Source organism: Nycticebus coucang, chromosome 24 (assembly GCF_027406575.1).
Source record: "Nycticebus coucang isolate mNycCou1 chromosome 24, mNycCou1.pri, whole genome shotgun sequence".
NCBI classification, from domain to species: Eukaryota; Metazoa; Chordata; class Mammalia; order Primates; family Lorisidae; genus Nycticebus; species Nycticebus coucang.
In genome coordinates, this window is record NC_069803.1 from 18,379,584 (window position 1) to 18,489,064 (window position 109,481).

General features: G+C 36.7%; 1 protein-coding gene across 4 annotated transcripts; it reads left to right on the top strand.

Annotated features, from left to right (window-relative positions):
* Window positions 1-5,104: 5,104 nt before the first annotated feature.
* On the top strand, window positions 5,105-102,263 carry MICU3 (mitochondrial calcium uptake family member 3). Of its 4 annotated transcripts, XM_053578732.1 has the most exons (16): window positions 5,105-5,494; window positions 47,496-47,649; window positions 53,448-53,516; window positions 54,100-54,131; window positions 58,782-58,860; window positions 64,903-64,950; window positions 68,423-68,505; window positions 71,055-71,126; window positions 74,466-74,504; window positions 82,835-82,930; window positions 87,817-87,917; window positions 88,529-88,700; window positions 93,427-93,535; window positions 96,045-96,202; window positions 97,858-97,926; window positions 99,426-102,263. In XM_053578732.1, exons 1-15 carry the CDS (start codon window positions 5,126-5,128, stop codon window positions 97,924-97,926), a joined length of 1,650 nt encoding a protein of 549 aa, XP_053434707.1. In that variant the 5' UTR covers window positions 5,105-5,125; the 3' UTR covers window positions 99,426-102,263. The 4 variants fall into 4 exon arrangements, with proteins under 4 accessions (XP_053434707.1, XP_053434708.1, XP_053434709.1 ...); XM_053578733.1 differs by lacking the exon at window positions 74,466-74,504; XM_053578734.1 differs by lacking the exon at window positions 53,448-53,516.
* Window positions 102,264-109,481: the final 7,218 nt, after the last annotated feature.

The following is a 109,481-nucleotide window of genomic DNA, read 5'->3' on the forward strand; positions in this document are numbered from 1 at the left end:
TATATGAATAGTTTCTAATTTGTTGCAAATTACAAATGGTGCTACTATGAATATTCCTCTGTATGTCTTTTAGAGGATCTAAGAACTCATTTCTGTTGAGTATTTCACCTAAAAGTAAAATTGATGAGACAGAAGGTTTGCATGGTTTAGCTCTAGTATAGTTTAGAAAGATTATATTATTTATTTTGCTGCCAAAAGTTTAGAAAGATTATATTATTTATTTTGCTGCCCTAGTGTAATGGTTGGTCATTATGTTACTCTGAGGGTATTCACCAAAAAACATCCTTTGATGGGCACAGAAGCTTTAATCATGATCAGACATGAAAACAGAGTATGACTGAGGAAAAGCTTGTTTTCAAGTGGGAGGCTTTGGTGGTAGCAAGTTAGAGATGCTATTCCTTGTTTCCCAAATGCTTAAGATAAGAAGTCCCTGCCACCAAATGGAGGACATAAACAAAGGGGATTGGGGGATTGGGGGACCTCAACAACAGGAATTGAACAGTGAGAAAGTATCAGCAAAGACCCTGGAAATTATATAAAACAGACTAGGTAGATGTTGATTAAAGTGAGTGCTCCTGATCTTGAAGATAATCTAATGTGTACAACTCACAGCTTGGTTATTGTCACCAGTGAGATAGATAAGAACAAAAAGGGAGGTGGCCAGTCAAATCACTGACCTTTGGCCATGGATCATGCTGGATTTTCTTCCAAGGACCAGAAGAACAGAGTGCTATGGTGGAAGCCTATTGCATTAGGGCCTAGTCCAATAGTACCCTGCCACATAATATGTAAGAGCACAGCCTCAACACTAGAATCTTAATAATCACAGAACTTGTACTTCAATTTACTCTCCTCTACAATCACACTCCATTGCTGAACCCTTTCTTGCCAACCCCTTGCTATCTGCTTTGATCTCCCACTTGTGTTGGTTGCATTTCGAGACATGCTGCCTGGTTTATCAACTCCTTTAATGTTTGATAAGCCCCCATATTTCCTTGCCTCCTGATTCGCTTTCCCATCTTGTTCTCCACCCTCCCCTCCAAAAAGACTACTAAATTTCTTTCAGTTAATAAATATGATTGAAGTTCTACTATGTGCCAGGAGATATGTGTCCTGGATTTGTGTAACTTAGATACAGCTTAGCTTTGGCTAAGGGAAAAGGAGTGTTGTGCAAGGTGTTGCTTTGGAAGTGGGAGCTAGTCACGATGCCTTGAGGAACTTGGTTTCCATAGCCAGGGACCTGACTGCTGGGGAATTAAGTTCCATACTCCTGCTAGCTAGCACTCCGAAGACAAAAGAGCAAGAAAGGGCTGCAACGCCACAGAACACAACTTCCCCAGCATTTTTCTCCTTTGATTTTGCTAATTGTTCCCTAAGGAATATAGAACCAAAGGTCAAGGACAATGATTATGACAACTTTCTTGAGACAAAAAGATTATTGCAGCTTTGCTCTTTGACTGGTAGAATCCCCCAGTCAGAAGTGAGTGGAACTGGGGTGGGGGTAGGGTTTATGTTCCCCGATACAGGATATTAGACATAACTGCTCACCTTCAACTCATCAAGAATCTGGATGCAACTCAGAGCGAGAAAAATAAGGGGAACAGCATTATTTTAAGAGGTTTTATTAACCAAGACATTTCTGGCTATTGTATTTTACATTTTCAAAATTTAAAATTCACTAATATATTATAATTTAAAAAATGGTAAAAGTTTAAAATAATTAGGTCATGGAATGGAACTTTAAGTTGAAGGAAAAAGCAATCAGAAGCCAATTGTAGATTTGGAGAAGAGTAATGGCGCATGAAAATGCTATAACGTTTCTATATGTGGTTTACTAATAGGCTTGGGGCATTTTGGTTAATTAGAACCATGGGTTCATAAGGTTTTCAACTCCATTATGGTATGGAAACTGTGGCCTCCAAAGCATTATAATTACGATGTGGCAAAACCAAAAGTAGATCCACATTTCTTGATGAATTAGAATTTATCACCTATCAGTGAGATATGCACTTTCCTAAAAAATATCTTTTTGGCTGCATCTCTGCTGTTGAAAACATTTTTTAATGTTTCAGAACATTTCTTATGATAGGAAACATAATAAATTTCTTTCTAGGTATGGAATAAGGGCCTTTTGGGGATATTAATGCTCAGTAAAATTGACTCAGTAAAAGATGAAGGAAAGTGGGCTGAATCCTATTGATCCAATAACGTTATCTGAAATTTTTAAAAAGGTTAATTCCTAATATACATATCATGTTTTGGTTTTATAATGAATATTAAAAATCATGTAACAAAAAAAAATCATGTAACAAGCTGGAACATATCCTTACTTAGTAAAGTATCTCAAGAATGGAAGAAAAAATATCCCATGTACTCAGTACCATTATGAACCAACTTACAATCACTCACACTTTCATATGAAGAACAGATCACAACTGTGGCTCAAGAGGAAGGAGGGAGGAGGGGGGATGAGAGGGGAGAGGGGAACTCAGATGCAGGGAGGGTGAATGGTGGGATCACACCTATGTTGCATGATGCAAGGGTAAATGTTGGATCTATTAGTATAGAGTATAAATGTCTTAACACAATAATTAAGTAAACGAGATGAGGTATATATTAACTAGTGTGATATAAGCATTCCTAGTTCTATATGCAATCAGCACATCGTACCCCACAAATGCATTAATGTATACATGATCTACGTGTTTATGATTTAATAAAAAAAATCACGTAACAAAGGAATTTGGTTTACAGTATAGCTATAGTTATAGAACATCAAATACAAAGAGCATAATAATTACTTTTAAGGAAATTTGGCTTTTAGAGGGAAAGTACTGTGGCAAGTTATTATTAGAATAACCTTTGTGCACAGTCATTTTATCTAAAACTCTCTGCATACTATACAAACTTTAACCTAGTACCTCTCACAGAACTTAGCTTCCATTAGAGCTAGAAATATGATTTGCCGAAGCTGTATAAAACTTACTAACACTAGAGAGAAATTAGATAGAAGATAGATATATTACAACCTAAGAATAGGGGGAAGGGGGAAAGGGAGGGGAGGAAGGGAGGAGGTGGGTAGAGGGAAGGGGATTGGTGGAATTACACCAGGGGTGCATCTTACAAGGGTATATGTGAAACTTGGTAAATGGTGTGTAAAGCTAGTGAATGATGCCCCATGATCATATCAATGTACACAGCTATGATTTAATAAAAAATAAAAATAAAAAAAAGAAGATAGATATAAACGTATAGTGTATGTGCATGTATAAATGTGTATATATTATATTTGAAGTCGCTTTAGAGAATTTTTGCTTGTCATCTTTCACATCTGTAACATGATGTTATTTGTACGAACTCCCCAATTTTCTTTAGCACTACCCAGCTTTTAACACACAACTAAAAAAAAATTATCAGTCTGTCCACGAATTCTGGCATCCGGGTAGATCGAAATTTATGAGGAAATCAGGGAATTGTGTACAGTTCTAAGTATACGATGCCCCAACAACTGTGATATATATATATATATATATATATATATCCAGAAAATACATGTTTTGGAAAAACTAAATTTTTCCAGAATTCAGAGAAGGCAGAAAACTTTTTGGTAAAGAAAAGAGCCACCATCGAGTCTTCCTTATGCATGACGACTTAAAACAGGCTGAAAAAGCAGGAAAGTCCAGAAATGATATCCTAAAATAGATAAGTTTGTTCCTGTTAGAGAAGATTTTTCTTCTACTTTTAGTAGCTTCAAGAAAGCAAAATTCATTAACCTGTAAGATATAATGTGTATCTGATAGGTTACTTACAGGCCAAGGGTTAGTGAGGAATAAGAAGCACAGAAGTTGGTCCAGACAACCTCATTTTCATTGTCTTTCAAAGCCCTTAGTCTTCAGAAGAATCACTCAGAATCGGCTAGGCGCCCGTAGCTCAGTGGTTAAGGAGCTGGCCACATGCGCCAGGGCTGCTAAGTTCGAACTCAGGCTGGGCCTGGTAAACAAAAAAAAATAGCCAGGCGTTGTGGCGGGCACCTGTAGTCCCAGCTACTCTGGAAGCTGAGGCAAGAGAATCGCTTAAGCCCAAGGGTTTGAGGTTGCTGTGAGCTGTGACGCCACAGCACTCTACCGAAGGTGACAAAGTCTCTGTATCAAAAAAAAAAAAAAAAATACACATATATATAGCCAGGAGCAACGTATCTTAACCTCTTGCGGCTGTAGCCCAATTGGAGACTACTGGATTTGATGTCTACAAAGTATTTTAGGGGCTCCTAGCAGCATTCCACAGTATGAAAACTAAAACTAGCATAACTGGAAAACTGATGTCAAATACACCTCCTCATAGAAGAAAAAGTACAGCAAAAACAAAAGTAAAGATGACACAATACACCATTTACTTTATACTAATACCAACAGACTCTCCCGCATGTGAGGGTACCTTTCAAGATTTTGTCTTTTTCAGAGTTTTTAAAAAATCATTAGCTTCATATATCCTTGTTTAAGACAGTATGATGTGTCCACAGGTATGCAAATGTACCTAAAAATACTAAAGGTCGCTAAAAAGACAGTATTAGCCTCCTCCCATCAAAAGTCCAGATGCTGTCCTAGTTCAGTCAAGGGCAATCTACGCCTTAATTTGCAATCTTTACGACTTGGACCAAATCAGTGCCTCATTTTTATTGTACATGTGAAGCTACACTTGCAAATCACTGACGACGCCCTTGAGGATACCGTTAGGAGGTCGCTGTGATCAGGGCTCTGACACCCACTCAACAGAGCAGAGGCTGGGGACCATGCGAGCGGAGGGCGTGCGGACACCCCGTCCCACCAGGATTCTGCAGAGTCCCGCTGACCCTGCTGTCCCCTGCGGCGCTGGGCTCTCGCGCAGCCAGGTGCCGGCGCGGTTATTTATGACTGCGTGGTTGCTGGGGGCGGAGGGGTGCAGGAATTCACTGTCTCCTCGGGGCCAAGCCCGCGTCCCCCAAGCTAAAGCCTATCCCCAGGCCTCAGCTCGCAGCGGCCGCTCTCGGACAGCGCGACCCGCTCCGCTCCGACTTCTCGCGAGGTTTCGGCTCCCCTCCGCCCCCACCTTCCGCCCCCTCCCGGCTGCTGCGCGGGCGGCTCCCGCTATGGCTGCGCTGCGGAAACTCCTGTGGCCACCGCCTCGGCTGTCCGCTCCCCAGCCCTTTCTTGGGCCGTGGGGGCGGCCTGCGGGGACAGCCCCGGGCCTTCCTGGGCGGCCCTTCTGCTGCCGGGAGGATGACGAGGGGGCTGTGGCCGAGGCGGCTTGGAGGCGGCGGCGGCGCTGGGGGGAGCTGAGCATCGCGGCGGCGGCCGGCGGGGGTCTCGTCGGCCTCTTGTGCTACCAGCTGTACGGGGAGCCCAGGACCGAGCCCCCTGCGCCCGGTCGTCCCTCCGAGAGCGCGGCCGCAGAGCCCGAGGACCCACCCCGCGGCCGGGGGCTGCTTCCCATCCCGGTCGCCGCTGCCAAGGAGACGGTATGTGCGCGAGCGCGTGCGCGCGCCGGGGCCGGCCGCGCCACCTGCGCCCGGGGAGGGCTAGGGTGACAGCCGCGCGGGGTGCGCCGAGACCTTGGGCCGCCGTGACACTGGAAACTGGCGTTTGTGGACACGCTGTTAGCTCTGAGGCCGCGGCTGGGGAACCTCCTGTGAGCGGCATTGAGACCTCCTAGGCCAGACAGCCACGTGTTGGGAAGACACAGGCGATGTTGTCATTGAAACAGGAGGACTTTCAAGGTCGTTACAGCTACCACCTATCAACATAAACTCCAAACTAACACCTTCCCCCTTCAAGAAAAACAAACAAACTCAGAAATGAAGGTCTTGACTGGCAGAAAGTGGAAGGCTGCATGCGTGGGAAAAGGGAACCTCCAGACTGGGCCGGGTGACTGCAAATGACCCAGGAGGTCCAGGGAGATAGGATGCGTTTTGAAGCAGTGGTCTGAAGTCTCAAAAGTCATTGCGTTAGTTTATTGACACTTATTAGCCCCAGGAGAGAGGAAATGCTAAATCGATGTAGCCTGCTACAGAAGGAATGGGAATGTTACTAGACCGGAAAAGAAAAACGTCATTTATTCAAAAGGAGTATACGTCTTTCTCTTTTTTTTTCCTCTCCGACCTCTAAAGCCAGAGTCCCTTAAGTAGGTGCAATGAAGCAGAAGAAAGCAGGAGACTGTAAATGAAACTAACTCCTGCAGAGTAAAATGACATGAAAATGTTCACGTGTCCTTATGTAGTTAATAACATAAGGCACAGGTACAGACAAGTATAAGGTGAGAGCAAAGAAAGGAGCGTAATATTTTTGTCATATCAGTCTATTTAGAAGTCATATGAATGAATAGAAAAATTGTCTAGGGAAATTTTCCTTGTTAAGACTGAAAGAGTGTGAAAGGCTTACAAGAAAATAATTTAGGAAAGAGACAGCTGTGTTGTTTTTAACTTCAGTGAAATTTATATAGCCTTTGTTCTTTGCCTAAGTACACCGTGGTCATCTGATGTAAGTGCCTTCGGTTCTTTTGGTGGAAGTTGTCAATGCATTTAGATTAGGGACTTGATGGACGATCTAGCAGCAAATCACAAGCAAACAACATAATGTACTTTTAGTCAATGAACATTTAAATTATTAGGAAATAACCTTCTTCACTTCAGCCCTCTCCCCTCTTACGACCCCCCTCCCACCATACATTTTTGTGGCTTGGGAAGCAGGGTAGCATTAGACTTGTGCTCTGATTAACCGAATCAGAACTTTTAATCAACCACAATTGATCTGGGAACAGATTAGCAGAGTAGAGAACATTCAAATAGTATTTTCTTTCTTTTTCTTTTTTTTAAAAAAACTGAATGTTAAAGTTAAAAAATATTATGCATTTTTTAAAAGGCTGCACTCAAAAAGCTAGAACTCTGGCTCCACCACCTGCTAGTTGTATTGTTGTGGGCAAATTACAACCTGTCAATGCTTGTTTCCTCTTTGTAAAACGAGGCTAATGCTTAGTAGTCTCTTAGGATATTATGAGGATTAAATGAGTTACTATAATATATCTAAAACAAAACGGTACCCCTGGTGGGTAGTGAACATTTAATAAATCTATTTTGCTTTTATTTTACTCATTTACATATTGTGTTTTTACTTACATTATTGCTTAGTGTCTATGAAAGTTGCTGTTTTAGAAGTCGAATGATAAGTCCTGTGTCTTACCCTTCCCAGCCTCCAGTACTATATTCTGATTGTCATGCGTTTTGTATGTGAACTTTTTTCTCTTTCTGAAAAACTTTACAGTCTCTTCTCTGGTGTGCAAAATTTTTATAGTAATGAGCTTTATTGTGGGCATTTTTTTCATTGATGGTGCTAGGTACTTAAGGGCCCACTCTGTGTGGAAATTGATGTCGACAAGTTTTGCGTAATTTTCTTGCATTATTTCTTGGACATTTTCTCTTTTCTCTTTTTCTATGATCTTTTTCTGGAACTGCTATTATTATGACTGAAGCTCCTGACAGATCTCAGTCTAGTTCTAATCTTTCTTATATTCCAGTTTTTAATATCATTTTGTGTGTTTGTTTTTATGGGAGATATCTTAGACTTTATCTTCCAACCTCCTACTGAATTTTGTATTTCAGCTATCCTGGTTTTTTAATTCCAACTATTTTATGTTCTCTGATAATCATGCATTACATGTATTCCATTTGGTTTCATGGCTGCTTTATTTTCCTTTTTTGTTATAAGGATATAAATTACAGTTCTGGTTTGTTTTCTGCCCTGTTTCTTACCAGTTCTTTGTTATTTTTGTTTGACTTTATAATCTCTTACTTTCATTTTGGAGGTTTCCTCACGTATGTGTGGTTGTTGCCTATCTATTATTTCAGAACCACTTAGAACGTCTTTGTACGTGAACATGGCTTTTCGTATGGTGATCTGGCTTATTAGAGTAGCATCCAAATGTCAGTATTTTATAGTTCTTTTTCCCTTGTACTACTGAGTGTCTCCAAAGACTAGGAGCAGTGGAAGGGGCAGTAATCTGGCTGTAAGCACATTATGTGCACATATGTGGAAGAACATTTGTGTTGGGTGAGTATGTAATGAACGACGTGCTTACATATTATTTAATCCTCTGTTTTTAGCCCCAGCACTTTCTCTCCCTCCACAGCAACTTGTGTTTCCAAGGCCTTGTCCTTTCTGGGGTTATATAAAGAAAATAGCTTCCTTCCATTTGGCCGTCTTCTCCATAGCACCCAGGTTCTGCCTCTGCTCCCTTTACTTAATTATCACTCCTCCCTCTCTCCAATTTTATAAAAAATGTACAAATTCTCTTGAGTGTTTTAGTCTCCTCTCCTTTTCTCTTTCTTAGTCCTATGTATTTATACCCTTTTATGTTACTTTACTGTGATTTTAGCATGGTTAGGGGAGGAAGGGGTTAAGGAGACTCCAGGGGTCAGTCTGCCATTTTTAAGAAATATTATTTTAAACCTATGATACTGCTTTATTTTTGATTCTCCTGAAGTGATAGAAATGATTCATTTTGATGTTTAAAACTATAGCTAAGAACTTATGATTTATTAAGTGCCTTTTAAGTATCATATGATGCTGAACAAAACTGTCATATACATTAATCAGTACATGTTGTAAGAATAACTGGTAGGCGTGAACAGAAATAATTTATAGAAATATGGTCCTATTACCATACACTTGAAGTTTTTCTTTTAAAGACATTGACTCTTCCAAAGGATTTCTCTGACTCCACTGATTTGTTAAAATGTCCCCACTTATCTAGCCAGGCAGATAATGACTTTTTTGTAATAATTTGTTCCTTGGTTGTCTTTTCTGCTTGTCTTAGCCTTTTGAGACTCTGTGTGGGTCTTGGTCACCTTTATATCTTTATAGCCTAGTGTGGAGCTTAGCCCAGTAGACACAGTAAATATGTGTTAATTAAATAAGTCCATGTTAAATATCTATATGGGATGTATACACTGTGAGAAATTAATAGTTAATATTTTGTTCAGCTAGAGTAGTTATTTAAAACATTAGAATATGGAAGACTTTAGTCAAGATCAAAATTCCAGGCTTTGGCAGATCAAATCATGTGAACTGTATTTATTTTAATTGTGCAAATTTGCCTTGCCAAATTTTTTCAGTAAACTATTTCTTTTGAGTTTTAGTCTTAAAACACTTATATTTATTAGTGGCAAAAATTTTTGTTGTAGAACTTATGTTTTGTTTCAGGGTCATAAAAAACTCTGTTAGATTACTTAACATACTTCATTATTTTGCTTATTATACAGAATATATGACCTATTTTTAAGATTTGTTCATTTTAAGATGCTTCAACTTAATATAGTTGTGCTCTGGAGTGGAAAACAAGTTAGAGAAGTAAAAGTCACACGTCCCTCACTTTAAATCAAAACCTTGAAGTATTTAAGCTTAGTGAGGAAGCATGTCAAAAGCTGAGAGAGGCCAAAGCCTGGCTTCTTGCTCCAAACAATTAACCAAGTTGTGAATGCAAAGGGAAAATTTTTGAAGGAAATTAAAAGTGCTGCTCTCTGAATGTGTATGAAGGCAAAACAGGCTTATTGCCATGGAGAGAAAGTTTTAGTGGTCTGGGTAGAAGAGCAAACCAGCCACAACATTCCCTTAACAACAGAGCCTAAGCCAGAGCAAGGCCTTAACTGTCTTCAATTCTGTGAAGGCTGAGAGAGGTGAGGAAGCTGCACAGGAAAAGTATGATGCTGACAGAGATTGGTTCACGAGATTTAAGGAAAGAAGCCATATCCGTAACATAAAAGTGCAAGGCAAGCAGGAATTACCGATGTGGAAGCTGTAGCTGATCCAGAAGATCTAGCTGTGAAGATTGGGGAAGGTGACCACATTAAACGAGAGATCTTCAGGGCAGACAAAACAGTCTCTTATTGGAAGAAGATGCTGTCTAGGACTTTGTTTGCTAGAGAGGACAAGTCAATGCCTGGCTTTAAAGTTTCAAAGGACAAGCTGACTCTTTTGTTAGGGCTAATGTAGCTGGTGACTTTAAGTTGAAGCCAGTGCTCACTGACCATTTTAAGAACCCTAAGGTCCTTCAGAATTGTATTAAATCTACTCTGCCTATGCTTTATAAGTAGAACAACAAAGCCTAGATGACAGCACATCGATAGACAGCATGGTTTACTGAATATTTTAAGCCCCCTGTTGAGACCTACTACTGAGGAAGGGAAAAAAGATTCCTTTCAAAATATTACTGCTCATTGACAATGTCCCTGGGCACCCAAGTGCTCCAGTGGAGATGTACAAGGAGATAATTGTTGCTGTCCTATGTGCCAACATGCATCCGTCTTGTAGCACATGGATCAAGGCATAATTTCGACCTTTGACTTTGTATGTTCTGCATACATTGTAGAAATGGATGCACCTTTTATCTGGGTGTCTATGAAAGCTGGTTTATGATGGTTTGTGAATACCCTTTCATGCAAATTCTTGCATGAAATTAAATATAATTATTATTTAAGAAATTTATAAGGCTATAGCTTGTCATAAGTTGTGATTCCTCTGATGGATCTGAGAAGAGTAAATTGAAGACCTTTTGGAAAGGAGTCACCATTTCAGATGACATTAGGAACATTTGTCACTCATGGGAAGAAGTTAGAATATCAGCATTAACAGACATTTGGAAGAAGTTGATTCAAACCTTCATGAATGACTTTGAGGGATTCAAGACTTCAATAGAGGAAGTAATTACAGAATGTGGTACCAATAGGGAGACAATGAGAATTAGATGGGGAGCCTGAAAATGTGACTGAATGGCTGAGCTCTCATGGTAAAACTGGAACGGATGAGGAATTGCATCTTAGGGGTAAGCAAGGAAAAAATATTTTCTTGAGATGGAAATCCACTCCTGGTGAAGATGCTATGAAAACTGTTGAAATGAAAACAAAAGGATGTAGAATATTACGTAAGCTTAATTGTAAAGCAGCAGCAAGGTTTAAGAAGATTGACTCCAGTTTTGAAAGAAATTCTACTTTGGGTAAAATGCCATCAAAAACAGCATTACATGCTATAGAGAAATCTTTCATGAAAGGAAGAATCAATCAACGTGGCACATGGCATTGTTATTTTAAGAAATTGCCATAGCCACACTGACCTTCAGCAGCCACCACCCTGATCAGCCAGCAGCCATCAGCATAGGCAAGACCCTTCACCAGCAAAAAATTACAACTTGCAAGGCTCAGATGTTTGTTAGCTTTTTTTTAGAAATGAAGTATTTTTCAGTTAAGGATGTACTACTTTTTAGAAATAATGTTAGTCCACTATAGTATAATGTAAAGATAACTTATGTGCACTGGGAAGCCAAAACATTTGAATGACCTGCTTTATTGTGGTGGTCTGGAAGTGAAGCGGCAATATCTCCAAGGTAAGCCTAAAAACACATAATAGTCTTAATTTTGTATAGTGAGGGAAGTCACACGGATACGAAATTCAAGGTAGCTTAATTCTGTGTAGAATAACATCGTATAGGAGGTTCAATTAGCCCAGCGGTTCTCAACCTGTGGGTCTTGACCACAGGAACTGTATTAAAGGTTCGCGGCATTAGGAAGGCTGAGAACCACTGAACTAGGCAGTCCCCTATTTTGGTTTCCTCGGTCGTGACAATTCACCACATTCTACCTGTACTTCTGCATGGCCTTACCATGCAGTGGGCTCATAAGCAATGATTTATGTATAGATTATTTTGCCCTAAGTAATTCACAGGTAAAATTTGAGAAAGATTCCTTTTTCTGGTTATACCAAAATAGGAGTTGTAGAAATGTATGTCTATGAAAGCTAGTTTATGACGGTTTGTGGATACCCTTTCATGCAAATTCTTATTGGGAATCAGCACATGAAACTATCGTAATCTTGAACTTGAATTTTTTTTAAAAACTCCATCTGTAATTCTCTTCCCAGACTTGGAAATTTTAAAATATGTACAGCAACGGGCTTCAATGAACATATATAACATTTTTCTTCCTTTATCTATGTTACCTCCACCATAAAGATATACAGACATTGAATTGTATTTTACATTGAATTGTATTTTGAATTTGAATTCAGGTATATTTGAGTTGAATGTGACTTTCTCATTGATTTTCACATATAATTCTACTTATATAATTTGGAGTTGGATTGGTTATGAGTACTAAACAAAATGTAGCTGCCTTCTTATAAATTTAATGTAATTAATCTCTAATAATTTTTGAAAAGTGAATGTCATTTTCTACTTAAAAGAAAATATTTGAGATCATTGAAATAATTGTATTAACTTTAAATTTTTTTATTGTGTATATTTTTGTGGTACAAAGTAATATTTTGATGTAAATATATATTGTAGACTAAATCAAGCTAATTAACATATATAGCACTTTACATTTTTATCATTTTTAATCCTAAATTTTTGAAGCATCTTTGAGGGAGATTTCATTCATCACCCACACTGTAAGTCTTATCTCTCATAAGAATTTAATAAATTCTTATAATGAGTTAAATTAATAATCCAGAAATAAATTACAATTTATCTAATTATTATAGTCCTTTGGCAATCTTGCTTTTATAAAATCATCTCATTGATGAAAATTTGCCTTTGACTTTATGGCGATCAGGAGATCATCTCAGTACCTTCGTGAAAGGTGAAATAATGGATTCTATTGCTTGTGTTATGTGTGTGAACTAATTGGATGCTGAATCACAGTACCATTAGTGGTAGGTGTGAATTTAGTAACTAATGGCAGTTTCATAAAATAGCAGATGCAGAGATCATACGTACATTTTTGTTTTCTTACCCCTAAACATATGAGAAAACAGAAGATTCACTTTCTCTGGAGGCACCTTTTGTCTTTTAATGTTAGTGCCTGATTAAGGGCTTGTCCATATAAAATTAGGTACAGTAGTTGCACCTTAACCATGTGTTCTCTTTCCATATTTTCAGTTAACAGCCAGTGATCAACCTCTGTCTGAGAATATGAAATGGAAAAGTCGAGAAATAAATGACTCAAAAGTTTAAGTTGTACACAGTTCTGGGTAGTGTGATGAAATCTCGTGCAGTCCTGTTTCATCCTGTCCAGGATGATGATCTTCCGTCCTTTGGTCCTGTGTCTCCGTGCTGTAGATGTTACCAGTTCCTTAGTCACTTAGGCTGGGTTACCAGATCCCCTGCTGCAGTGCTGTGTTCAGCTAATCCTCATTTTACTTAATAATGGCCTCAAAGTGCGAGAGTACTGGTGCTGACATATTGTTATAATTGTTTTATTTTATTATTGTTGTTAGTATCTTACTGTGCCTAATTTATAAGTTAAAATAGGTGTGAGTGTTCATTGTTTCATCCAGCCCCCATGCTGGGCAGGGCTAACAGGTAATAAAATTCCATGACCAATGTGTGCCCTTTCCTTTTGACACTCTGGGGCTGAAGTAGGGAGCAGGAGGGCCAGGGTTCCTTGAGTCTCCTGTTGTAATGGTACATCACTGGCATCTCCAAGATAAAAGCCGGTTCCTCATACCAGTTTTTTGTAAGGTGGAGGTAGGGTTTGGGTTTAAGATTTTGTTAATTTGATTTTAGGGAAACTCTGAAATGTTCCCTCTCAGTTGTCTCCTGGGAAAAATGTAAATAATGGTTTTGCTTTACTTACTATCCAGAACTGTGTAAGCAGTTAACACCTGATAGCAGTTTACATCTATTACTTTAATTAAATGACGTCATAAAAACACATTATCTCTGTGCATGCTCTTTGTAAACTGTAAATATATAATTGAAAATTAAAATAATTTTTTTAAAAATAGGTGTGAATGTACAGATGCCTCTTGTCTTATAATGGGGTTGTGTCCCAATAAATTCATCATAAGTTGAAAGTATGTTAAGTTGAAAGGCATTTTCAAATTAAGATGTTTTGAACTTCCAAGGGGTTTATCAGGACATAACCCTATTTTAAATAGAGAGCATACTGAATGCTTATCACTTTTCCATCATTGTGAAGTCAAAAAATGGTAAGTTGAGCCATCATATGTCAGTGAAGATCTGTGTAAGAAAAGACATGATACAGTAGATACAGGGTTTGGTGCGACCTGTGATGTCAGGCGTCCCTGGGGGTCTTGGAGACGATCCTTCCATGGACAAGAGGCAATTCTCTATCTAAACTGGTGGCTCCCTAATCCCATGCTAGGTTTACAGCGTTGCTTAGTCACTTTCAACTTGATAGTTCTGTCAGCAGATGACTTATTTAATCCCCTAACTTTCTACTTTTTTTCTCTTTTAATTAATACACATTATCATAATCATTCTTGAGGAATTTGAACTTATTTTACTTATTTTACAAGTAAGCAAGAGGCTTTGACTGACTTTGACTTGATTTGCATTTTGGGAAGATGACTGTGACGTGGTGTGGAAGCCGAGGGGAGGAGGCTGGGTGAGATGCTATTATTGGTCCTTAGATAAGAATGTGAGTAAGTGTGATTTTCTGTATTTAATTTTCAAAAACATAAAAGTAGTTTTTAGCCATAATTTTTGTTTAGACAAAATATAGTTATGGCTTTACTAGGGAAATGACAGTGAGGCAGTGAGAAGCTCCTGAACTGGAAAGAGATTTAGAAGGTATAATCAAAAGCACTGATTGTTGACTGGCTTGTAGGGATGATGGAGATGAAAGACTCTAGGCTGGTGTTCAAGGTTTTATACTGGGCAGCTGGATGGATTTGCTGCAGTTTACTGAGACTGGGAGGTTGGGAGTAGTGGGTATGCACGAGAAGGTTTTAACTTGTACAATAGATCAAGTGTCTTTTGGACAGCTTGGTAAATTTTCAGTTGGACACATAAGGCAGAGCTCAGGAAAGAAGTCTGTGCTATAGAAATAGATTTAGGAGTCAAAGTATTAAAAATCTTAAGAATGGATGACATTGTCAAGAATATGTAGCATGAGAAGAGAAAAGCACCTACAGAGAGTTCTGATGGACCGACAGAGAAAAGGGAGTTCTTCAGAAGCAGGAAGTTAGGTCCAGGTGGGTACAAAGAAATCTAGCAGGGTCAAGGAAACCGAGGAAAAACAGCACTGTACTTAAGAAAGAAAGTAGCTGCGGTTAAAGATGCCCAAGGGGGTCAACTAAGGTAGAAATAGAAAGTGTACATTGGATGTACCAGTAAGGAAGTCATGGTTGATTAGGGGAAGAGGGAGGTGAAAGTTAGGTTACAGTTGGATAAGCTGAGAGTAAAGGGAAGGTGGGCAAAACGAAGTGAAGTGTTGAACACTCAATCAAGAATTTGGCCATGAAGTGGGGGAAGGAGCTTGAGGGACATGGAATTGATTTTTTTAAGATAAAAGACCCTCAAATGTGTTTAAATGCCGAAGGAGAGAAGACAATTAAACCTAGACATAAGAAAGAGTAGTTGATGTGCCAAGGACCCAGGTGGGGAGTAGGAGATAGAACTTAAGGCACCAGAAAGAGTTTAATCTTAGATAATAGGAGACATGCCACTTCCATTGTAACAGGAGGAAGGGATGTGAGGAGGCAGGTTGTCTACGTGTTTGGGGGCAGGTGGTGGCTTTATTTGCTCTGTGAAATAGGAGGTAATGTCATTTTCTGAGAGCAGGATACAGAAATGTGTGGAGTGGCTAGGATAGAGGTTTAGGGGAGACCGAAGGATTACAGTGCCCATTGTGAAAAACTGGAAAACCATGAAATCTTTTAATTTGCTCATGTTTTGTATTTGCGAAAGATTAAATATGAGCTTTTTAATGATAAAGTGAATTTTTAACTTACATTGAAATGAAATGAAATGCAGTTTTTTAATAAGGTCACTTTTGATGTTCTCATTTATAAGTTGTTCACGTTATCCCTCTTTTTTTGATATGTATAAACCTTAGTAATCTGAACTAATTAGCACTTTTTTTTACCCATGATGTAATATTTAGCTTGCAGAGCAAAAGTACCAAACTTACAAGATTAAAAGATTTTAAGAATAAAAGATTTACAAGAATAAAAGATTTTATTCTTTTTGTTTAAACTTGCCCATCAAGTTTAAATTAGATCTCACTGATCTCCTGTAATTGTTTTGCCAAACACCAAGAATTTGAGTAACTTTATTTTGTGTAGTGTAAAACATTCTTATGATAGAGAAAAATATGTTTAAAAAAATCAAACAAGCTCTGTGTATAGCATTATCTATCTAGCATTAAAGAAAATGCCAAGTCATTTGTGTATTAAGGATTTTCTAGATATATTGGTTTCTTCTTTCTCTTGAAGCCTTTTTCTTTATTCTCTGATGTTTGATACATTATGTAAGCTAAGTAAAATGTGCAACTTTCACGCTGTATCATTAATTGGTTAGCATAACAGTGGCTGTATCGTAGTAGTAGTGTCTTTGCTCATTAAGGAGTTATTTTTCCAAATTAGAAAAGTAGAATCAAATTATTCCATTTTTTATTCTACTTTTTGATAAGGATGGTATCTATCTAGTTGATACTGTAAGTATTACTGAGGTGAGATATTTGGACTATCCCTTTCCCTGGAAGGGATAAAAAGGTAGTTCAAATTGCTTGTAGAAATTCAAAGTGAATTTTTCCTTCATAGCTTCACATCAAGTCAGAAAGACTCTCTTAGGTCAGGTACAGTTTAAGCTAGCTCCAACCTATTAGAATTAGTCTTTTCAAGTAGCATCATATAAAGGTCTTCCGCTCACTCTGAACTTACTCTTACTAATCTGACAATGGGGTGTTACTTGTAATTTTTCATATACGCGCCATGTTTGTTGTCCTCAGAAGGTTTAAGAAAGTTTTGAGGTGTTATTGCAATCAAGCTTAATCATACACTCGTAAGGATAATAATGGGTGGTTTTTAGACTTGAGTTTGTGGTGGAAGGAGATCAGCGTGACCTGAACATTTCCTTCCTTCTGGATTCCAACTTTGCAATACGTGGGTCACATTAGGACTTTTCCCCCCTCCCCCACAAGTTCTTGCTCTGTTGCCTGGGCTAGCGTGCAGAGGCCTGGTCATTAGGATTTTATGTTCTCACAGTAAAGAGGACACTCTAGGTAACCTTGTGGTCCAGGACTGTGCAGATGTGCTGTTAGAAATGCCTTTGAGGGATTCCCTGTGATCTGCCAGCTCTGTTGCTTACTTGATCATTGTTCCGTGGTCAGGTTAGAGTTTTGATTCAAGTCTTTTATAGTATGAACTTAACAAACCAAAGTCAAGACATCTTATTTGGAAAGAAGGTTAAAATCTGTACTTGGTACTTTAATTTCATAGTGAGTCAAAGGTACAAATATTGAGTGCTATTGTGAATGAATGGTTGAAAAATAGTCCACATTTATATCACCAAATAATTAAAATCTAGAACTTATTCTGAATTATAGTAGTTTAAAAAAATATATTTATAAAACTTTAGGTAGAGGGACACTTCTCAAGGTTGTTATCATCAAGCAAATTACAGAAGAGCAATGCTTTATGTCTTTGGCCTTATATGCACACCCCTTGCACAGCAGGATCTGAAACATGTCTAAAGCCATGGATTGAACTGAACATGCATGTTTAGTAGAGTGGTGAAATGGGAAGGATATGGAGAAGTGAATCAGAAAGGAATTATCTGAATGTCAGATATACAGGCTTGCCATAAAGTTCAATTTAAAATTGAAAAATTTAAATTAAAGTGCAATTTAAAATTGCACACGAACTCTGTGGACACCCTGTATAAGAGCAGAAGTTGAGTAGGTGGTAGGAGTGTATCATTTTCTTACAGGGTTATAGAGAAGTTCTAGAAACATCTCTCGGATCTTTTGGTGTTACATATGTTCAGGAAGCATTCTGTTAGGCTCTGCAGAGAAAGTGGCATTCTTCAGTGGTATAGTTTATTTCGAGTGTCTTCTACAGCAATATTTTCTTAACTGTAAGAGCACTACAATTAAACCTACAAGTTTAATTGTTTTGGAAAAACAGAGCACTTGGGGACAGAGAGTGATTGGGGATTTCTAACCTAGAAAAATTGGTGAAAACACTGTCGCGTATGGACTGACGGACTCAGAGCCGTACATTCTAATCTAAAGCAGTGTTGCTGTACAAATTCATGCCCCCAAATCCGCTAAAATAAAATGAAGCAATGTTTATTTTCATACCGTTGTTGAGCTTATGCTTGGGAAAATACAGATCTTCCTCCCTTTCCTTCCCCTCATATCCTCACTTTGCAGTGACCTCCTTACCTTTTTTTTCCTTATGGTTGCTCTCTACAGCTGCTTCCAGCTGAGGGGTTAAAGTGATTATGCAAGCAACATAGACTGTATGAGTGAAACAAAGGTCTAATCAAAGACCAGCTGGCTTGGAGTGGTCAGGAGACCTGGGTGAGAGCAGTGGCTCTGCCTTTACTCACCTGTGCCTGTAGCTGAGTCAGCACCTTTTGAGTTGGCCTTTCAGGAGGTCTCAAAAAACAATTTTATTTATACGTCACTGGTCAAAGCTTAGTCAAATGACCCTATTTAACTGTAACAAAGCTTGGAAAATGCAACCTTTACTTTATGTGCTATTATTATGCCTACCTAAAAATCAGGGCTTTCTTTTTAAGGAAAAATTAAAAAATGAATTCTTATAGGAGACTTCTGTTAGTTTTTGTTGGGTGCATTGTATTATTTTGGGGAAATGGCTTTTAAATGAAAATGCTCAAAAATAAACTGTGGAGTGCTGTGACATTATATACACATGCATGCACACCCAGACGTCTAGACTATACACACATACCCTTGCATATGTATATTTTATTCATCCACTGTTCCTTTAGTCCTTGTTACAATAAACAGAAACCCCATAGTCCTTGTTACAATAAACAGAATTTCTCTCTTAGAGTTCCCTCCTCTTACCTAACCACTGCAGAACTCTCATCAGATTGTGTGTCATAAGCCTCTCATTTGAGAGAGGGTCCTGCCCCATACCCTGCAGAAAGGAAAGCTGTACAGAGCAAAGAGTCTGCACAAACAGGCCTCGTTGGGTCTAATCATACTCCTCTGTCCAGTCACATTTGATGCTGTTGCCCATGCTTCAGTCATGCCTGGCTAATGATACCCTCCAAAAGGCCCCAGAGGGCAGAGTTCAGGAGATTCCAGATAGTTGACCCAGGAGCTGGGTTCACCTGAGGACAGCATGGGAGCTCCACCACCCTCTCCCCATACTTCACCTTGAGCCTCTCTTCATCTGTATCCTTTGTAACATCCTAATAATAAGCCAGTAAACACACGTGTTTCCCTAAATTCTGTGAGCTACTCTAGAAAGTTAATTGAATCCAAAGAGGGTTCATGGGAACCTCAACTTGAATTCAGTTGGTCAGAAGATCCAGAGGCCCAGACTTGTGACTGCTCTCTGAAGGGGCAGCAGTTAGGAACCAAGCCCTTGACCTGTGGGATCTGGTGCTATCTCTACATAGATAGTATCAGAATCGAGTTGGAGAACACCCAATTGATTGCTACAAAAGTGGTTGCTTGCTTGGTGGTGAGGAGAACCCTACCACACACTATTAAAAATAAATGACTTATACTTCTGATTCTAGCACTATAGCATACAATCTGTTATAAAAAATCTTTTAGGCAGGTGTAGTGGCTGATGCCTATAATCTCAGAGCTTTGGAGGCTGAGGTAGAAGTTGACAAGGCCAGGAGTTTGAGATCAGCCTGGGCAACATAGTGAGACCTTCATCTTTACAAAAAACGTAAAATTTAACCGGATGTGGTAGTGTGCTTCTGTAGTCCCAACTGCTCAGGAGGCTGAAGTGGGAGGATCACTTGAGCCCCAGAGTTAATTTTTTTACGGTGAGCGAGAATTGTGCCATCACACTATAAGCCAGGTAAGAGTGAGATTTTGTTTTGTAAAAAAATAAATAAATAAATAAAAAAGTAGTTTTAAAGTAGTACACTGTGTGCTCACAAGAAATGGAGAAAAATTTCAAGGGGCATAAAAACAGAGGGAACTGATAACCAGAACAGTATGTGTGCTGTGGCTTACTTGGGGGAATAGTAGGGTCATGAATTCATGGAATTCTAAGGACTTGGATTTTAATGCCCATGTGGAGACAGGAGATAAGACCTGAAATACCACCTACCTAAGGCCAGAATCCTCATCAAAAAGATGGACAAGAAAAAAAAATCCTACCCCCAGTACAAGTTGATGATAAGAAAACATGAAAATCTCTGCCTGGGCTTTGAGTGGGAAAGACGATTGTTCAAAATATGTAAGCATAATTGCATACCACATCATGTGAGTTCAGAATTAGAACTTACATTACCTAGGCAGAGAAATAGCAGATGTAGTTGGCAGAAAGAAATGTAAAACGTGTTTGGAAGGAAATATCCTGAGCATGGGCTCTGTGATGAGAATGAGCTTGTAGTACAAAAGTGCAAAACGTGAAGTTCTAGGAATAAGAGTCAGTAAACTAAATGATTATATTTCAAACAATTTGATAGTAGGATAATTTGGTTGCGCCTGTAAGTGTATTCAAAATGATCAAAGATGTAATGAAAACAATATGAAAAATAACAGACTGGGCAGCGCCTGTAGCACAGTGGTTATGGCGCTGGCCACATACGCTGGGGCTGGCGGGTTTGAACCTGGCCTGGGCCAGCTAAACAACAATGACAACTGCAACAAAAAAATAGCCAGGTGTTGTGGTGGGCGCCTGTAGGCCCAGCTATGTGGGAGGCTGAGGCAAGAGAATTGCTTAAGCCCAAGGAGTTTGAGGTTGCTGTGAGCTGTGATGAGACTTCAAGTCAAAAAAACAAAGAAAAAAGAAAAGAAAAAAAACAGTGTAATAAAGAACAAATAGAACTTCTAGAAATGTATTATAAAATATAGCCGTTAGAAACTGGGTAGGTTAGATAGTTTAACTGAAGAGGCTGCAACACACAGAAATAAAGATAAGGCAAATATTATGAAAGTTTTCCGGGGCGGCACCTGTGGCTCAAGGAGTAGGGCGCTGGTCCCACATGCCGGAGGTGGCAGGTTCAAACCTAGCCCCGGCCAAAAAAAAAGGAAGTTTTCCTACCTGTAGATAGATATGGGGTGATTTTAGAATTTTGTCCTTGTATTTTCTGCTTGCAGAGAACTTTGCGGCTCTTATTAGATGGGCCTTCTACTTGAGTGTTGAAATTCTCTCTGACATGATTTGGGGTGGTGAGAGAATTATGAGTCATATGTCAAAGTCCTCTTTAATAAGTGAGCGGGAATTCTAACAAGTTGCCCCTGGCAAGGTGGTGATATATAACTAGAGCAGATCTGCTTTCATTAGTATCATTGGCTGAGAATTTATCAAATATAAATATTCAGGTGAAGCTCGTGGTAAAGAAGAGCAGATTCCCTTCATCATCTTCAGTGACCAGAAATGCTGGTTGGTTAAAGACCGGGGACCAGGTTTGTTCTGTTCCACAAGTATTTGAACTTTTGGGAGTATGTGTAGAGTGAAGTTCTAAAAATAAAAAAAAAAGAAGATTGTTGAAAAAGGAAACGTTCTACTCTTGGTCACATAAAATCCTTGAATAGCTTCTCCTTGATTTTTCAAATATATCACATTCCAGGAACATTTTCTTTTCCCTGGAATGTGCTCTTCTCCAGAAAGAAAGGCCAAATTAAGTTACCTGGTTATGTGTTTTCATTTTCTGCTTGATTCCTGATACATCACCTCCAAGACCCATGACCCAACTTAATCTACAGAATCATAATTAACTATGATTTATATTAATTAGTCATAAAAAATAGACCTTCATATTTCAGTGGATCAATCCATAAAAGCTTTACTGTTTATGTAACAATTATCGTTTATGATTATGTAACTATTCTAGACGTGCATATGGGTTAAGGAAGGCTCCGTGTGACTCCCCTTCATGTCTTCACTCAGGGGCCTGACGGATAGCAACTTTGCCATCCGATTCACTGGCCTCAATCATTTACAAAACCATCACCTCTTTGAACCTGGTTTTAGGGCCATTTTCCGGGTGCTTAATCTATAGTCTGCCTCTATGCTGATAAGTGTATCAGTTTCTATGCTAATTGGTCTCTATGGTTTCATGCACAGAAACATTGCGATGGTTCTGTGTTTGGGAGATAGAGAAGAACTTTTTCCATTTCTGTGAATATCTGCCTTTTTATCTTTTTTCATAGGTAACTATGAATATTTCGAACTGGAAATATTTCAGACTTTTTGTTAGATGATGAAACAAAACCTCTTTCGTTTCGTTACTCTTCAAGTATAAAACCTTGAGCACTAAGTGAAAGACACACTAATTATGCCTTTTAAAATGTTTATTTCCCATATGAGATACGGTATTTTAAAAGGTTCAGTCTGGGCAAAAAAAAAAAAAAATAAAAGAAATAAAAGGTTCAGACTTAGTGCTCTGCAGCTACCTCTGTGACAATGACTAAGTCATCTGACCTTTCAGAGACATCCTTTCTTCATCTGTCCCACGTCGTAGGTCGAATCTGTAGGTCCGTGTCAACTATTCAGTTCTTTTATTTATTTATTTATTTATTTTTTATTAAATCATAGCTGTGTACATTAGTATGATCATGGGGCACCATACACTTGGTTCATAGACCGTTTGACACATTTTCATCACACTAGTTAACATAGCTTTCGTGGTATTCAGTTCTTTAATCTTAAAATTGCTTCACTGTTTCCGATATTTGCTTATTACTAGTATTTACTTTAAAGTTTTTCCTGTCCTTTAATCCTCTCTAAACTTAGGTTTATATTAGTGTTATACATTTCTTCCCAGATACTGCCTTTTTGGCTTTCATTCCTGTTAAATTCAAGTGACACTTTAGTTCTTCCAGAAAATAAAATGCCATGTTATAGGACTAAACTGCCAGAAACTAAATAATACCTGATTTTTAAAACTTTTTCATTCTTTTTGTTCAGTGATGATATCTGCTGGTGAAATATTGAACTTTTATAAAATTTTAGACCTTTTAATCATTCTTGCATTTTTCTTATACTCTCATATGTAAGTTATTTTTGTCAAATTTAAAAGGTATAGAAAATTATATATTCCACCATTCAGTACACATAATTGTTAACATTTTGACATACTCATTTGTATTCTTTTTCAGAAATATAAACTCAGATACCTAAGTATGTTGTATTTTTTAATAGCAATAGACCTTTAATACTGACCTTTATTTTTTTTAAAGCAGTTTTACGTTCACAGCAAAATTTGAGCAGAAAATACAGAGCGCCTGTATGCCCCATCCCTGCTATGCTTTGTCACCCATGTAGCAATATCTTGCACTAGAATGGTACATGTGTTTCCATTGATGGACCTGCATGGATGCAGCATTATTACCCAGATTCTATATACATTAGGATCCACTCTTAGTGTTGGACATTCTGTGGGTTTTGACAAATGTATAAATGTATCCACTAGTACATTATTATGCAGAATTATTAACTATTTACAGGGGATTAGCTGCTTAGAAGCGGTCAAAATTCAAAAGAATACTCTAGGGCCAAGGAAAAGTACCCTAGGAAGGAACAAACGTGAAGGGAAGCCCTTCCCCAAGGCAGGTTTTGGGCCTAGTTAGAAAAGGTGTGTTTATGCTAGAGCTTCCCACAGTTTCTGGGCTGAGAGCAACGGACAGTGAAACACAGGCTGGAACTGGCAGCCTAGAAGTCTCCTGCCGGGGTGCCCTTGGCCCAGGGCTGGCAGGCAGGGACTCATGGGCCAGAACTGGCATACAGAAGACTCCCACTGGGAGGCAGGCGGTCCAAGGCTGGCTGGTCAGCAGGGAACCTCTAGCTTGGACTAACAAGTAAGAACTTCCCCCAACACACACGTACTGGTGTACAGGAGGGCCGAGGATTCTAGGACTGATCTTAATTGCTGCTTTTTCTTTGTTCATAAACAATCCTAAAGAGAGGATCCACAGTGAAATCTTCAAATAATCAATTCTTCTAGATAGTAATTGCCAACTAGATGAGGACGACCTGCCAGGACTTTTTGAATACTGTGTGAGTGAGTAGAGAAAAAGGGCAGTTGCTCTGTGGCTGGTGTTATGAACTGAAAATCTGTGTCCTCCCCAACTTGACGTTAACCATCAGTGTAGCTGTGTTTGGAGATGGGGACTCTAAGGAAGTAATTTATTTATTTTATTATTAATTTCTTTTATTGTTTGGGATTCATTGAGGGTACAAAGAATTAGGTTAAACTGATTGCATGTATTAGATAAAGTCCCTCTTATAATTGGGTCCCACCCCCCACAAAGGCTTGCCATACACTGTGAACCCCCCAGCCCCCTCACTTTTCCCCTCTCCCTGCACCCTCATTCCCCACCCCACCCTTGTATTAGCTCATCTACTGCCTTCATATTAGGATTGAGTACATTGGATTCTTGCTTCTCCATTCTTGTGATGCTTTACTAAGAAGAAGGTATTCCACCTCTATCCAGGTTAATACAGGAGATGTAAAGTCTCCATCTTTTTTAGTGGCTAAATAGTATTCAGTGGTATACATGTACCACAGCTTGTTAATCCATTCTTGGTCTTAACGCTGTTTCCACATTTTGGTGATTGTAAATTGAGCTGTGATGAACAGACAAGCGCAAATACAGCAGACCATATAACTCACAGGACAGGTGAGTGAGAGTTAAGGTTTGAACACTCTAAGAAACACCTGTAACAGCTTGGTAATGTAACACCTTGGTGATAAGGCATGGGGAAGGGATTCGGCTGTCAACACGAGAGCACGGAGATGAGAACATCAGTGCTTGGCAGTCTCCACAGCTGGGGTGCAAAACAGCCACAGGGCCGCGTCTGTAAGGAGCTGCAGGAGAGGTCAGTCTAGGGTCATCCATTCTCCTTCTGCCGCGGACTCACTTAGTCTAACTCTTTTGCTTCTCCTGCTCATAGGGCGTCTGCCTGGCACCCTTCTACGAAGACTGCTAAGATTCATTCTCTTACTAAGACTGTTTCTCTGCCTTGAAGACTGTGTCTCTCTCTTTCTCTCTCCTGCTTAGGCAAATTGCCCTCCAGCACCTAAGGGGAGTTGATCCCGAGCAAGGTAGCACAACGGTCTGCATCCGGACAATTAGATAGGCTGGGGCTGCAGACCTGGCCAGTCCCGGCCCCGACATGCAAATGTTCTTATGATGAAAGGATTTTTTTCTTCTGCCCAGATGCCCAGTAATGGGATTGTAAGATCAAATGGGAGGTCTAATTTGAGTTCTTTGAGGATTCTCCATAGTTCCTTCCAAAAAGGCTATATTAGTTTGCAGTCCCGCTAGCAGTATAAAAGTGTTCCCTTCTCTCCATATCCACACCAGCATCTGCAGCTTTGAGACTTTGTGATATGGGCCATTCTCACTGGAGTTAAGTGATAGCTCAGCCTAGTTTTGATTTGCATGTCTCTGATGATTAGGGATGATAAGCATTTTTTTATTTGTTTGTTAGCCATTTGTCTGTCTTTAGAGAATGTTTTATTCATGTCTTTTGCCCAGTGATATATGGGATTGTTGGGTTGTTTTTTTTTTTTTTTTTTGGTGATAAATTTGAGTTCGCTATAGATCCTAGTTATCAAGCTTTTGTCCAATTCATAATATGAAAATATCTTTTCCCATTCTGAAGTTGTCTATTCACTTTGGTTGTTTCCTTAGCTGGGCAGAAGCTTTTCAGCTTCTGTTCCTTTTGTTTATTTTTGTTGTCGTTGCAATTGCCACGGAAGTCTCCTTCATAAAATCTTGTCCCAGGCCTTTATCTTCAAGTGTTTTCCCCACACTTTCTTCGAGGATTTTTATTGTTTCATGCCTTAGGTTTAAATCTTTTATCCATCTTGAATCATATTTGAAAGATGTGGATCCAGTTTCAGTCTTTTACACGTGCTTATCCTGTTCTCCCAACACCATTTATTGAATAGAGATTCTTTTCCCCAGTGTATGTTCTTGTTTGGTTTATCAAAGATCAGGTGGCTGTAAGAAGCTAGTTTCTTCTCACAGTTTTCTATTTGGTTCCAAACGTCAGTGTCTCTGTTTTTGTGCCGATACCATGCTGTTTGATCACTATGGCCTTGTAGTATAGCTGAGAGTTTGGTAGGGTGATACCCCAGCTTTTTTTATTACTAAGAATTCCCTTAGCTATATGGGGTTTCTTCTGGTTCCATACAAAATGAAGAATTATTTTTTCTAAATCTTGAAAGTTTGGTGATGGCATTTTAATGGGGATTGCATTGAGTCTGTAGATTGCTTTGGGAGATAGAGACATTTTAACAATGTTGATTCTTCCCAGTTATGAGCATGGTATATTCTTCTGTTTGTTAATATCTTCTGCTATTTCTTTTCTTAGGGTTTCATAATTTTCTTTGTAGAGATACTTTGCCTCTTTTGTTAGTTATATGCCTAGGTATTTCATTTTCTTTGAAGACATTGTGAATGGGATTGTGTCCTTGATCATCTTTTCATCTTGGCTGTTATTGGCATATACAAAGGCTTCTGACTTGTGGACATTGATTTTATATCCTGAGACATTGCTGTATTTTTTGATCACTTCCAGGAGTCTTGTGGTTGAGTCTTTGGGGTTCTCTAAGTATAATGTCACATCTTTGGCAAAGAATGAGAGTTTGACCTCCTCTGCCCCTTTTGGATGCCCTTTATTTCCTTCCTTTGCCTGATTGTATTGTCTAAAACTTCCAGCATTATGTTGAATAGTAGTGGCCAACCTTGTCTGGTTCCAGTTCTAAGTGGAAAAGCTTTCAGTTTTACTCCATTCAGTATAATATTAGCTGTGGGTTTGTCATAGATGGCTTCAATCAGATTAAGAAATGTGCAACTTATGCCTATATTCTTAAGTGTTCAAATTAGAAAAGGATACTGAATTTTATCAAATGCTTTTTCTACATCTGTTGAGAGGATCATATGGTCTTTGTTTTTGCTTCTGTTGATATGGTGAATTATTTTTATAGACTTGTGCATGTTAAATCAACCTTGTATCCTTGAGATGAAACCTACTTGATTGTGATGAATGTTTTGTTTGTTTTTTTTTAATGTGTAGCTGTAAATCTATTGGCCAAGATTTTATTGAGAATTTTTGCATCTATATTTGTTAGTGAAATTTGTCTGAAGTTCTCCTTTTTAATTGGATCTTTTCCTGTTTTTGGTATCAGGGTGATGTTTGCTTTGTAGAACGTTTTGGGGAAGATTTCTTCTCAATTTTTTAGAATAATTTCTACCGTATGGGTATAAGCTCTTTGTTGAAGATTTGATAGAATTCTGGTGTGAAGCCATCTGAACCAGGGCATTTTTTGTTGGGAGATTTTTTATTGTTTCTTTGATCTTAGTTCTTGAAATTGGTTGGTTCAAGAGATCTAATTTTTTCGTGGTTAAGTCTAGACAGAGGGTGTGATTCCAGATATTGATCCATTTCCTTCACATTGTCAAATTTCTGGGCATAGAATTTCTTGTAGTACTCAGAGATGATGTCTTGTTTCTCTGTGGCATCTGTTATTTCCCCTTTATCATTTCTGATTGAGGTTATTAGAGATTTTAATCTGCCCAGAAGTTTATGGATTTTATTTTTTTTCCCCCTAAAACCAACTTTTTTAGCTGGATGTTGTGGCGGGCGCCTGTAGTCCCAGCTACTAGGGAGGCTGAGGCAAGAGAATTGCTTATGCCCAAGAGTTTGAGGTTGCTGTGAGCTGTGACATCACAGCACTCTACCGAGCGCGACACAGTCAGATTCTGTCTCAGAAAACACTGAATGATTCTTTTCTTTTCAATTTCATTAATCTCTGATTTAATTTTAGTTATTTCATTTCTTCTTTTTCCAGTTTGATAACATGGTTCATGAATTTGTTGATGCACTCTCTTTCTGTTTTTCAAATGTAGGCATCTAATGCGATAAATTTCCCTCTTAAGACTGTTTTTGTTGTATCCCACAGGTTCTGGTAATTTGTGTCTTCATTGTTGTTATGATTAAGGAATTTGACGATTTCCTCTTTTAACTCTTCCTGAACCCAATTATCATTCAGCATAAGGTTGTTAATTTCCAAGTCTTTGTGTGGGGATGGAATGTTTTTGTTAGAGTTGAGTTCCACATTTATTGCCTTGAGGTCTGAGAAGATACAAGGTATAATTTCTATTTTAATTTTGCTGATTTTTTATTTGTATCCTAGGGTCTGATCTATTTTGGAGTATGTACCTCATGAGAAAAATGTTGTATAGTGTGTTAGCTTTGATACGGTGTGTTCTGTATGTGTCTATTAATCCCATTTGTTCTAGGGTCACATACAAGTCCTTTGTATCTTTGTTTAGTTTCTGTTTAGAGGATTTGTCCATATCTGTCAGAGGGGTGTTAAATTCCCTAGCTGTTATGGTGTTATGGGATATCATATTGCTCAGACCCTTTAAGGTCTGTTTCATAAATCTGGGAGCATTTAAGTTGGGTGCACAAATATTTAAAATTGAAATGTCTTCTTGTTGTATTGTTCCTTTCACCGTATAAAGTGTCCATCTTTTTTTTTTTTTTTTTTTGAGACAGAGTCTCACTATGGCGCCCTTGGTGAGTGCCATGGCAATATAGCTCACAGCAACCTCCAACTCTTGGGCTTAAGCGATTCTCTTGCCTCAGCCTCCCAAGTTACTGGGACTACAGGCATCTACCACAACGTCTGGCTATTTTTTGTTGCAGTTGTCATTGTTTAGCTGGCCCAGGCTGGGTTCAGACCTGCCTCAGTGTATATGGTTGGTGCCATAACCACTGTGCTACAGGCGCTGAGCCTAAAACGTTCATGTTTGTCATTCTTAACTTTAGTTGCTTTAAATCTGCTTGTATCTGAAAATAAGATTGCACCCCTCCTTTCTTCTGATTTCCATTTGCTTAAAATACTGTTTTCCATCCCTTAACCCTGAGTCTTAATTTGTTCTAGGTGTGTTTGCTGAAGACAGCACATGGATGGCTCGTGCTTTTTTTCCAATCAGTCATCCTGTACCTCTTCAGTGGTGAATTCAGTCCATTGACACTTATTTAGAAAATTGATAAATGTGGTGGAGTTCTGTTCATCTTACTTTGTGAAAGTCCATTGTGTACTTTTATCCTTTGTGCCATTGTGAAAGCCAAGTTTTAACCTTTAGCTTCTGGGTGTTTACTTTGCTGGTGATCTACGTAAAGGTTCAGTTTAGAGAACGGGTCTAAGTATTTCCTGCAGAGCTGGTCTTGTTGTGGAGAATTTCCTCAGTGTTTGTATGTCTGCAAAATATTTGATTTATCAATTTTGAAGCTTAGCATGATACAGAATTCTGGACTGAAAATTGTTTTGTTTAAGAATGTTGAAGGTGAATGACCATGCTCTTCTGGCTTGGAAGGTTTCAGTTGAAAAGTCTGCTGTCATCCTAATGGCTCAGCCCCTGTAGGTCAGTTGGTGCTCACTCCTAGATGCTTCCAGAATTTTTTCTTTCATCCTGACTTTGGACAGGCTCATTACAATGTGTCTTAGAGAAGCTCTGTTTGAGTTGAGATGACCCGGGGTTCGATATCCATCTGAAAGGAGAGTGTTGAGATCTTTAGTAAAACGTGGGAAATTTTCCTTATGGTGGTCTCCAGTAGGGCTTCCAGTCCTTTGGGACAATCTTCTTCCCCTTCAGGAATCCCTATTATTCATAAGTTTCTATACTTCACGGAGTCTCATAGTTCTCTAAGCACCTGTCCTGCTTTCTCTCTCTTCTTTTATGCATCTTTAACTACCGGGGTTAACTTGAAAACTTTATCCTCTAGCTCTGAGGCTCTTTCTTCTCCATGGTCGAACCTATTTTTGATACTTTCTACTGCATCTTTACATTCCCTGATTTTCTCCTTCATTTCCTTAAGCTCTGCCATATCCTTTCTATATTCTATGTATCTCTCATCTGACTTTTGGTTCTATCTTTCCATTTTCTTATGCATTATTTTTATTGTCTTTATTATCTACATTTGAAATTCCCTTTCTGTCAAATCCATTAATTCTTTATAGGTGGAGTTGGTCCCTGGGGGCATTTACTCTGTTTTTGGTTTTCATGTTGCCCACATTTTTCTGTTGGTTCCTCCTCATGTGTTCTTTCTTCTTGTTTACCTCCTCGTTCTTCTTTTTTCCTTCTTCCTCCTTTGCTTCAAATGACCTTGTCTCAGAGCTCAGGTCTTTTTTTTTTTTTTTTATTGTTAAATCATAGTACTGCAATGTGCTGGTTTCATATACAATCTGAAATATTCTCATCAAACTGTTCAATGTAGCCTTCATGGCATTTTCTTAGTTATTGTATGTAGACATTTGTATTCTGCCTTTAGTAAGTTTCACCTGTACCCATTCTAAGATGCACCGTAGGTGTGGCCTAACTTCCCCCATCCCTCCCCTTCCTTGGCCCTTTCCTCGTAGTCTTGTGCTATAGTTGGGTTGTAGCCTTCATGTGAAAGCTATAATTTAGCTTCATTGAAGTGGCCTCAGCCTGAGCAAAGCCAAATAAACACAAGTCCTTGCTCTTTATGATAGTATGTTGCAATGTGTCGCTGGGACACCAGGTGGTGCTGTTTTTTTTTTTTTTTGTAGAGACAGAGTCTCACTTTATGGCCCTCGGTAGAGTGCCGTGGCCTCACACAGCTCACAGCAACCTCCAACTCCTGGGCTTAAGCGATTCTCTTGCCTCAGCCTCCCGAGTAGCTGGGACTACAGGCGCCCGCCACAACGCCCAGCTATTTTTTGGTTGCAGTCCAGCCAGGGCCGGGTTTGAACCCGCCACCCTCGGTATATGGAGCCGGCGCCTTACCGACTGAGCCACAGCCAGCAACCTCTATGGTTCTTATTCCAAACTTAATTGCCTTCTGTGATGTCTTGATTGTTTCCTCAGTTTGCAGGCCCTGCCCTTTGGATTTTAAAGCTCACAAGAATCCTTCAAGGGCAGGTCTCACAGTGCGGCCTGACTCCAGTTCCCGTAGGGCACAAGAGTCTCTCAGCCTGTCCCAAGAGTGGACTTCTGATCCCAGCAGGCAGAATTAAGATGCTGTGCTTTAGGCCCCTGCTAAGACCTTCCACAACCTTCCCACAATGTCAGCCCCCTGGCCAGGGCAACCTGCCCTGTATGGTTGCTGAATACTGTTCAAGTCCTCCCACTCTCCCAAGATTTCTACTCAATGCACAGCTTCCGCCAACAACTGAACACTCCAGAAAGGCTTCTCCCCATCCCAGACCTCCCTGGGGGACCAACTGATCCCAGTCTGTTGCAATCATTTGCCTAATTCATCATATTTACACCACTGTGGATCATACCCTGTATCCAGCTCACCACCTCTGCACTGTGCAACCTGAGCTACAACTCTGGTAAGGTCCGGGCAGGTACAGCTGGGTTCTCTCTTTTTCCCCCAGTCATTCTAGAATCGCTCAGCTGAACGATCCTTCTGGTCCACCAGCTTGCTATTTAAGGAAATAATTAAGTTTAAATGAGGTCCAAGGACTCCAGAGAGTTCTTTCCCATGCTCTCTTTCTCTTATTTCTTCCCTCTATCACCCAGTGTGCAAAGGAAAGGCCTTGGAAGACATAGCAAGAAGGCAGCTGTCTACAAGCTAGAAGAGAGCCCTCACCAGAAACAAACAAAGCTGCACTTTGATTTTAGATTTCTAGCCTTCATAACTGAGAAAGAAAATTTACATTGTTTAAGCCATCTCATCTATGGTATTTTGTTATGGTAACCCAAACTGGCTGTTAGGTAAATTTGAGGTGATTTATTTAGAGAAAAATAATTCAAGCTATTAAAATGTATTGTATTCCTTTTAGTTGCCATTTAGAAAAACTATCTTGGAGTCATCATATAGCCAGTGACTCCATGCATAGCTAGAGATTTTGTCATGAAGGGCCAGCCATCGCTGTCAAGAAAGAAACAGAATACTACATTGTATGATGCTTGGGGCTGAACCAGAAAGACGGAGAGAATGGTGTTAGATCATGAGATAGATGGGAGCCACAAGGAAATGCCAGGAAGTTAGAATAGTGTTATCACCATGAACATGTTTAGAGAACATCCAACTTAGCATGCCACAGAGGCACTTGATACTTCATAAACTTGGGGCATGGAGCTAAGTAACCAAAGACTATTTCTGGACCCAGTTGATCGAGTGGATTTTATGGGCCAAAGGAGAAGGAAAGGGGTCTTCATTCAGTTTCCATTTAATCTTCACAATTTGTAGGATTAGTGTTGTCTGTTTTATGGTTGAGAATGCTGAAGTTCACAGAGATTAGGTATTTTTCACAAAGTTACTTTCTTAGGAAATAGCAAAGCTGGCTTTTGAACATAAGCCCAAAAGATTGCAAAACCCGTGTACTTTTATTCCAATATACTATGTTGTGTAATATGAGACAACACTGGACTGGATGTCATAACGCCCCAGTTCTGGTCCCAGGCTCATTTGCTGTTGTCCAACCCTCATGAAGACCTTTGTAGGCTAAGTTAAGTTTTGTACAAATGAGCTGTTAGTACATGTTCTGCTTGCATTTTTAAAAAATGATATGCCATTTTAGAATTACTTTTTATATCTTTACATATATCCATTCCTATAAAACAAGAACTTTTTAAACCCATTTTTGTATAGCTTGCTTTTTTCACTTAACTGTGTATTTTGTGAATCTTATTATAGTATCACCTCTAGATCAACTATATGCTCTTGAATGGTCTTTAATGGTTTAACAAACTATTCCATCGATGCACCATAATTTATTTAGCCTTTAATGGTCTTACAAACTATTCCATTGATATACCATAATTTATTTAGCCATTGTCCTGCTGATGAAAATTATGATTGTTTATATTTTTCACTGTTAGAAACGAGCTACAGCGAACAAACAGGGAACTAAGATGCAGATGTCAAATTGTTGGGTTCATAGGTTTTAAATTTTAATAGAAATGTCAATTTTCTTTCAAAGTGGTTGCCCCAAGATATACTTCTACATATCATAAATAATGAACAATTTTATTACAAATGAGGTATCCCTGAGTATTGTTTAACTGTGACTCTTATGAAGGACTTATGTGGCTTTTTAAAAAATCTAGTATAAGAGTTGCTTTTTCACTGAGAGATTTTAACCCTGTTATACTTATTGTGACTGAAAACTTGTTTGCATTTATTTTTGCTGTATTATGTGGGCATGTATAATTTCCTTATACCCGACATTGATTTGGTCCTGATTTCTTGTCATTGCTCTCCCTCTAGTGGTTTGAAAGTTATGCATCCTATTTCTAGTCTTCAATTTGTTACATACAGATTTAACAGTTCATAATAAATATACATCTGAAACTGGAGGATAAATCACTGTCCTAAAAGACAGTTCAATAAACATGTTCTGCTCTATTGCCTTCCCTACCCTACATTTTTCTGAAGTCAACTATGGTGTATCAGATATGGACTGATAATTATTGACTTTTTAAATGTTAATGCTTTAATTTTTAAAGGAATCATTTTTTAACAATTATAGTAAGCCGTGTAACTACATTCACTCACTCATTTATTTAGCAAATATTTAGAGCCCACTGTAGGCCAGAAACTATTCTAGGTACTGGAGAAATTGAAATTTACCAAGTAAACTAAAATTCCTACCTTCATGGAATTTATATTATTATGGAATAGTAGAGATGTGAACTTTAGATTTTTCAGTATATTTATAATATTTAAAGGCTAGGTGAGATCATCAAGGGAGTAACTATAGATTTAAGAAAGGAAAGTAGGTCTAAGGATTGGTCCTAGGGCACTATGTAGACAGAAGTACTAGTAAAAATACAAAAAAGAAACTACCAGAGGAGGTAAGAAGAAAACTAGGAGAGTGAGAGTTTGAGAAAATAAAATAAATTATTTAAAAAAAAATAAATTATTTAAAATAAAATTATTAAAAAAAAAATAAATAAATTATTTTAAAAAATAAATAATAAATAAATTATTTAAAAAATAAATTATTTAAAAAAAAATTATCAACTTTGTCAAATGCTATAAGACGAAACCTGAGAATTGATCTTTGGATTTAGTAACAAGGAGGTGATTGATGACCCTGACAAGCAGTTTTAGTGGTGGGGTGGGGGGTAACCTGCTGGAGTAAGTGCCCTGTTAAAGGCAGGAGAGAAATGTCAGGGAGGAGGACAAAGGTAGCGAAAGGGAGAAGTGAGACAGGGAGATGGGAGGAATAGCAACCTGTATGCCTGGTGAAGAGAAGTACTCAGCAGAGGAGGAAAAAGTAGAGAGGTTGGCACACAAGAGAGGTATTACTACAGCAGAGACCTTGATTATGCAAGAAAAGATGAGATCTGCAGGTGGAACCACAATGCTACGCTGCCTCCTTTGAAAGATCCTGTCACTTGTATCATCTTCCTATCAGATGATGAGATGATAAATGTGCAAGTACCTTATAAACTTCTAAAGAACCCTATAAAGGAAACTACTGTAACAAAAGAAACTTTGTTTTATCGATACATCATATTTATATGTTATTTGTGGGATACATGTGGTATTTTCATACGTGCATACAATGTGTAATGGTGAAATCAGGGTATTCAGTGTGTCCATCACCTCAAACATTTGCCATTTCTGTGTTGAGAGCATTTCACATCTTCTCATCTAGCTGTTTTGAAATAAACAGTATGTTATTGTTGACTACCGTCACCTTACTGTGCTATCAAACACTAGAACTTATTCCTTCTAACTGTATGTTTGTCCCCATTAACCAACCTTTCTTAATTCCCCCAACCCCTCAGCTGTCCTTCCCAGCCTCTGGTAACTGTCATTCTGCATGTAGAGACTTTAAATGGTCAATTGCTTTATCTAGCAACTTTTTTTTTTAATTTGATCTCAGCCAGGGAAATATTATTGGCATGTCTTCTTCAGCTGTGTGCATTTTCATAAAGACACATTTACTAAGCATCAAAACATTTTACCTGGAGTACTTTGGGATTTTCCCACACTGGGAATTTGACGTTTAACCTTTCGACCACCCAGCAAACAAAGAAAATGTTACCTCTTTTATCTTCTTAGGTGCTTTTAAATAACCCTGAAGCCCTATGAGAAAGCCAAATGTAATATTTCATGAATCTTTTTTAGCTACTTGAATAGAATCTCTTGCAAGTCCCATAAGATTCTTGAACAGATAATATAAAATAAAAATGCAAATTTAAAAGATTATTTGCTCTTTAATGTCTCATAAAAATGGTGCTACTGTTGCCAACATCCAGTAGGTTCTGAGTGCTCAGTTTTCTACATGAAATCAAATACATCTTTACTCACTTTTTATTTTAAAAATTTAATATTCATTTTATTTAATATAAAACGTGTTCTAATAAAACTAATAAGGATGAATAATCTAAATAGTTTTTACTTTTTCTTTCATTCTTCATTCTCGTTTCTCTATTTGTTGATTGGTAAAAGGTGATGGATTATGCAGTGTTTAGATAATTGATAGAATTGTTTCAAGTTACCTCTTTAGGATATTATCAGCTTGTAGGCATCAGTTTCTCTAATTGTCAAGTAGTGAATCCTTTATATGGCATTTAATCTTGCCTCCCTGGGAAAACCAGACCCTGCCACAGAGAAAATTTTCAAATTGCTGACCTGAAGTAACAGGAGACGGTGCCTTGGCAGTGAACCCTCACTTTCTGTTATTCATGGGAAGGATAATGGTGTACTCGGTTGCCTCAAGGCCCTTGGTTTTACTATCTTAAGAAGTAACATATAAGTACTAGCTGCATACAAGGCCTGCGTTTGGAAATTCCACAATGCAATTTCTATTTCTTTTGGAAAAATGAAGTAAATTTAAAAAAATTGTAACTTTTATCATTTCTGCCACTTGTTAAGCTTGTCATTTTAGTTCTGTCAGCATGACTAAGAGGATCCTCTCAGTTACTCAGAAATGATCATTACTTATTTTTCGGAATAAATTATGTACGTTATTTCATTTCCACATTCATTCTCCATTTTTATAAGTAGGCAAACTAAGATTAAAGACCTAGATTATAGCTTACAAATTCTCAAAACAGAAGAAATAGCATTTTCTAGAGCTAAATGTTTTTAGCAAATGTGAAAAGAGTGAAGTAATTCCTATAAAATAATTTCCTAGGAAGTTATTTTAAGGTATAATTAAGGTATAATTTTCTAGAAGGAATAATAGGAGAAGGAAAATTTAAGTTCGCTTCTCCCTTTAGATTTCTGTGATATCTTTTTACCATGTGGCCTCACACAAATAAGGTAATTCATTTGCCAACTGTGAGGTCTACGCATGTGCAGTTTTCAACAGGAGGTTTGCAAGATCTTTTTTACTTGAAAAATTTCATTTCTTCAACACAATTTGCTGTATCTAAAAATGCTGCAGTGATACCTTACCTTAAACTTACAATGTCTATATTCCTATTCTGTGAAAAAAAAATAGCACTATAAAAATTTTAACATATTTAGTTATAATATGCCATTATGCAGGCAAGAAAGTATAACTGTTCCCTTTAGTAGGTAGTGTTTATCAAAACCATGCACGTGTAGTTTCATTATTTTAAATTTTGGCACTGATATTTTATTTTCAGAGTGAATTTCACTGTGTTAATGAAAGAAAATCTATATGTACACATGTATTTGCAGGGAATTTTATATATTTTTTTCTGTTACTTAGATTTAGAGTTTTTAGTTATTTTGTTGGATAGTGTGAGTGTAGCGATCTGCCACCAACTTTAGTTTAGGAATAACTCAGGCGTATAGTTAAAGAGAAATTTAAAGACCACAATCTTGTTACCTGTAGATGGTTGACTTAATTTTTTATAAACAAAACTATAATAGAGAGTAATAGTAATTACTGTTCAATCTCTAGGCGTGTGGAGGTGAAGCGGAAAGCATCTGCTTACCCTCAGCGTCTCTCCACAGTCAGGAAAGAGAACCAGACCAAAATGTTTCCATCACCTCACTGACGTGTTTTGTGAAAAGGTTAGCGATATAGGAGCATTTTGGCAAATTTGGAAATCAAAGCCAGGGAGAGTGCAGGCGTGAATAACATTAAATTTCTAGCCAGTGGTGGCTGTATCTAAGCATTTGGACAGAAAAACACCGTCTGCAGAGAAGAGAAGTGTGTGGACTGTCAGCCTACGTGAAGCACAGCAGTGTAGTGTTCCCTGAGAAATCAGTGATGGGGTTTCAAAGCGTTACCTCCCATGAGCCTTTTAACCTACAGATGTGGTTTATTTCGGACATGAGTCCTTCCAAGGTCTTTCTTAAACTTACATATGATTCTTCTGTTTTTCTCCATAGTCCTTTGTATCCCACAGTCCTGGATGTTACTAATCCGGAGTTGGTGTGAGAGAGACTGCAAGCTGTTGACCTTCATTTCTTTTTTGGCTTCACAATAGTTAGTGTGTATGTGCCCAGCCCCTCTTCGTTTTCCAGTGTTCCTTGCTCTTAAATGTGGCCATGTGAATGAGTTTCCCTCATTTGAAGGTGAGCAGAAGCAATTCATAGCATTTTTAGACCTGGCTTATAGAAGCTTCTCACGTGAACTTTTTCCTGCCTTTCCTTCCTGCTTCCCTTGGTTGGTAAAGACAGTCGTGGGCCTGGGTTTCTGCAGGGCTCCTGATCCCACCCCAACCTCAGCGCTAGCATGTTTTACACACTTCTGGCCTGTTTGAGCCATTACATTTGAGGAATGTAACCCACTTTATCCATGGAAATGATTAATTGGTAAAGGCTTTGATCATTTCACAAGGAGGTGATTGTTTTTGATGAAGGGGAGTTAACTTTGTCAGCTTGACTGGTCTCTTATATTCATCTAACTGCCTGCCTATAAGTTCAGCCTCAGCACAGACACCAAGACCTACAAGAGAGTATAGGGATAGCTCCAGGTGAAAGGCCAGTTGGCTGTTTGGACAAGGTTAGTGTAAGTGACCCCTGTGAATAAGCCCCAGTCTTATATCCCAATCCCCTACTGTTGGATTCCTACTTTATAAGGTCACTTGAAAGACCCTAGTGACCTTACGCCAGTTCCTTGGGGACTAAGTTTCTTTTTGAACCCGTATTCCTCTTGACTTGATTGACTTATCTCTTCTTTATGTAGTGAACTCAGCCAATTTGCGTGAACCTCTGGGTATCATGTCATTCCTGGCTGAGATCCACCGTCTGGGTTTTGTACCTGGTTCAGGATTGTGCCAAGTGAATCGTAGGCTACACCTCCCACACCTTTCTTTCCTGTTCCGGCTTCTCCTTCCCTCCACTGCTGCCCCCTCCTGTAAGCTTCTGAGGACCCCTCCTTCATTCCCACCAAATTTGAACTTCTTCTAAGTCGTATTTATGTTTGCCTTTTTCTCCAACAACAACCAACCTTCTCTTATGTTAGAACTCTACCTATTCTCCTCTTTCCGGCCTTTCCTACAGCATATACTGATTAAATTCTCACCAGATATACTGACCATTTGACCTTATTATTCTCGTCCTCAAAACTTAGAAGAATTTGTGAATTCTATTAAACCTATTACAGAAGCAAAAATTATTCTTTGCTGTAGAAAAGAATGGATAGTTTATGACTGAAAGAAACCAACTGAAAGGTTATGCAGCTACTAACATTGTTTTACTTTAAATTTTTAAAGTAGATTTTAAAGTACATAGAAATTTCTTTAAAAATCTAAACACCAGGGCGGTGCCTGTGGCTCGGTGAGCAGGGCGCCGGCCCCATATACCGAGGGTGGCGGGTTCAAACCCAGCCGCGGCCAAACTGCAACAACAACAAAAAAAAAATAGCCGGGCATTGTGGCGGGTGCCTGTAGTCCCAGCTACTCGGGAGGCTGAGGCAGGAGAATCGCCTAAGCCCAGGAGTTGGAGGTTGCTGTGAGCTGTGTGACGCCATGGCACTCTACTGAGGGCCATAAAGTGACACTCTGTTTCTACAAAAAAAAAAAATCTAAACACCAAAAAAAGAAAAAAGATCAAAATATGCAATTTCTGTATGTTGTGATCACTTGTGAGGAGTGCTTGAGAATTGAGTGTTCTGTACTTCAAGTTGCTTTTGCCTGCATCTCTGCTTAATAACAACTTGTTGTTTTTGTTATGAAAATAATAAAATGAAAAATAAAGTTCATAAGCTTTCTTGCAAACGATAATCAACATTAGTTTTAATGTTGATATGTTTTAACAACTTTTATGTATAAGGTAAAACACCCGTAAGTTACAATGTGGTGCCTTTCTCACTAAAGCTTAGATTTGCTTTCACTATCTTAGCCTGAAGGTTTGGAATTGGAAACCTTTCTTCCATTTGACCAAGACTCAGAATACCTTTGGTTGCTTATTATCCAGTCCCAGTTATCTTTTCATTGATGAGAATTCATTTATTCATGAAGTAAACATTTACTGAGCCCCTTACATATGGGGCACTCCTTTAATCACTGGGACTGTATAAGTAAGAACTGACTGCTCTTCTCAAGGAATTCACGATTAATGACAGAGACAAATCAATAACCAGGAAACTGCAACCCGGTGTGGACGGGGGAAAGCAGGACCAATGATACCTAAAGGAAATAACAAGGATTGACCCGAGGTGCAGTGTTGGCTTTCAGGGAAGCTGTGGTCGGTTGCTAAGATATGTTATAGCAAGGGATGTGATTTATTTAGGATTGATTAAGAACAGTAGTTTATATAGTAAAGAGAGTGTGGCAGCAGAAGTGTTCTGCCAGGTGGCCTTCCTGAGCATCTGGATAAAAGAATCACATATTCCATTTTATATGGAGCAAGGATTTATCTCCTTGGCAATAAGTGGAAAGGTACCATGATCTACAGAAAAATCTCAAAGTTAAGCAGGGAAATTAAGTAGATCGAAAATATTCCTGGCTCGGCACCCTTGCTCAGTGGTTAGGGCATTAGCCACGTGCACCCGGGCTGGTGGGTTTGAACCTGGGCTGGTAAACAACAATGACAACAATGACAAAAAATAGCCGGGTGTTGTGGCGGGTGCTGATAGTCTTAGCTACTTGGGAGGCTGAGGCAAGAGAATCACTTAAGCCCAAGAGTTGGAGGTTGCTGTGAGCTGTGACGTAACAGCACTCTACAGGGGGTGACATAGTGAGACTCTGTCTCAAAAAAAAAAAAGAAAGGAAGGAAATACTCCTGAAACTAGCTGTAGCTCAGAGACCAGTGCAGGTAACAGAGCTCATTCCAAGCACAGATGGAAATTAGACTTAACTCTTATTTCTATCAACAGGTTAGACATAGACTTCCGTCAGTATTACTTAGTTGATTTCCTGATGTTGTAGCAGTAAATAACCATTGATCGTGTTGATAACTAAGACAGCTCTGTGACAGGGTCTAAGCAGAAGCATTGAAGAGAGCTACTAAGTAGCAGCCTGACACCAAGCCCTGGGACTGTGGGTAAGCACGCACTGCAGTGCCAGGGGAACCTCTCAAGTTATCAGGAAGATTTCTCATCCACAGGCTGACAGGTTGGAACTGTACTAAAATTGGGAGATAAAGGAAGGGTTGATTTGGAACGGTACTAAAACTGGGAGATAAAGGAAGGGTTGATTTGGAATGGTACTAAAACTGGGAGATAAAGGAAGGGTTGATTTCTAAGGGTCAGGGGTAGATCAGGAGCTCAGTTTCTGTTTCCAGAACAGGACTGGCAACACCCAAATCTCTGGCCTCTAGCTTTGAACAGGGTTGGTTCCAGAGGCTGGTAGAAAAGAATTCAAGGAACAAATAATATTAATTATATTTAATCTCTAAGAATTTTTTAAAAGAGCACATTTTAAAAATTGGTGATAAGTATAGATGACCTCCATGACTCAATCTCTTACTTGCAACCTCATAAAGTCTGTGTTTCCGTCTTCCTAGATTTAAAAGCTGCTTCAGTAGGTTTGCTGATAATACCAAAAAGACATCCAAACAAAGTCCGGGGTACACCCTTATAACAGGCTTTTTTAAAGAGGCATCTCCAGGACAGATGGAGCGTGAAAACTTTGTGTTGTGTGTGATTTGGAAAGCTGATTTCTCGGAAGCTGAGCTAGTTCCGTCTTTAGTTCGTCTGTGCTGCTTCTGTCCTCCGGCTTACGTGGTATTTCACCTTGTAGCCATTGTAAGCGGAAGGATTTTCTCTTTCCTGTTTCCTAACAGTTACTCCCCAAATACGTGCTTTTTGGTTTGACTGTCATCTAGAGAAATGAAGAATTTCCCGGTCTCTTCCTGCAGGTCACAAATGGTCTCCTCATTTTTGGAAGGCTTTTTGTAAAGCACATAATATGGAATTGACAATAATGATTTTTATTTTAGGAGTTAATACTTTAACAACTAAATGAAAATAACTGTTAAGTGTATTTCAGCTTTCAGGGTAGCATTCCCCATTGGTCTTTGATACATTATAATACTTACTGATGAGTTTCTATTGTATTGGCAATTTGAGATGCAAAATGACCATTTACTGAAATAAATAATACATATTAATAAAAGATGTTTAGAGATGTTTAGGTTGAATTTAGGCCTTAGAAATTGACTTTTAAAAGATATATTGAATTTAGGTGAGCAGAAAAGGTATTTAAAATAAAGTAGAGCAACTGGTGAACACAGGTGTGTCTGTATTAACCTGCTCCTTGTAATATAAGGATTATATCCCTGATCACAGAATCACAGATTCAGTGTGCTTAAGAAAAGGGGCTGTATTTGTTTTTTAAAAGGCCCAGAACATTAACATGATACAAGATTATTGTCATTTGTCGGCAGGGGAGCCTGAGGAGAGGATTAGTAAACTGGCTTGATATCATCTTCCATCTTTCCTTATTGGTGGTGGTTTCTGAGTGTTCATAATAGTGATGTTAAAACTCCAGAGGGTTTAGATTTTTTAAACCTTGGGAAGTTCACAAGTAAATATACAAGGTGTAAGCTCCTTCTTGATGATCTGTTGGCTGCCGCTACCCCTTTGCTGAGAGGTTCCAGCAGGTCAGGTATGCTTGGCAGAGAGATCTAAACCAGCCCCCTCTATGCTGTGAAGTTTAACTTGGTTGGAATCGTATCATAGTAAAAAAAAGATCGAAGTCTTCATGTTGTGCCATCAGAACATTAACTCAGAAAATAACCTGTTGATAAACTATGGAGAAATAAATATATGGACTCTTGAAAGTTTTGAAAGTAGCAAGGCGTATGCAGGGAAAACTTGATTGAACCAAATTTATTTACTTGGATTACCCCTAAAACAGTTTTAGGGGCAAATTATTTTATATGGACTAATTTCATAATTAATTCATTTGCATAAAACAGACATATTCAAAGTATCTGTCGAATGAATGAATAGGTTTGCTTTGTTTCAGTTAATGTTAGCTATTCATCTTAGAAACTATACATGGTTAAGTGATAATATAATAGAGGTTTTGCCCAGTACAGTTTGAATTTTTTTTTTTTTTATTAAATCATAGCTGTGTACATTGATATGATGATGGGACATCATTCACTAGCTTTACAGACCGTTTACCAAGTTTCACATATACCCTTGTAAGATGCACTGCTGGTGTAATCCCACCAATCCCCTTCCTTCTACCCACCTCCCCCCTCCCTCCCCTCCCTTTCCTCCTTCCCCCTATTCTTAGGTTGTAACTGGGTTATAGCTTTCATGTGCAAACCCTAAATTAGTTTCATAGTAGGGCTGAGTACATTAGGTACTTTTTCTTCCATTCTTGAGGTACTTTACTAAGAAGAATATGTTCCAGCTCCATCCATGTAAACATGAAAGAGGTAAAGTCTCCATCTTTCTTTAAGGCTGCATAATATTCCATGGTGTACATGTACCACACTTTATTTTGTTTGTGGATTTCTGTTTATACATCTTGCCTCACACATTTTAAAGTTTTGTTTGGAGACTGATATTTATGTTTCTATTTTGGCAAAAAAGTGAAGAAACAAGCGGACTAAATGATCTCTAAGGATCATTCTAACTCTAACTCTCTGTTCAGTGAACAAAGGAGACAGGTAAATACCCATTCTTGATATAAGGTAGATGATAATATTCAAAACCAGTAGCAAAAATTGCTTCTACTGGCATTTCATTAGAAGCATTTCTTCAAAGCAGGGACTAAGTCAAGAATGCTTAATATTATACTGATAAGATTCAACAACATTGTACAGACCCAGACCTCCAATAATTGAAGCAATGAGAGTGTGGTACGTACTGAAAAAGGAAAGCTACAACTGTCACTATTTTGAAATAACTTTTGATTATCTACATAGAAGATTTGAGAAAAAAGTATTAGAATAAATGAATATAATAAGGTGATTGGACATAAAACAAATATACTAAAGTTAATAGCTCTCCCATACATTGGAAATAACCAATTGAAAATATAATAGGAATAAAAAATCCTATTTCCAGAAACTTTAAAATGTTGGAACTTATATGAATAAAGCTGCCAAACTTTAGCAAAAGACACAGTTGGAGACTTGAATAAATAGATATCTGTGTTTCTGTGCTATAAAAAAATCCGTATTGTGAGACTGTCAAGTTTTGCTAAATTAGACCAAAATCCAGTGTCATTCCAAACAAAATACCAATAGGATTTTAAAAATTGAATTTGTCATATTGATTTCAAAGTTTATCTAGAAAAGAAAGTAACATATTAATCATCACAAATATGTTTTTAAAAGATTGACAGTATGAAAGAGTCTTGCTTTACATAGTGTCAAAACATACCCAAAAGGTATAGTAATTAAAACACTACGGCGTTTGAGTAGAATGAGACAAATGCGTCGGTAGAAGAGAATAAAGAATTTTAAAATGGACCCGAGGATTGGTTTCTTGTTCTGCTTTCCATCCCATCCCATTCTCCAACCACGTGGACCCCGTCCTCCTTTTCGATGTGAGTAGGCTGTTCTGAGATTGGGCCAGTGTGCTGGGAAGTCCTGGGGAATCGTCCTTCCCCCTTTACCAGCTCACGTCTCATTTGGGCAGCACCAGTGTGTGTTACTAGACCGTGTGACTTATTCAGCTGAAGTGAGCAGAGACGATGGAGGAAGCAACAAGTTCAAGGACCAGGATCAGGTTGTCTCTTTTGTACATAAATCCTCCCCTTTAGGATATAATATTTTGGGGGTTTTTTTGGGGGGGGGGGTGTTGAATCTCATTTCTTTTTTTTTTATTAAATCATAGCTGTATACATTGATATGATCATGGGGCATCATTCACTAGCATCACAGACCGTTTGGGGCACAGACCATTCATTTCTCAACCTCTCCCAGACCTCCTTTTGAAGTAGTGCTAAACGGACCTGTGGGCACCGTTGCTATGGCAACAAGCAGTGGGATTCCTACAGTGGAGTTTTAATGAAAATCTTTAACTTTCCGTGGTGAAAATGTCTTCTTATACCCTTACACAGGTGGGTAAAGAAGGCAAACTGTTCTATAGTTCTGCTTATTTTCTCACTGCAGTATAGAATGGATCAGAGGCAAAAATCACAGGCCATTACTGTAAAGCTATAGGGAAGTAGTAATGAGTGCTTGAACAAAGTCGTGACAGTGGGTGGATGTGAGAAAAGAGGCTTTGTTAATTGATTAAAGAGGAGGAGGAGTTGTCTGCATTAGCTCATAGAAGATGGATCAAGTTCCTAGCTGTGGTGGTCAGGCAAGTTTGGCAAGCTGGAGCAATTGCTAGACTTTGCTTAGGAAGGAAAGTCCGATGAGAAAGCACAGCCACCTCCAGAGCAGTGAGGGCAGCAGGAGGTGGAGGCAGAGGTCACAGACCATGTCCGTGTTAGGTCAGAGCCAAGTAATTTTCAGAGTGTAGCTTCAGATTGTGATGCGGAAACAGTGGGAATTTGGGGCTGAGTGGTCCTGCATTAAATTCACTGGAGACAAATCGTGGTTGATTAGAGTCACCTAGGCCCAGGGGAATGGCCTCACAAGAAAAAGGCAAAAACGGAAACTGACTACACGCAAAATTTGTTGCTCTGTCCTGAGTGGAAGGAAAGAACCCTGGAGTGGGTGTATGCCAGGAGACTAAGTTGGTGTGTTACATTATTACTGTTGAGCTGTTCAGTGTTCCCTGTCTCACCCATGAGCTTCCTAATACCCAGGTGTTAGGAGACGGAGGTGGTGTGTCTGATCTCTGAGCTCTGTCCAGGAGAGCGTTGCCCATTTTTACTGTTGACCTGTTCAGTGTCCGTGTCTCACCCATGAGCTTCCTAATACCCATATGTTAGTGACTTGCCAATACCTGGGTTTTATCGTTTATTAATATACAGCTGAGCCAGCTTGCCTTTGGTACAAGTGGCTTTATGTTTCTAACACTTCATCTTCTCTGTCTTTTGTTTCCTTTATGAATCTTCTAAAACCATTTGTTTTCTGTCGAGTAACCCCCAGTCTGGCATTCAGAAATCATTATTAAGTTGCCAGTATCTTACCTACACATTTCCTGAATGCAAATCCTTTGCTCCAAGAAGACCATTACTATCTTTCAAAAATGCTGTGTAAATCTAGAATGTTGGTATCTTTTCCTGATATTACAATTTATATTTTCTTCTTCCTGAAGATTTCTTACTAACCTCAACCTATAGCACTTTTTTTCTATTTACTTGCACTTGACTCGTTAGCTTTCCCTGTGTTTGCACATTTTGTCTGTTCAACTGGTATTTGCCCGTTCAACTGGTATTTGCCCTTCTGTATAGATTGTATGTCCCTTAAAGGCAGAGGACCATGTCTTTCATTTCTTATACGTGCCATTAAAAAATGAGAAGTAAAACTTTCTTTTGGTTTTTATTTGACTACTTGTATAATGTTTGGAAAAGTCATAGTCTTCAGAATGGTAGAAAAGGTTAATCATTCACCTAGCTTTTTATTTAACAAAATATAACTTAGAAATAAAAAATGTAGTCTCCTTGCTGAAGGTTCATACGGATTGTGTTATTATCACTTCTCAACTTATTAGGTATGTAAATAATTTTAATAGTTTGTGTATACTCTGCATTCTGACTTAATAGGCAGAGTGGAAACAGTAAGGATAATAAGCTTGTTGCCTTGAACAATTTTTTCTAATACAAATTTTTATGAAATACATGAAAATGTAATTTATGTATTGTTGATAGTCATGTAAATTGCTGTGAACTCCCCATGGGCAGTTTCATAGTATATACAAAAAGGTTTTGTTTGACCAATTAATTTTACTCCTAAGAATTTAGTCCAAGGATCTATTTGTGGATATTTCCAAACATTTTCAAGCTGATTATCATATCATTGTTTTGTACAAAAAAAGATTAAGAATCACCTGAACATCCAACCTTGTGGAACTGTTTGTTTCTGTTATGCTGCAACATTTACTGTGCAACATACACAGTTACTAACAAAGTGATCTTCTCCTGGAATGGTGATGCAAGGAAGTGGCCCTGAAGTATTAAATTTAAAAAGATCAGACTACTGAATAATATGTATGATATAATCTCATTTTTGCCACAAAGAAAACCAAACAATTCTAGCCATAATTTTAAAAATTCTATGTTCCATTTATATGCCATGACTACTAGAATATTTAGTGACATAGGAAAATGGCCCTGAAATATTTATAAGTAAAAAAGATCAGGTTATTGACCAGCATGTATGGTAAAATCCCATTTTATTTTGCCACAACTTTATTTTATTAACAAAACCCTAACCCTAAACTTTGTTTATATATAAAATTTTAAAACGTCTATATTGTAAATTGTACGTAATAGGTACATAATAGGTGTGCATTACTTTTATGATCAGAAAAAAATCCTTAATTAAAAAACAAATTTGCTATTGTTACTTAAGAGGGAAAATAAATACAAGGAAAATTATCTACAAGGAAAGGTCTTAAAATGAAGGAAAAAAGACTCCCCCAATACACATACTCACCTTCTGATTCTATTACTAATAATTTTAGGAGACTCCCACTGTAGGCAAAATTCAGAATCACCATTGATGGTGTCTGTACTGTAGTGACCGAGAATTAGCAGTTGCCATTCTAATCTAAGCAGTACCGCTGAATGGTTTGACGTCACCGTAAATGCTACTTCATTGGACATCACAGCAGCCTATCGTAGGTTCTGCTGTCTTTCTTATGGAATTTAGTGAATGGACTTCTACTCAAAAAATAAAGTGTGGGGCAGGCAGTCTTCAGTGTCGATGTTTCTAAAGATATCACTGATTCCATAATTTCATGTTTTCTAAAACTGAAACTTATGAAACAAACTAAAAAAAAAAAAAATCACAAGTTCTTCCAAGTGCCAGTTTAAAACCTTCAATCCTTTAACGATATTCATCATAGGATCTTTTGAACATTAGTTCATTTATTTATGGATAAATATATTAGTGAATATTTTATTTATAAAATGATTAAAGTTCTTGAGATAATCATAATTATTAATGATTGATTTATGATTTTTATAGTTACGATAAATTATTTATAAAATGATTAAGGTTCTTGAGGAGGCAGGAATTTACACTTTAAAAATAATGAAAAGCATTTACCTTCTTAAAGGAGGTGATATCTCACAAGGCCAAATCTGTTTGCTCTCTCAACTTTAGGTTGCTCTTGGCGGGACAGACATTGAAGACTTAGACCTCTATGCTACGTCTCGGGAGAGGCGATTCCGTTTATTTGCTTCTATAGAATGTGAAGGGCAGTTGTTCATGACTCCATATGATTTTATTTTGGCTGTTACAACAGATGAGCCCAAGTGTAAGTATACTTTTAAAATTATCTTAACAATTGAATAAATTTTTTTTCTTAGCTTTATTTATTTTTATTTTTTTCCTTAATTTTTATTAAATCATAACTGTATACAGTTATGGGGTACAATATGATGATTTGGTGTACTATGTGGAATGCTTAAATCAACCTAATTAATATAACCATCATCTCACTTATCTTTGTGGTAAGACATTTATAATACACTTGGTTGTTTTGAAACGTACCTTTGTGTTGTGTACGTTAGGTGAGATCTCGCCAGACACCCTCCCTCCGCTCGCCCACCCCTCTCCCTCCCCTTTCCTCTTTCTTTCTGGACTATCTTTATGTTTTAATTTGTAAAAATACGGAACAGTGTAAGTTTTTTTAGAACAACTAATTGAGTAACATCATATTTCAAAAGATACGTGTGTGAAGCTGTACTATCGTACCAGCCTAGTGTTTCCTGTAGGCTCTTACTCATATCTCTTCTCTTTTCAGTAACTTTTTATTGCTGTATGCTTCTCCGTATATCAAACTTAAACACCACCTTACTTTTGATATTCTTTATAAAAGATTCATATTGTGCCTATTCATTTTCATGTCCATAAACAGAGAATTCAGAGCACTAGCTTTGATGTTAGCCCTGGGCAGCAAGTCTACCAGCATCTTTTCTGTGTTTGTCATGGATTTTGCAGTGTAAATATAGCTTAATTATTTCTTAACTTTCCACGTATTCGAGCAGTGGTTCGCACACGTTAGAGCATTATGTACACATTCTCGAACATCTCTTGATATCTGACTTAATAGAAGACAACTAGATTTTCGTTCGCTTTTGTGTTCCATCTATTACAATATGTTGTTTTCCATGAAGTATATGAAGAAAATGTACCTTCCAGATACAGGTAGTAAGAACAAGGAAGCATACTTTAATAGCCTTTTCAGATAACTATATGTATTTTTCTTTGATACTGGATCACGACTTGGCCAGTAGTAGTTCAAGGTTCAAAAGCCTGTAAAGATAGTGGTGAAAGTGTAATTAATATGAGGGGTTGCTGGCTGGCTTAACTGGATGGATGGAGGTATGGACCAGGTTTAAAGAGAAAAGTCCAAACTGTAATTTTGGACATGATGTATTTGAAATGCCTTGGATATGTAAAGGAAGATGCAGTTGGATCTGTTTCTTTTTTCTTTTCTTCTTTTAGGGACAAAGTTTCACTTTTATCCCTCGGTTGTCATCAACTCCAGGGCTTAGGCGATTCTTTTGCCTCAGCCTCTCAAGTAGCTGGGACTACAGGCCGCCCCCCCTCCCCCCAACGCCTGGCTATCTTTTGGTTGTAGTTGTCATTGTTGTTTGGCAGGCCTTAGGCCCGGTTCAAACCCACCAGCTCCAGTGTATGTGGCCGCTGAGCTACAGGCGCCTAGCCTGGATCTGTTCTTAAACATTATTTCAGTTCAATGAAAGGTAATTCACTAAAAATCATTGTACCAAATAATCAGTTGCTTAACTAATATCTGCTTCAAACTGTCACACAATAAATACTTTATAAAACTTGATTCAAGATGGATAAAGGACTTACATTTAAGTCATGAAATGATAAAAATCCTTAAAGAGAGCATAGGAAAAACACTGGAAGATACTGGCCTAGGGAAAGACTTTATGAAGAAGACTTCCATGGCAATTGCAGTAACAACCAAAATAAACAAATGGGACTTGATTAAACTGAAAAGCTTCTGTACAGCTAAGGAGACAACAACCAAAGCAAATAGACAACTTACACAATGGGAAAGGATATTTGCATGTTTTGAATCAGACAAAAGTTTAATAACTAGGATTTATAGAGAATCTAAATTAATCCACATGAAAAAAAGCTAATAATCACATATATCATTGGGGAAGAGAGATAAACAGAACCGTCTCTCAAGAAGACGAATGGCTAGCAAACATGAAAAAATGTTCATCATCCTTAATTATCAGAGAAATGCAAATCAAAACCACCCTGAGATATTATCTAACCCCGCTGAGAATGGCCCACATCACAAAGTCTTAAAGCTGCACATGCTGGTGTGGATGTGGAGAGAAGGGAACACTTTTACACTGCTGGTGGGACTGCAAACTAATACAACCTTTTTGGAAGAAGTATGGAAAAACCTCAAAGAACTCAAGCTAGACCTCCCATTTGATCCTGCAGTCCCATTATTGGGAATCTATCCAGAAAGAAAAGAAAACTTTTATCATAAGGACACTTGTACTAGACTGTTTATTGTAGCTCAATTTATGATCGCCAAAATGTGGAAACAGCCTAAATGCCGCCCAACCCAGGAATGGATTAGCAAGCTGAGGTACATGTATACCGTGGAATACTATTCAGCCATTCATAACTTTTTTTTAATGTATCTCTACTTATTTGTTAAACAAACCAACGCACACAGTTATTATAATTGAGGGTACTGGACACACTACTACCAATTTGTAGCAGTCAAGATAAGGTAAGCGTGACAGAAACAAATAACACCCAAGAATCCCAAATATATACATCTTTCCCTTCTGATCTTCAGTGGAAATAATCATCATCATTAAAAGCTAGTTTGCATAATATGCTTTTAATGATGATGATTATTTCCATTGGAGATCAGAAGAGATATCAGATCCTGTATATATTTGGGATTCCTCTGTGTATTGTTGGTAATTAATGCAATATGTATGGATGAAATTGCCTGGGGAAAGCAGTGTAATCTAAGAATAGAGATGAGACCTGCAGTCCCAGCACTCTGAGAGAGCAGGCAGAAGGATTTTTTGAATCCAGGAGTTCAGGACAAGCCTGGGCAACATGGACCATGTCTCTACACAGAATAAGTAAAGTTAACCAGGTGTGATGGTGCTTACCTGTACTACCAGCTGCTCAGAAGGCTGAGGCATGAGGATCACTTGAGCCCAGAAGTTTGTAGCTACAGTAAGCTATGATTACACTACCGTGCTCCAGTCTCAGGGAAAAAAAAAAAAAGTAACTTAATAATCAATATAAAAAAATCCACATTGTACCAAATCAATTAAGTAAAAATATATGGAATATGTATGCATCGATTTGTGGTAAGGGTCTTTTCTGTGGACTAAGAGAGATACAAAATCTGTATGTGTAAGAAATACGCAGGGTTAGAGGAGGAGGTAAAATACAGGAACAGCCACCACCAAAGTAGAATGTACTTATTTGGCGTATGGTAAGTATACAATAAATATTTTTTAAAGGAGGAGATTTCTGAGTGTATTAAATGGTGTTTTGTATCATATTCTCTAATAGTTTGTTAATCTTATATTTGAGGAATTGTTTGTTAAGTTATACTTTATAATTCCATATTTTGAAAATGTTTAGTTATTTTCTAGATGTTTTCCTAGAAAAGATTATGAAGAATTTTCCTTCATAATATATTCACTTTTTGGAAATATCTTTTTGTGGTAATTCTTCAGATGGATATTTCAAAGCTATACCTTGCAGTAAAAAAAAAAAGTTGTTATTATAAAATTTTGCACAGAACATTTTATAACCACAACTTTTTGAAACATTAAGAAGAACAATCAAAAAAGGTCAAGATATTTGTAAAAACTATTTTGAAAATATAGGGTTATAAAAAGAAGCATTTGTCTCAGAAAAGAAAAATGCTTCATGGACTGAATATTAAATCAGGTACATAAAAAGTAGTGTAATGAAATTAGACAGACTAGTCTTTAAACTTTGGTTTACTGACTTTGAAAAATTGAGATTACATTAGTTAATCTTCTGTTCCTTTTTATTTTTATTTTTTTTGGAGACAGAGTCTTAAGCTGTCACCTTGGGTAGAGTGCTGTGATGTCATAGCTCACAGCAAACTCCAACTCAGGGTTCAAGCAATCCTCTTGCCTCAATTTTTCTCACAGCAAACTCCAACTCAGGGTTCAAGCAATCCTCTTGCCTCAATTTTTCTATTTTTAGTAGAGAGGAGGTCTCGCTTTTTTTTTTTTTGCTCAGGCTTGTCTCGAACTCATGAGCTCAAGCAATCCACCCGCCTCGACCTCCGAGAGTGCTAGGATTACAGATGTGAGCCACCGCAACTGGCCATTGTTTCTTCATTTATAAAAACAATAACAGTCTCATGAAGGTTTTTTCACGCTTAAATGAATCAATTGTGCTTAGTATAGTATGTGATACATAGCAAATAAACATTTAATAAGCGTTGGTATATTTTATCATCATCATCATCATCTGAATTCATAACCATGATTTAAAAAAAATATTTGATATAATTTTATGGTGACATTCACTAGGATAAATGGTATGCTCTGTAAATATTTCCTTAATAATTATAGTTCCAGTAAATGTTAATTGGGTTATATATCTGATTGTTGGATATAATTTAGTTTTTGAAAACTAGAAAATTTCTTGTTTTATCTACTTAAACAGACCCAAAGAGGTAACTCTCTCTTATAGAAGTAAAATCAGTAGCTGATTACTTTCAGGTACCATCAAGAATTATTTTAATTTAGATTTTTGAAAATATATTGTTAAATATTTCAGAAATACAAAATATGTATTACAAATATAATGCACATTGACCTACAGCAGCGGTTCTGAACCTGTGGGTTGCAACCCCTTTGTAACAATGAAAATACATCCTACATATCAGATATTTACATGATTCGTAGCAATAGCAAAATTACAGTTATGAAGTAGCAATGAAAATAATTTTATGGTTGGGGGTCACCACAACATGAGGAACTGCACTAAAGGTTGTGGCATTAGGAGGCATTAGGAAGGTTGAGAACCACTGACCTACCACTGTAGAAATAAAATATTTCCAGTAAAATTGAAGTCCCTCTCCACCCAACTTATATTTATATACACAGTTACTTCATATGAAATAAGGAATTTAGAAAGTTAGAAAATCCTTTGAAGAACAATCTTAATGGCTCTTAGTCTTTATTAAAGCAGTTAATATTATTGAACATGGTGACATTTCCGGCAGAATGAATATGTCTTTTGTGAATAGTTCACCATGGAAATCTTATAAACCCTACAGAACTTGAGAGTGTGTCTAGCTTCCTCTTTAGATGAATAGTTTCTGAACATTGCACAAGAGTTTGCGCTTATGCTTTTGTACCATTTAGTTTTCTCTTTTTCTTATTATATTTCAAGAGCAACAAAATAATAAATTTAAATTGTTCTGTTGATTGTTGAAAGGAAAGTTTCTTTGCAAAATGAGTGTGTACAGTATCATAGTGAAGACTGCATGTTAAATTCATATCTAATCAAGTGATTCTACTTACTTGATTATACATTTGTATAAACTGTCTTGGGTAGATGATGGATGTTGTTGCTACATAGAGAAGAAATCTATCTTTAGAAACATATTTCTTCTCTTTTGATATTGAAATTAGTGTTTAGCCTAAAAAAGAGAAAGTTACATAGCTAAAAAATTGCTTTTTGTAATTTTGAATTTGGTATATTATACGGAAATTGTCTCATTACCATGTAGAAAAACAATAGGTTGTCATTATTATATTATAGTTAGCTGAAATAATATTTACCAGTTTCCTAATGCAACTGTGTCATAGGATTTACACACACATAAACCTGGACATGATTTTTTTTTTATGCAGTTTTTTTTGGCCAGGGCCGGGTTTGAACCCGCCACCTCCGGTATATGGGACCGGTGCCCTACTCCTTTTAGCCACAGGCACTGCCCAACCTGGAGATAATTTTTAGGCAGGCATTAGATATTTACAGTACTCAAATCTTAGCAATCTTGACTGCATGTTTGTCCCAATATTATAACAGTATTTGAGATCTTCGGGGATGTGCGGAAGAATCAGAAAAAGGAAGTGATCCAAGATACTTCACTCAACTGTAAGACTGCTGTTCCAGAGATGGTCTTCTACATGTTTCCTATAATTATTCAGTTATAGGGAAGAAGAAGGAAGCACAGGACAGGAATTTCCCTCTTTACCTGCCCTCCCTTTCATCTCCTTTTCTCTTTGCCCCCATCCTTCTCCTTCACTCGAAGGAGACCTGACCTATGAATTATATTATAGCAAAGATCGTGAGCAACAACTTAAAACGGTAATTTCTGTTGGTTAATATTATTTGATATTATAGTAATGAATGTTTGTAAACATCACTATCTGTGCTTTAAAGACAATAGGATGTTTAATGTGCTGTAAATTAACTTTCTTGGTAAATCCAGAAAGCCCCAAATTAAGATATTATGCTTTTGGAAAAGTGTTTCCTGATCCATTGATATTTATACTAAGCAGTATATGGTATATAAAACAAATAGATAACATAAATAATCCAACTCTAAGGTTAGAAAAACTTTGCCTTTTGTACATAAAAGTTTGGTAATGAGTTATAGTTCTAGATGGTTAGTCAATACGAATATATGTTACATGAAGTATTTATTATCTTACTATTTTATGTTTGTTTGTTTTAGTTGCTAAAACATGGAAGTCGCTTTCCAAACAGGTAAGTTAAAGCTCTTGGCATACATATGCATGCATATGCACAAATTTTATATGTTTATGCAAGGGTATATACATAAAATTTTAATATATATATGTTTATAATTTTTTATTGCAAATTAAATCACATCAAGGTGACTTTATCCTCCAGGTTGTCAAAAGCTGAAATGGTAGAGAATTCTAAAGATGGGTGAAGATGTAGAAAAATGGTAAATCTCATGTGCAAATGTAAATTGGGATGCCCACATTGAAAAACGATTTGGTTGTCTACTAAAATTGAGGATACACATACTCACACCCTATACCTAGCAGTTCCCTGCCTGGGTTTAAATTCTGGAACATTGCGCACACATCCACCGTGAAGTTAAACATGGATGTATTCTGTGATGCCAACATTTTATCCCTTTGTATGTATCTAGAGAAACTCTTGCATGTATGCAGGAGTTCATAACAATGTGTTATAAATTATATATATATTGGCAAAAAAACCTAATTCACCAGTAGTAGACAATAAATAAATGTTGATACATATTCGTATACTAAATAATATACAGTAATGAAAACAAATGCATTACAGCAGCGCTTTAACTAGATTGAATCTCAGAAACTTAATGTAAACAAAATACATAATTTAAAAAAAGTATAATCTATTTACAAAAATAGAGGAGACCTGACCTATGAATTATATTATAGCAAATAAAGCCATGGAAAACTGGGGAAATAAAGCCATGTTTAAAGATATATTCTTAGGTGGGGAAACTAAGGAATGATTAACATAAAGTTCAAGATAGTATTCACTTTATAGATGGAAGGAATATTGTCAGTAATCAGCTCAGAGAAGCTTTGAAGTACTGGTAATTTTCTATTTTTTAAATTAACTATTCCTAACTTTAAATTGTACATATATTCCTTTCATATGCTTATATGTATGGTAAACTTAACTATTAAAAAAAAAAAAGAATACTTGGAATCTAGGGAACTTCCTTAGTTAAAAGGAATCCTCCAAAAGCCTACAGCAAATGTCAAAGTAAATTAAATATTGATAGATATAATCCATATAAATGATTTTTGTGTCATATTTTTAAGATACAGAGTTGCAATTCAAAACTGTTATAAACAATTCCTTTGTAGCCATTAAAATTAAAATGAATATTTGACAGGAAAACATGCCTGTGATATATTAAGAGTAAGTTACAAAATAATGTGTAGGAATGAGTTAACATTTGCAACAATAATAAAAATACTATGTAAATATGCCTAGCTAAGGAATCAGACTAAACTCAGCCTGAACAAGAGCAAGACCCTGTCTCTAAAAAATAGCCAGGCACGGTGGCAAGTGCCTGTAGTCCCAACTACCTAGGAGGGTGAGGCAAGAGGATCACTTGTGCCCAAGAGTTTGAGGTTGCTGTGAGCTGTGACACCATAGCACTCTCCAAGGGTGACAAAATGAGATTCTGTCTCAAAAAAAAAAAAGAATTGGACTAAGCACATGTTAAACAAAACAAATTTGGTTTAAAACTGAAGTTTGTAATCCCTGGATTACAATTAGTTGTTACACGTATTTTCTGTACTTACTAATTTTCCTATAATACATGTTAACTGCATAATTTTTTAAAATTACACTCCTTTAGAGAAATTGTATAAACCCCTTAAAAGGGCACTGTAATTCTAGGAAACTGAATTTAATCCAATAAACACCTGTTTTGTATCTCCTTGCAATACTATAATATAATTCTGAAACTAACCACCTGAAGTTAATGTCAGATTCCACAGACCTGAGGGCGCAGTGCCCAGCAGACTACCCTCTTTTCACATGCTTACCACAAGTTTGGGAGAGCTCAACTGCTGTCTACAAATCTGGAAGGTTCCCACAGCTCCCCTCAGGTTTAATAATTTGCTAGAATCACCAGAACTCGGGAAAATGCCGAAGTTTTAACTATGGTTTTATTGTAAAGGATGCAGATTAACACTAGCTAGTTGAAGAGACAGGTTGAGATCTAGGAGGGTCCTGAACGCAGAGCTTCCATGCCCTCTCCGTGTGGAGTCAGCGTCCCAGCCTCCTGGTACATCAGTGTGTTCACCACCCTAAGAGCTCTACTGAGCTTGGTGTCCAGAATGTTTACTGGGGTTTCCATAAGCATTTCTGGCCATGCTGTTGAACTCATTCTCTAGCCCCTCTCCTTTCCCGAGAGGTCAGGCTTGCTCACATCCCCAGTCTAATCGTAACTTTCTTTCTGGTGACCAGTCCCCATCCTGAGTCATCTCCTTAGCATAAACTCAGATGTGATATAAGGATTTAGAGTCTCTTTTCCAGGAACCAGAGACAAAGGTCAGTCAAATTCTTTATTATATAGAATTATATTCTTTATTATAGAATAATTCTATAATATAAATGCTTTATTATATAGAATTATATTCTTTATTAAATTTCTTATTATATATAAGAAAACAAGGTAGGCACTGGGAATGGGGAGAGATCCCCAACATGAGTGGAAATATAAAGATTTTAATACATTTTTTAAAGTCCTTAAGAAAGTCGACGGAAAAGACAAAGAAGATCCATGTGTTGATTGAATGATCTAGACCAGGATAAACTATTGATAGGTTATTATTAAAACAAACAGCATGGAGCTAGTAAGGATCTGGCTTTGCTGTTTACTAGCTGTGTTGCTTTGGGTAGGGTGCTTATCCACTTAAGTCTCAGTAAAATACGCATAATGAGGATCGTTTTTAGAATTATTAATAGGTGAAATGTTGTATGGGCCCATTGGCAAGTATGTAGAGGGCAGTCAATAAAATCAAACAGCAATTTGAAGTCTATGTTCTTAACTGAACATTTAGGTTCAAATGAAGAAAAAATTTTAAATTAGCTATGATTTTTCAGTCTTAAACTCTAGCTGAGTTTAAGCTTAGGACAGATGAGATTAGAAGACGTGGAAACAGTTTTAATGGGGAAAGATGAAGTTAATGTTTATACAGTTACAACAGAGATGGTATAAATTAAGCTATATAGAATGTATTCAACATTTTTTATTAAATCTGTTACTCTAACAAAAATGAGTTTCTCTTGTCCGAACTGTAACTATACCAGCTTTTCTTGGCTGTTTATTCTTGTGTCATCGCTGCCCTGATCAGCTACTGCTGACACCCAGTGGCGTCTGTTACTTGCAGTGCACACACAACACCAGGAAGGAGATGAACGTGAGAACACCAGATGGGCTTCAGGGAGCCCAGAAATGCCCCCGAAGTGCTGCCCCTGCCTTTGGCATCCAGGGAATTCTTTATTTTCCTGCTACTGAGCTTTGCAATTTGAAAACACAATGGTTTGTAACTGTCATAGGGCATTTTTAGCTATAGGTGCAGCAGAAGGGTTTGTGCGAAATGCTCCTCCCACTTGAACTGCACGAAAATCTTTCGGAGCTCTTGTCAGAAATGCAAATGTGGTTCCTAGGTCTGGGAGTAGTAGAAGTGTTTCTATGTTTATTAATGTGTTACGGAGCAGACAAATTTTTTAATTTCAAATTATTTCTACTCTTCTCACCAGATCATTTAATCATTTTTCTTCACAATTAACCCAATTATGGTTTTCACTTAGTTTTTTAACAGAATACATACAGTGAATTCAAAATTGATCAAGTGTATGATCAATGATTTAAATGTTTAAATTCTCCAGTAGTTTCCCACCAGCAGTGATAGTTTGATTGAAAAGTGGGGAGGGGGCGGCGCCTGTGGCTCAGTGAGTAGGCCGCCGGCCCCATATGCTGAGGGTGGCGGGTTCAAACCCAGCCCCGGCCAAACTGCAACCAAAAAATAGCCGGGTGTTGTGGCGGGCGCCTGTAGTCCCAGCTACTTGGGAGGCTGAGGCAAGAGAATCGCGTAAGCCTGAGAGTTAGAGGTTGCTGTGAGCTGTGTGACGCCACGGCACTCTACCGAGGGCGGTACAGTGAGACTCTGTCTCTACAAAAAAAAAAAAAAAAGTAAGAAAAAGTGGGGAGAATGAAACAGCAATTGAAGTCTATGTTCTTAACTGAACATTTAAGTTAAAATTAGGAAAAAATTTGAAACAGTGGCTACAATAACTCAGTACCCATCTTTCCCACTTCATCTAACGTCATCATTCTTTGTCACCGTTGAAATATTCCTCATCTCTTTCTAACAATCTTTTGTTCCTTCCTTCCTCTGTGTAACTCCTCCTAAGTCCAAAAGTGCTACAAAGAAGAACTTTTTATGATGTAAAGCCAGATGGTCCTCTCTGACCTTGACTAGGAAATCCACCTTTTCATCATGCTTCCACAAACCTATCCCTTTACAGGGGATTTAAATTCTGTCCAGAATTTAAACTTACTGTTTCATCTTAATTTGGTTTTCTTATATGAGTATGTACACTTCCAGTTATTAAATTCATCTGAAATTCTGAGTAGCTCCAATTGAGTTTAATGTATCATCTTCATCATTTATTTTGTGTTTGGACTGTGGACAAATCCTGGGTTTTCTGTTTGAATGAACCACAGGCATAAAATAGGATAAATACTGCCAGATTTCAGGTCTTTTAAATGGAGAAATTTTTTTTTCATGGGCATTTAAATCTTTTTTAATCGACTTTATAAATAAGTGGTTTACCTGTTACTCAGTAGTGTAAATCTTTCTATCATAGGAATTGAATCAGATGCTCTCAGAAACACCACCAGTTTGGAAAGGATCATCAAAGCTATTTCGAAATCTTAAAGAAAGAGGTAAATTAACCTTAGTACTTGTGTGCTTTCATATTGATGCTGTATTATTTACACATGTGTATGCCTATTTTGTCAGATCTAAGAGAGATTTAAAATCATATGTTGTATGCATAGAGGAAAAACTGAAAAGAAAAACAGAATATTAATGTGTCTAGGTATAATGTTGTTCCTGGGTAGTTAAACTGTGGTTTTTAATGTTATTTCTTTTATATATTATCTGTGTCTTTGAAATTATTTACAACAAAATGAACTTTTAGGTTTTAAAAAATTGCTTTTTAACCATATTGGAAAGAATGTATTGCAATTACCCATAGAAAGCATTGTGCAAAAATGCCTGGTCTCTAAGTGTCTAGTTTTCTTCCTTCCATTTTGTTTCCAGGGAATTATAGATATTCCTGAACATAATCCATGTGAAAAACTTTCTGGATGCAAGTTTGGCAGCTGAATTCGAACATACTTCTTTTAAAGACAACCCTCACTACAAAACTGTTCTGTTTCAAATTCCTGTTATCAATATCCATATATCTAAGTTGATTCATTCATGTATTTTCTTTTTTTTCCCTTTAGAGACAGTGTCTCACTCTATCACCCTTGGTAGAGTGCTGTGGCGTCACAGCTCTCAGCAACCTCCAGCTCTTGGGCTCAGGCGATTCTCCTGCCTCAGCCTCCCGAGTAGCTGGGACTACAGGCGCCCGCCACAACGCCTGGCTATTTTTTGGTTGCAGTTTGGCCGGGGCTGGGTTTGAACCCACCACCCTCGGTATATGGGTCTGGTGCCCTACTCACTGAGCCACAGGCGCCGCCCTATAATGAATTTTAATCTCATGAGAAAATACAAATTGGATTGAATACAGTCTAAGAAAAATAAATGCATCAAAGAAAGCAGCTCCTTTTAGTGGAGAGGCAGGTTTAATCTGGAAGTTGCTGTCACTCGTTCCGCAGTCCTCACCTTACAAGTGCGCATTTGCCGCTTTTTCCCCCACGGGAGAGCATTTATTCCATGCCAGCAGAACTATGTGCAGTCTCTGTCCTGTCTCTGTCCTGCCTCACATGGCAGCCACTGCCCGGATGTGCTTGTAGGTATTTGAAATGTGGCTGATGTAACCAAAGAACTAATTTGTAGTTTTATTTAATTTTAGTTATTTTAAATTTAGCTCCATTACATCTGGCAAACTATACCATTTGGACAGTTCAGATCAGTATCACTCTGATTAGTTTATCAGTGTGATCCGTGATCTCAGTATCATTCTGATTAGTTTATCAGGGTGATCCATGATCTGAGGAAGTTTTAGAAACATTAGTTTAGGGGAAGCAGAGAGTACAGAGAGCCGTGACTCCCCATCCCTATCCCTTCTCTCCCCCTTTTCCCCCCAGAATTAACCACTTTTTATTTTGATAAAATTGTTCTCAGTGTGTGTTTATAAGTTGATTCAGTTACACAAGCAGTGTAGGAATACAGTGTCTTTTTAACAAAAAAGCCCATTATATAATGAAGTTAGAGTCCTTGAACTTTGACTTCTCTGTTTGTATTTATTTCTCTCCCTCCAGTAAAGAACTAACGTGAGTTTAAGGAGCAGTCTTCTAGAAATTACAAACGTACATCCATGTAAAGTCTGTGATGTGGTCTTGGGACTACATTTGTCTTCAAATCTTTTTTCTTTTTTTTTTTTTAAAGGGGGCTCATTTATTGTTACTGTTCCAAATGTACAAAAAAAAATTAGATAATAACCCCCTAACTTACCCCTGAACATTTTTCCCAACATAGATAATTTTCCCCAAACCCACAAACATAAATTGGTTCTGGTATTTTCATAAACAGGGCAGCTAAGAAATAGTTTAGAGAAAAACTGAACAGGATTCAGATTATATACACTCTGTCCTCTCAGCCATGAGAGGTAATAATCCCATTTGGGTCTTAGTCCTCCCCAGTGGTCTTCCATCTGTGGTGGAAGAATCCTTTCACAAAGTGGTGTGTTTGGCTGCTTCTTTACAGATCCTCCTCTGCCTTCTTCTTCTTCTTGGGTTTTTCTTCTTGAATTACAGGGGTATATGTAGCTTCTTGCTTTAGATAGCTAATAAAATCATTCAATTCTCGGCCACCCTCATGTTTCTTTGGATTTCGCTTCTGGTTGGCTGGAGAGAAGTAGATGGTGGGAAAACCTCTGACTTCATGTGGAGAAGGCACATCGCTGGCTGTGGTGTCCATCTTGGCTATGACAATATTTGGGTCTTTGCTGAGCTTCCGTCCTAGTTCAGATCTTTTTCCAGCCAACATATTTTGAAAATATCCACATTGATAATATTGAGCCACTTTATTTTATCTTGATTCACAGTGTATGTGCCTACAGATTTATTTATTCTTTCTCTTATTGTTGAATATTTACTTTGCATAATTTTTTTTTGGTTTTAGGATTTGACATTTTTTAATACAGCAAATGAAATGCAATTATAATTGAAAGTAGTCCACATTAAAGTTTGTCAATACCAATATAAAAGCAAATGTTTTCCTACACAAGTCTGTATGTAAGTGATGCATTTTTTTTTATTGTTTCAGCTTCATTAAGGGTACAAAGAATTAGGTTACATTGTTTGCATTTGTTAGGTAAAGTCCTTCTTATAGCTGTGTCCTGCCCCCAAAAGGTGTGCCATACACCATGACCTCCCATCCCCCTTCCTTATCCCCTTGCCCCCACATCTTACCTTGAATTGATTTGAGTTTTTCACTTACTTGGGTATGTATTAGATTGTCTACTGTATTTGTATTAGAATTGGATACATTGGATTCTTGCTTCCATTCTTGTGATACTTTAGTGAGAAGAATGTGTTCCAACTCTATCCAAGTTAATACAAAAGATGTAAAGTCTCCATCTTTTCTAATGGCTGAGTAGTATTCTATGGTGTACATATATCATAGCTTGTTAATCTATTCTTGAGTTGGTGGTCATTTAGATTGTTTCTACAATTTGGAGATTGTAAATTGAGCTGCAGTAAACAGTCTAGAGCAAATGTCCTTATGATAAAAGGATTTTTTTCCTTCTGGGTAGATGCCTAGTGATGGGATTGCAGGATCAAATGGGAGGTCTAGCTTGAGTGCTTTGAGGGTTCTCTGTACTTCCTTCCAAAAGGTTGTATTAGTTTGCAGTCCCACCAGCAGTCTCTCCACATCCACGCCAGCATCTGTAGCTTTGAGGCTTTGTGATGTGGGCCATTCTCAGTGGGGTTAGATGGTATCTCAGGGTCATTTTGATTTGCATTTCTCTTTTGATCAGGGACATGAGCTTTTTTTTTTTTTAATGTTTGTTAGCCATTCGTCTGTCTTCATCAGAGAAGGTTCTGTTCATATCTTTTGCCCAGTGGTAGATGGGATTGTTTACTCTTTTATTGTTTATTAATTTGAGCTCTCTATAGATTCTAGTTTTAATGAACCCTCTGTGGGATTCATACCCTGCAAATGTCTTTTCCCTTTCTGAAGGTCATCTTTTTGCTTTACTTGTTGTGTCCTTAGCTGTGCAGAAACTTTTCAGCTTAATTAAGTCTCATTTGTTAATTTTTACTGTTGTTGCAATGGCCACTGAAGTCTGTCATAAAATCTTTCCTCAGTCCAACACCGTCAAGAGTTTTCTTCTAAGATTTTTATCATTTTGTATCTTAGATTTAAATCTTTTATCCATCTTGAGTCAGTTTTTGTAAGTGGTGAAAGATGTGGGTCCAGTTTCAGTCTTTTACATGTGGTTATCCATCCAGTTCTCTGAGCACCTGCTTTTTTTTTTTTTAAATTAAATAGCCCAGAAATTTTAAAATTAAATCTTTAGAGCTAATGAAGATTAATTTTAAAGTGAAGATGCTGATCTGTTTAAATTATTACCCAGCAATAAAATGTTATAGTTTTCTGAAAAATTGATATGCAACATTTATGAAAACACATATTATGTAGACTTAATTTTTTTTTTTTTTTTTTGCAGTTTTTGGCCGGGTCTGAGTTTGGACCCGCCACCTCTGGCATATGGGGCTGGCGCCCTACTCCATTGAGCCACAGACACTACCCATGTAGACTTAATTTTAATAGTTAACCATAATCTATTATGACATAGGAATTATGCAATGTAATACTTTTAATGAATGTTCCTTAAATATTTTTTTAAATTAAATTTTCAGAAGAAACATAGTTGGTGGCATTTTTCTCATCCTCAGTTTCCTTTTTTTTTTCTCTTATCCTGTTTCTAAAGACCACCTACTATTACTGTATGCTGAGCATTTATTTTTATTTAAATTTTTTATCTTGGGTAGCCATAAATCAGAGAGTTAGTCTTATAGGTTTCCATTTTTGTAATTGGAAAGCATTAGCAATCTGCAGTTCATCTTCAGCAGTATTTTCTCTTAAATGGTATCATGGGTTTCCCTTCCCTGTTGCGCCACCTCGGTAATAATGTAGCTCAGTAACAATGTAGCTCAGTAACAGTACAGCTCAGTAACAGTGCAGCTCAGTAACAGTGCAGCTCAGTAACAGTGCAGCTCAGTAACAGTGCAGCTCAGTAACAGTACAGCTCAGTAACAGTACAGCTCAGTAACAGTGCAGCTCAGTAACAGTGTAGCCTACTACAGTAATCACGATTAGGACTCTCACCATGAAGTAATCCTTCTCTTGAGGGAAGTCTTGAGTTAGCTATCAAATAGAGGATGCGTAGCAGTTGCTAGAATTCTTTGTACCAACCAGCCTCTCTTGGGAATTCCACCAGGACAATAGAAGGACAGCCAGCAGACAGGATTGTAGAGACAGCAAGTCCATTTCCTCATCCCATTTCTTTTTCCTCCTGCATTTATGCCCTTCTTAAGAGATCCCTATGGAATCTACGTTTGCATCTTTCTATCCATCCACCATTCCAGAATCTTTCTCCCATGACATTCATGGCAACCAACCAGAACTATCTGCCTGGAGGTCACAATATTCTAGTATAAACAAAAGAAGGGAGTGGATGCTTTCAGGGCCTCCTGGGTAGTCCCTTCAAGTCTCTGACAAACTGCCAGGCAGTGACTCTTGTATCTTTGTTTTGTAACAAAGAGGGCAGCCTCAGAGAACATCAGATAACATGGAGTTTAGGAGTTCTTAAATCCTTTTAGCAAACGTCAGAACTATCTGATATTTAGGTAAGTATTATAGAAACTGATTCCTGATTTTAATTTTCTTACTATCTACTGGGAAGTTCAGTTAAACCCTTAATTCTAGTCTGGGGTATAATATTCCAGAAGCCAGAACTCAAGTAACAGAATCTATATTTTTATTTACTCTAAACAAGCTCCTTTTATAGTTTGTAATTCTGGGGTTACAGAGAACTCAGGATGCAATATACAGAAAGCATAAGCCACTTAATTAAAATTACAGCTTCTTAGAGTACATTTAAAAGACTCATTGTTTGTCAAGAATAATTTGAAAGCAAAACAGTGGTAACAATAGAGTTTTATTTTTAAATACAATAGAAAAACCAAACTTCTAGGCAAGAATGTCTAAGTGTTTATTCAAGTGTTACTAAAAAGTAATGAAGCAGTTTACAGTGTTAACTATTTCTTATCTTTTTATTTATGTTATCAAATTACATTAAAACATTACATTAAAAACTAGCAACAAGTTTAAAAGTTAAAGGTATAAGTAAACATTATGGTTTTTCTCTTTTGCCAATGTACTTGAGAGCATCAATGAGAATTTTGTGTGGGTTTCTGCAGAGGCATGTAGAACAATTAAAGTAAAATTTATTTTGCTGCTGCTTTTGCTGTGAATTTATAGTAATCGTTAGTCTCATTTAAAACAATATTTAGGAGCTCTTCTACAATTTGAACTTTACCTTGGAAGTGTGAATATTGTAACCTAAGAATTTGTACCCTCATTAATTTGAAATAAAAATTAAAAAATAAAACAATATTTAGCATCTGCTTTAAATCTGTAAGCTCTTTATTCATGATGTTTATTGCTATTAGAATAATATTTTACTTTTACATACATAAAGTAGTATTTTGTATGTAACATAACTGATACTATTTTTCTTCTAGGTGTGATTTCTTACACAGAATATCTTTTTCTTTTATGTATTTTAACAAGTAAGTATACTCCTTAAATGTATTTCTGGATAGAGTTTATTTTTTTAATCAGAATCTTAGAAAATAGTTCTTTCCTAAATTGTCTTCCTGTTCAAAATCACTTTAGGTATATTCATGAACTAAATTTCATGTTTGAATGCCATAGAAAAATTCTAAGTATTGTATCAGCAAGAATTAAAAACATAAATATTATGGCTTATGGTATAATAATAAAATGCTGATACATTATAAATTTAATATTATATATCCCATGGTTTTAATCTACATAAGACTCAAAAAATCAACACATGTCATGCTTTGTAAATTTCCTACTACCCTCGTTTGAATCACATTTCTGCAAGACTAGCATGAGAGGATGCGTCTCCTAACTGGTGAGTCCCTCAGAATCCCCTCAACCTGCTGCTCTGTGGTACTCCCCCTGTTCTCCTCTCAGAATCCCCAACACCTGCCGCTCTGCAGTCCTCCCCCTGTTCTCCTCTCAGAATCCCCTCCACCTGCCGCTCTGCAGTCCTCCTCCTGTTCTCCTCTCAGAATCCCCTCCACCTGCCGCTCTGAGGTCCTCCCCCTGTTCTCCTCTCAGAATCCCCTCCACCTGCCGCTCTGCGGTCCTCCCCCTGTTCTCTCAGAATCCCCTCCACCTGCCGCTCTGCGGTCCTCCCCCTGTTCTCCTCTCAGAATCCCCTCCACCTGCCGCTCTGCGGTCCTCCCCCTGTTCTCCTCTCAGAATCCCCTCCACCTGCCGCTCTGCGGTCCTCCCCCTGTTCTCCTCTCAGAATCCCCTCCACCTGCCGCTCTGCGGTCCTCCCCCTGTTCTCCTCTCAGAATCCCCTCCACCTGCCGCTCTGCGGTCCTCCCCCTGTTCTCCTCTCAGAATCCCCTCCACCTGCCGCTCTGCGGTCCTCCCCCTGTTCTCCTCTCACGTGCAGCAGTTCTCACCATGTCTGTGCAGGGTTTACTAAAGTTTTCTGTTAAATTTCTCTGCATTTAATGGAGGGAAGTCTATGTTACAGCTCACTGTGCTCCAGCCACCTGGCTTGTATGTTTCTTGAATTGCAACTTCAGGGATTTGTACTTTCTGTTCCTTTTGCCATCAGAACTTTTCCTCAAGATCCTCAGGATAATAAACATCATTCAGGTTTCCTGTCACTTGTGAAGGCTTAGAGAATCCTTCCTTGGCTGTCCTCTATAAAATATCATACAACAGCTCCTTCTCCCATCTGTCCCTTCTTACCCCTTTGCTATGTTTCGTTTTCTTCATGGCATTTAAACTATTTGGAAGTATTATTGGCATACATGCTCTTGTTTGTATTCCCAAGCTAGAAGGCAAGGTTCATAATAGCAAAGATTGCACCTTTTTGTTCTTTTTTGAGTCACGAACAGTGTCTTGTACACAGTACCTTCTCCAAACATAGTCGGTGAATGTATGAAAAAATGTTGCTAGTAGACTATCCAGTTGTGGGGATTTGTGATGTATGGAAATAAGAACATCAATAAAACTGTCATTAGAAACAGAACTTAAAATACCTTGTACTTCTGTGATTAGAAAATTCATACCACTGTGTTATTCTTAGTAACTTTATATGAATAATGTTACATTGAATTCTAGTATAGTAAATTGGAAGGGGGGTATGTATGTGTGCATGTGCATGTATGTTTCAAAAATTGTCTTTTCTTTTTCTTGTGGTTTTTGTCTTTGGACTTAAAATGAAATTATTAATAAAATGTTAGTGCTGAACGACAGTAAATATCACACAGTTAGTAATAGAGCTGCCTGAGGTTGATACAGTCTGGAAAGCCACAGTAATGACACAAGTCCAGGCAATGATGAATTCTGCCACGAGAATCAAATTGGGCACCAAGGAGCGTCTCAAAAACTTGTTGGAAAGTTGACTTGTCAGCCAAAACGATGAATGCAAAATTGGAAGTTAGGAGTACCTAAACCCCAAGAGTGATGGTGAGAGTGCAAACAAATAGTGCTGGTTAGGAAAGCCACCGGCTGAGAGGGGAACAGGGATGTGGTTTAAGATGTAGGAAAAACATAAATATAGTGGTTTTTCCTTTCTATGGAAAGGTTAGGATCTTTGGGTGCTGTGAAACATCTTTTGGAGTTCAGGACTCATCTATAGAAGCTTCTAAGGAATTTGAATTGAAAAATTATCAGATGTTGTTTTGATTTAAACTAAGAAAAATGTGATAAGAAGAATCTTAGAAAATAGTTCTTTCCTAAATTCTCTTACTGTTCAATCCCTGCTGAGGTTATGAAGCCCAGCAGGACGTGGGCTACATAGTCTCTGCCACCATCTGTGAGTGTCTCCTCTTTACCTTTGATTATTTAACTGTGGTTTTTTCCCTTCCAAACAGTAATAGTGAGGACTTCATTTCCCTGTGTATTTTCAAGATCCTTTTAAGGCTTACAAGTTGCTTATCACGAATGGTATAAATTTGTATTTGTTTCAAGAAATAAATGGTAATGAGAGTTAAGTTTAAGATCCTAAAATACACGCAAGAAGTGAGCTTGCATGAAGGACTGGTTTCCATTTCTTTTATTTTCAGAGACTGCTATTACTGGTGAAGAAAGTAGGGCTGTCTGCTTCTCTAGCCAGGGTCAAAATTTCACACCAGGGGGTAGCAAGTGTACCTATGAAGGGGTCCCTTTTTAAATAGTTTGCAAGTCCTCTCAAAAGAAAAGGTCCAATGTTTTGAGAAAGACATGTCCACTGAGTTCCTTTTTGAAGGACGCTTTCAAGTTTTCTTCTGTTGAAATTTTCTCCTTCATGCTCTAAAAGTAAAAGAGGGAAGAGATTGAACCTCATTATAAGGTTCATAAAATTAAAACAGTTCATAGTATGTCAAAGTCTGTCTTTCTCAGTAAAGCAGTTGCTCTCTGTATTTTGAGGAAATTAGAAATTACGTATTCAAGCCTCTTTTATTTTTTATTTCTGTTTTGAAGCCTCTGGAAGTTGCAACATTAATATGTAATCTCTTATGCTTGACATTTATTTTCATAGTTGTTTCAGTTATAATTTTCTCAAGAATTGGGTCTTACCCGTGTGTCATATTTTAACTTCTTTCCCTGTTACTCTAATAGAACATACTGTAAATATTTCAAATGTGATGAGTTGATATTTTTCTTTTAAACAAACTGAATTTGCATAAGAAAGAGAAGTGCTTATTTTTAGAAGAAAAGTTGTCAAATTTTTCTTTCAGTGCCATGCAACAAGTATCACACAAGTACTTTTAAAGCATATTATCCTTTGATTAGTAAGTGTGCTAATGTATGAAGCAGAAATGTGTGTATTTTTATATCACTTTTATTTAATAAAACATGTTGCTTTAAATTTCTTGGTTAAAGAAAGTTTTTGTACCGAAGATGAATAACTGTTTATATCTGATATAGGTTTTGTGCTTTAAAATATACTGTATAAAATTCCAGTATTTTGTGAATACTTTTTCTGCTCTTTGTTTCTGGCAGAACCACATGCAGGGTTTAGAATAGCTTTCAACATGTTTGACACTGATGGCAATGAGATGGTGGATAAAAAAGAGTTTCTGGTGGTATGTATATTATATGCTGCATTACATAATAAGCAAATACTGCTTACTTTTTGGCTTATTGGGAAAACTATAGAGGAAAGAGTGAAAAATGCATGCTTTTATTTGATAAAGAAATATACTATTCATGTATTTTGAATAATATTTACGATATGAAATATTTACATCATTCAGTGTGTGAGAATGATTATAGTTGCTTGTACATTACTTAGAAATTTGAAATGTTCGTGTATCAGCTATTTTCTCTATTGGGTAAATAGCAGGAAATTCTGAGATGATATATGCCCAGTTAACACTCAGTCCCCATGATATCAGCCACCCAGTCACAAATCCACCGTAGGAACTTCTCTTCCTTCTCAATATAGGATTCATGATTTTTCTTTTTTTTTTACTTTTTTTCTTTTACTGCCCGGTATTCATTCTCATCTCCACGTCTTCATTCCTTTCTCCTTTCTTTAACTAAAGGATGATAGTCCTGAGGTATTTCTCCTTGGCTCTTTCTCACCTGACTGGTCCGGCCTGGGGGCTGTTCCGACAGTGTCTTCTGGTGTCCACTGATTTTCCCACACACACCCTTCCAGAATTTTTCTCTTCTTTTTTTTTTTTACACCCATGTATCTGTGGTATTACGCTTGTTCTTCTTTTCCTCTGAAGTAGAAATTCATGTTAGTTCATCCCACAGAGTACCAAGGGGTGCCCTCAGCTTTTATCTTCACCTCTGTGTTTACCTGGGCTCCCCGAGTGAAAGAAAAGGGGAGAGATGGCACAGAAACAGACATCATTATTTTGTACTTTTCTTCTGTAACATAGCTATTAAAAAGCCCTTAGAAAATCTCTTTAAAATTTTCATATTTGCTTCAGAAGCTGAAATACTGAAGAAACCTGTAACATTCTTTTCTGTAGTAGGAAAAAGAAGTGATAAAAATCCTCATCAAAAACTAATTAGTATCCCTTCAGAGGGAAGCAAGCAGACTCATTACTTGCACTTATGAAAAAGCTTAAACTTATATCCACAAAAACCCTTGCCCTTGTTGCAGCCATCGGAGCTGGAACCTTCAGGATGGTAGGGAGGTGGGAGTTTTCAGTTTGGTTACAATAGACAAAGCTGTGGTCCTACCATCCTAAAATGGACAAGTTTAGTTTCATGTAGTTTTGTTATGATGCTCTACAACCATATTTTAGGAATTTTCATGATCCTGGGGAGTTCATTGTTTTTGTTTGTATAACTTGCATAGCAATCTCAGTTCTTCATTTTATTTTATGTAGCAATATTTTAAAGCAAATAAAATACATTACTTCCTAAGATACAGAATAATATTTACAAATGTACTTGTATATGCAGTAGACTAACTTCGGAGCTCAGTCCCGTGGAAGTCGCCTGTGTGAATGCCTTTTGTTTATCATCTCTTTGTGGAATTCGGAGGTAAAAACATCCACCAGAAGTCCTGTTTGTTTCTGCTTCCTGCTCTCACGAGAGCTGCTCTTGCTCTGAAGCTGCGTTCTGCTCTTTTCAGTTGTACTGCTGTCTCATACGTGGTATTTTTGTTGTTGTTGTTTGCAAAGAATTCCTGAAAGCAGAAGGTGGAGATGACCAAGTTATTTGTAGAAGTCTAAAATCTGTGTTCTCTTGCCTGTTTATAAAGTGATTATTAACAATTCTTTTCATTAAAACTGTGGAAATAATTTTATGTGATAATAAAGTTATTTGTATGTTGTGGTCCAGGCAGTCCCCGGGTTATGAATGAGATAGGTTCCGTAGGTTTGTTCTTAAGTTGAATATTTAAGTAAGTTGGGACAGGTACACTTACCTATTATCTGTCATCACCCAAGTTCATAAGTGTGAGTTATACCTAAGTCAGATGTTTGTAACTCGGGGATTGCATGTATATTTTTAAATATTATTATATATCTTAGGAGACAAACTATTTTATTTGACTTTAAACTATTGTTATATAAAATTAAATGAAGAGTTGAGATAGTGTCTAAGTTTAGAAACAAAAGCAATGAACTCTCCAGGAAACTAATACAGAGGCAGGCTTAGGCTTCTCTTAAGAAAATTATGGGATTTTAAAGAGGAAAAATACTATTTATAATAGTAGCTAACTTTTATTGAGAACTTACTGTATGACAGGCAATGTGCTAAATAATTACTTGTCATCCAATGCATGTTTACTCCACAATACATTCCTGTGAGGTAGGGAATTACCTCCATGTTCCAGATACGGAGAAAAGCCTTGGATAATTAGAGTGAGTAACTTGCCCTAGGAGTTACCCCTGCAGAGTCATGGCTCATCTCTTTTTATGTCTTTGTATCTTAGCGATTAAGTAGAACCCAAGCATTAAGTACATTTAACCTCACTGTGGATTACCAGGACCAAAGGATGTATTTTCTTGGGAAAAAACTGAAGTCAGAAAATTTATCTCTGGCAGTTTAAATATTTTTAGTGGATAAATCTTAACTGTTCTTTGTGGAGTATTGCTAGTACTTGATGGTAGTTACATGCCCAGGAACTTTTGTTTGGTATTTGATTCCTGATTGATTTCTTTGTTAGCTTCAGGAGATATTCAGGAAAAAAAATGAGAAGAGAGAAACGAAAGGAGATGAAGAAAAGCGAGCTTTGCTGGTAAGAAAACTTAATAGTGGGTTCAAGCGGGTTTTCTAGGTAAGAATTATTTTATTCATGTTGAGAAACAGTAATTAAAGTTTGCAGCTTTGGAGTTGTTCCTTTCTTGAAAACTTTAGAAAGTTCTCATGTAGAAAAATCACTTCAGTATTTATATGCATCAATATCAATATTTATGTTAAATATTGATATTAAATATCTGTATCCATAGTCACACTCATTAAATCATTTTCATCCATATTGTTATCTGTGAGATTTGAAGGGTATATCATGTGATAGATTAATACAGATCATTATCCATGTAAAAATTTAAAGGTGAATTGCAAAGATTTAATAATGTGAGTAAATTTAGTGGTGGTAAAACAGCATGACTGTTGAAGCAAATACAAGCAAGTGGTATTTTGTTTTCATTCTTAAAAATATATACATAATAGATTGTTCTTCCGAGATGAATATTTCCATCTTATTCTGAGCTGAGAGTTACTAAGTAACATTTCCTTCCACTTCCTACCAGTTCAATTTTTGTTTGTCCCAAGCATTTGAGCCTGACCATGGGCCAGGTTCCCACAATAAAAACAGCAGGTACTCAGACCTGACTGTCATACACCGTATTAGGTACTTAGCATGCATTTCCTCATTTAATTTACCCCCAAATTTTCTTATCTCTAAGTATAGATGAGGAAAAGCTAAGTATCTTGTCCAAACTTACATACCTGTTAAATGGCAAAGCCAAAGAGTTGAACCCATTTCTGAAAACTGCACTTTTATCTACTATACCGTATTTCTTCATCTGGTACTTATGTACCAGAAAACGTAGTGAGTTTTGTTGGTTTGTAAGTGATGATTGTTCCTTTTGCAAATTAGTGGCCCCGTGCAGTACTTTGCTTGCTCTCCATGGAATTCAAATAATTCGGAGAATTGTAACCTTTTTTATTCTTTGTAGGTGTATTCTAACATGGATTGTCTGTAACTGGTAGTACCATATTTAATCTGAATGTATTTATTTATTAAGTATGTATTTATACTTAGTTGTATAAAAGCACATAATCAGAATTATATTGCTTCATAGGATATTTGAGTATGATATAATTATCGGTAGTTCAACTTCCCCCAATATACTGTTGACGAAGCTTATGGAAGATAGTCTTAAAAAAATCAAAGAGCTGATTATAATTTAGCCAAGTATTAAAAGGGGAATTAGTAGTTTTCTATTTAATTCAGGTCTCATGATTTTTAAATCGTAACTAATAAATTCTATGAATAGCCCCATAAGTGCAGCTGTTTATATTATGAACAAGACTAGAGAATTAACAAGTGATTATTAACAAGACTTAGAAATGGAATGCCTTCTTAAATTTTAGTTCCTGTGGATAATATACTGAAAGAGTAAATAGGTATTTTAATTTTGATAGATTACATCTCACAGACTACAATCCAGTAGGCAAGTTTTTAATAAAATATCATGTCAGGAGGTTGAATTATGTTAATAAATCTTATTCATAACATGATAGAGTAGGTAGTATTTCATTGAATAGAAATTTAATTGTTTTGTTTATTTATACTACTTCCCGAGAGGACTTACGGATCTTTCAGTAAAAAATATGACACTATTTTAGTCATTACCATTTATTAAAATACATCCATCAAGTTACAAAGGGAAGGAGGAAAGGGAAAAATAATAGCAGACAACGTAGTTTGGGAAAATCTGCAGTGTTAGCACAAAACTTGGTTCTGAGCTTATTGCAGCCAAGGTAAAGGAAATTAATATTGATTTAATGTAAATATTTCATACTAGTGTTATAGTAAAACTTCATTAACTTGAATTAATTAGGGGAAGTCTATCTGAATTACAAGATCTGAATTACACCAAAATCCCCTAAATTTTATTATTTTATATACATATGGGTCAATGAAGCACTCCCTAGCAAACATATGGGGGAAAGATACTTGTTTTAAAGAACAGTAAAAATAGTTTCTAAGTAATGGATAATTTGTTTATATGTTAAAATATACTTAATGAAAGTCATTGATCTCCACAGGTAGGTACCTCAGAGGTATTTACCTTTATAAATAATTTATTTAATTAGTATAATTTTTTTAAATAGTGTTCCTGAAATCTCACTTATATAATTTAGCTATGAGAACTATTCCTTAAAGAAATTCAGAAATAATCTTTAGTACAGCCTCTAGACTAACAGCCCTCTGCAATAATATAGCTCTCTTATTACTGCTTAACAATAATAATAATTAGTGTTAACTTATTAATAGTCACATTTAATATAAGTCTGAACTGAGATTTTATTTTATATCACTTTAGTTATACAAGGTGGTGCTGTCAGGGTGATAGAAAAGGCGATATGATTCTACATATTCTTAGGATATTTTGATAGAATTAAAGCAATTAAAATTTAACTTAATGTGAAAATATATGGATTTATATAAGAGAGACACAGCATAGGCTCAAGAGGCAGATTTGGGGGATTGGAATATTAGCCCAGCCACTCATTATTTGGGTGACCTCGAATGGTAGCCTTAAGCCCTGTGTACCTCAGTTTTTTTCATTTGTACAGTGAGGGTATTGGGGTACTGATCACATGTGACTTAAAGGGTTAAAACACATGGCCACTTAATAGTATATAAAATATAATAAACATTCAAAAAGGTTGGCTAATAGTGAAGCTTAAAGTTCTCCTTAAATTAGTAGAACCAGATAGCTACTTTAAACTGAATACTAACATCCCCAAATCAAGATTAAGTCAAAACTAAATTTAAAAATACTTGCTGAAATAAAACTGTGTTTCAGAAGAAAAGGAGGAAATGAACATAATATTTCTTGGGACATTTATTATGTTCTAATCTGTGCTATGTTCATTATAAATGTTACTCCTGTTCAGTCTTCCTTACAGTCTGCCAGGTAAGTACAGTGTCTGTTCTGCAGATGAGAGAGCTGACCTGCTTCACGTTGCAGTGCTAGTAACAGCAGACAGGGTTCCCGAGCAAGTTCTCAGGCCATTTCCACTGTCACGCCGCTGCATGTAGAACTGCTGAAGCATGTCTAAATAAAACTGCTTATGTAAGAGGAACTGTTGTGCTCAACACAGTAGTTCTATTGGGTTAAAGGAGCACAGATTCATGTAATGTTTGATTATATGAGATTTTAAAACTTTGCTACTCATCTTTAACATTTATCCCACTTGTGTGTGCTCTGTATAGAATGAAGCATAATGATTGGCCCTTCCTAATTGATTATTTTGTCATCTTTTTCTTTTTTTTCTTTTGCTATACTTGGGTTCATTCTGAAATCTGACACTTCATTTGGCCCTTTGTGCTCTATGTCAGCGTCTTCAACTTTATGGATACCACTCTCCTACTAATAGTGTATGTACAATACTTTCAATGTTCTCTATGTGTATAGTCCTCACCTGCTATACTTGACAGTGTTACTTCTTTATATAAAGTTTTGTCTGCTATTTAGAGGGCTTTGGACATTATTGGCTACAATAGGTGTAATGAAGCCAAAATTTTATATTTTATTTCTAGATTTATGAAAAGGCTAAAATATGTGGAGCAATTGTATATTTAACTTTAGATTAAAATAAGGAAAAGGTGAGTGACCAACAACTACCAATAAATGTGGTAGAATAATCTAAATGTTGTAATTTTTAGCAGTATTTGAAGGTGTGTGTAAATTACAGCGCAGATTCTCAGGCTGTGCTCCTGCAGAACAAGGTATTTTAAGAACTGGTTGTTCCTCTGATACATAATCTTTGCTCAGTTCTAATAAACAAGTATATTAATGGATAGACTTTTCTTAAGTTTCAGTATTTCTTATAAATTTTTTCTAAAAATTGTTGGAAAAAATTGTTTTGTTATTGCCTGCCTCCTTCCTTTGGTCTATACGAACATCTGATGTAAGCTGCTACTTGATATGTTTAATATTATCAGTGTATCATGTTATTTATCAGAGAGGATTATGGTTTTCAGACTTTTCTCCTCGTGGAAAAATAGAGAATTTCTATGGATAAACTTTTAAATGTACATTTCTTTTTACCTTGAGCTTTCTACCTTGTTTTGTCCTTGAAAAGTCAGAATTTATTGGTTAGCCCAGCTACTAAATACCTAAGAACAAGCCATCACCATTTGAATATATAAACAAGAGCAGTTCATTTAATTTCCCCAAGGATACTTCAGTGATTTAAGATCAAATTATAGAAATTCCACCTTAGAAGGCCTTAAATTCAGGATGACTGATTTAATTTTATCCTGCCAAAAGTGTTCTAGTTTGTAGTGTACAAGTCTAAGAGTATCCGTTTGTTGCTTTCTGTATTGGCTAGTTAGTCAAAATTCCAAACTGTGAAAGCTAGCTCTTACTGTAGATTCAGCATAAAGTAAACCCAATATACTGGGTGGCCATAAAGTTTATGCACGATTTTAAATTGCACACGAACTTTATGGCCAACTGTATTTTGCCAAGTCTATGGAATATACTGAGAATGGGTTGGAAAGCAAAGCAAGTCCATGAGACTCATTTAACTAATTGTTTTGATCTCTTACAAGTTACGTTAATTTTTTTCTGTAAAATGTACTACTGTTTTTCCATTAAATAAATTATATCATTTTCTTAAAAATTTTAACAGATTCCTGTTAATCATTTTAAAATTTGTAAGATAAAATTCTCACAGATTATCATGCCATAAGCCCCATGAAACTTAATGTTAATGCTTATGATTTTATGATTATTTTTCTAATCTAATATGTCATCATTGTATGAGCCATTTTTCTGTGACAGTTTTTATTTCCCTTAATCTCATAAATAGTTTTCATATAGGATCATTATATGTTTCTTAAAAAACATATCTCGGAGTAACATTGTTAAAAGGAAATAGACCCTAATATTTTTCTAGTTTAAACTACGAATACAAATTGCAGTCACTTATGCATTAAGAGAATAATATTGAGAAGCAGATTTGAATTGCTTATTTTATTTATATTATGCTTCTTTATTTAATAGGAAAGTAAATTTATGATTTTAAATTTTATCGTGGTAATCTATATTTTCCTTTTATCATTTTACTGAAGACAGCTTTTCTCAAATATAAATGCATATGTTAAAGTGATACAACTGATGTCATTTTTATCCATTATTCTCAGTCTAAAATGGATTATATAATTTTTCACCTTCCTTTATATAAGCTAACTTTATTTGCTATAGTAGAAAAAATTTATTTTATTCTATTATTTGCTATAATAGAAAAAATTTTATTCAATAAGGCATGATTACTTTCAAAAACTGCAGGCAAGCAAGGAGAATTAGAAAATTAGAAAAAAAAATGAGCAACCTGAAAATGTATATGAAATACCACTGTTGTAAGTATTACACAGATCTGTTGGTATAATGTTTTGAATTAGCCGGCAATTATCTGCTAGTGGGCAGAGTTGTAGATTAACTGACATAATCAAGTCATAATCTAATTTGATTACAGATCAGGAGCTAAATATATCCTGAGCTATATAATACCAATTTCCACCTTTAGGAAGAAGTTTCTTCCAGAAAGGCAGAGGCCTCCTGGGCTTTTGCTGTGGGGGTGGAGATTCTGTGACCTCTGTAGTAGCCTGTTCTGAATTTTAATCACTCTTACAGTAGATTGTGCCTATATTTAATCACATTATTTCCTGCTACAGTGTAAAATTGAGCACACTCTTTTGATTCATTGGGACGGTTGTTACTTTGTAGCATTTCCTATTCCAAATCATTTTATATTTATCATAACTCTTTGCTTTCATCTTTGCAGAGCGATGAATGGAATTGTTTTAAAAAAAAAAGTAAAAAAATAAATAATGCAAAAGTCAAGTATATTTGACTTTGGCATGCCTTAAATAGGACTGTTTTAGATTATTCTTAATTACCCAAATTCCACTGCCATCAGACAATGTACCAAGTTTTATACTAATTCTTTGACATGTGCTTAGACTTGTTTTATGGACTGAAAAATTTTAATTATCATAAATGATCTATATTTGAAAAGAATGTGAGTTCTCCAGTTTGGGGTACAGAGTTGTATGTGTGTACATATATCTCAAATGTATATATCAAATATATATTACCAAGCATGACAATTTTGTGTTCAAATCTGTCATTATTAATGTTTTTGTCTGCTCGATCTGTCCATTAGTATGTTAAATTACACATTTACAGTGATAGATTTGTTAATTTCTACTTGTAATTTTCTTAATTTCTGTTTTAGAGATTTTGAATCATTACTGTTATCTATATGAGAATGTAGATTATATCACCTAAGTGAATTGAATCTTCTATTATATACCATCCCTAGATAGCTAAAAATGTTTATTGCCTTAAAATCTATTTTGCTGATCAGGATAAATATGCCACCTTTATTTTAATAATATTTTTTGTTATTTTCCATTTTTTGATTTTCTGTTTTTCCTGTGGTGATGGTGAGGGATTCCCTGATTTCTAAAATACATTTTTAGTTCAGAAATTTACTACAGATAAAGTGAAAAGGTAAAACAAAATAATCATAAAAGTTTAACTACCATATAGATCAAAAAATAAAATGCTGCCATTCAACAAGGCGCCCCTTCTTATGTGTCCCTGATGTCCCCTAAACGGTAACCATAATCATGACTTCTGTGTAACTCAGTTCTCTGCTTTGTTTCATGGTTTTCCCACTCACTGCTGCATTCTAGACAGTATGGCTTTGTGTCACCCATTTTTGTACATCGTACACATGGAATCACAGTACGTGAATGTTCCTGTGGCTTTCCCTCCGTGGCACAGCTTCGTGATCACCCATTTCATCTGGACTGTGCTCTGTGGTCCTCATTTATTCACTTTTTTGCTGTGAGCAGCAGTTCTCAAACATTTTGGTCTTGCCCTGTTGAGGATGCAAAAGAGATTTTGTTTATGTGGACTATATGCATTTACCAGTTAGAAATTAAAATTGAATCTTAAAATGTTCATCCATTCAAAGTAACAATAAAAACTTATTACACGGGGCGGCGCCTGTGGCTCAGTCGGTAAGGCACCAGCCCCATATACCAAGGGTGACGGGTTCAAACCCGGCCCCGGCCAAACTGCAACCAAAAAATAGCCGGACGTTGTGGCGGGCGCCTGTAGTCCCAGCTACTCGGGAGGCTGAGGCAAGAGAATCGCTTAAGCCCAGGAGTTGGAGGTTGCTGTGAGCTGTGTGAGGCCACGGCACTCTACCGAGGGCCATAAAAGTGAGACCCTGTCTCTACAAAAAAAAAAAAAAAAACTTATTACACGTTAACAACCCTTTTTTAAGAAAAACCATCAGAAATGTAGTGAGGAGAGTGGTGGTGTTTTATGTTCTTTGCGGATCTCTTTAATGTCTGGCTTATTAGATGACAGCTGTTTCTCATGGCTGTTTTTTGCATTCAGTCTGTTGCAATATGTTATTTTGGCAACAAATACTGTCAGTTGTTTACTTTGAAATGACAGGTTCACTTGGTTGTTTTTCAAGAATTATGTCTGCCAGATACCAAAGTTTGAATAATCATAGGTTGTCCATTAGTTGTTCTTCCAGGTAAAAATGGTGGCTCCTGAATAATTGGCTAGTTCAGCTTGAAATCCAAACTGCCACACAAACCCTCTTTGTGAAGGCGACCGTGGGCTTCAGTGAGCTTCAGACGTGCTTTACAGATGCGTCCCATTCCGTCACACCAAAGATTAAAACGATGTGTACTCAGAGTTTAGTTTAACAAAGTTATAAGCTTTATTCTTCTTCATCAAATACATTCTTAAGTGGAATTTTTAAATTGTTTGTGGCACTGCAGAATGTAACTATTGAGTGTAACGGCTTTGGTCTTTGGTACTAAGACACTGTCACTTTTACCACCAATTGCTTTTGTTCCATCAGTGGAAATGTCAACACAGTGCCAAAGGCTAATTATGTCTTTAAGATGCTTTTAAGGAAATACATCTTTTTTATGTCTTGACCAGATTTTTCAGTTATTCTCAGTGAGAAGGGTGGTGCTAATTATTAGCCTATCATTAAGAAAAGCCTTGTTGGGCCTTTTTAATTCTCTCTCTTTTCTTACTTGTTGTTAGGATTATTTTTTAACAGTATATTTTATGAGTTGTACTGGTTTCTTTTTATTTTGGTTAACAATCTGTGTTTTTGTAACTAGAGAATTTAGTCAGTTTACATTACTGTGGTTACTAGTTTGGATTTATTTCAGTCGCTTTATTCTATATGCTATTTTTTTTCTCTCTCTGCATTCTTTTGAATTGACTGAAGTTTACTTTTTTCTTTTTATTTTCCTTTATTTTAGGTTAGTAGACATTCACTGTATTTCTATTCTTTATGTTGTTATTCTTAAAATAATAATAAGTATACATAATTTAAAGTGTTATTAGGCAGTGTGTTTACTCTCTTTCTCAGAAGTGGTCTTCAGATGTTTTAATATCATTATACCTCTCCTGACATGAATGCTTAAAACTGTTGTACAATGTTTACAACTGTCTTTCATTTAATGGCACATATTAGATTTTTAAAATATACATTATTGTGGTTTACTTATGATTGTCTACATATTTGCCATATTTTACTCATTAATTCCCTCTTTAATCTTATATCTTCCTAAATCTTATAATCTTTACCCACAAAATATATCTTCACATGAGGGTGTTTTGGTGAAACAAAAACAAAAATCTGTCTTTGAAAATGTCTTCAATTTGCCCTTTTCTAAAAAAGGTAATTTAGCTGGGTATATTATTATAGGATGACAGTTATTTATTCTTCATAAATGATATTTCACTGTCTTCTGGTTTCTGTTACTGGAACTGAAAAGTCATTTCTGAGTCTAAGTATTTTTCTTTTATAGTGATCTATCTTCTTTCTGACTGCCTTTAAAATCTTTGCCTTTGGATTCCATGGCTTTATTATAGCATATCTCTCTGTTTTGCTCTTGTCTATCATGAGATTTATTGAGCTTCTCAAATATAAGGATTATTTTCTTCCATTAAGAAAGAAAATGGAAGTTTTTGGCTGGGGCTGGGTTTGAACCCACCACCTCTGGCATGTGGGGCCAGCGCCCTACCCCTTTGAGCCACAGATGCAGCCCTTCCATTAATTCTTTAATAGTCACAATCATATGTCTCTGAATATCATCTCTTTCCTATTTTCCTATTATTTTTGAAGCTTTCATAGATATTCATGCTCTCTTCTATCTCTCTTAATTTCTCTTTAACCATTTGCATTGCCATATTTTTATCTTTTCATCATGCATTCTGTATTGTTCTTCATATTTATCTTCTAGTTCATTAATTCTCTTTTAGCTATATATAACTTGACATTAAATTTCATTTGTTACATTTTTTATTTCTATCAACTATCCTATTACATTTTTTTAGATGTAAAAAAACTTCCTATTAGTTTGCATGTTCTGAAAAATTTAACTTCTTCATTCAAGTTATTGATCATAAAATTAAATACTGGTTCCAGAACAGACAAATATATAGGAATCAATGAATGTGCCATGCACATCACTGATCTATTTGCAATTTTTTCCTGCAGTAGTAGTTGCTATAAGGATATTGTTCCTGCTCTCAAAGCATTATAATTTAAAAGACAGCATGAGATAAAATGAAAACAAATATATTGGGTGGTGCCTGTGGCTCAAGGAGTAGGGGCATATACCAGGGGTGCCAGGTTCAAACCCAGCCCCAGCCAAAAACTGCAAAACACACACACACACACACACACACACACATATATATATATATATATTCAATTACAGAAATTTGGTCATATATTCTAACATAATATTCTCTAGAGCTAAATGACAAGTGGGAAAACTTTCTGCAGGAAGAGATTTAAAAAGCTATTATGTTCTAAATGAGTTTTTTTTTTAAGTCATAGCTATCTTGGTAAATAATACAGATTTTAAAAATAAAGGAAAGCAAAAAGAAAATTTGAAATATCCTAATCCTGCCATTCAGAGAGAATTCATATATTTTAGTGTATTTCCTTCTTTTCTTTTCTCACAAAATGTATAGTTTGTTAAACTAATTTTATCAAAAAGATAGGAAAACAAAAAGAAAACTTAAAATGTCCTAACCCCAACATTCAGAGATAATTTGTGTATTTCAGCGTATTTACTTTTCTGTGCTCACAAAATATATGGTTTGTTAAATTAATTTTATCTCCCGCTATGTTGTCACTGTATCTATAATGTGTGTGCTGGTGAAGGTGTGTGTTGACAGTGTTTGGAAGGAGGGGAGAGGCACGGCTCTGCTGTTACTCTCCCAGTCACAGTACACACAGGAAGTTTACTTTCTAGTTTGCAGAGTACGTATTTAACTCATTGAGGCTCTTCTATACCTATTTAAAAGAAAATGAACTGTGTTCCATATTTAGCTAATTTTGCCTGTTAAACTACTTAGTCAAAGCTTGTTTCGTCATAAAGAGAGCCGCGAGCAGATTCTTTCACGTTGCCACATTTATAATTGTGGTAATACTTAACCTCTGTGTCACGTAAATGGTTCCTTCCAAATAGTGTTTTATTAAGATTTATTAAGATATGGGCAATAGGTAGAATTTTCTAGTTAATAAATAGTGAATTAAAACTTAGAAGGTCTTTGAAATGATTCCTAGATGCACTATAATTTTATTAGTGGCCCTGGGCTGATGAAAATGAAGACCAAGAGCAGTTCTCTCGTTACCAGCCTGGCACTCTTACTACGCCCCACAGCATTCTCTTCTCACCGTGATGAAAATACCATCGGTGAGAACCTGTGACATCTTCCTGCTAAATCTTGTCAAAGACTGACTCTTTTTGTTTATAGACAACCAAATTCGATATGCAGTTTGACACTTTCCTGGGAAAATTAGACTTTACTTCTTAATTTTGATATCTCTTTTCATCTAGCCAACACTGAGATAAAAGCTACCCTGTTTCCCCGAAAACAAGACAGTGTCTTATTTTAAGGTGTGCTCCCAAAGATGCCCTAGGTCTTATTTTCAGGGGACGTCTTATCTTTCCTGTAAGTAGGTCTTATTTTCAGAGGATGCCTTATTTTCGGGGAAACAGGGTAGTTAGTACTCTATTCTTATAATAAAGATTAGAAAATACCTTACTCAAAAAAAAAAAAAAGAAAATACCTTACTCATTCACAATTGACATACCCACCAAATCCCAAGTAGTTTTGAGTGCTTTGATTTCTTTTTGACAACTTTTAGATAATCTAAACTTTGTTTCTCATGGATAAAGTCATTTTAATTCTTTGATACACTGTCAAGATGTATGATGACTAGCAATAATTCGTTTTTAAATTAAGCAAACCAAGATTTGCTACACAATTACCATAGTCTCCAAATTAATATACTTTGCACAGGTGCATATAAAATTTTACTTCATGCTTTCTTAGAAGTTATATGTGTTTTAGTAGAAGGACAGAGGAAGGGATTGGAGAATTTGTTTCTTACTGACAAATTTGATGTTGTACTTATAAATAGTGGTTCTATACCATTACACCTTTAAAAGTACATTGCGTTTACCAGCAATGTAATATAATACTATTGTGCACAGCAGAAAACAAAAAAGCTAAGATAATGTGTGTTTTTTTCTTTTCAAGATTGTTTAGAAGAGATTTAAAGTGTCTAGATTATCATTCTTTGTGACTGTTCTTTAGATTTCAGTTGTGCTCCTTAAAACTTCTACAGGTTCTTAAAACAGATGCTGAGGAACTCGTCTCCAGAAGCTACTGGGATACACTGCGGCGCAACACCAGCCAGGCGCTCTTCTCAGACCTCGCAGAGGTATAATTAAACCTCAACCAGGTCCTTGTAGAGCTTGTAGTTTTGTTAATCTTGTCCTCATTTCATTTTAGAGTCGTAATAATGAAAACAAAATATATTTTCTACCTTTTTTTAGTATAGCAATAATTACTGTATGTAAACTGTGTGTTTGAATGCGTAGGCTGCACCGAGGGGGCGGGCTGCAGGTCACCTTTAACAGCCTGTGGAAATGAACTTGCTTGTTATGTGAAACATGACTTTCCAACTTAATTAGAAGGGAATGGTGTTATTTTTTACTTAAGGATCGCTTTCTAGAAATTTGAAAATAGCATTTTATAGTTTGACTTTTTTAACCTTACAGTTTACAGTGTCATATGAAATACAGAAATGTTTCACTGGATAAAACATAGCTCACTCTTCATAGTCACATTAAGTAAATTTTCTAGTATTCATAATGAGTGGCTTCCCAAGGACAGGTGTAAGGGGGAGGGATGTGAAGGGATGGTGGGAACACTCAAAAAAAGGAAGGGAAGAACATCTTATCTGACAGTAAGATTGTCAGGACATGGTGAAAATAAAAAGCAGACTGACCTCCCTTCAATTTTCTTAGTGTTTTTTGAATTTGATACAAACCAGCAGTTAACTGCTGCCCTCGGGGCAGCCTGCTTTCACTGCCCGGTTCTTGCTGTGCCACTGTCAGGAGGGGTCAGTTTCGAAAGATGAGCTCTGTCTTGTAGATTAAACACTGTTTTGTATTTCCTATTAATAATTTTTATTATTGGGCGGCACCTGTGGCTCAGCGGAGTAAGGCACCAGCCCTATATGCTGGAGGTGGTGGGTTCAAACCCAGCCCCGGCCAAAAACTGCAAAAAAAAATAATAATAATAATTTTATTATCAAAACTAAGAAATTTATGAGAGGTGATAGTCCTACCAGAGGAGACTTTCCAATAAATACTAAGAGATTTATTTTTCATTATCACTTTTTTTTTTTTTCCAGAAAAGTGGGCTTCTCGTTTCTTTTCTTAAACTTTAAATTTTACTTTTAAAAATTATACCTAAAAATATATGGAGAAGCAAATTGGAATCCGTTGTGCCTTCTGTTGTCTGTGTATACACTGCCCTCCTCAACTGGCATCCTGGGATGGTGGCAAATGCTCAAAAGTGTTAATTTTGTCACTTTTGCTCAGTTTTAGTTTCGTAAATAAAGCATTAGCCCCGTATTTAACACGCCGATGGTATATAAATATGATACAGTGGGAACTAATCAATCAACACTTATTTGCACATATCAAAAACAACGTGGGTGGGAGGGAGGAGGCGGCACCAGGTACATTCACCCCTAAGGAATACAGTGCACACTGTCTGGGTAGGGGGCACACCTGTAACTTTCATCCACATGGTAGAAAAGCAAATGTAACCAAAGCATTTGTACCCTCATAATATTCTTAAATAAATAAATAATGTGAGATGTAAGTATAACTAACAGTTACTTTTTAAAATTAGGTTTTAAATATATGCCATGTTTAGGTATAAAGTGGCCGATTGTTGCATTTACATACATTTTAGAAGTGCTTTATTTTGTAATCATTTACTAGGTGCATAGTAGTCAGTGCTTGAACATAAGAGCAACTAGGAATGCTGCCGCTTATAGTTCCTACAAGCCAACTGTGGCCTGGCTTTCAGGCTCCAGATTAAGATTCACGTGACGGTTACCTCTCCCCATACTACTCTGCCCACCTCCCAACTCCAGCCTTCTTTAACGCCAACTAACCTTGCTAGAAATCCTCGCAGTTAGATACAATCTGCTGATTAGATACTGAATTTAATTTCAATCTTGGGAGGTTTAACATCAGAAGACTAGCCAGGTCTTATACACTCATGGTATTATGTGATTCATGTAAGATCTTTGGAGACCGTTATGGCTCTGTGGGAGATGCATTAGAGCTGGCTGACCTTTGTGGGAGATGCATTAGAGCTGGCTGACCTTTGTGGGAGATGCATTAGAACTGGCTGACCTTTGCAGCTAACCGTGTAGGTCTCTTTCCCACTCAGAATTCTGTGACCTTCCTTTGGTGCCTTGAAAGTGGCCACAATAGGAGTATTAATACCACAGAAATTAGCAAACATTATACAAATCAGTCCCTTTTTTCCCTGGAGAACCAGTTTACCAGCACATGATTGTTGTCAGTCAGTCCACACTGCGATCAGAAGCTGCTACATTAATGAATGAAATGACTCAGATATCCTGAAAGTAACTGATGGAGAGAAGAAAGAAGAAAGGAAAAAGAGGAAAAGAGAACAAAACTTACATTGTGTGCCAAAGTCAAATCATTATTTGGACATTATGTTTGCTACAACCCTCTCATGTTAGATAGAATATTAAATGAGAATTAACGATAGTTCAGTTATAACTAACGGTAATTACTTATAGGTTACTATGAATACCAGTCTAACATAGAATTATTTCAGGATTCAAAACGATTCAGAAAGAAGGCTTAGAAATCTATTTGTATTTGAATTTCTTTCTTATATGTTTAATATGTAATTACTGAGATAAAATAATTCTCATTAAATATTGTAGGTAAAGTGGATGTCAGCCTCTCCTATTCTGTTCCAGAGCTATTTCTAATTCTAGATTTTTCAACTGTTGTCTTCAACAATTGTAAAACCATGTAATGAAAATTTGAATATGCTACAGCTGGTACCACTTTCTAACCAAACTCATACATGATAAATTTATAGTACAGTATGATAAATGTATCATGTAACAGTTATATAATATAATCTGTCAATGCCAAAATTATAACACTGTTTTGAGTTCTGCAGATGAAATTTGAATTTTTTCTTGAATGCTTTAAACTGTACTTATCCATAATAAATTTCAGTAGATTATTCAAAAACTGCATAAACAGAACAAAAGAGTTTGAAGATTTCCTCCAGCCCCTGGGTAGAGTCTAAGATTGTCATCACACCGTGATCAATAAAAGTATAGCAGAACCCCATAGTTGACCACCCCCCTCTATTGACCACCTCCTTACGTTGAACTAATTTTCATACACTGGACTTGCACTAAATGTATCATCAGCACAGCAGGCCTCACTCCTTATGCTGACCACCTCTGTATATTGACCAGTCCATTACAGTCCCTGGGGCAGTCAACTTACATAGGTTTCCACAATATGTTGACAGAATGTCTTAGAACTATTTTAATTGTTTGACATATTTGTATTCCATGCAGGTTTATTAACTTATTTATTTTATTTTTGATGAAATTATTTAAAGTAGTCTTTAATAAAAACATGGATAATAGCCTTTCATGTAAATGGCCCATGGGGTTCTTTTGTGGCTTTTTCTCCCTTTATTATGAAAACACCTGAATTCATTTTATTTTAACAACAAACACAAGAATCAAAGGGATAAAGTCTCTATTTTTGTCTCAACCTTTGGGCTATTTAAGTCACATGACACTTTTAGGGTACCAAGGACACTCACGGCTATAGTTTCCAGTGACTCAGCTGTACTGTTTCATTAAATGTTAGGAAAAGTTCTCCCATTCCAATTTTCTCATTTTTTTTTTCCTCCAATGTCAAACTGTTTCTTATGCCTCTGTGGATCTGGATTATCTGAATAAGTACAATACTCACCTAGTAAGATTTTGATGCTGAAGGTCTATAGGCTAGATCTGCTCTGATCAGTGGGCCCTAGACAGACCAGCTGAATGAGGTCATTACGTTAAGCCTGTATGACACAGAGCCATCTCATTAGTGTCCTGTGTCTTGAGGTACGTGACATCACAACATGGGAAGAAAACATTCCTTAATTATGTTACCTGAGTTCACTAATTTTTGGTGGTCCAGTTACTTCTCACTTTAAAGCTTTTCTTTTTCAGATCCATATAACATCGCATAATAGAAGTAAAAATGTACCATAGAAAAATATTTTTTCCATTAAGCTTCGCCGTTATTACCTTTTCTGTGTTGGCTAGTCCTTTTTCAACTTCCTGAAATGTCTTAACTTTGCAAAAATAAATAATATGTAACATTTATTGAGCATTTACAAGACGCTAGTCACAGTGCTAAGTGATTTTACATGTGTAGCTAATCCTTACTGCAATCCTTTTGGATAGGTACTGTATTATTCCTGAAGATAATAACATCCTCAGAGATATTAACTTCCCCAAGATCACTTATTTAAGTGATGAGAAGTATCAGGATTCCAAGCCAGCAATCTGACTCTTGAACCCATCATTTTATTTGCTCACCACAATACTGCTTATTTGTGAAGTAAGCTGCCTTTTCAAAACCAGCACCCCTACCTTTTACTCACTTTGTCCCCCTTCCTCCTGCCCCGTTCCTCTAGACCAGATACCCCAGTTTTTTATGTTGGTAGGCCGGAGCTTCTATTCTTATGTTCTACTTAGGCATGAAATAACCTATGAAATACTCCCTCTCCCTACTAATTTAAACTGTTTAAGATAATCAACTGATGAGAGTGTTCTAAATCACAAAAGAGTATCTATAATTAATATCAGATGTCTTTTACCCAAAAGTTATTTGCATGTTATGACTGCTAGTAACTACATTTGTATGTTTTATTGACGTATATTTTAAATTTTTCCTCAAAATTGTTAGAATTTTTGTGCAATTTGGGTTTGAAAACATCTTAAAATATAACATCTTTAAAATATTTTGAATAGAAAGATAAGTTTCATTCCAAGTTCTATTATTAAAATTTGAACTTCATTTACATCATAATTGCATAATATAGCCTGTTTTTTCATTCTAATATTAACATATTTATATTCTTGGTATTTATATGTTGATAATAAAAGTCTTTGAGGGATATTGGATATGCCTATTTTGTTTCTTTTATTGGAGTTAACTTTCAAATTATGATTTTTTTAAGCGTGCTGATGACATCACAAGTTTAGTAACTGATACTACACTTCTCGTACACTTTTTTGGAAAGAAAGGAAAAGCTGAGCTCAACTTTGAAGATTTTTATAAGTAAGCCTAATTTTTATATTTTCTTTTTTTTTTTTTTTTTTTAATTTTTATATTTTCATTGATAATTGTTAACATGCTAAAATCAGAAAGATCTTCAGAAATTGTCTGGTGCAGTGATACTCTCCTCTTTGCTACTTTGATCTTAATTGAAAATACTCCGTGTAATAATTACCCACTTCCTAACTTATAGTAGGAAGTTACTGAATGTTCTTTTTTTAAGTCTGGATATCTGGACTGATTGTTGTCTTCTATACATTCAGAAAAAAGTATGTTGCCAATTCCTTTCAATAAGCCACAATAATAATAACAAGCACTTTAAGTATCGTTGCTACTCTGCAAGGCATTTTTGTTATACCCATTTTACAGAGGAGGAAACCAGTGGCCTGAGAGGCTGAATTATTCAACTCAAATACTACAGTCAGTAAGTGGTAACACGTCTCGCATCCTGTGCTCTTTTTCTTTCCCATGTACAGAGAGAGATTTTATGAATCTTTGGGTTACCATATTATTATTTTCATATACCCTTTTATAGGGATAGTGAATATTTGATAATTTTCTATTACCATTACTCTTCATTTTCTTGTTCATTCTGTATTATATTTTTGTCATAGATTCATGGATAACCTCCAAACAGAAGTTCTAGAAATAGAATTTCTTTCTTATTCTAATGGAATGAATACTATCAGTGAAGAAGATTTTGCACATATTCTTTTACGATATACAAATGTGGAAAATACATCAGTGTTTTTGGAAAATGTGCGTTACAGTATACCTGAAGAAAAGGTATCTAATCTCCTGTATTTATTGTGTTACATATGTTATTAGCTTGTAATGATAACACACATTGCCCTTTTATTAGTTTTTTTGCTTCTCTATGGATTAAAAGATAATCTTGTATATATTTTATTTTTTCTCTGTGTCCTAAGTGCTCTGGCTAAATTTTAAGACACCAATTTTAAATTCTGTGTAGATAGGCATATTTTTCTTAACTATGCTGAAAACATTCAGGGCTATTTGCAGTTGCATTCAAATTAAGAATATCATTTTTCAGGAGAATTCCACTGAACTACATACTTTGACTACTTACGTAAACATCACCTCATAAAAAGTTTATGTTGACATTATTTCTGTCACACTCTGTTCCTTTGTATGACACCTTTAATAAAAGATCATTTGAAGACTGCCATTGATGAGTGAGTGATCTTATCATCAGTCGAAGTGAGGCTTTTCAAAGAGTTTGGATGGCGTGAATGGTTAAGAACCTGAGACAACTGACTGTCCATTTGTTTAGTAACAAATGTGTTGTCAGCGCTTCTGAGCAGTCACATTATCTAGTGGCATTTGAACGCATCATTGCCACCAAATAGAACTGGTGTTGGAAGTACCCTTCAAGCCTGGGGTGTTGTGTGGCCTTCTATCTCTGTTTATAGAAGGATCAGGTTAATCTATCCAAGAAGAACCTGCAAATAGTTTGACTTTGTTGAGAATGGATACACTGTGACAAAATTAACAATCCTCCATGTCTCCTAAGGAACAAGAAAAAAAGGACTCCATGCATTTGGCCATTAGTTTACATTATCTCTTAATCAGAGTTCTTTTTTCTGTTTTGTATGTTAAACTGAGTTTTTCTAATTCACAGATAATTACCCCAAAATAAATATTAGACATGGTACTATTTTATAAGGTATCAGTATGTCAAGTATTATTTAAGACTTTGAATCTACATTTTTTCTTCTATTAAATGAAAACCTATCAAAATCTGTAACTCAAAAGGTTAAATTCCAGGATGAAGAATGTAGCGGAACGTTTGAAGTAGTTTTTACATCTGCCTTATTCTGGCCACTGGAATTAAAGTGGCAATATGAGCAAAATCATTTACTTATGGAAATCAGGATTTGTAGAGAGAGAAAATAAGTAGACAAAAAAATTACCTACTTGAAGGTAACAATAAATGTTATGGAGGGGGGACCAAGGGTCATGGGTACTGGAAGGAAGGGAGAGTGTCAGGGAGAGCTTTGCTGAAGAGGCGGCTTTGAAGGAGAGACTGAGGAGTGAGCCAGGCAAAGATCTGGACAAACCTGCCAGGCAGAGGATACCAGGGATTCCTGGGAACAGAGAAGCTCAGGCTAGTTAAGCAAATGCCAAAAGACAAAGTAAGTGAACAGGAAAGTAGTAGTAGATGAGGAGGAAGAGAGAGACACCAGGGCCAGGTCTTCAGGGCCCTGTTTGAGGGTAAGAGCTCAGATTTTCTTCTAATCATGACTCTGGGAGTGATGGAAATCACTATACTGTTTAAACTTTAAAGTGGGGGTCAACCAACCATACCACTTCGCATTTTTGTAAGTAAAGTTTTATTGGAACCCAGCCCTTTGGTTTGTTAATGGTTGTCTGCAGCTGCTTTTGCACTGTGGTGATGAAGTAATTGGCTACAACAAACTGGCTAACCAGAGAGCCAGAAAAAATGAAAATACTTACTGTCTGGCCTTGTACAAAGAAAGTATGCTAACCTTGTTTTAGACCTGGGCATGATGTTCATTCATTCCCCAAATATTGAGTATGAGTTTTCTGTTTTTCCTACATCCTCATCAACACTGTTACTGTCTGCCTTTTGATTTGGTCATCATGGGTGTGAAGTGGTATCTTATTGTGGTTTTAATTGCATTTCTTCAATAAGTAATCATATTCAGCATCCTTTTCATGTGTTTGACTTGGTGTATTTTCTTTGGAGTGGTATTTTTTCAAGCCCTTTGACTATATATATATATATTTTTTTTGAGACAGATTCTCACTCTGTTGACCTAGGTAGAGTGCCATGGCGTCACAACTTACAGCAACCTCAGACTCTTGGGCCTGCAATGATTCTCTTTCCTTAGCCTCTCAAGTAGCTGGGACAACAGACATCTGCCACAATGCTCAGCTATTTTTAGAGAAAAGGTCTCGAACTCATGAGCTCAGGCCATCCACCTGTCTCGGCCTCCCAGAGTTCTAGGAGACCTTTGACTATTTTTTAAATGAGTTACCTTTTTGTTATTTTTCATACAAATTATATATATTATAATCTGGATTCTAGACTCTTAACAGATAGATGATTTGCAACTTAATCGTTTGTACCCTTATATTAATTTGAAACAAACAGAAAAAACACTCTGCTTTCCCTAGTACATGGTATTGGCATTCTTAACAAAAATCAATTGACCAGACATTTCAGTGCATATGTTTTTGATGCTTTAAATTTTTCAGTTAATCATTGTTTCATTTTTGTTAGCACATAAGCTCCTTTTTTTATACCTTATTTTTAATAGGACAAATTCTGTTTGTATTCTGTTCTGTAATGACCTAGGGGTGAGTACAGAAGGAAGAAGAAACGGCCACATCGCCTTTCTCTGCCTTCCCATGGACTGTCTCTCATTCCTGTTCAGAATGATCGCTTTAAGTCATCTTCATCAAAATAAATGTCCCACTTGCCATTTTATAGGTTCCTATTTCCAAACACAAAGTGTATAGGCTACACAAAAGAATTATTCTGTGGTTTAGAATTTGACCTGTCTTTCAAACATGAGAACCATATGTAGAAAATCCTAAAAGTTTAGAAGTTGAACATTGTAATCTGTCACTTTTGAAATGTTTCTTCATTTCATGCTCCCCTAAACCATTGATTTTTTTTTTTCTTTTACCATTTGCTTAAAAATACCTCGTCCTCTTATGTTTTACCAACAATAGCCTGTCGCCCTGAGACAGAGACCGTTGCTGTGGCAGCGTGAACGGGTACAGACCCAGAGCAGTGTCCAGTTGCCCTGGCAACAAGCTCTCCACATCAAGGCGCTCCCTGTCTGAGCAGCCGCCCTAGCTGCTTCAAACAGCCCTCTCTAGAAAGCATGGCAGGTGTCATCAGATCTAGGATGAGAGTAGCTGTAACTAAATGTAAGGAAGGGGGAAGCGAAAAAGGTGAAGAGAAAAGACAGGATTTTCATGTTGCAAGTAACGTAAGAGTTGTACTTGAAGTGGGAATAATGTATGCCAATAATCGGATCTTGGGGTAATAAATGGTTTGATCAGCAGCTGGCTGGAGTCAGACTCCTGTGGTTCTCTCCCTAACTTTGCAGCACTGCCTCTTTACCTCTGTGTTAAGGTCAGAATTTGTTAAACCTAAGCCCTTAGCCTTCTGCTATTCCCTCTGTGTACTTTGTCACTTATGTTAATATTTTTGAGAACACAAAATGAAAATGCAGCTCCTTGTGTTCAAATTTCCTCTGAGATACATTATTCTTATTTAAATAGTTTTCCTAATTAACGGAAGTAATACCCTGTTTCCCCGAAAATAAGACCTACTTAAGGAAAGATAAGACGTCCCCTGAAAATAAGACCTAGCGTGTCTTTGGGAGCACACCTTAAAATAAGACACTGTCTTATTTTCGGGGAAACAGGGTACCAGAATAGGGATTTCACATTATATACATGACATTCCAGAAGCCACTCTGACCACCAGGCCTTTTTTTTTTTGTCTGAGACAGAGTCTCTCTTTGTTGTCCTTGGTGGAGTGCCATGGCATCACAACTCACAACAACCTCAAACTCTTGGGCTCACGTGATCCTCCTGCCTCAGCCTTCAAAATAGCTGAGACTACAGGCACCCACAACGCCCAGCTGGTTTTTAGAGATAGGGTCTCGCTCTTGCTCAGGCTGGTCTCAAACTCATGAGCTCCAGCAGTCCACCCACCTGGGCCTCCCTCCCAGAGTGCGAGGATTACAGGCAGAGCCACCATGCCCAGCCATGACCCCTAGTCCTTTACATGATCCCACACTAAGCCCTGAGCAGGGCCTCCAGAGCTGTATCTGGTCACCGTACTTCTTCCTGCTGTCCTGGAAGCAGCATCCTCACAGGAACAACACAAACACACTGGGGTGATGCTGAGTCAACATATTTATTTGGTGTTGTCCTGATGAAGACATTAGATCCAATGCTGAATCATATGGAAGGAGGATGTATGCTGGAGAAGCTGTTCTCAGTGACTTCTCTCTGTTTCTAAAATTCTTTGTCTTCATATTTACTTTTATGGTTTAAAAAATTCAGGCCTAAAATAGAAGGTTTTCAAAACAAAAACTTTCTATTCTTTTTATGTATTTATTTATTTATTTATTTTTTTGCAGTTTTTGGCCGGGGCTGGGTTTGAACCCGCTACCTCTGAAATATGGGGCCAGCACCCTACTCCTTTGAGCCACAGGCGCTGCCCTTTCCATTCATTTTTATTGTAGCATTTTTTTTTGAACTTTGTGTTAATATGAAAGTGTTTTTAGAATATTTCACTTATTATTGTAATGGTAGCAACACTCCAGGGGAAATATGTCTGAGGGAATTTTATAGTCCATTTGGAGAAAGAAGTTTTTGAAATATGCCCTGGGTATGTTTACTTACAAGATATATTGCTGTTATCTGTTTATTTCTCTTAAGTGTAGGTACTTTAAGAAATCTTATAACACTAAATATATTAACATTCCTTTTCCTAATATAGGGCATCACGTTTGATGAATTCAGGTCATTTTTCCAGTTTTTGAACAACCTGGAAGACTTTGCAATAGCCCTGAACATGTATAACTTTGCAAGTCGTTCTATAGGACAAGGTAAGTAATTGTCTTTCAAAAATTAGTCTGGGTACAGTGGCTCACACCTGTAATCTTAGCACTTTGGGAGGCCAAGGCAGGAGAATCACTTAAGGCCAGAATGTGACACCAACCTGAGCTACACAGCGAAACCCTATCTCTACAAAAAATAGAAAAATTAGCCATGGGAAATGGTAGGTACCTGTAGTGCCAGCCGCTCAGAAATCTGAGGCAGGAAGATCACTTGAGCCCAAAAGTTTGAGGTTACAGTGAACCGTGGTGACACCATTGCACTCTAACCTGGGCAACAGGGCAAGACCCTGTCTCAAAAATAAAAAATAAATAAATAAATAAATAAATAAATAAAATAAAAAAAATACTCCTACATTGTTTCTAGAAACTTTGGTAATATATCTTATCACCCACCAGCTTGCCCGAATGTCTAGTATATATTTTCAGTGAGAAATGAGTTCTGACACTTACAACTAAGCATTTTAAGGAAATGTGCTAAATTTTCATAGTGAATTTTATTTCTGCCATAATTTCATACCATGGTTAAAGCTAATGATGTTATAAAAGTCCCAAGAGGAAACATGGGCACTCGTTATCATTGTAGGTAGGTTCTATCTACCTACAGAAGAACCAGTTGGCCATGATTCAAACCTTCTCACAGGATGGTACCTACTTTACTGATTCAGAGCTTGCCAACTTCATAAACCGGAATTTTGTCAGCAGCACCACCTCTTAGCCATGGACTTAAATTGACTGACTTTTCAGAATGATGTATAAAATTGAGTTATCAGTTTTGCTTAAGTTACAAGGAAAGACAGCTATCATAGAGTTTGGGAAAGCTGTTGTCCTCAGAACGAACTCCTTCTCTCCTATGGGTGGACGAATGGGCTGGGTACCTTTTCTAGGATTCTGTGGCTGTGACCATCCTCCCATCCATCATATCCGTATCTCTTTATTAAAATTCTCACCATGAGGGGACTTTATGTCTTCAAGGTGATCACCCATCTCTCTTCAATCCCAAGCTTAAATTTCAGAGAAGAGTCTTCATTTTTTTATTACCACATTCTAGGGAAAAGCCGAACTACAGCTCCTCGGTACTGATAATAATTCTCTCTCTCCCAAAGACATAGAGGCTGTGTGGCCTCATTCATTTATTCATTAAGAGAACCCGAAAGAATATCGTACTTTACCCCCTTTTCTAGTCTTTGGTACTTTCTCAACCCATTTTAGTGTTTCCAAATCAAAACCTTTGGGGGCCCTGCCTTTACAGACTGGCCTGTTCTACCTTTATAAACATAATCAACCTTTTTTTTTTTTTTTTTTTTTTTTAAGAGACACTCACTTTGTCAGCCATAGCTCACAGCAACCTCCAGCTCTTGGGCTTAGGTGATTCTCTTGCCTCAGCCTCCCGAAGACCTGGGACTACAGGTGCCCGCCACAACACCCAGCTACTTTTTTGTTGCAGTTTGTCCGGGTTTATGGGGCTGGCACCTACTCACTGAGCCACAGGCACCGCCCAACATAATCAACCTTTTTAAAAAATCCGTATCTGTTCACTTGATTCAGGATGATGAGTTGCTCTTTTGCTTTGTGGAACTGGGAAGTGCAAAAGGCTGATGTGTCACTTCTCTTGCAGCTGCTAGGAATACATCCATCCCTTTCTTTTCTTTTGCCACTAGGATCTTTATTCAAAACATCGCCTTTTAGAAAGACCATTGCACTGACTACCAAATGGCATTCCTAGCTGCTTTCCTCACCAGTGTTTCCAAGACAACTCAACAGAATAATATTTCTAAAACACACATTAACCTTCCCTTCTCCAGAAAACGATTAAGTTTTCCAGTTCCCATTGAAGAGTGTACAGGTTCCTCACTTCAGAATCCCTATGCAGAGCTTCCTACAAACCCTGTCTGTCCCCTGAATCTCCCCAAAGCAGCTCTTCACTGTTTTCTGAAAGAACATCTCCCTTGTGTCCCATAGGCTTTGGTTCCTCCATGTCATCTCATCTGCCGTTTCTCTCATCTCTATGAGCTAAATCATCTGTCAGTCAAGGCTCAGCCCAAATGCAGAATCCCAGTCTTTCCCAATCTCCGTTCTTCTCTCTCCTTCTATCCAGACACCAGACAGAAGCACTCACTCATCTCTGAATCCTCATCACTCCTTGTTGGTACTTTTTGTGTGGCCCTGTGTAATAATTATTTGGGCAGGTCTCTTATCTCCCATCTGAACTCATGTTTCTGAGTTTCTGGACAAGTTAATAACTTTTAAAATATCTGTCACTGATAGCAGGTGCTTATTAAACATTCATGGATTATGTGTGCATTATTAACCTAAGATACAGCTCCTTTTCATTAAAACTGCAAAAATTAAAACACCGCATGATTAATGAAAAGATCTGTTGTATAAAGTAATGATCCATGTTTAGAAAAAAACTTTTTTACAACTTTTCTAATAATTAACAGAGATTATAAAACGGTTAACAGACTATTCTTTTTCTTTTTATGTGACATTTATCTAGATGAATTTAAACGTGCCGTCTATGTAGCTACGGGACTCAAACTTTCACCACATTTAGTGAACACTGTCTTCAAGATTTTTGATGTTGACAAAGATGATCAATTAAGTTATAAGGAATTTATTGGAATTATGAAAGACAGACTCCATAGAGGATTCCGGGTAAACCTACAAATTTTAAGCATATTGATATCCTTTTTAAAATCAAATTAGCAACAATTTACACAGATGTTTAAAGGTGTAAACATTAAATACTTTATTTGAAAAGAAGAACATAAGGCTTATTTCTAAAACAATTTGAGGTAATAAAAGAAAATGCTTTTTAGAAAATATAAAATGAGTTTGATTTTTAATTATTTTGGGGTTCAGGTAATGTCTCTATCCCAGTTTGTGGGGGGAAAATGTTGCCAAATATTTTTCAAAAATTTGTCTTTCCGGACCTGTCATTATACAAAGAAATATCACTATTTCTCATTTATTATAAGCAACGCATTTTCTGTAGGCAACTTGAGGCTTCTACATCACTGTGTGTCAGTTCTTTTTATATGGAAAAATAGATTAAAAATGTTTTTTGTGTGTTGGACTATTTTTTCTGTTGCCTTTTTATACTGAAAGATTATTACTAGATATGATCATTACTAGTGTGTGGCACATTTCAAAATGGCTTTAAAGCAAGTAGATTTAACATATTCTCACTACAACAAAACTATAGGTGGTGATGTATATTATAATCACAGATAGATCAATATACTCATTCCAAGACCCCATCTCTACTAAGAATAGATAAACTAGCCAGGCACTGTGGTAGGCACCTGTTGTCCCAGCTACTCTTAAGTCAGAGACAAGGGGACTGCTTGAACCCAAGAGTTTGATGTTGCTGTGAGCTATGATGCCACAGCACTCTACTCAGGGCACAGAGTCTAAAAGAAATATAGTATGACCAATAAATGTTTACACATCTAATATATTTGTAGATGTGCTACAAATAGAAAAAGAAAAAACTTCTATTAAGATTAACAGCTAGAATATTCAGTCTTCCTTATTTAGCAAGAATAGCCCCAAGTATTATCCATTTCAAAAGAGAAAAAGTTATACATACAAAAAGTCAAGATTCATATTACACAATTAAAAAAAAATTTTAATGAGGTGCCTGTGTGAGGATGCTGTGTACTTAACTGCCACCTAGTGGTTAGTTGCTAACGTTATGATGCCACAAATATTTGAAAGGACATACATTGAAAATCATTTAATTTTCCTCAAGAATTTTAGAGTAGCACAAATATAAACTATGCCAAACATGTGAAACTGTATTCTTCTCTCAGGTGTGATGTGTTTTATTTTAATTTATTTATTTTCATACGTGTAGCCGCCATAACATTTCAAATTGCACATTTCAAAAAATGTTACTTTTAATTCCCAAAAAAGATACGTATTTATAGGGTACAATGTAATATGTTTACATTATGGAATGAGTATATTGATCTATCTGTAATTATAATATCCATCACCGCCTATATTTTTATTGTGGTGAGAATATGTTAAATCTACTTGCTTTAAAGCCATTTTGAAATGTGCCACACATAGTTATTAATTATGGTCACCTTGCTGTCCCTTAGATCTTAAAAAATTAATGCTAACGTCTAACTAGAATTTTGGATCTTCTGTTAACTTTTTCCCCCTACGCAGACCCCCAGGCTCTGTAACCACTATTGTACTCTCTATTCCTAAAGTTTGCTTTTTTTAGGTTTCACATATAAGTAAAATTATGCTGTATTTGTCTTTCTGTACATTTGTATGCTTGATCCTCTGTTCCACAGGGTTATAAAACAGTCCAGAAGTATCCAACTTTCAAATCCTGCCTGAAGAAAGAACTTCATAGCAGATAAGTATGTTAGCTTATGTTTGTCTAATGCCAATAAAGAAAAGATCATAATGTATTTTTCTGTTGTAAAATTGTAAAAATAGCTGAAAGAAATCGAGTTATAGTTTCTAATTTAATTTTAGAACATTGGAGTACCTTGATTGACAAATTTTGTTAAACCTGCAGTTTTGTATATATGATATATGCAGATACAATACAATGAATCCAAACTAGATTTTTATAATCTGGGATCACTGACACCCAAAGAAGATTATTTACTATTTTTTAGGATCATGATTCTGAACATTTGCTACAAATATAGCAGCTAATTTTTTACTTATTTTAGTTGTCTGGCACTATACTGTTTTCCCACTTGTATGGTATCGCATTTAATTCTCATAGATATCCCATTTAACAGCAGAGAAAAATCCAGGTTTAGCAAGTAACTTGCCTAAGATAACTTGCTACTAAGTGGCAGCCAAGGATATGAACTTTATTCTATCTGATGACAAACCATCGTGTTTATTATTTATTACACTATCACCACAGAATGCAGTAGTTGAGGAAAGTACAGGAGAGATCCTTTGGGTGACCAAAAGAAATATCTCAAACTTGTTGCTAATCTCTAAAATCCTTTTTTCTTTGAAAAAGTGAACTGTAGCTGTAAAACTTTGGTCAGTTGGGGGTGTCGATTAGTTGGGTTTCTGCAGTGGAGTTTTGTTGTTTATTTATGAACGCTTGCAGGCATATTCAGTCATGGGTCTCCTGCCCTGTTTCTCAAGCTTGAAGCATGGACACTGTACATGTCTATAGCAGTGAATCCCAAAGTGCTTTCTTGGATGTCAGTGCATGTTTTTGTAAAAAATTAAAAGAAAGAAGTTTTGGGAAATACCTTAACAGAAATAGTCAAAGAGGTTTCCCCCGGTAGAATGTATCAGTTGATAACATGCTACTCTGTGCATGATGCAGTATTCAGCATTGTGCAAAATAGCTTTGAGATCTAGTATTTTATGAAACTTATTGGGAAATTTAGTCTAAAATATTTAGAAACAAGTAGGCTTATTTGTTTAAGGTGGTAACTGTGGTGTTTGAGCTAACAAAAGAAGTCAAGTCTTCCTAATCTCTATTTTCAGGAACTTCATACTACTATGAGAACTTAAACTGAACGTTAAAAAAAAAAACTAGGCCCATCCACTTGCATGTCCACATAGGTACTGCTCCCAACCTGGAGTATTCTCACACAGACACTGTTGATCCTAAGTAGTGATGCACAGAGCCATAGCTAGAAATCACTACCTTTTTCTAGACGGAGGACTAGACAAGTTACTAAACAAAATAATGAACTTTTAAATTAAAGGAAATTTTTTGTGATTGTTTTTTATATTTTATGGGAGGTATCCTTATTGGATTTCTTGCTGTTTCATATTATTATCATAAGAATATTTGATTAATGCCATCACCTTTGAATTACATCCTTACTAAATACTGCCTTTGTATTACTGTTTTTTGGTTTTTTTTAATTAGATGCTCCTAAAGCAAAGTTTAAAGGATTACGATCTGTGTGACAAATCCAAGAAGCAAAACTTTCAGAGGGTGGAAGCAGTTCTGAGAGCAGAACAAGTGGAAAATGAAGGAAAAGGTGAAATGCTATGAAATTTATATTTTTTTTTCCTTGAACTGAATTCTTACACATGAAACAGATAAAAATGCATCTTCTTACTGCAAATATAATCAAATTGAGCTTTTGTTTTGATTTACTGAACTTTCTGCACTTTTTCATTCCCTTCAGAAGTATATAGATACTTCCACTGAGTATATCAGAATGTATTTAAAATATTTTTTGTTTATTTATTAGTAATGTGCCTCATTTCAAAATAATTTATGACTCATGGAATGTAGATCATATTTTCTTTGGTTTTGAACTGTGAACTTACTTTCAGAGAATGAATATTACTTAAGATTTCCTAGGGCCCTTAGGATTGTTAGCAAATCTGTTATTTACAGGTTTTTAATTGCATAGAAATAATTTTGAAAAACAAATGGAAATTAAGCTACTGTATAATGTGATGGTTTACAATGTACTTTTAACTTTTAAAAGTACTTTATAACATATATTGTTTGACTTATGTGAAAAGTTTTTAAAAATTTTTGTTCATTTACCAAACTCAACAGAGTATCTAGTATTCTTTAATAATATATAAGTAAATAAACTTAAAATGTAGATTTTTTTTTTCCCCAAAAAAACCAGTCACGTGTTGATGGTAGAAGGAGTGATAGTTGTGGTAGAGTAGTTGTGACTGTCACAGTCATTATCTTCTTAAAGATTATGCTGCTCCTGACTGCAGGTGGTAAATGTTAATAACACTAGTAAAAATAATATCCTAGAGCTCTGTAACTCTTGCATATTGTTAATACACGTATGTAGCATCAAAATGAGTGTTGTAGAAGACTAATAGAAAATGGTTTGAAGGCTGATGTACATATTAGGTAGAAGCTAATATTTTGTTTTTGCAAAAGGACCACATGCAAAACTGTTGCTGAGCAGCCAATAATAAAATAATTTAAACATACTTCATTTTTTTCAAAATAATGTCTTAAAAGGGAAAATAAAAACTTTCTGTTGAATCACAACAAACTTAGATTTTTACATGGAGAAATAATTTAGTAGTACTTAATAGAAAAGAAAGTTTAGCTTATACAAGGGTACAAAAATAGAACAATGAACTTAATATATTTGCATGTGGGAGATAAGCTCATTTATCTTCCTTCTAAGACATATTTAATATAAGTTATATACACTCCAACTATTACCTTGCTTTTGCATATAAAAGTAGAAAACACTGACTTTGTTTTTATAATTTATTAAATGTGAAATTGATCTGTATCAGCTTATTTATAAAAGTAATATTTCCAAGAAAATGTTATTAGCATTGATTTTGTATTTGTTAGACTTCTTACATTCTTTATCTGATATTATTTATTACAGTAATTTAGAAATGTATGATTCATAAATTTAGGGATCCTATCTAGTATAATAATTTATTCACCTGCTTCGAAGGTTGACTAAATAATTGACTAATTGAAAACACATACTTATTTAACATGCCCCAGGTCTACTTTTTTTTTCCCCGTGAACTTCATAGAGAAGTAATCCAGATCTATTTTATCTTATACTGAATGGTCTCAATGTTATTTGGCATCTAAAAATCATTGAAAAAAATGCAATTTACTTTAATACTTAACTGTAAGTTATATTATCTTGCATACACGGAAAAACCTATAAATATGAATTAAAATTAAATTAGCTAATTAAATCCTTTACAATTCTGTCCTCCCAAGAAAAGAAAGAACAGAATACTACATATGTAGTCTTTATTCTTTACTGCTTATCAGAGTGAGTGTATGAATTATCTAAGGAAAGGGTGCAGCAATATATTAAAATGGGAATCCTATGTTCTGGTCAATTAAAGTGGAAAAGAAAGTAATAGGTCCCTTCATATTATCACTCCTGAACTTTATCATCTATACTGTGGGAGATAAAAAGAGCTCACTGGATTGTTATTTATGTCAATTTTTAAGTTCTTTGAAAATAACTATTTGTATGCTGTTATTCTCAGTATTTCCTTCTACCAACTCTTCTTTGGAGCTGTTCATAAATTTCACTATCATACATTTCACAGAAAGCTTACATGAAAAACAGTTTATGGTACTTCTCAGAGTCACTTCATAATAAGAAATTAACTTAGGTTCCAGTTCATTATTTTGTTATTGTAATTGCAAAGCAACTTGTTTTACATACTTACATTATCTTAAAATAAATACACCTATCCTTAAATCAAGAATCACTGTTCTTTGCTTTTATCTATGTCTGGACTAATAATGACCTTCTGAAGTTACCTCCAAACTTTGGCAATCTTGATGGGTTACCAAACTTCCATTAATCTTCTGCTTTCTTCTGTAGCAACACATGCCAAGGAAATTTATCACATCAACACCTGTGTAAGTGAAGTAAATCACACAGACCCATAATGCCTCTCAAAGTGTATCATAGGATTTCCTACATGGTAGAACTATGGTCATTGGTACTAGAAAGCTTTTCAGAAAGTTTACATGTGGCTTAATGGATTATCAATTTTGCTTAAAATATTAAAACAAAACTACAGTAGCTCCTGTTTTACTAATGTCTTTTTAAGACAACACCTAGAAATGTATCAGTTTTACACTAGTCATTATCCTACTTCTTATCGCCATACAGTATATTAACATTTGTTAAAAAGCATAGTGCTTTTACTTCCAAAGGATGTAAAACTATGAATTGTGTGATGTTCAGTAAGTATAATAAAAATTTTAGGTGTTAAGAAATCATTGCGCTTTTTTCACTTGATAATATTTTAGGTTCTTAATAACTCATTAAACAATGGTAAATCTTGCAACGTTTTTATCTTAGATGCTGTGAAATAGTGCTTATAATTCTTTACACAATCAGTATTTTTTGGAACACACCTTAAAAACTGAGGAAATATACCTTTAACTGTGATTATATGCATATAAATATAAAATACTCAGAGAAAGATAAATTATGTCCAATATTGTGAAGCAGGAGAAATAAATGTGCTAATGAGAAATAAAATAGAAAAAATAAGAATGGAAAAAGGATGGGAATAAGGATAATTTTTTTTGATTGGGACTACATAGACTGTCTTTGTAAAAGTAAGTTTAAAGAAATGCAAATTAAATCAAAATGACAATAAGTCTTTTCAAGTTCCAGATTGTAAAGGTAGAAGAATTCTGTAGTATTAGTGTTGGTGAGTCTGTGAGGCAATTTAGCACTCTCAGAGATTGCTGATGAGGCTGTAAGTTTGAGTATAACATCTTTGGAGAGCAATATAGAAATAGCTCGAAAATTTTGACTTAGAATTTTACTTCTGGGATTGTCCCAATACATATATTTATGCATTTGCATGTCAAAAAATACATGTATTCAATGAAATAGTATGTAATTGTGAGGAAGTAGGAGAATTACTTACGAAGTTTGTGTAACATGATCTGTAAGATATTTTTATAGGACCTTGGTAAAGTATGAAAGAATGTGTACTCTCCTGCTGTCTTTATTATTTCGGAAACTCTTGCCAGAGCTGCCCATCTTCCTGTCACATCTGCAATGGTCATTCTGTAGGCCTGGCGTACGGCTGTCGTGGCAGGATCTCCCTTCTCTGTCTCTTGAAGATTCTGTTGAGCCCTGGGGCTCCTAAGTCATCCCATTTTATCTTTTCATTTTTTGGAGTAGAGCTCAATTTTCTATATTTCCTGCGAAAAGCTGTGTGGTAAATAAATTTTTGAGATCCTACATGCTAGAAAATACCTACATTCTACCCTCCTGCTTGCATGACAGTTTGTCCAAGGATAGAGAACAGAAAGGCACAATTACCAGATTGTGAAAGCATCGCCCCCTCGGCTTCCAGCTTCCAGTGTTCTTCTCAAGGAATCAGATGCTATTCTGATTCCTCATCTTTTTTTTTTTTTTCCCCTCTCTGGAAGGTTTGTAGATTCTTCTCTTTGTCCCTACTCTTCTAAATTTTCAAAGTGATTGTATCTTGATAAAGGTCTTTTCAACTTAAAAACTCTATGAAATTCGGATCTAAAAAACAAAATTGTGAATGTTTCTTTGAGAATGTCTTCCCCTCTTGCTTTCTCTGTTCGGTTTTTGTAGAATTTCAGTCACTCAGGTGTTGACTCTCCTATACTCAGCCTGTGGCTTTCCCTTTCTTCCCGGCTGTTCGTCTTTTTGTCTTTTTATTGTACCTTTCAAAGATTGCCTCACTTTGTGTTCCACCATTCTCTTGGGTTTTTGTACTTAATATTTTTTTAATTTTTTTCTCTGAGTTTTCTTTTTTTATTACCTCCTGGTCTTGTGTATTCAGTACCTTTTTACTTTCTCTCTGATCATTTAATTTCAACTTTCTTTGAAGTTTTATTCTGTTCCCTTCCTTGCCGCATTCCTTTTTTTCTGTGTGTGTTTTGGGTCTCTCCTATTAGACGTCTTTCTCAAATATCTGCCCATCCTTGGCTGTATGTTCATTTTTAAAAACAAACGGGGACCTCTGTGTGCATGAGATGAGTTTTGACTGATGGGTTTTACTCTCACTGTTCTGGCTGGACCATTTCATACGAGGAATTTTGACTGAGTACTCACAGGTCTCTTCTCTAGGCTCAGGTTTCTCCTTCCTAGTCGTACAAAGTTGGCAGCTGTTTTGTTCAGAGCGGAGTGTAGGAAAGATATTTTTAATCCCCTTTCTTCAGTAAGTTACCTCCAACTTCAGGTTCTCTGTTCTCTCTGTGCGTAGAACACCTCTGGTTTAACCTCTGAAGAGTTTTCTGCTGATGTGCGTGGGAGGGGGAATGAGGAAGAGTCCAAGAGAAATGTCAGTCCAAATGCTTCCTGAGCAGAGTTCCAGACAGTCAGACCTGCTTACAGTACGACCTTCAGAGGTACCTGGATTCTTCCCTTCTGAGGCCTTTCAGGAATTCTACAGTATCACTCTTGCCACTTGCAAGGTGTGCCCTCTTGCAGGCAATTAGGTCTGTAGCCTGTAAGTTCCTGACCGTCTGTTCTGAGATTTAAAAGTTGTGTCCCTGTACTCGCTTCTCATTCTCTTGTCCTTGAAAAAGATATACTTCAAAAGAAAATCCCCTTTCTGTCGTTACTTAATATGGAATCAAGAGGGAGTATGTGAGTCTAACACAGTATATTTGAATTCCATATTAGATACATCTCAAATGTGAGTCTAACACAGTATATTTGAATTCCTTATTAGATACATCTCAAATGTGAGTCTAACACAGTATATTTAAATTCCTTATTTAGAATATATCTAGAAGTACTAACAGGGAACTTTTAAGAATGGTTACCTTTGAAGATTAGGACATAGTTATATTTAATGAGCTGTTACTGAATGGTTTTGATTGTTTTTTCAAATGTATGTTTATTTTTCAAGAAAAACTTAGCAACTCTGTCTGGCGATAGTGGGAATAAATCATGAAGATCACATCCTGGGTGGATTTATTCACCAAATTCAGAGTTAGTTTACTTCTTGAAGTGAGAATAGATGGTTTGAGGAAAAATAAAATTATATTTGTGAAGAGAGTCTACAAATCAGCAGCCTTCATCTATGCCAATAAGTCAAGCTGAGAACCAAATCAGAAGCCTTCACAGTAGCTCCTAAGAAAATGAAATAACGGGGTATATATCTAACAAAGGATGTGAAGAATCTCTATAAAAAGAACTATGAAACCCCGAGAGAAGAAATAGCAGAAAATGGCTGGAAAGAATTAACAACATTAAAATGTCCATACTACCCAAAGCAATCTACAGATTTAATGCACTCCCCATTAAAGTACCAACATCATACTTTGAAGAACTTAAAAAAAATAGTACTTCATTTCATATGGAACCAGGAAAAAACTCAAACAGCCAATACAATTTTAAGAAATAAAAACAAATCTGGAGGCATCCCATTACTAGATGTCAGGTTATATTACAAGTCTATAATGATCAAAACAGCATGGCATAAAAAATAGAGACATAAATCTATGGAACAGAATACAGAATCTAGAGATGCACCCAGACACATAATTGCCATCTTGTCTTTGATAAATCAAACAAAAGCATGTGCTGGAAAAGGAATCCCTTTTAATAAATGGTGCTGGGAGAACTGGTTAGCCACATGTAAAAGACTGAAACTGGACCCATACCTCTTACCATTGACAAAAATTGACTCTCACTGGACAAAATATTTAAAATTAAGACATGAAACAATAAAAATCCTAGAGGAGGGTGGCGCCTGTGGCTCAAAGGCGCCCGGCCCCATATGCCATAGGTGGCGGGTTCAAACCCAGCCTTGGCCAAAACCTGCAAAAAAAAAATCCTAGAAGAAAATGTGAGGAAAACTCTTGACAGAATTGGCCTGGAAAAAAATTTTATGAAGAAGACCCCCTTGCAATTGCAACAACACCAAAAATAAATGCTACATGATCAAGCTAAAAGGCTTCTTCATAGCTAAGGATACCACAACTAACTCAAGTAGACAGCCTTCAGAATAAAAGAAATTTGCATGCTATGAATCTGACAAAGGTTTGATACCTAGAATCTACAGAGAACTCAAATTAACAAGAAAAGAGCAAACAACCCCATTTATAAGTGGGCAAGAGACTTGAACAAAATTCTCTGAAAATGACAGATTAATGGCCAATACACACACACACGCAAATGCTCATCATGCCTAATCATAAGAGAAATTAAAATCCAAACCACTCTGAGGTATCATCTAACTCCAATGAGATTAGCCCACATCACAAAATCCCAAATCTATAGATGTTAGAATGGATGGAAAGAGAAGAGAACACTTTTATATTGCCGGGGGGATTGCAAACTAATACAACCTCTATAGAAAGAGGTATGGATATTCTCAAAGGACTAACAGTAGACCTTCCATTTGATCTCTCAATCCTATTACTAGGTATCAACTCAGAAAAAAAAAAATCATTTTACCGGGTGGCGCCTGTGGCTCAGTCGGTAAGGCGCCGGCCCCATATACCCGAGGGTGGCGGGTTCAAACCCGGCCCCAGCCAAACTGCAACCAAAAAATAGCCGGGCGCTGTGGCGGGCACCTGTAGTCCCAGCTACTCGGGAGGCTGAGGCAAGAGAATCGCTTAAGCCCAGGAGTTGGAGGTTGCTGTGAGCTGTGTGAGGCCACGGCACTCTTCTGAGGGCCATAAAGTGAGACTCTGTCTCTACAAAAAAAAAAAAAAAAAAAAAAAAAAAAATCATTTTACCACGAGGACACTTGCACTTATGGCATCAACACCAACACCACCAAATGCTTATTGCAGCTCAATTTACAATTGCCAAGATGGGGAAGCAACCCAAGTGCCCATCAACCCGTGAGTGGATTAACAAACTGTGGTTCTGGTCTATGTATGCCCAGGAGTACTGTTCAGCCATAACAAAAGATGGAGACGTTATGTCTTTTGTGTTTACCTGGATGGAGTTGAAAGACATTCTTCTTAGTAAAGTGTCATAAGAATGGAAATGCAGGTATCCAGTATACTCGGTGCTAATATGAAACCAATAAAAAAAAAACCTACATGTCCACATGAGAGAAAAACACAAGTACATTCAAGTGAGGGAGAGGGGAGGAGGAAAGGGGAATGGTACGCTCTCACCTAATGGGCATAATGTTAGGGTGAACAGAGCTCGACTACAACTTGAACTTCACCTTAGAAATGCAAGCAGTATCACCTAATCATTTGTCCCCTCCTTAATCTGAAATAAAAAACAATTTAAAAAAAAGTATAATTGTGATTGTAAGTTTATAGAACTACCCTATAGTTTAAGCTTGGATGGTAGGGCTGAGAAAGAAATTAATTGATCAGAGAACATCAGTGGAAATCCATTTACTAGGACAAAAAAGTTAAATATGGCAGCCATATTCTGTGACGCAACATTCTGTTCACATTTACCATAAGAGACAACTATACTTGAGTATTAATCTAATTTAGTGTATTATTTCCTATAAGCATTTTTTTTTAGGTATGAAGCACATAGCTTAAAGGTAAACTAATTAGTATGCCAGTGGAGTTTAGCACAGAATGAAAAACAACAAAAATATTTTTGTTCTATGTTATATATTGTTTTAGCAAGCTCTAGGTGCTGTAAGAGTTAAAAGTTTCAGCTGAAAACTTCTCAAAAATGGTCTCTGAAAATCTATACTTTTTTGTGTCATTGCTCTCTGGTGCTAAGAGGTTCTCAAGAAAGTGAGTATCTCATGTACTATTTGTGCTGTAATATTTAATTACAGTGAGTGTACAGCCGATTAGCTGTCTCAAAGGTTCTTTTGAAATCAGGTCGCACATCAAAACTGCATTGTGCCTTGAGAAGTAAGTAAGCAAATTTAAGAAAGAGGAGAAGGTGATGTCAAGACTTATTGCAAAATGAACAAATAAAGGAATAGGATTTGCTTGGTGTTCAGTCTATTAAAGCATAGCCAAATGTCAGCTCTCATTTATCAACTTAAATATGTTTTTCTAAAATTTACAGAGATTCAGTGTACGGAAAGTACCCTTTCGCTAGTATTTGGGCTGAGAATTAAGCAACAGGAAAATGCTAGATAGGTGATACTAATTACTCAGTTTCTCAGAGTGATAAATTACCACTAAACATGTACATTAGTAATGCAGATAAAGGTATTTGTTGCTTTCATATTTATTTGATGATAAAATTTTCTCCCAGATATGTGAGTTTTTAAAAGCTTCAGTTAACATCTGTTCCACTATAGCTAGACCCCAAATACAACATGTACCAAACCATTTCTAGTCTCCAGAGACTAAAATTAAAAAGAAAAAAGAAAAAACACATTTTTTAAAAATCCAAGAGCTGAGCCTCAAGTAGGTAATTTGGAGCCTAAATTGGGCTTGCTTGGAAATAACCATGAATTAGACCACATAGGTGAGGACCCCAGCCACAGCGGCAAAATTCACAGGTGGAGGGAACTCGAAGGGCAGTTAGGGAGCCTGCTGGGTTTCTGAAGGGGTAGGATTGCCCTGAAGCCAGAATTATTTACTGGTAAAGTGTAACCATTTCAAAGTGTGAGCTTTGAAATAGCAAGGAAAAGAGGACCTGAATGAATCTGAGATCCCCTCCTGTGATCCTTAAGGGGATCCCAAAGGGTCCGGGATGAGTGGCTGAAGCAGAAGAAAACTATCTCACAAGACTAATCAAGCTTAACCTTTTAAAGAATTCCATCAGATCCAGATAGAGCCAGCCACCATGAGTGAGAATCAACAGCAGCAATAAATTTAGACCCCAAATGAAGGACTATGTATGAAATTAACTGTGGAATTTCAAAAAATGCATACACACACAATCTATGGGGATTAAACAGATACACTTAACACATAGAATTTCTAAAAATAATTCTGAGATCAAAACCTTAGTGGAGAGCCATGACTAATTGGTATTAAATTTATCCTACCATGAACTACAACACTTTGCAACAAACAATTCAGGGCTTGATCCTTGAGCCTGGGAACTCAGTGAGTGTCAAAGGGACCCTCTTGTAGCTGGACAGAGCTGAAACCAGAATCTGGAAAAGCAGCCCTCTGCACACTTGCAGAGTGGCTCTGGTTTCCAGGGCTGAAAAGGAGTTAATGGGGTGCAGCAAATGAGATTGAGGTACAAAGCCTATACTATGTGGGGGTTCCAGATATACCATCCCTGGCTGAGTTGAGCACTGGAGGGAGATGCCTCCTGCAGGCAACTAACTAACATGGGAGAAACCACACAAAAAATAGTCAGGGCTGGGAGGGGTGCACAGTACACTCTTTTAAGAGCCTAGAGTGTCAGCCATATTGACACCAGGAAGAGAAAATTCCTTCCTCCAATGTCCCTCCAGAAATACTTGCTGGCAAGGTTTAATATCAGGTTGGCGGGCAAAGGAGAAGTAGTTTTAAAAAACCATCACAAAATAATTATTCTAGAATAGGCAGAAAGAGAGAATTTGGAGATAAATATAATAGCATGGT

Bases quoted from the DNA above. Each gene is read 5' to 3' on its own strand.
- MICU3 (XM_053578732.1), top strand. From the start codon at position 5,126: ATGGCTGCGCTGCGGAAACTCCTGTGGCCACCGCCTCGGCTGTCCGCT. The intron at 5,495-47,495 runs GTATGTGCGCGA...TCTCAACTTTAG, and splicing joins TCGCCGCTGCCAAGGAGACG to GTTGCTCTTGGCGGGACAGA. The intron at 53,517-54,099 runs GTAAGACTGCTG...TGTTTGTTTTAG, and splicing joins CCAAGATACTTCACTCAACT to TTGCTAAAACATGGAAGTCG.